This window comes from Eurytemora carolleeae, unplaced genomic scaffold, assembly GCF_000591075.1.
Source record: "Eurytemora carolleeae unplaced genomic scaffold, Eaff_2.0 scaffold19, whole genome shotgun sequence".
In the NCBI taxonomy this organism is placed as follows: Eukaryota; Metazoa; Arthropoda; class Copepoda; order Calanoida; family Temoridae; genus Eurytemora; species Eurytemora carolleeae.
The window spans coordinates 18,519-162,697 of record NW_019396026.1 but is presented as its reverse complement, the minus strand read 5'-3'; the positions used below and the strand labels follow the sequence as shown (position 1 = coordinate 162,697).

Here is a 144,179-nt window from a genome sequence, read left to right as displayed (position 1 = left end):
AGGGCCACACAGTGGGATCCAAGGCTTTCTCAAGATCTTCAGCTGGAACTGAGATTTTAAAGCTAATAACATTTGAGGTTTCATTTGGTTTAGACATCAGCACAATATCGCCAACTGTCATCTTAATATCAGCTTCATCTAAGTCTTCCACAATATCCTGTTAAGTGGTACCTTTAGGAATACCATAACAGAATGTCAGCCGGAGGGGATTTAATTTTTCTTATTTTCTGGTACCAGAGACAACTGGCTTCCCCACATTCCTTCTTTTGTTTTAAGAGTTTATTCCATCATTTCATCCTCTCTTTACACTGTGAGATCTTTCTCTACCTATTCCTGCTCTTAGGGGGACTGTGAGATTCTTTGGTCTTGCCCCTGTACCACTGTAATCATCATTACCTCTAGTTACCGCACTGTACGATTTTGCAGCAAAACTTGGTGCAGGATTGACATTGACCTTATCCCAGATACTAACTTCTTCTTCTCTATTGCTGACATTCTCTCATCCATCATGGCATTTGAGGTGTCCTGAAATGCCTTGACACTAAACTCACTAGTTGTCAAAAACTTGGGTATTTGTAAATTGAAAGGTACTGTCACCACAACATTTCCATGCCCAGCTTTATCAATTTTCGATATCCTTTCCCAGAGATTTAGAAAAATGGTAGATATCTTTCGTTTTATTGGATATTTCCCTCTGTATCCTGCAGTTGAAAAGCTTGATAAAAGCTTGATCTAGAGTTCTTCATCTGTTCCAAGGAGAACTCTCGACTAAGTGTATCCAGAACACAGGTTTTATCAGCAACTCTATCAAAAGCATAAAACATTGATCCTAAAATCCCATCAACTAGAATCATTTTCCCAGATCTTGTATCTTTATAAAGGAAGCCTTGATGACTGGCTTGTTCCTTTACAGTGGTCTCACTATCCATTTCCTCCAGGGAAGTAATAAAAGAATTATCCAAGGAATTTTGGGGTTTTGGCCCCATTTTCGCCACAAGATTGGCGAAAGCCAGATTATATCTAGAATCTTCCAGATTTCTATGAATGTACTTTAAAATTGTGTGTAAGCCTTGAATTGAGAATGCAGTGTGAACTTCTATTCCTTCTTTTATTAGATTAATGAGTCTAATATACCATCGTACAGTAAGAGTAACATGATATGGCCAGGTTTAGAAGAAGCTGTTTGTTCTCATCCTCAATCTTTCAGGGTTTTTTTTTAATTTTAGTTTTGGGACAACTAAAGATTTTCAACTCCAGTTTATTTGGTTTTGATGCTAATAGATTCTCTAAAGCAATTAAGGAAAAGAAAACCTGATGCAAAATATCTATCTTAATAAACTAAAATGTGTGATGAGATAAAAGTCTAGTTTTTTAGTCTTAAGTCATCATTTTTTACCTTTTTCAGATTTTCTAGTCAACATTTTTTCTTCATTTAGGATTTCCTGTTAATGTAAAATTGTTTCTTTCTTGTTTTGAATGTCTCGTTACTAATACTGTATTAAAGACTTAGTTTATTTCGATGAATAAATCTCTCGCTTCATTATACTTGACTTTGAAATAAATTTTACAATAACAAAAAATTTAATATTTTTTATTATTCTCTTTGGTAACGAACTCTTACCAAATTATGGAAGAAGACTTATTAAGATATTTACCAACTAATGTTTTGTCAGAGCTTTCATTAAATTTAATTGATATGAAAACATTATTCTCCGAGAAATTGATGTCAAAACATTTCTTTAAAGATGAATCCAATTACATTAACTTTTCAGATTATGTTAAGAATAAGTCATTTAAAGGACTACTTGAAGAAAATCAGATATCCGGGTTAGATTTTGACGAAAGTGGCAAGCTTGCAACTTTGCAAACAATTTTTTTGAGATTACGGAACATACCGGATTTACTGCCGCTACAACATATTTGCTCTCATCATTGTTGCTACACAGGGTGTCCCAATAAACATGGGAATTAATTATTAAGGTACAACTTTTTTATCGTATTCGATCCATGGGGCATTTTTTCATGATAACAATTATTGGAGTATTTATAATATCGAACAATCCTGATCTGATCTGATTTTCAAAATGTGGTCTACCATTTTTGTATCTTAAAAATTGACGGAGATATTGCAAAATATGTATACATATTTCAATTTATCTAATAAATCAAAACTGACTTAATATCAATTTTTTAGTCACATAAAAGGTCTAGACCACTTTATGATAAGCCTTTGAGACGTACAGCCTCCTTTTAGACTTTCTATGGCATGCATTAAATATGAAAACTCAAAGACGTCTTTTAAGTCGTCTCTCAATTCGATTTTTTCTGGGACATCCTGTATACAAAAACACAAAAAAACTTCATTTTGCTTTTTTTAAATATAAGATTAGGCTTTCTGATTGGTTGTAGGCTACAAGAAAGTTTTTCCAAAGAAAAAATTCACTCCGCATAAAATACCCATGGCAAAAATGTCGAATCGCAAGTGCAATCAAGGTTCATTGCAGACCAAAACTTATTTCTGTGCTCAAACATTTAGGAAACCATCAAAATACTTAATTGAATCCAGAAACAAACAAAAAAAAAGCTTTAAATCGTCATATTTTTAGAATTTTGGTCGTCTTTACAGTCTCATCCTTTCTATAGGTTTCCCTCTACCTGACTCAAATGCTACATCATAAACTGTGCTTTGTGCTAATGGGCCGCGTTTTCAAGTCCGTGTTTTTAAGAATCTGAGATTTAAATCATATTTAATTATCTAGCTATGCAATTTTCATTATATTCTGCAAAGTTTCTACTCTGACCAAAGATATTTCTTTATTAACCAAAACGATTTGTAAAATCGTTTTTCGTTTTGAAAAAATCTTTTGGTTAATATCTTTTACCAGAGTATAAAAATCGCATCAAGTCTACAATTTGGCAAAGTGATCAATAACTCGGATTTTTGTGGAGCACTTGACGTCAAAAACCCTCTAATGTATTAAAACAATCTGAACCTCCTGAATACGTCACCAGATATCCTTGGATATCCGTTAATTGTTTTCTCCAATGAGAATATTTCTGTTCTCTCATTGGTTGCCCGCTTTTCTCTGATTGGCTGCTACAGTTTCTCAGATGATTAAATATTAATTTGAATTTTATCGTTTTTCATACACTTTTAAGATAATCTTGCAAGATTATGTTAATCTTGAGATTATCAAAAAGAGAGGATCAAGCATTAGTCCTGATATTCACCATTCTAAAGTTTTCAGCTCTGGACCGACTTGTAACTTGAAATATGTTGCCATTTTAATATGTTTTGTACTCTTTCTACAAAATGTATTATAATAATGTCAATCTAAAGTGGCCCCCACTGCAAAGATGTCAATGCCCGATTCACACCGCGTACACTTAAAAGCTTTGTATGTTAAAGAATCTAATCGAATACAATATTAGTTTATAATTTAGGAATTAATTGTGGTTTCTCTGCAAAATTAACATAGTGCATTTCTACTGCAGGAAAACATTAAGTATCATTGAGAATAAGGCATGGCCATCTTTGCATGAAGGGCCTCTTGAAATAACGCGTACAGTCCCTTTAAAGAGCCTCCCAACACGTCAATTAGGAGAGATGTGTTCTCCTTCTCATAAATAGAGAACGGATGATATCCTCTCTTTATGCATTTAAAGATAAATCGTTTGAAAGGTAAGTACTTGTACAAAACTTACCGATTTTAAAGGACAGATAGAAAAATATATCTATAACCTTATACAGGGTTACCCACAAATAATGAGGCTTTAAAGATGACCCAAAACCAGGGGCGGATACAGGATTTTAGTGAGGGGGGTGCTAGATTTATTTCGGAACGAAAACATCCAGATTTAGGAACAACATTTTCTAAGGATAGATATTTTTCCTGTTTTTGTACTAGGTTTTCTTTCCATTAAGTGCTTTTAAGGAGCTATTCTGAAATCTCAGGAGGAGGGGGGGGCTACGCACCCCCCACTGAATCCGTCAGGGGGTTGCAAGGTCCTGCCGCCCCCCCCTGTATCCGCCCGTGGCCAAAACTATTTGAATATGACGATCTGACATATTATTTGGGATTTTTATACTTAATTAAATTTTTAAAGGGTTATTTTTAATGATCTGGCAAAGTAACAGGGAACTAGAATAATAAGATAAAAGAGAAATTCCATACAGTCGTCTTTGAAGTCTCATCCTTTCCTGGGTAACCCTGAATACATGATTATGATAATCGTTATAAAAGCTCAAGACGTATAATTTCCAATTTTTAACATTGAGACTTCAAACCCTTTTCCCGATGTAGTTGACCTGCCTATATTGAGGGTAGATTCAAAACTATCACATCAATTATAAATTATATTAAATTATATTTTTTATAAAATATTCCTTACTTTTTATCAATCAAAATATTTTTTAGTCAAGAAAAATCAAAAAATGATTTGCTAAATCTAACCATTTAAACGTTTTCCCCAATAAATACCCAAAAAAACACTAGAACCACAACTTTTCTAGAGAACCACTTTTGAGGTATTTGGTTCCGTACAGAACCACTTGGTAGCCCTGCGGCAATATATTCATCATTTTTATTTGTCTAAAGCAAAATTACATTAAACAATATAAAAGTTTACAATTTAATAATAATACTCTTTTCTCTGGATATCGCATTTTATGATTCAGAGGTGGTTTTCAGAAATGGAGTTTCTTGGTCCCAGTCTAGTACTTTTCGTTTTCTAAAAATGTGGTATGATGACAGTACTGCAAGGCTTGATAGATTTTCGCACATTGCGTTGAAACTAACACTGGGTTTGCAGAACTTATGCAGTTTCTTTAGATTTGCTTTATTTGATGGTGAGATATCCTCTTGAGCCGATTTCAAAAGGGTGAACATTTGTTATATCTGTGATAAAATATTCATACTTGTTCATCTTTTGAGTGTTGGCATTTTTGATATTTGTTTCCAATGGGACTCAAACTCAAAAATATCCATCTTCGGCATACATCAAAAATTGGTCAATATCAATTAATCCAGTGATATATTTAACATGATTGTTGTGCCTCCAAGTATATCTTTTTTGGTGTAGTGCAACCTTGCAGCCATTCAAAATATGGTTTGTAGTTTCTTGTCTTCTACTTTGCAATTTTGCGTCTGCCTGTAAACATAGTTTACAGAGATCTGATTCAGATTTTCCCCATTGCAGAAGGTTGTTTTGAGTTGGCAGGGTGTCCAAACAGGAGTTGAGTAGAAATTTCAGTTTCCCTTTCTTCAGATTGAACTTGTAAGATGTTCAGATCATGTCAGATTTTTCAAGCATTTTTAAAAGATTCTTTTTCACTGACAATTGTTTTCATTTTTTTATAGCATTGATGTTTGGAAGCTTGGTCATCCCACTCAGGCTTTTCTGCTTGACCATAGTTTTCTAATGTGGCTTGTTGAAACATTTTTTTTCTGCATAGTCTGTAATGGAAATTTTGCGGAGCCAATTTTTTTCCCTGTCTTATTCAGATTGTAAGGCAAGAGTTAACTGTTTCATCACCCAGTATTCTTATCCTAGTGTATGCTTGCGTCATAGTTGTTTTGTACAGGGTGCACTGCGATTTAATGGTCTCACGCTCTCAAGCAAAAATCGTTGAGAATTTTGCCAATTACTTCTAAAAAACCATATCTAACAAGAAGTGCTTTACATTGCTAAAATGTACATGTAAAGGGCTACAGAAAAGCATAAGTGAGTTAGAGCGGTAAAATCAAAGCTTAGGGCGTTGCGACACTTCAAAGTCAGCCCTGTCTTAAAAATTGATGAGACTGTTTATAAGGAGGCTGAATCTATGTGGGTGGTTATTGAAGTGATGTCGAGGCCAAATTTCAAGTGTAGAGCAGCATTTGTTGCACAGGGAGGTAATCCAGTCCATTTTTTTTTACAAATTTATCAGTGAATGTGGCTAGTTTCTTCAGATGGCTTTGTGATATTGTATGAACGGTGAGCAGAAATCGAATAGAAGGAATGAAATAAGGTTTGTAGATCCAGACTTTATATTCATCCCGAATGAGAAGTGCATTTATATTAGTGAGTTTTGTTTCAAATTCACTCTTGATGTAATTAAACAGATCACTAAGTTTACCAGTAGGTAATAGAAGTTTTCCAAGGAATTTCTGCTCTTGTTGAAATATATTTCGAATTTCAGTTTCACCAATAGTAAAGTTTATTCTGCTAGGTACACCTGATCTGATGGAAAATGATCTACATTTTGCTGGTTTTAATCTCATTCCCATACTTTCAATCTTGGATTTTATTTCTTTTTGAATTTTTTGATGTTTTCTAAGATCTGTTGTTATCAGGCAAAAATCGTCAGCATAGGATAAGGCAGAGTAATAATTTTCTCTACTCTTTTAAAGTGAAACCCATCAGTAGAGAAGTTGTCCATAAATACACGAGAAAGTTGATTATTATACAGGGTGTTGATATAAAGCTGACTTTCTGTGGGAACTTTAAACCTTTTGAGGGTATGTATGATGAGAGGGTTACATGGACCGTTTTCTTGTTTGTCTTTGCTTGACTTATAATCTCTTCAAGGACGACATTATGCTCAATAGTGCCATTAATGCCCAAAAGAAAGGCCTTCTGTACTTTCTCATCGATATAATTATTCAGTGTTAAAAACTTGGTCAGTCTTTTTGCAAGAAGGGTATGGTAAGTTTTTGCAATGGAAGATGTAAGAGAGATCAAGCGAAAGTTTCCTGGGTCATTAGTCGGTCCTTTCTTGTGTAGGAATTTTACCACACTGTGTGACCAGGAAGGGGGAGGAGATCCCAGAACATTCCCTTTATTATACAGGGTGGCTAAGACAATTGAATTTCAATAATATCTCATACAAGATAACATCAAGGCCTGGAGAGGTTTTTAGATTTGCACTTTTAAATATATATTTTACATCCTTTGGGCGTAGTGGCTCACAATTGAAAGGTTCAAAATTTGGAGATTCATGAACTGTTCAAGTCTATGTTACCGGATCAAAGGTTGGTTTCAATTTCTCCTGTAGTAATGATCCCTTGACGGCTTGTTTAGAAAAATCCCAACGGTTTTTGTGAAACATTTTTTCTCGGTGTGATGGCAGTTTCAGAAGGAGTCTTATTTTTTCAACTTTTCTTAGCTCACTAATTGCTTTCAGACAGGAATGGAACTTTTTTCTGTCTTCATCAGTGCCAGCTCTGGAAAAGACTTTCTTTCTCAAAACTTTTTTTGTTTGTTGGAGTTCTGTGAGGATCTTATTAGGATGGGAGATAAAACCTTTGCTGTTCTTTGTTTTCTTCCAGGAATTCTGTAAGCAGAATGGGGAGCTGGTCTCCTAATGTTGCTAAATCTGCTGGATCTTGATATATGATGGTGAAGAGGTGACAGTTTACGTTTTAGTGATGAATTAAACACTGATAAATCTTCACTATTGATTGATGGAGTTATTTGGTTCCGTACAGAAATACTTTTGCAACCCTGTGTCGGCAATGCTTAAACCAATACAGTGAATGTTGGGTATACACCGGATGGCCAGGTAGTTAAGATTGGAGTAAGATGACATTTGCTTTAATATTTTAACAAGAATATCCTCAAAACATGTCAAAATGGGCATTGAAAGATGTTTCTGGGGCCGGTGCATCTTTTTCTTTTTTTTCTTTTTCTTTCAATATTTTCTTTAATAATTCAGCCAATCTGGTCAAGCCGTTTGGTCAGCTGTAGCTAATATATAAATATACATATATATATATATATATATATATATAACCAAAGAGATTTATTGAATACATTTTTTCTTGTGGATTTTCAAAATTTTACAAAAATCAAACATTTTTGTAGGCAAAGTTTTTTACTTTGACCATCCATACTCCTTCCCTGAGGTCATGTGAGGTTTAGCTGTTTTGGATAAAACGAACAGTATATATATATATTTAAATCAGAGAAAATAAGTACTTATGAAAAAAGTCCCAAATATATTATTGAAAAATAACGAGCTCTGTAATGTCCTAATTAGAGCATATTTTTCAGTACCAGGTGTCCCTGATCAGATCATGAGGTGGGAGATAATACTCTACGGAGTCCTGGTACTGGCAGTGCCTGGTAACCCAAATGACTATACTCTTCTTGTGGATACTGGAGCTACTGCTGTGAGTGTTCTTGCCTGTCACTTGTTCAGAGCTTACCTCACCACTCGACCAACCAACCAGAGGAACATCATTTCTCACAGCTTAGTCATCATGTCTTGGATTTGTGAATTGATTGTGTTCAAGGAATACGCTTTATCTGTAGCCATGAATTTTATTCCTGATCAAGTTAAGATGCTGCTGTCTGAATACCAAATGCCAAAATATCTTTTCGCTGGGTCTCAACCAATTTTTACCCTGGTGTTCGCAAACGTTCTTTGCTTGGTCACATCTAGACTTCTCTTAGTTTTGGATCCAGGTAACAGGATTTTTTTTACTAAAGCTTACATTTATATTGAATTATAAAGATGTTTGAACAATGGTTAATAGTATTTTAATTTTAGTGACCTTTCAAAACCTGAACCATAAAAAGGTTGGAAAGATAATGGCATCTGTATCAATACTAACAGCAATAGTGAACCTGATACTTTCCAGCGTACTGTGCAAAGAGTTCGCAACACAACCCATGTGTCTCTTTAGAGCTGTTTACGTGGCAAAGTTTGGTTTGGATCTTCCTGAGGAGAAATGTGTTAGATGTCTAGTCATCATTGTAGAGCCTATCATTGTCACAATATTTCTCTTCGAAATATTACGGTTCGCTGTAGTACTGGGCAGAGAGCTAAGGAGAAACAACAGAATTGCTGCAGCTTCTCAGCCTTTTCAGACAGTCTCATTGCAGATGGAAAACGGAAATTTTGAAGAATCTGTCGCATCAGAAATAGGAAATCCAGGATCCATACTGTCGAACCCTGATATCAATCTAACCAGCCAACAAACTATCAGCACAGGAGATTGTACTACAGATCTTAGAGAGGTTAATAATCAAGTAAACCCTGATGAGGTAGTTGAGATTTGTGTTCAACCTGGTACAATGTATCCTGATGAAGACTGGGATCAAAGTAGTTCTTCTGATGATGGCGTTTTTGACTCAATACGAACAAAAATCAGTCCGGATTTTAATACTTTGCAGCAAGCGTATGCTCCTGACTTCCTGGAAAATATGGTGGCAAATCCGTTCAACTGGAAGAATTGAACTTTGTGAAGATTTTGTACGATCAGAACTGCTGAAAAGCATTGAAACAGATACTAGTGGTAATAGTCTACAAATTACCCACCAGGAACCAGATACTAGCGGTAATAGTTTACAAATTACCCACCAGGAACCAGATACTAGCGGTAATAGTTTACAAATTACCCAGCAGGAACCAGATACTAGTGGTAATAGTTTACAAATTACCCAACAGGAACCAGATACTAGCGGTAATAGTTTACAAATTACCCACCAGGAACCAGATACTAGTGGTAATAGTTTACAAATTACCCACCAGGAACCAGATACTAGTGGTAATAGTTTACAAATTACCCACCAGGAACCAGATACTAGTGGTAATAGTTTACAAATTACCCAACATGAAAGAGCCCCTGCAGCTATCGAAAACAGCCCGTCTGTAGAAAAATATAGAATCTTGAATATTCTACTAACAACATCTAAAAAGTTTCTATTGAGATCTGCCACCTTTAGTTTGTTCCTCATAATAATGGCGCTCTTGTCAGTTCTATACCTGTATTTACACAAAACCAACCATACTTCAGAAAAACTATTTGTAGAGATTGTAACTATCACCAAGAGGGGGTATATCTTCGTTCTACCTTTATTTTTGGTTACCTCAGAACAGAATATAATAGACTTTGTCAAATCCAAAATTCATAGTTTAGCGAGACGATTGGAAGCCATGTAAGAGATACAAACAAATGAAAAAACCCGAGATATTTTTTACAGAATTGGAAGGATCATGGCTCTGACTTGGGATGAACAGTTTTTACTTTTATCAAAAACAGTTTTTATCATTTCTTTGATGATGAAAAATAGATGAAAATTAACAATAGTTTTTGAGAAAAAATCATCATTATTTAAAATGACAGTTTTTAAAGCGATCGTTTTCAAAAGAAATACAAAGTTACATTTTGAAAACGATAGTTTGAAAAAGTCTCATTCTTTGAGGTTAACCCTGCTCTTCAGAAGACATGAATTAATAGGTAGACCATTATTCACCATGTATATAGTGTATATGTTATATTGTAAAGAACAGTGAGTATAGTTATATAAACTTGCTTATTTATGTTAAATTGTACACATTCTATAATTATATAAAATGCTTCTTAGTGTATTCAGTCATATTCCTCAGTTTGGAAGGATATTTTTACCTGGAGATCGATCTTTGTCTTATCTGGTTAGCAATTTCAACGTGGAAGAAAATCGTCTTCTCTAGATGTTGTTTTGATATCCAAACCTGTAAACGTAATTTAAAGTAGACATCTATGCAAATATGCAATGCCTGAATTACAACGGTACTCTTGAAATCTCAATCTGATCAAAATCTGGAAGAAACTCTAGTTTTTCTGACTCGAAAAGTTTTATTTCTGTGATTTTCTCCATTGTATCATTTACTCTCAGACTGCGCCCTCGGGTTTATCATTGAATCCCTCGGGGGTTTAAATTTCCATTGATTCTAATTTGTCTGAGAGTAAATGACATTCCTTTGTAAAAAATAACAAATTATTTTTATTATTTCTTATTATTTTTAAAAGGGGCGGGATTAAATGAAAATTATTGCATACCAAAAAATCAGCTTTTTATGAAGGAATGCTTATTTTCCGGAAGAAATGCGCTTAAGTCACTTTCGTAGAGAAACCGCAAATGAAAATAATTATTTGAAAGAAACAAAAAGGCTCTAAAATTATCGTTTTTGGGGTTTGTTTTTGCCTTACATTTTCACATAGAATAACACATTTGCATGTTCGAAAAAAGCAAACTTATACAGAATACAACTTTACATCGTTGAAACCTTCTCATATTGTCGTAACAACTGAGGAGTCTGGAGATAGATATTCACTCAATTTAGTAAAACAAGAAAAAATATTCAAACTCAACTCGTTTTTGGAAACTTTGCGTTCAAGGACTAAGGGGCCGGGAAATATTTAAAACGCTAAAAAATCACGTCGTAAAGATGAAATATCAATCTTAACATGCAATGATTAATAAGAATAATTAGATTCACTCTTTTGATTAATACCTTAAATTACGCTTAGTTTAAAAGTTACAACCTGTTTAAGGTAAATCAAGATAAATCTTGGTTAAAATTCAATGAGTCTTAACTTTGAAACCCATTTTTCCAGGTAAAATGAAGATTTTTCGTATTTAATATCCTAAACTTTTTATATGGATTTTTTGATATATTCTTTGACTACCGTGATATTTGTTGCATAAAACGTGCTGGGTCGACACTACGCTTTGTAGTAAGGAATGGACAGTACTAGGGCTGGGCACGTTCCGACTTTTTTGAAATCGTTCCTTTCTAGAACGAGGGCCTTCAGCTAAATCGTTCCGTTCTCGTTTCTCTTTTTTTATCGTTCCGTTCTCGTTCCGTTCCGTCCCGTTCCGTTCCGTTCTGAGTAGAAGAACGGTCTTCCCGTTACGTTCCGTTCTTGGCGTTCTTAGTTGAAGAACGATTGCATCCCTCTTGTTCTGTTCTTAATTAAGAACGTTTCCATCCCCCGTTCCGTTCTTAGTAACGAACAATTACATCAAAGACAAAAGTTTTATAGAAAAGAGTTGGTTAAAAAGTAAAAAAATTACAATTTTTTAATAAAAAGGTCCTACCGTTCTTTTCAAGCAATTCCCGTTCCGTTCCGTTCCGTTCTTTTACTAATCGTTCCAATATTTTTAAGAACGCGTTCTAAGCGTTCGTTTTTTTTCGGAACGATGGGATCGTTCTTGATCGTTCCGTTCGTTCTCGGGAAAGAACGATCGTTCCACCGTTAACGCGCCCAGCCCTAGACAGTACGAGTGATTGCAATATACGCTATACAGTACATGTTGTACCGGCGCGGAGCATGCAACTTGTAGTTGTAGAGTGTAACGTTTCTTTCGAAGTATTATGTATTTATAGAGATCAAACTATACCTGAAGCTGAAAATATGTCAATACAGACCAAGGTTGTATTATAAGGTTAGTTAATCTTGTTGCGTTCAAATGTACGGAAAATGTTGTCTCCTAAGATAGATAAAACCCAATATGACGTCTCTCTCGCTTTTATAATCTATAATCTATCTTAGGAGACGACATTTTTGGTAAATTGGAGCGCATCAATTAGTAACCTACCTTATTATACAACCTTAAGATACATACAGGATGTACTTCCTTGTTCCACACTCATGTGTAGGCCGTTATATCTATACAAATCAAATCAGGTTTAAAATCCTACCAACCGGTGTCCATGGACAGAAGTGACTATACTAAATCAGTATAAGATCAGGGAGTTTTTATTTAAGTTTTGATGTTCACAAGCTTTGTTCGAAATACAAGTTCATAAGTAATTAAAGAGAATCTTTTTTACTCGCGACATCTTCTCTTTGTTTCCAAGTGTATGTGTATCCAGGGTCCCAGGCTGTTTAAAAAGATTTATTAAAATTAAAATTAAAAATCGAAAGTCGTCTTGATTGTATTGCTATTTGCGACGACGACTGTTTGAAAAGTTGCATTGAATTTTAAGATCAGGTTCACTTTGAATAGTCATACTCCCTTGGCATTTCGTGTTACCTCAATAAGGCTTTACAACTATACAGCACTTGTTTTTAGCTCAAGTTTTTAAGGTAATACTACAGTTATACCCTAAATGAGCCATACATCGAAAGAATTTATCAAATGTCGTCTTGACAATTTTTCAATGGGTTTACACTATTTTACGTAAATCTCTGTATTTGCGAAAGTAAATAAATAGCCATGAATATGCGGGAACCGTTTTAAAGAGCTCCATATAATCATTTAATTAAAAAACTAAATATTTTCATCATTCCATTATCAGAAAGTTAAGAATACGACATTTAATGAATTCTTTGTTTGAAAATTATCATAGATTTTTTCACGAGAGCTTGCAACATTTGGATCATTGTGAGTTTTAATGTTAATTGATTGACTGTCATTATGATAAAATAATATAGATTTGCAACATATATTTAAATTACACATAATAAATTTACAAAACTGCCATGACACTAAATAATTCAATGGTGCTTTTCATCTAGTTTATCTACAATATAATACTTTGCAAGGTATAGATATTTTGCAGGATTTAATCCTGATTAAACATTTTTACATTTTTACATTTTAACATACATTCACTTTTCATTTTTTTGTTATTAAACAATTAGGCAATTTAATTAAAACTCAGCAATAGCGTACACACTTACATAAAAGACGACTGGGCTAACGAGAGACAGAAGACGACATTGTGTAAACAATGAATGTTTGAAACAATAAATAATCATTACAAATATGTGTTTACAGATATGGGGGGGGGGGGGTTAGTTTACAGTGGTTTCCAAAATAATATAAAATACAGAGACGACTTTTTTATAATAAGTATTGTTTAAAATAGTTAAAGAGAAATGTTCACTGCTCCAGCAAATTTTGTTTGCAACTATTTTACATAAACATTTACGCCTTAATTGCATTAAATACGCTGAAGGTTCTAAATTCCAAGTCGTCTGCATACTCCATTAATTTAGGGAACCATTGTAGGATCAGCAGATTTAGTATCCGGCTCTAGCAGCAGATTTGAGTTTAGCAGCAGCTTGTTCAGTCAGGGTAGCTCTTTCTTCAGCTTCCTCAGCATCTCCCTGAGATACAGGGTGTTCCATAAATCATGTAAATTAAGTGACGACTTTAATATTGTCTTTAATCAATGTTGCCAGTTAATGTCCATGCTGTTTGGGACACCCTGTACATGGTTAAGTTTAAATTTTAAAACTATTTTTAAGTGGTTTTCCATTCTGCTATCTTTAAAAAAAAAAAAAATTCTAGTACAAATTGTTACAATGTAATGCACGCAGGCGCGTATACAGAGAGGGGGGGGGGGGTCATTGGTCAGTGGGTCGACCCCTCCCTTTGAAAAAGGGGGGTCAAGAGTAATTTTTGACCCCCCCCCCTTTTCTAGAGACTAACTTAAAAGTCTACTATTACTGTTTTCCAGCTGTAAGGTGCTTTGAAAAAACATTTTTATTTCATTGATAAATCATGAAACTTTTACTTTTCATCAATCCAATAGTTTTTAAGTTTTAACCATCTATATTAAGTAATTGAATATGATTCTTTCCTATTTTGAAAATTAAGTTTACTATGATTTCAGAATTACATAAAACACATTATAGATTTTAGTAACATTACAACCACACCAAAACCATAGAAGGGGTGTGAAATTCAGTTCCATTTTTCAAAATCATTTTACAGAAGCAAAATTTGTATTCTACTTGGAATGTTTTAAAAATGAATTTTTACAAAAATCAGAAATGGCACCCTGAAATGGGTTGTAATGATAAAAAATGTAAAAAAAAACACTAATTATACAAATGAAATAGAACATTTAAACAAAATTCAATGCATTGGTATTTTTTGAAACTGCCAGCTCAAAGTAGTCAGACGACATTTTGGAATTACCAGGACTAGGAGAAATTTATGATTATTGTTTCAAGAATAATGCATGTTAAAGTAGGTTGACGACTGAATGCATGTTAAAGTAGGTTGACGACTGAATGCATGTAAAAGTAGGTTGACGACTGAATGCATGTTAAAGTAGGCTGACGACTGAAGGCATGTTAAAGTAGGCTGAAGACTGAATGCATGTTAAAGTAGGTTAACGACTGAATGCATGTTAAAGTAGGTTGACGACTGAATGCATGTTAAAGTAGGTTGACGACTGAATTCATGTTAAAGTAGGTTAACGACTGAATGCGTGTTAAAGTAGGTTGACGACTGAATGCATGTTAAAGTAGGTTGACGACTGAACTTATGTTAAAGTAGGTTGACGACTGAAATCATGCATGTTAAAGTAGGTTGACGACTGAATTCATGTTAAAGTAGGTTAACGACTGAATGCGTGTTAAAGTAGGTTGACGACTGAATGCATGTTAAAGTAGGTTGACGACTGAACTTATGTTAAAGTAGGTTGACGACTGAAATCATGCTAATTAGTAGGTTGACGACTGAATGCATGTTAAAGTAGGTTGACGACTGAATTCATGTTAAAGTAGGTTGACGACTGAATTCATGTTAAAGTAGGTTGACGACCGAATGCATGTTAAAAGAAGGTTGACGACTGAATGCATGTTAAAGTAGGTTGACGACTGAATGCATGTTAAAGTAGGTTGACGACTGAATTCATGTTAAATTAGGTTGACGACTGAATGCATGTTAAAGTAGGTTGACGACTGAATTCATGTTAAAGTAGGTTGACGACTGATTTCATGTTAAAGTAGGTTGACGACTGAATGCATGTTAAAGTAGGTTGACGACTGAATTCATATTAAAGTAGGTTGACGACTGAAAGCATGTTAAAGTAGGTTGACGACTGAATTCATGTTAAAGTAGGTGACGACTGAATTCATGTTAAAGTAGGTTAACGACTGAATGTTAAAATCAAATTCATAGATCAAAGACGACGTCTTTTCAGTTGCTACTGGCATGATTAATGGGACACCCTATATATAAGAGAAAGGGTGGGTCACATTTTGGAAAATTAAGTAAATAATTTCAATTTAATTTCAAATTAAATATATATTTGCCAATGAATTTGCTCTTATTATTAGTTTTATCATTGTAGATGTTGTGTTTGTGTTATTGTTATACTTTATTATTTTTATTTGTTGTTGTTGTTGTGGTTGCTGTTGTTGTTTTTATTGTTCTTGTTTTTGCCGTTGTTGTTCTGATTATTGTTGTTGTTGTTATTGTTGTTATTGTTGTTTACCTGTGTTTTCCTGTATTTAGCGAGGTTTAGCGCGGCAATTTCCTCAGCCTCCTCTATCTGGCGCTTGAATGCCCTAAGCTTGTTTTGAAGCCGGTCAACTAATTCCTGCATCTGACCAGCCTGTTTCCTCTCCTCTTCACTCTAAACATATTTTTGAAGAACATCAAATAAAATATTCCATTAATGTTGCTCCGAAATAAAGCATTGCTTTAAAGGGACTGTAAGCGTAATTTCAAATGACCATGCATTCACAGCACCCAAGAGTACCGCTGTGAATCAAACTTTTCCATCCTTGGATGAAAGGTCACTTGAAAGAACGTTTACAGTCCCTTTAAGTAATTTCAAGTGACCCTTCATTTATAGAATTATACATGCATAATCAATCTTTGTCTGAAAAAAAATATGGACATATTTTTTGAACATCTTAGAATTGTTCCTTCTTTTGATTGAAAAGTGAGTTGTGGAATTATTTAGCGGGGAGGAAACTGACTTGAATGAATCTATTTTTAAGATAAATGGAATGGTCACGTTGTGAATCAGGCATAAAAAGAGGAGTCACCCAAAACTACGTCGACAATCCCTTAAATTAGTTACAATTTTCAGGTATTTTTTCTTAAAAATAGCAAACCTGAAATTCGATTTCTTTGATTCTTCTCTCCCCCTTCTTCAAGTTCTTTGAATTATCTCCAAGTCGTCTTTGTTCTGCGTCTAGTTCTGATTCCAGTTCCTTTATCCGGGATTCTAGTTTACTGCAAACCTTCTTACCTTGTTTCATGGAGCTCACTTCAACATCATCAATCTAAATTCAAACTTTTACAATGTGTGCACATTAAAAAAGTTTATTGTACAAATATTTTAAGCAACGAAATAAATTAGAGTAACAATTTTAACTGTTTTTTTTCAAGTTTTCTTCTTATACACCATAAAACAAATTTTTTTGCGAGAACCAATAAAATTGCAATTTTACTGTAAGATAAGCACTTTATTCTAAAATCATCACTATTATTAATATTTTGGTCGGATACAACGACTAAATTGCCATTTGTGTCGTCAGAATACAGCTGCACTAAGAGTGAACAAATTCTACGTTGTCATCTATTGTACTAGAATCAATTTGAAAAGAACAGACAAGCTAAAGCTATCCATATTATATTACCTTCATTTGAAGTTCTTTAATAAGCGCATCAGCCATCTTTCTTGCTTGTTCAGCATGAGCTGTATGCTCTTGTTCGACTCTCAACTCTTCAGCAAGCTTTGCCGCGTCAATCATTGCATTTCTAGCTCTTTCTTCACAGGATCTTGCCTCACCTAATGCAGAAACATCGGTTGGATTTGTTATTTTGTTTTTCAATCTATTTTAAAAAAGTTAACAGACTATATTTATTGCAAAACGCCAAAATCAATCTTCAGATTATTACATTTTAAAAGTTTCAGGTTGTCATCAAACTCTTATCTTTAGGAAGTATGTGAGTCCAAGCTGGACATGTTATTATTATTACCTTTCATATCATCACAATCCTGACGAAGGTTTTCTGCCTCCTGTTCCAGTTTCCTTCGCGCACCAGCTAGGGACTGGTTCTGCATGCTCAGATCACTCAGCTGCTCATGGCATTCTCCCACCTCCTGTTCTGCTGATCTAAAACAAAATGGAGGGTATTCACAAGGAAAAAAATTATTATGCATAATTACATACCTTCGTGCCCGGTCAGTTTGATCGAGAATGGTTCTTGCCTCTTCCAGGGCATTCTGTAGGGAATGAGCTCTTCGGTCCATGTTGACATGATTTTCACGCGCCAAATCTTTGGCTTGTTGTTCCTCTTCAAGATTGATATTTGCTTTCTGGATAAGATCTTGATATCTCCGAATATTTCGCTGGTTTTCTTCATGAACATGATTTGCTTGCTCTAGAGCACCTTCAAGTTCACTTACATCAGCCTCAAGCTTCTTGCGGCATCGCATTAGCTCAGCTTTAGCTTTGCTTTCATCCTCCAAAGTTTCTTGAATTTGCTCTGTCATCCTGTGATGGTTTTTCTTTGTTATCTCAAATTCTTCTTCCTTCTCCTGGAGCCTCTTCTCAATGTCATTCTTGACCTGGTCAATCTCCAGCTGAAGACGTGCATTCTTGTTCTCTTCTTGCTCAAGAGTAGCTTCAGCTTCTTCAAGAGCTGCCTGAAGCTCTTGTTTTTCAGTCTCAAGTCGCTTCCTCTGCTTTTCAATTTCATGAATTGACCTTCCACCCTCACTTATCTGCTCCATAATATCCCTGATGTCATCACTAAGCATTTTATTCTCCCTCTTGACCTCATCAAGTTGGCCCATGCATTCTTCATATCCATTCTTTACTCGGAACAGCTCAGTGGACACATTCCTGCAATCCCGTTGGGAATATTCAAGCTCTTGGCTCATATTATCCGCCTTGATCTTCCAATCATGAACCACTTTGTCAAACTGTTTCAACTTCTTGTCCATCTGAATATTAATGATGTTTGCCTGATCAACCTTGGCAGTAATATCCTCAATATTCTCCTGAAGCTGGTTTTTACTCTTCTCAAGTTGAACAAGCTTTGTATTAAGATTTTCCACTGTTCCTTCACATTCCGCCAGTCTTGCTTGTAGTTTCATCTTTGTATTCTCCAGCTCTTCTATCTTTGCAATTCCATCCTTTTCATACTTTAATCGCCAGAGATTTGTTTCTTCTTCTGCTTTTTGGCATTGACGATGGAAGTTTTCCTTTGCCGTAACCTCTTCTTCATAGACTGCTGCCAGACCATCAAACTCATGCTTTAGGTTACGGAACCTACCTAAGGTCGACTGCCTTTCCTTGGACTCCTCATCATACATCTTCTTGACCTGCTCCAGTTCATTGTTCAGCTGATGCCTGATCTTATGGAGCATTGAAAGGTTGCTGTCCACGTCATCTAGCTGGCGCATTAGTTCAGAGTTCTCACTGGCGGATTTTCTATTGCCTAACTCCATATCATTGACCTACTCAATTTATAACATCAAATATTACTTTAAAACAGTCATAATATTGAAATCATAAATAAAAAAAAATTTCGCCTGTAGATTAACTTCCGAAATTTTCTTGTTCAGGTCTGAGAGCTGGGTTGAGAGAGTTTTCCCTGCTTTTTCTCCAGCTGCCTGATAAATAAATAAACTATCTTGATATCTGTTCAATTTCTTGAACTCCTTGGATACATTTATACAGGGTCCCTAGGTTTATGTTTACATTCAAGCATTCATGCAAGCTTTAAACAAGAATCACACAGTTTCGAGAAATTTTGTTGGGTTTTGATTAGTCTTGCTGTTCAGACTGTGGGTAAAGACTGAAGAGTGCTTTTTTGTAATATCTCATGCTTTGTAGTTGAATAAAAATATAAAATATGAAATATGAAACATAGCAGACGAAAAGCTTACGGATTAACCTTTCTCAGTAGGTATCACTATACTGTACATAAATCACTATACTATACTGTACATAAATCAAAGAAATATTTAAAAAGACAATATCAAAATTATCACTTAATTCCCATGTTTATTGGAACAACCTGTATAGAGATTTTGTACAATTCAGATCCAATGTTGTTAATCATTAATCATTTAATTAACTCCAAATCTTCGTTCAAAGAATACCGCACGCTGAAAAGTTAAAAGTCGCTGTACAACGTACAGTTTAAGTGAACAGCACAAAAACCAAAAAGTTTTTTTTTAATCCTTAAATATCAGTCAAATATATGAAATGTATGTTTTCAAATAAATACAAAAAAGCATGCAAAATCATTTTTTAAAATAATTCTAATAAGTAAATTTAATCCAAAAATGTTAACGGTTGGATTTTTACCTTATCCTTTGCTAAATTATCGAGGAAAATTGTCAAGTCTGAATATTCTAACTTTATACCACCACAGTCTAGTTCCAGTCTACTCATTCAAAAATACACAATTTAAAAAATAAATGGTGAAAAAATGTCTACCAAAATAATGTACATATATGTTTTATGTACAAGAGAACATTGGTAAAGCAGAGGGAAAAAACATGTCCTGCAACGACGACATTCTCAGCGTCCTTCCAACTTATTTGATTCTGTGAAGGACGGTGAAAATTGCATTTACCTTAGCTCTGATCACTTCATCAGAGATAACTTTAAGGTCGTCTATCTCATGTTTAATATTCGAGTTATCCTTCTCAACTCTAACAACGATAACAAAATTGGTTTACATTTTTTAATGACATTTTTATATTTTCAAAAAATGTGCTAAGGATTTGGAAAAATGGCCACGGACTCGGGGAGGTTAATGCTTTGCCCTCCCCCCTCCCTTTAATATATTTTAAACTCAAAAGTGCAATGGTTTAGAAAGCTGCGGAATAAGAAGACGACATAAAAGTAATCCTGGCTTAATTTTCTTACTATAATTTATTAAAAATCATTTTACATTTGCTATTACGCTTAGAATTTTGTTGTTGTCTTTATTTCAACAATTTCCATTTTCAATTAAGCATCATGTTTTTTTTGTTTAAACATATAACGTTTTTTAAAGAAAATTTCTCTTTTTGTTTTAATCCTTGTTATTTCTTAAGTCTAACAATCTTGTTTTTCTTCATACAGTGGTAGGCGATTATATTAATACAATTAAGACGACTTTCGATTTCAATTTTGATTTATATTTAGCTGTTAAACAGCATGGATACACAAAAACATAGAAGTCAAGAGAAGTAGTCAATTAATAAAGCTTATCTTTGATTACTTGTTAACTTGTAATTCGAAAAAAAAAATTTTAACAATCAAAACCTAAATAAAAAAGCCGTCTTCATAGTTTTGATATAATCGCCTACCACTGCAGTAAATTATCTTTTTTCATTTTTTTGTCCAGATATCTTCTTAATTTGTTTTTATGATTATTATAAAAGATATTACAAATTGTCTTTGAATTCTGTTAAAAAAGTTCTAAAACTCAAAATATTAAATTTACTTACTTTGCTCTGAGTTTGTTCAGCTGTTCGATTTGCTCCGACATTTCACCGATTGCGTCCTGATGTTTTTTCTTCAAGCTGAAATATTTCTGATGTACCATATATAAACACTAGGATTTGAAGGCGCCCATCTTTTATTTCAATTGTGAACATTGTGTACATTGTAAAAAAAACAAAGAAAAATTCGCAGATTTCATAAAAAATTTCAAAAATTCAACAGACAGACAGACAAGCAAAGTACACCTTAAATGTACACCATTTATTATAATGACTAAAATACTATAGCATGCAAAAAACTTTTTAAAGTAGAACAATTTTCAAAAAATTCTTTTGCATTTCCCCCTTCAAGCCTTCAACCCTTCTAGCCTTTAAGCCTTCAAGCCTTCAAGCCTTCAACCCTTCAACCCTTCAAGCCTTCAAGCCTTCAAGCCTTCAAGCCTTCAAGCCTTCAAGCCTTCAACCCTTCAACCCTTCAACCCTTCAACCCTTCAACCCTTCAACCCTTCAAGCCTTCAAGCCTTCAACCCTTCAAGCCTTCAACCCTTCAACCCTTCAACCCTTCAACCCTTCAACCCTTCAACCCTTCAAGCCTTCAAGCCTTCAAGCCTTCAAGCCTTCAAGCCTTCAAGCCTTCAAGCCTTCAAGCCTTCAAGGTTTTCCTGTTACTGATTTACCTGAAAATAGTTGCTTCATGCTGAATATTGATTTCTTCCAAGTCTTTTCTCATTCGGACAACCTTAGATATAACATCATTAATGCTGTTCCATAGGAGACCCTTCAACTTTTTCATAGGAGACCTCCCTCTTTCATAGGAACCTCCCCCAATCATTTGAGACCTTCCCCTTCATAAGATACCTTTACTATACACTTTAATAGTCTGCATAGGCCAGGATCTTCTTAAAAAATTGGTTAGAAAACTTTACTTTGTTCGTTCCCTTAGATAATTTGAATCAACTCTGTAGGTTTAGTTTTTTAAAGAATTTCAAAATTAAGAGTAAAATGCGTATTAGAAAAAATAGAACAATCCTTTTAAAGAATGGTGAATGGAATTAAATAATAATTTAACCTCTGCTTCCCTTTTTTTATTAAGTTCCATCTGAGCTTGAGTAGCACCACCAGCCTCTTCTATCCTTTCAGTTAACTCTTCCATTTCTCTAGGGTTCAGAGGGTACAGATTAAAGTACATATATGAGTTCAGAGGGTACAGATTAAAGTACATATATGAATTCAGGCGGTACAGGTTAAAGTGCATGTATGAGTTAAGGGAGTACAGCTTAAAGTGCATATATGAGTTCAGATGGTACAGGTTAAAGTATATATATGAGTTCAGGTGGTACAGGTTACAGTACACACTATAGGTTAACGTACATATATGAGTTCAGGTGGTAATTCTTTAAAAGGTTTTAAATACCCCTCCTTAAACAAGCCGTTCCCCCCCCCGCCCCCTCCCCCGACTCACGGAAAAGTTCGTTAATTAGATCGACCCCCACCCCAACTCAATATTCACACATCTACACAGTTTGTTTTTAATCTTTGTGAAGAAACAATCTCAAGGAATAATAATTGTCTAAAAACATTTTTTTAGAAAGTGAATATTTGCAAATTATCTTTTTTCCATCTCATAATCTGAGTTCTTTTCCCTTATGTCCATTTGACAGCCCAAATTTTTAATTTGAATAATCTTTTTGTTTGTTCATATTCTTGTGATTTTTACATTTTTTTTATTTTTTTTTATCGATTTTGATGGTTATTATATCGTTAGAACTGACGAGGGTCAACCCAGACCGAAATATATTTTCAATAAATGTGGAACTAACATCTACTTTTTTACTCTACAGAGGTTTGGTCCATCACAATCACTGAATTTTAAATCAAATTAAAGTACTTTGGAGTACATGTGGTACAGTTGGTGTTAAAGTTGAGAAAGGAGAACAGTTGGTACATGTTAATTGTCAATTGACAGATTCTATTTGTTCTTATGTTCTATGTAAATCCCATGCTGTTTGAAAGCTTGGTTGTGATCAAAAATTGAAATCGACGGTCGTCTTCATTGTATTGATATATACGACAAAGAATTTTTAAAATAAGGAGCAGTACTGTATAAGCCACATATATTTAGGAGTATATGTACCAGTGCAAGTATCATTAAGAGTATTTTAGTAAACAGTATAAAGGGACTGTATTCGTAATTTCAAGTGACTTTCCTAGATTTGCATGTTCGATTCACAACCAAAGCCTTATAATATTTGTCTGATCAAGGATGAATATAATGATCTAACTTAACTCTCAAGGTACATTGCTAAAATTGTGTAAGATACAATAGGAGGAAATTATCAGAATTAAACACTTTTTCAAACTACAGGGTGTCCCAAAAAACATGGGAATTCAGTGACGAATTGGATATCGTCTTTGTTATGAATTAGCACTGTAATACCAAATTTCAAAAGCCATAATATTATTATGTCTGCTAGAGTTTATTTATGAAAAGGGTAAAATACTGTAAAGATGTGTCTATAATGTCTCCGCAAGATGAACAGTGAAGACGAACAAGTTTACTCTGTTTGTGTACTGCAATTTTCTTGTTTTACTAAGTACAACCGTATGCAGTCAAAACATAAACAAACAAAATGTGAACATAGCAGACGAAATTCTTACAGATTACAGCTTTCTCAGTAGGTATCACTATACTAAATTAAAGAATTATCTTAAAAGACGATATCGAATTTGTCACTGAATTCCCATGTTTATTGGGACACTCTGTATAAAATGGAAGGACACATGATTTTACAATGACAGTCCCGTTAAGAGATAGATGTTCATAGTACAGGAAGGAATACAAGTAGGTGTATAAAGATATAGAGATAATAAAGACTAAAGTACATGTATGTACTGTGTACACTGTTACTTATACTCTGAAATAGGAAGACGACTTTATAGCAATAAGTGTATTTATATTGCTTCACAGCAAATAGTTTTGCAAGACATTTATAAAATCAATTATTAAGTGAAATGGTTCTGTTTACACTGCATTATTGCTGTGTCGCATGCTAATTGGACTATTTAAAGTCATAACTTGAGTCTAAAAGTCGTCTTAATATTCCAAAGTTTACTGGTTACCACTGTAGCCAATTAGGATTAGAGTCCATGTGTATACTTTATACCTGGCAAGTTCAGATCTTTGCCTTTCAGCTTTCCCTCTTGCTTGACGTTCTGCTTCCAGCTCTTCTTCCATTTCTTCGACTCTTGCCTGAAGAGAAAATGGTTTAACAACAAATCAACTTTTGCAATTTCTGATTTTTCTATTACCTGAGTTTCCTTGATAACTTTAGTAAGCTTACTAACTCCAGATTGTTCTTCACTAAGCTTGCCGGTCAACTCTGCAATATCTCTCTCCTTCCTGGCCAAACACTGGTCTAACTCTTTCTTGCCCTTTTCCAACTCAATGATTGCTTCTTGAGTTAACTTGACATCTCCTTCTATCTTCCTTCTTTGCTTTTCCTCCTCATTCCTCTTGCGTCTCTCCCTTTCTAAGTTATCTTCAAGATCATCTAATGTTTGCTCAAGCTTGTTCTTCACCATGGTGAGGTGAGACACCTTTTCATCAGCATTCTGCAGCTCTTCAACTGCTTTGCCGTTGATCTCCAGGAAATGTTTCTTCTCCTTGTTGAGTTTGCTGATGAGCTCGTCCTTGCTTGCAATATCATCATTAAGGCTTCTAAGTTGATGATCTTTATTTGCCCGTTCCTGTTCAGCTTTTTGAACATGAACTTCAAGATCAGAAAGATCTCCACGGACATTGCTAACATCTGCTTCGATGGCTCTCTTTTCTTTAATCAACTCTTCTTTCCTGTTCTCTTCTGCCTTAATTTTTTCAGACATTTCATCTAGTTGATTTTCTAGGTCTGCCTTCTGGGCAGCAGCCTTGGCTTGGCGTTCCTGTAGGGATATAATGTCCCCTTGCTCTATCTCAATCCTTTTCAGAAGAGCCATTTTTTCCTCCATTAACCTGGTGTTGGCACTCTCTAATCTCTTTTTCTCTGTTGCTTCAAACTGGACTTCATCTACAGCTTTTGTTGCAGCCTCCTCGAGTATGTTGATCTCTTCTTCAATGTTCAGCATACCAATTAAAGGCTTTGTTTTTTGAATAATGGAAAACCAACCCCAATGACGCAGAGTAAGGTATCTCCTGAAAAGCTTTTGAATAACCACCAGCAGATCTCTTTGTTGCTTCCTCTTCAGAAAATCCCTTCTGCGGAGAATGCCATAACAGTAACCTTGCATATATCGAATCATTCTTGTCACCTTCTCATCTCTAACCTCCTCCAGATAACCCAAAACTCCTGCACGGAAGAAAATCTTACACATTCCAATTCGATACTTCTCCTTGTTCAACATCTCTGTGCAAATGGCAGCAGCTTGAACCTTTTCATCTGATGAGTTTGGCTTCCCGTTCTGGAGAATACCATACCTGAAGATAAACTCGGGATATGGCATTCTGTTGGGAAATCCTCTCATACAAATCCTGATCCCTTCAAGGACACCATTGCAAGTAAGCTGGTGAAGAACAAGTGCAGGTTCTATCTGCCCCGGCTGCTTGTGAGTGTTAGGAATAATGCAACGAATAAAATGAGGCTCCGTGGCATGAAGCGTAGTCATCAGAGAGTTCAACTGCTTGGTGTAGAAGGTTGATACAGTTTTGGCACCACCACCCTTCTTCTTTTTCCCCTTCTGATCTCCGTCCTCCTCCCTACCCTGTCCTGGATGATCTCGGAACACATGATTGATAAGTTTATTCTCTCCGGACTTCAGGAGCTCGATCACAGTGTCGTTGAGAGGATCCTTGTTCTTTTCCAGCCAGCTAGTCACATTATAGGACACCGTACCAGCATAGTGAACTATAAAATAAAGATAAAGCCAAATATCTTATTATGGATTAAATTTAGTACCTATAGCAAAATGTGCATTCTTATCATGCTTCGTGATTGCTTTCACAAAGTTTGGTGATTTCCCAAGATGGTTTGCTTTCAGCTTATCCTCGAAGGTCTTATCAGTTGCTTTAGGAAACAGAGATTCTTCTTCAAGAATAGAAAGGATACCTAAAAATAACATGATGGAGGGTTTTCTTTCTTTTCTTACAAAAAAATTTTTTATCATGAAAGAGAAATATTATCTTCATGCCATAATTTGAAATACTTTGGACAAAGACAGAGATATAATTATCACCTGTCAAACAAAAATTCAATTTCTAATTTGAATTAAAGGACTATGTAAAATTATGATATAACAGTCCCTTTGAATAATACATTTAGTAAAAATTGTTTAATCAATACTTGGCACCCGTGGACTAAAGTATGAATATTACCTAGAGGTTTCTCGAACATGGTGATGCAAGACTGAAGATCCATTCCAAAGTCTACCATTTCCCAGTCTATCCCTTCCTAAGCAAATATTGACTTTCAAACTATGATTTCCGTTTCACAGAGATTATTCATTCATTCCAGGAGATACAGGAGATACAGGGGATACAGGGGATACAAGGGATACTGGAGAAACAGTGGATACAGGGGATAAAGAGGATACAGGAGATACTGGAGATACAGGAGATACAAGAGAACCAGGGATACAGGGGATACAGGGGATACAGGGGATACAAGGGATACTGGAGAAACAGTGGATACAGGGGATAAAGAGGATACAGGAGATACAGGAGATACAAGAGAACCAGGGATACAGGAGATACATGGGATATGGGAGTTACAGTGGATACAGGAGATACAGGATATTCATGAGATACAGGATATTCATGAGATACAGGAGATACAGGAGATACAGGGGATACAGGAGATACAGGATATTACAGGAGATACAGGAGATACAGGATATTCATGAGGATACAGGATATTCATGAGATACAGGATATTCATGAGATACAGGATATTCATGATATACAGGATATTCATGAGATACAGGAGATACAGGAGATACAGGGGATACAGGAGATACAGGATATTCATGAGATACAGGATATTCATGAGATACAGGAATTACAGGAGATACAGTGGATACAGGGGATACAAGAATGACTGCATTAGTTACAAGAGATTTAGGAGATGCAGTTGTGAAGAAACCAAGAGAACTTTTCCTACTCCTAGACCTGCCTTGAGATACTTCTCCTACTCCTAGACCTACCTTCATGTACACCTTCTACTCCTAGTCCTACCTTGATGTACGCCTTCTACTCCTAGACCTACCTTGAGATACTTCCCATACTCCTAGTCCTACTATGAGATACTGCTCCTACTCCTAGACCTACCTTGAGAAGCTTCTCCTAATCCTAGACCTACCTTGATTTACTCCTCCTACTCCTAGACCCATCTTGAGATACTCGTCCTATTCCTAGACCTCCCTTGAGATAATTCTACTACTCCTAGACCTACCTCGAGATACTTCCCCTACTCCTAGTCCTACTATGACACACTACTCCTACTCGTAGACCTATCTTGAGATACTTCTCCTACTCCTAGACCTGCTATGAGATACTACTCCTACTCCTTGAGATACTTCTACTACTCCTAGACCTACCTCGAGATACTTCCCCTACTCCTAGTCCTACTATGAGACACTACTCCTACTCGTAGACCTACCTTGAGAAACTTCTCCTACTCCTAGACCTGCTATGAGATATTACTCCTACTCCTAGACCTACCTTGAGATACTTCTCCTACTCCTAGATCTACCTTGAAATACTAATCCTACTTCTAGACCTTCCTTGAGATACTTCCCATACTCCCAGTCCTACTTTGAGATACTACTCCTACTCCTAGACATACCTTGACATGTTTCTCCTAATCCTAGACCTACCTTGATATATTACTTCTATTCCTAGATCTATCTTCAGATACTTCTCCTACTCCTAGACCTACCTTGATATACTTCTCCTATTCCTAGACCTCCCTTGAGATACTTTTCCTACTCCTAGACCTACATTGAGATACTTCTCCTACACCTAGACCTAACTTGATTTAGTCCTTCTACTCCTAGACCTACCTTAATATACCCCTCCTACTTCTAGACCTACCTTGATACACCCCTCCTACTCCTAGACCTAACTTGATATACTTCTCTTACTCCTAGACCTACCTTGATATACTACTCCTACTCCTAAGCCTACCTTAATATACTACTCCTACTCCTAAACTTACCTTGATATACTCTTCTTACTCCTAGACCTACATTGATAAACTTCACCTACTCATAGACCTACCTTGAGATACTCCTCCTACTCCTAGACCTACCTTGAGATACTCCTCCCCCTCCTAGACCTACTATGTGATACTTCTCCTACTCCTAGTCCTACTATGAGATACTACTCCTACTCCTAGACCTACCTTGATATATTACTTCTATTCCTAGATCTACCTGCAGATACTTCTCCTACTCCTAGACCTACCTTGATATACTTCTCCTATTCCTAGACCTACCTTGATATACTTCTCCTACTCCAAGACATATCTAAAGATATACTTCTCCTACTCCTAGTCCTACTATTAGATACTTCTCCTAGTCCAAGATCTAACTTGAGATACTCCTCTTACTCCTGACCTACCTTGATATACTCTTCTTACTCCTAGACCTACCCTGATATACTACTCCTACTCCTATACTTACCCTGATATACTACTCCTACTCCTAGACCTACCTTGATATACTTCTCTTTACCTTCTAGACCATTCCTAGACCTACCTTGAGATACTCCTCCTGTTCCAGGACGAACATATGATGATTGAAGAATTGCTGTAGCTTCTCATTACAGAAGTTTATGCAAAGTTGCTCAAATCCGTTGAACTGGAAATAGAAATAATATTTACTGTGAAATCCTGTAAGGAGTAAAGGCAATTTCAGTGATAGAAAAGTATAAATAATTAATCAAAGTTGGAAGTTTTCTCAATTTTAAGAAAACCTCACAAAAATCAAATAAAAAGATTTAAAGATTTAAAGAAATAGCTAAAAATAGACTTTTTACTTATATATTTTGTAATTGATTTTAGAAACAGAATAAACTGAACAATTTTGGCAAAATATTATTTTATTCCTTCAGATTCAGATTATCACTATTCAAGCCCAAATATCACAAATTGAAACTTTTGCAGTGAATAAACCATATAATAGAAATTAATTAAATAGAAGTAATTTTTAATCATATTATTGTTTTTTACTATTTTGTTGATTTGCGAAAATTTCTTTAGATTTACCTCAAATATTTCAAAGCCAGCAATATCCAGAACTCCGATAAAAACTACTTTCTTCATTGTATCATCCACAAGAGTCTCATTACACTTCTCCACAAGGAAACTGAACAGAACTGGTTTCAGCAGATTTATTTATTCAGTGATTTTATCAGGATTTTATATTTATTTAGTCAGTGGATTTATAATGATAGATTATTCAGGTTTTTTTATTTTATCAGAATAATTGATGTATTTTATCAGATTTAGTGGTTGATTCACAGATTAATTTAAAAAACAGATTGACACTAGATGTCGTCTTCTCAAATCTGGGCACTTTCAAATATGAGGATCAATGCTTGATCTCTAAATCAATGTAATCCATGCTGACAAACATAAAGGTTCTGACTTCTGACAATAAATATAAATAAAAAGATTAATTTATCTCTTCAGATATATTTTATCATTTTAATTGATTGATATACAAGGTGTATTTTGTTTTAAAAAAATAAGTATTTACTATTTACATACTTGAAGACCCTCTCGTAGAGGCCCCTGGCGATACCAGCGACGGAGTGGTAGGACTGGTCGATATTCTGACCCTTCGTCACCCATTCAGTTCCAACCTACATTACAAAATATACAGGTTTACCTAAAAATTATGAGACTGAATGACGACCTGAAACTCTTAAAATATAACAATCTGAAGGTTGAAAGAGTATTCTAATGTCATTCGTTAGTAAACAGTTGTAAGTGTACAGTCCAGCTAAATCTGGCAGGTATAGACAACTACCAACCCCTGAACTTTGCCTTAAACAGTTCTCTGTGCTATATTAAACCAGTTCTCAATGCTATAATAAACCTTAAACAGTTCTCAATGCTATAATAAACCTTAAACAGTTCTCAACGTTATATTAAACCTTAAACAGTTCTCAATGCTATATTAAACCTTAAACAGTTCTCAATGTTATAATAAACCTTAAACAGTTCTCAATGTTATATTAAACCTTAAACAGTTCTCAATGCTATATTAAACCTTAAACAGTTCTCAATGCTATAATAAACCTTAAACAGTTCTCAATGTTATAATAAACCTTAAACAGTTCTCAATGTTATATTAAACCTTAAACAGTTCTCAATGCTATAATAAACCTTAAACAGTTCTCAATGTTATATTAAACATTAAGCAGTCATCAGTGCTATATTTCATATAAGATTATATAGCAAAGAGAAAGAAACGTGTATTGCTGCAGGAAATAATAGGTACATAGAAAAAATGAAGTAAAACTTTTGTATAATTTCATAAAAATATAATTCTAAAGGGGAGACAATGATGATCTATTTATTTATTTATTTAATTCTATAAATTGCAGACCCAAACTTATGACTAAAGAGACTTTATGTGTAATTTCAAGTGACCCTCCAGGCAAGGATGCCTCCAGCCAAGGATGCCTCCAGCCAAGGATGCCTCCAGCCAAGGATGCCTCCAGGCAAGGATGCCTCCAGGGAAGGATGCCTCCAGGGAAGGATGTCTCCAGGCAAGGATGCCTCCAGGCAAGGATGCCTCCAGGCAAGGATGCCTCCGGCAAGGATGCATCCAGGCAACGATGCATCCAGGCAAGGATGCCTCTAGGTAAGGATGCCTCCAATCAAGGATGCGTCCAGTCAAGGATGCCTCCAAGCAAGGATGCCTCCAAGCAAGGATGCCCCCAGGAAAGGATGCCTCCAGGCAAGGATGCCTCCAAGCAAGGATGTCTCCAAGCAAAGATGATAGTGCTTGACTAACAACGATACCCTCAAAAGCTTTGTCTGTTCAAGTACGAATTAGATATTAATGTTTATAATTTAGAAGACTGGTTATTTTCAATTGTGATTCGTACAAAAGTGACTTTAGCGTATTTTTACTGCAATAAAACGTTCAGAAATGATCAGAATTAAACGCTTTAAATCCTAGAAAAACTAGTATATCTTCAACATTATTGGTACCGTTGTAAATCGGACAATGGAATTTTTCCAAGGAAGGTCACTTGAAATTACGCTTTATAAAGAAAACCCTGAATTTTATAAAAAATAAGAAATCTATCTGTAGGTCCCTCAACCATATATAATCTCTAGGGGACCCTAGAACCATCACAGTCTCAAAACTTTCATATTTAATATTCTGGAACTGGAGATTAGATCCTCCTCACTTTCCCCCCCCCCTTCCCATCCCCTCCTCTCTCTCTTCCTCTCCTCCCATCCCCTCCTCACTCTCTCCCCCCCTCCCATCCCCTCCTCACCCCCCCTCTCCTCCCTTCCCTTCCCTTACTTTCAATTCTATTATTGTAATTTGTAAATATTGCTAGAAATAGTGTAAAACTCAAGTTTTCAAATCTCTAAATCTTTCGAATCCAATGTCGAATCGTATGATCTAGATATTTTAAGCTGTGAATTCTATTACATCAAATAAAAGATCCGTTATTAAATAGAAGTTTGAAATATGAAAGGTGTACACCACCAGGTGGCAAAGATTTGAGTATGGGGCAAAGACTAAAGCTCTTTTTCATTTCGCGAAAGGTTTTTAAAATTTGCAAATGTTGCAATAAAAATCCTTGGCAACATCTGACTATTGAATGAAGAAGAAGAAGAAGACGATATTCCTGGGACTAAATTTAATGTATTTTCAGGGTCGCTTAACTGCAAACATTTTTTATTTCAATCTTAGATAATTTGATCTAATGGAATTCAAAGTTAGAAATATCTAAGAGTACGATATTAGGGATGTGAAAAAAAGAATTTGTGGCAAAGATTGAACCGACAGTTGGAAATTCATCGACGTAGCTCAAATTCATTAAATTCAGCCCCTGTTATTTCCGTATTTTTCTAAATGATATAAATACCTTGATCTTAGGTTTGCAGAAAGCTTTCATCATACTCTCAGGCTCTATTCCAAGCAACGCAGCTACCTACAAAATTGACATTGGACAAATTGTTTAAAAAATAGTGCGATTTAAAAAGTTCGTTGATTTGTGATCTCTGAAATTCAATTCTTCTTTTATTTGGTAATAATTCTGTATTGGCGTCTGTTGGTCTTAGCTGTTCCACGGTTAAATAGAGGACGTGGACGGGGACTGGAGGACGTGGTTAAAGTATTAACCTTAGAACCTGTTTCCACTTACACAAATGTTGATTTTAGTATTTTTATGTTATATCTTAAATATTGTGCGCGCTATTTTGTTGGGTTTTCATCTTGAATTACGATACAAAGAAGTTCTACTTTGTTGTAGTTAGTTTTACGTGGTTCAATACCAGTCAGGAGTGTCATAAGATGCAATGAAAAATGTTCAAGGGCATTCTTTTAGAAAAGCTGCATCTTTGCCATATAATCCCGATTTTTAGATACAGTGAAACCTATAAACCTGTGGATGTACGCAATGTGTATTTTAAAACCCGTTGGTTCGAAAGAATTCATCAAATGTCGTATTCTTCACTTTCTGATAGTGGAATGTTGCAGATATTTAGTTTTTCAATTAAATGATTATATGGAGCTCTTTAAAACTGTTCCCACATATTCATGGCTATTTATTTATTTTCGCATATACTGAGATTTACGTAAAATAGTATAAAACCCATTAAAAAAATTATCAAGACGACATTTGATAAATTCCTTCGATGTATGGTTCACTTAGGGTTTAACTGTACGTTGTTATAAAACAGAATGATTGCTTTGAAATCAATTTTTTAAGTGAAGTGGTTGTGTTTGCAAACATTTGCAAACAATAGAAAAACCCAATTTTTCAGATAGGTCATTCTCTGCCTTCTCTTCCGCACTTTTGATCTGGATGCATGGTGTTCAGTCTTGTATTACTATGAGGCTCTTATCTTACAAATAGTTTGGAGTTATGTTTTTACCTTTTTTGTAATAGTTTGTAATTAACTTAAAAATACCTTTTTAGCCTGAGCCGGATTATCCGGTTCGCACTGTTCTTCACGACCTTTCTGCTTGAACTTCTAAATAATTATTTAGATTTAACTTCTTTATTTCTTTAATTTGTATGCTTTTTTATGAAAAATTAGCTGACTTGCTCGATTTTATTAGCCTATGTTACGCCCCATGGGTTCCCTCAAACAATGTCAGCCCATTTGGTCCAGCCGTTTGTCCAGCTATAATAGCTAACATACAAATACACAAATATACCTAAGCGAACAGCTCTATTGCTAGATTAATTGAAATGACGATGAATGAGAAAAAAGAATTGAAAAAATTGTTTTTTAATCAAAAAACATTGCTAAAGGAGATTTGATGTTTTATTCAAAATGAGTTTTTTTTAGATTTTGTTTAAGACAAGACATAACATTTTGATAAAAAGCTTTTTGTGATAAAACCATAAATTTGTTAAAGGGTTAGTTCCTTGTTTACGATAAAAAAATATTGTTAATTTAAACCGATAGTTCTATAACTATCGTTTATTTTTCTTTTGTTTTTTAAAACGAAAACAGTATAAGAAAAGTTTTAAATGTCTGCCCATCCCTACTACTAACCAGTTCTCCCATATGCATAACAGCAGCTGTTGCCCTGTACACGTTGTAAGTATTCTCCTCGCCAAAACATAGAATTCGGAATGCTTCGTGGGTAAACTCCAGATCCTCGTTATCATCGATAGAGGGGACCTAGAGATTTCAAGCAAATATTTCAACATTTAAACTATTTTTTGCATTGAACAAATATTAAATTTCAAGTGACAATTTAAGAGGGTCATACCCTCATATCCGATTCACAGAGGTACTTTATAAACCTTAGTCTGAACAAAACTGATGCAACTAACATAGTTTTCTAACTGGAAAAGTGTCATTTTTGACAATTTCCTCCATTGTTGTTTGTTTGTTAGAATCCACAATTGAATCTGGTAAATTTTAAAAGATAAAAACATTGTTAACTTATTTGTTATTTATAATACAAATCTTTTAAGGCTACCGTTGTAAATCAGACATGCCCTTGTTTAAATAGAGGGTAATTTTATTATACGTTTAAACTCCTACAATTCCTTTAATTTCGTTTTATACATTATAGATAGCATGTTATTATACGTTTAATCTCCTGCAATTCCTTTAATGTCGTTTTATACATTATAGATAGCATGTTATTATACGGTTAAACTCCTACAATTCCTTTAATTTCGTTTTATACATTATAGATATAATTTTATTTCACGTTTAAACTCCTACAATTCCTTTAATGTCGTTTTATACATTATAGATAGCCTTTATTTTATTTCACGTTTAAACTTCTACAATTCCTTTAATTTCGTTTTATATATTGTAAATAGTATTTTATTTTTCGTTTAATTTCGTTTTATAAATTATAGATAGCATTTTATTTCACGTTTAAACTCCTACAACTCCATTAATTTCGTTTTATACATTAAGGATAGCATTTTTTACGTTTAAACTCCTACAATTCCTTTAATTTCGGTTTATACATTATAGATATCATTTTAGATATAATTTTATTTCACGTTTAAACTTCTGCAATTCCTTTAATTTCGTTTTATACATTATACATAGCATTTTATTTTATGTTTAAATCCTACAGTTCCTTTAATTTCGTTTTATACATTATACATAGCATTTTATTTTACGTTAAAACTTCTACAATTCCTTTAATTTCGTTTTATACATTATACAGCATTTTATTTTACGTTTAAACTCCTACAATTCCATTAATTTCGTTTTATACATTAAAGATAGCATTTTTTACGTTTAAACTTCTATAATTCCTTTAATTTCGTTTCATACATTATAGATAGCATTTGTTTACGTTTAAACTTCTACAATTCCTTTAATTTCGTTTCATACATTATAGATAGCATTTTATACATTATGGATAGCATTTTATATTTTATATTAGTAAAGTAACTTAAACATGCAGAGTTATTAATTCATAAATTCATAAATTTCATATTTTAGAAACAATGTTCAGAATTATATTCTAATATATTTTTCATCTTCTCGAAAATTCACTATGTTGCATCTTTAGGTTTAAATTCAAATCAGGGGAAAAGAGTGAAATCTAACAATCATGAGGAGTAAAACAGTTAAAGACGAAACTGAATCGAGACAACGCACTTAAACTAATCCTTTACTTTTCGATCTAAAATTACTGAACTTAACATATTTTAATCTTTCTATTCTCTTTGATTGTAATCCTTCATTTGACAAAACCTGTTTAAAATAACTTGATTTGTTTGATTTGTTTCAATTAACGTTTAAACCACATAAAAAATAGCTGGTTAGTGTCCTCTTAAAATGCTAAGAATGTGTTATTTATTTTTAACAGATTTTTACCTTGGTTTTCCCCATGCTGACAAAGTGATAGTCATAGATATCATTGGAGAGAAAGCATTTCTTCTTCAAGTCTGGAACAGCGGGCTCCATCATTTGGTAGAAGATATGGTAGGACCTCTCTACCTCCTAATATATGTAGTATTATGTATATTTGGTAGAAGATATGGTAGGATCTCTCTACCTCCTAATATATGTAGTATTATATTTTGAGCAAAAATGTTTAGATTTTCTAATTATATATTATATAAAATAAATTTACTATTCTCATACTCGTGCTCACAATCAATACTAGAGGAACTACGAGGTCACAAAGTCGTGCAAATACTGACGTATTGACCTTCTTCTTCAGAATGTTTAAACATCGTTTCGTCAGTTTTTCAAACAACATTATGGTTTTCCACAAAAACGTGAGAGTTCAGAATGTTTTGTTGTGTTGCTGAAATACTGTCCTGCAGTTTTAGAAGAGTTTACACAAAAAAGTTCACTCCGAAGTAACCCTGTTGACCCTTTCCAGAAATTTAGTTCAATCTCCCATCATTTATAATCAAGATCCCAACAAACCTGCTGAAATGTGATCCTAGCTTTCTCCAGAAGATAGGTTTCTATATCACACCCTGCCAGTTTACCGCTAGAGTTGAAATGAATCCGGATAAACTTACCCTATACATATTTTAAAATAAAATCCATAATATCTTCATCTAACATAGAAATCATGTGATTATGTGACTCCTGTCAACAGCCAATGGTGTAATATACAAAGGTTGTCTTGATGCTTTTTGTCGCAAGCTCAAATTTGCTAATCAATGTAACCTGATAGCGAAAATTTCTCTGATTTGATAATAACATAAATAATAGTTTTAAATATCAAAGATCTCCGAAATCGAATATCAAAAATAGAGGAATTAGAAAATCAAAGTTTGCGGGAAAACTTTAATTCCTTTATAATTTCCTTTTAATTTTAACTTATTCCCATGTATATGTAGATAATATGTTATCACTTACAAATCTTGAGGAGTTGTCATTTCTGGCAGTCTTAGCGTTTCCGAAGGATTCAAGAATAGGATTGGTCTGTACGATCTGGTCCTCTAAGGAAACCTAGATACAGGGGATAAAGATTAATATCTTTGTCAAGGTTTATAATGGATCATTCTATCCATGCCTTGTTACTTGTATTAAGGTTCTCTTTAGCTCCCACCACAGCAAAGTTGAACCTTGTTACTCATCTTAGAACCTTCCATATCTACCACCATAGCAACTGCAAAGTACACCTTTTTACTTGTCTTAGAACCTTCTTTACCTCTCACCATAGCAACTTCAAACTATACCTTGTTACTTGTCTCTTAGGACCTTCTCTAGCTCCCACCATATCAAAGTAAACCTTGTTAATCGTCTAAGGACCTTCTCTAGCTCCCACCATAGCAAAGTATACCTTGTTTCTTGTAATAGGACCTTCTCTAGCTCCCACCATAGCAAAGTATACCTTGTTACTGGTCTTAGGACCTTTTCTAGCTCCCACCATAGCAAAGTATACCTTGTTACTTGTCTCAGGACCTTCTCTAGCTCCCATCTTAGCAAAGCTTACCTTGTTACTGGTCTTAGGACCATCTCTATCTCCCACCATAGCAAAGTTTACCTTGTTACTGGTCTTAGGACCATCTCTAGCTCCCACCATAGCAAATTTTACCTTTTTACTGGTCTTAGGACCATCTCTAGCTCCCACCATAGCAAAGTATACCTTGTTACTGGTCTTCGGACCATCTCTAGCTCCCACCATGCCAAAGTGTACCTTGTTACTGGTCTTCGGACCATCTCTAGCTCCCACCTTAGCAAAGTATACCTTGTTACTGGTCTTAGGACCATCTCTAGCTCCCACCATAGCAAAGTATACCTTGTTACTGGTCTTAGGACCATCTCTAGCTCCCACCATAGCAAATTTTACCTTGTTACTGGTCTTAGGACCATCTCTAGCTCCCACCATAGCAAAGTATACCTTGTTACTGGTCTTCGGACCATCTCTAGCTCCCACCATGGCAAAGTAGGAGATAACCTTCTTGGTATTCTCAGTTTTACCAGCTCCAGACTCCCCGCTGTGTATAGAATAAATACAAAATGTTGATTATTACAATTCTATAGATAAAATGTTTTGAATTGAAATATCAAGGTGGGATTAATCAAAGTCCCATAGAAAAGAATACTGCCGGAGCATAATAGATTGGATGAACTGACTAGTTTGAGGTGTACATAAATCCATAGATTCATAACATATTTACATGATTTTCATTTAAAATTTTAAACAATTTTAAGCAGTTTAAAACAAAAGTAAAATGAAATCTTACAAATGTTCAATCATATCTAATCAAGCGTATAAAAGAGCTATTGTAAATATTGAAATTGATCTCCAATATCAGCATTCAACACTTTTTATTGTTTTCAAATTATTTTCTTTTTATATATTATTTTTATGCAAAGATGAATACGTTGAGAATTAGTATTGCAATACCCAATTTAAATAGTTTTAACATGTTACGTCTTCTAGAGTAAATCATTTGTATACAGTAAAAGACGTCGATATGATGTTCTGTAATATTTCTGCCAAATAAACAATGAAGAGAAATAACTTTAACTGTGTCTTGTTTACGTAAATCTATTATTTTCTTGAGTTCACCAGTATGCAATCAAACATAAAACATAAACAAACATACTCTTAACTCTAGCAGACGAAACAAACTCATTCTTAACTCTAGCAGACGAAACAAACACATTCTTAACTCTAGCAGACGAAACAAACACATTCTTAACTCTAGTAGACGAAACAAACTCATTCTTAACTCTAGCAGACGAAACAAACATACTCTTAACTCTAGCAGACGAAACAAACAAAATGAAAACATCTGCACCACACTAAATCAAAAAATCATTTACAAAGACGATATCAAAATCGTCACTCAAATCCCATGTTTATTGGGACACTCTGTAGAACACGAATTTAATGACAAAGAGAATAATGAGATAAGAGGGTTGGTTGGAGCCCTGGGTTTACTTTAGATTGGTTTAAATGGTTCCCTAACCATACAATAGAGAAGGAAGGATTATCAAACCTCACATTAATATTTTATACTCTTACACAACTTATACTTCTGAAGGGAGTCACTGGTAGTGATGGGCGCTTTTTTCATTCATTCATTCATTCATCCTTTCATCATTGCTCGTGAATGACCCATTTCGTTTGCTTTTTATTTCTCTGAACGATCACAAAAAAAATCGCTCGATCACAAAAACTATGCCCATCTCTAGTCTATAGTCACGACAGTAAAGCATAAGATTAATTGTTTATGTATGTTGACCCTTAGTTTGTGCATGGTAAATTATGGATATAATAAGATAAAAGGTTTAAATATTTGGGTTAAAACTTGAGGATTTCAGATAGATTAGATATGTTTTGAATTCCAGAAAATTTTTCATAAATTCCCTGAGATTCACATTTGTAAAGGTTACTCCAGATATATATGCATGCTTTCTCTTATATATTATACATACAAGATTCTATAGCGTACCACGTCAAATTAAAACGTAAATTTTACTTAAGATTAAAATCTTATATGTTTCCATTTCAACTGTTGTAATTTGAGAGCTATTGAAAACAACAAAAAATTTTAATTTCTTATTTTTAACTGAATAAGTATGTATGTAAATACAAACTAGAGGAATTACGAGGTCACGTGATTTCGCATAAATTTATTCTTATCCTTCTAGTAGTTTGCAGCTGTACAACAGCTGATAGATAAATAAAATAATAGATCTATTGGTAAATAGATTAATAGGTTCAGAGATAAACTTACGCTTAGATGAATGGGTGAATAGATAAATACATGAATAATAAATAGAGAAATAGATAAATAGATGAATATATGAATAGATGAATAGGTGAATATGTAAATAGATGAATAGATGAACAGATGAATAGATGAATAGATGAATAGATAAAAAGAGAAACAGATAAATAGATGAATATGTAAATAGGTAAATAGATGAATAGATGAAAAGATGAATAGGTGAATAGATGAATAGGTGAAAGAATAGATGAATAGATGAATAGATGAATAGATGAATAGATAAAAAGATGAATAGATGAACTGATAAATAATATTATAAGAAGGTCTAAACACTCACGTGACCAGGATGGATTGGCAGACTCCCTCTGAAAAATAATTAACCATCTGTTGTTGTGTTCAGGATGTTTTCTTGTTTTGTAAACAAACTCAACATGTACTGCAGACAAAAGTAAACATACAGAATTTTCACAAAAGTATTTATTTAATCTATACAAAAATTTAGTTTTTTATTAAAAATTAAACAACGACCATATATTTTCATTTAAGATTTTAAATTTTTAAATTTTTATCCATTAAAGTAGAAGAAAGATATTGACATACAGAGAAGTTAAACATACGGACTTTTTATTTTGAATTTTATTTAGATATTTTAATTTTTCATTTTAGCCTTTTCCAATATATGACTCGAGAAAAAGGAATATAGAGATAGAGAAAAGAAGACTCTTTATATAGTTGTATATTAAAAAGTGTTTTGATCAAAAATGTACTGCCATTTATTCCTATTTTTAAGAAATATTTTTCAATAAAAAGATTATAAAAAAAGAAATAAAAATTACTTACTGTCCAGCATGTTTCTATAGGCCAGATCAGAGATTGCAAACAGATGAGGAGGAACCTAAAAAGTATAAATTATGTACATTAAGATCCGTTAAATTCGGGGAAAGGAAGACGAATAAAAAATAAACTCTGATAATTAAGTTGTTTCTTCTTTAAGTATTTTCTTATATTGACAATGTTCAATAATTTTAAAATATATTTTCACTTTTAACCAATTTTTGACAATTTGATTCCTTTTTTTACTTAATTAATATTTTACAATAATAATTTTTTATGCCTCTTTGTGTACGCTGTACAGTGTACAACTCTGTACTTGGGAGAGCTATGGAAAGGCAAATCTGTACACTTACATTTACCACCCCCCCCCCGTCAAGTACCCTAACCCTCTTTAACCCCCCGCCCCCCACGGTTCACCCCCTGCCCTACCTCAGTCCTCCTCTTGCCCAAGTAGAGCTTGACGGTGGTGTTGGTGTAGATGGGCAACCTCTTGTAGGGGTTGATGGCGACACAGAACAACCCAGAGTAGGTCTTAGCAAAATAAGGTGTTTATCTTCTAGTGAACAGTAAATTTTTCTGTATCGACAGAAAATAAAGGTTAAAAGGAAAATGTTGACTGTCTTGCACCTTAAAATTACTGTTCTGGGTTTCATTTTTTTTCAAGAAACCAATTTTTAATTTTGCCTGAAGATAGAGAAAATTTCTATCAATCAGTGCGTGAACTGACATTTTGTTTAAATATTGTTGAATTAAAACTTACATATATAAGTTGAGCCTGATATCTTGCTTTCAGGTTATGCAAGACACTTGCCTCGTTCAGGTAGGTCAGGTTAGACATATCCTCACACTTCTCAAACTTTGGAGGATTCACCTACATACAAGGTTGATCATGTAGGTCAGGTAGTTCAGGTATGTCAGGTAGGTCAGGTAGAACAGATAGGTCAGGTGGATCAGGTAAGACAGGTAGGTCAGGTAGGTCAGGTAGGACAGGTAAGTCATGTTGTTCAGGTAGGTCAGGTTGGTCAGGTAGACTAGGTTGTTCAGGTATATCAGGTCGGTCAGGTAGGTCGGGTATATCAGGTAGGTCCGGTAGGTGAGGTAAGTCAGGTGTGTCAGGTAGGTCAGATGTGTCAGGTAGGTCAGGTAGGTCAGGTGAGTCAGGTAGGTCAGGTAGGTCAGGTAGGACATATAGGTCAGGTAGGTAAGGTAAGTCAGGTAAGTCAGGTAGGTCAGGTAGGTCAGGTAGGTCAGATAGGTCAGGTAGGTCAAGTAGTTCAGGTAGGTCAGATAGGTCAGGTAGGTCAGGTAGGTCAGATAGGTCAGGTAGGTCAGGTAGGTCAGATAGGTCAGGTAGGTCAGGTAGGTCAGGTAGGTCAGGTTGGTCAGGTAGGTCAGGTAGGTCAGGTAGGTCAGGTAGGTCAAGTAGGTCAGGTAGGTCAGATAGGTCAGGTAGGTCAGGTATGTCAGGTAGGTCAGGTAGGTCAGGTAGGTCAGGTAGGTCAGGTAGGTCAGGTAGGTCAGGTAGGTCAGGTAGGTCAGATGTATCTACTAATGTATAATTAGAGTAATGTACAATGAATGTGTCTGAATGGATAAAGTTTAAAGTTCAGGATATGTCCTAGAATAATTTAACTTTACACAATTAAAGTTTAAAAACCAGTCTAAACCCTGCACTACTATACATATAAACTAGTCTAAACCCTACACTAGAACATATACAAAACCAGTCTAAACCCTTCACTACCACACATACAAAACCAGTCTAAACCTTACACTACAACTCATATAAAACCAGTCTAAACCATATACTACTACACATACAAAACCAGTCTAAACCCTACACTACAACATATATAAAACAAGTCTAAACCCTACACTACAACAAATACAAAACCAGTCTTAACCCTAAACTATACATGTAAACTATTCTAAACCCTACACTACTATACATATAAACTACATAGTCTCAACACCACTCTGCTACACATATAAAACCAGTCTAGACCCTACACTATACTTTACATGTAAACTAGTATAAAACCTACACTACTATACATATAAACTAGTCTAAACCCTACACTACTATACATATAAACTAGTCTAAACCCTACACTACTATACATATAAACTAGTCTAACTAGTATAAAACCTACACTACTATACATATAAACTAGTCTAAACCCTACACTACTATACATATAAACTAGTCTAAACCCTACACTACTATACATATAAACTAGTCTAAACCCTACACTACTATACATATAAACTAGTCTAAACACCGCACTACTATACATATAAACTAGTCTAAACACCGCACTACTACACATACAAAACCAGTCTTAACCCTAAACTATACATGTAAACTATTCTAAACCCTACACTACTATACATATAAACTAGTCTAAACCCTACACTACTACGAATATAAACTAGTCTAAACACCGCACTGCTACACATACAAAACCAGTCTAAACCCTAAAATACTACACATACTAAACTGGCCTAAACCCTACACCACTACACTGTATTTATTGGGATAAAAAAGTATCTATTCTCTTTAGATACCCCCAACCCCCTGGTTTTGTTTCATGTCCATAAATACATAACTAAAGCTAATTTACATAATTTCAAAATGTGAATAAAGAAATTTAAAATTATTAACAACCAGAATTTGAAACAGGCAATTCATATTCAAACCTCTCATTCATTTTATACAGCAAATACAACAAATACACCGTCACACAAAGTTTTCCAAGTCACATTTTTGGCCCTGTGTAATCATTGTAGAACAGTCCAAAAAAAGTAAATTTGTCGGGAATAATAAAACAAATTTTGATTAATAAAGGAAACTGTAAACTATTGTTTTTAGACGATTTCTTGGAAATATTTTTATTATAACACTTTTAAAAGGCTATAGTTTTATATTTTTTTTCTGGGCAGCTCCTATAAATATGTTTCTGGTGCAGCTCCTATAAATATGTTTCTGGTGCAGCTCCTATAAATACGTTTCTGGTGCAGATCATATAAATCTGTTTCTGGTGCAGATCCTATGAATCTGTTTCTGGTGTAGCTCCTATAAATCTGTTTCTGGTGCAGCTCCTATATATCTGTTTCAGGTCAGCTCCTATAAATATGTTTCTGGTGCAGCTCCTATAAATACGTTTCTGGTGCAGATCATATAAATCTGTTTCTGGTGCAGATCCTATGAATCTGTTTCTGGTGTAGCTCCTATAAATCTGTTTCTGGTGCAGCTCCTATAAATCTGTTTCTGGTGCAGCTCCTTTATCTGTTTCTGGTGCAGCTCCTATTAATCTGTTTCTGGTACAGATCCTATAAATTTGTTTCTAGTGTAGCTCCTATAAATCTGTTTCTGGTGCAGCTCCTATATATCGGTTTCAGGTACAGCTCCTATAAATCTGTTTCTAGTACAGCTCCTATATATCTGTTTCTGGTGCAGCTTCTATAAATCTGTTTCTGATGCAGCTCCTATAAATCTGTTTCTGGTGCAGCTTCTATAAATCTGTTTCTGTTGCACCTCCTATAAATCTGTTTCTGATGCAGCTACTAAATATTTTTTTCTAGTTGAGCTTCTATAAATCTGTTTCTGGTGCACCTCCTATAAATCTGTTTCTGATGCAGCTCCTATATATTTGTTTCTGGTGCAGCTTCTGTATATCTGTTTCTGGTACAGTCTTTTTAAATTTGTTTCTACAGTATGGTCCTATAAATGTTTCTCTGTTAATGTTACAGTCCCTTTAAATGTGTTACTGATAGAGTCCTTTCAAATGTGTTACTGATACAGTCCCTTTAAATTTATTACTGATACAGTCTCTTTATAGGTGTTAGTGATACAGTCTCTTTATATGTGTTAGTGATACAGTCCCTTCAAATGTCTTACTGATACAATCCCTTCAAATTTGTTACATGATACAGCCTCTTTAAATGTGTTACTGATACAGTTTCTTTAAATATGTTAGTGATACAGTCCCTTTTTATGTGTTAGTGATACAGTCCCTTTTTATGTGTTAGTGATACAGTCCCTTTAAATGTGTTAGTGATACAGTCCCTTTAAATATGCTTCTGATACAGTTCCTTTAAATGCGTTACTGATACAGTCCCTTAAAATGTCTTACTGATACAGCTTCTTTAAATGTGTTACTGATACAGTACCTTTAGACGTGTCTCAGCAACAGTCCCTTTAAATGTGTTTCTGATAGTGCCTTTTAATTTGTTTCTGATAAGGTCCTATTAAATGTGTTTCTGGTACTGTCTCAAACGCGTTTCTGATTCTGCCTCTTTAAAAGTGTTTCCGATTGTACCTTTTTTTATGTTTCTGATAAAATCCCTTTAAATGTGTATCTGGTACAGTCCCTTTAAGTATGTTTCTTAAAGTCCCTTTAATACCTTACCTGCTGAATCTGCTCCTTCTTCAAGGTTCTCTTCTCATGTTGGATCATAACGACAACCTTCCCTCCGTTCTCGCTCTCCAAGAGACCCTCCAGGAACCCTCCCTCACCATCAGGAACCCAGTAGGACCTAAGCAAAGGTTGTCACACAATATTCTATATATATACATATACTTTGCTTGTTTGATTATCTCCAATAAACGGTAAATTTACGGCTGGACCGATTAGGCCAAAATTTTGCGGCATCTCACTTGGCCCCAAGGAAGACTTATGGAAATGAAAAAATATTTTGCCAAGGAAAATTTCCGACATTTATATTTCTTTGACAATAATAAATAATATTGAAAAAAATTTGGATAAATTTTACAATTACGATGAAAAAAGCAATAGCCCACTAGTTTTGCACTGATGACTGATGGAAATTCAAGAGAGTTTGCAAAAATTATTTTAAAATTCAATCAAATGTAGATCAGTTTACACATCAAAGTAACAATCAAATCAAACCCAAACCCACATAGGATATGGCTTTAATGACGCCCAGAAACTCTGTCTTGAGCTAAAGTGATAACCAGAAAACCCTGTCTTGAGCTAAAGTGATAACCAGAAAACTCTAGAATAGAAAGTAGACTTTTATAGACTCAAGTTATGGCTTTAAATAGTCCGATGAACATGAGGCGCAGCAATTGTGCAGTGCAAACAGACCAATTTCACTTAATAAGTGAGTTAGCAAATTATTAGAAAAGCTATTTGCTTTGTAACAAATGCATTCAGTATTCCTTTAATGTCGTCTTTAAATTTTACAGTTTTCTGGTTATTACTGTAGTTCTTGAAACATTGAGCTAAGTATTGCAGATGCGTATATCGTTTGGAGAGAACTGGGTCCAATAAAGAATGAAAAAAGGATTTGTGTCTTTGACGATTAAAAAACGAAAAGAAAAAATTATGATTTGTGATTGTGAACTAAGGTTGAGAAACTATTAAGGTTGATAAAGAAAAAGAAAGTAATACCCGAAAAAAGATACAGTGTCGAAAGAGTCAGAATGAAAAATAAATGTAAAAAATAAATATGTAGAAGAAGGAAAAGCAAAGAAATAAAATGGAAATGGCATAAAAAGAAAGGATGGGGAAAAGAGTAGGTGAGAAATGAATCAAAGTGTAGAAAACTAATTATAATCTTGAAATGTTTGAACAAAGGTCTAATAAACCTCTGCCAAATAATTCAAACAACTTGAACAGAAAGATGAATTAAGTTGAAATAGGAAAAATTTAAACCAGGTTTAAATTTGAATCACCGATTCAAAACCTTTCTTAATCTTTAATTTTGAATCAGAAGTTCAAATTTTAACCGACGGTAAGTGTTCAGCTACGCCGCTCAAATTCATTGATTACTGTCCCTGTGCAGTCCGTTCTCTCCGTTTTTAGCGGAAGAAAAAAACAAACCGTTAACAAACAGCCGATCGTTATCTTTTCTTCTGTTAACATCTTCTGCCAGAGTCAAAATATTGCATAATTTGAAAAAAGAAAACTTTTACAATTTTTAGATATTTCTTAACATCTGATTCTTAAATGATAAATTAACTTACTTCTTAGGATCGTAGGGTTTGCTCATGTCATTCCTCTTCATGTCGAAGGTAACGTAGAGGTAGGGAGCAGGGTCAGGATCCACTCCAGTCCCACTTCCAATCTTCTCATTTCCAGGCATATCTAGGATCAAAGACTATATAATATGGACGGCTGATAGAAGGAATATCTAGGATCAAAGACTATATAATATAGACGGCTGGTAGAAGGTATATCTAGGATCAAAGACTATATAATAAAGACGGCTGGTAGAAGGTATATCTAGGATCAAAGACTATATGATATAGACGGCTGATAGAAGGATTATCTAAGATCTAATACTATAAATTATAGACGGATTGTAGAAGGAATTCAAAGACTACAAAATATAGAGCGAGGAATTTCTCTAACGTATATTTTTTTATTGCCATCTTGCTATTACTTCACATTGATCTAGAGTTAATGATTTTTCCCCCAGTTTTCACTCAAACTTTGAAATATAACAACATTTAAAAAAAAATATTAAGACACCCGACCTTTGCCTTGGCTGGCGTAAACTCCTATGTACTGTAGGTACAATTTAAAAATATTTTAAAAAAAGCATTAGCAGCATTTAAGTCACAAATTTAAAGACTTTTTAAATTTAAATGTGATTGGAAATATTTAAAAACCTAAACATTTTTACTTTTCGTATATTCCGATATGAAATAATGATTCATCGAAATTAAAATTACATTTGAACAAAATTTGAATGATTCTTTGCACAATAATTCTTTGCAAAATTATGTATATTAAGTTTAATAACGATACAACAATTAAAGAAATTATTAAACAAACTAAAGTTTAATTTATTTAAACATTTCTAAATTTTTAAAATAATATTTTAACATCTGACGAAGTTTTCTGTAATTATATCGTTTTTCAATCATTAAATTTGATGCATTTAATTTTTGTTAACAGAATAATGAAATATATTAAAGGTATAGATAGTATTAATAATGCAGGGAATTCTGTAAGGGACTTTAAGCATAGTTTAAAGTGACCCTTCATACATTAATGACAATGCCCGATTCTCAACGGTACCCTGTCTATATGTTTTCCTGCAGAATAGAAATGCGTAAGTTACTTTTTTAGAGAAACCAAAATTAAAAATACTCAGTTTTTTTAAATTGAAAACATTGATATCCAATTCATTTTTGATCAGATTAAGCTAAGGTTAAACTGAAGTCATGATTTTTAAAAGTCCATGAATAATAAAAACAGCATTTGTAAAGTGTTCACAGACCCATTTCCGTTGATAGGTTGATTTCCTATATGTAAAAGTATGCTTAAATGTCATTTTACTATGCACAGTTCTATAAATCCCAATGAATAAAAGTATTTATCATTTTTATTTTACATATAGATAGTTGAAGAAAGCTGAATCCTTGATTATAAAATATGTTAAATTTGAATTTCCCCGCATATCCCTGTAAAGTGTAAAAAAATCCTGAACTAAAACTAAAATCGTTTCTTGAACCATGTCCTAAACAGTAAACGGTCCCTTTAGAAACTTCCCATAAAGAGGAGAGCGGACAATATTTCTCTAATTCCCTTTAAAAATGACAAAATTTATGCCAAAATATTATAGAATATATTATAATAATTAAAATATTAAAAATATAAATATTAAAAAAATATTAAAATATTATATTAAGATATAAATATTGTGAACGTGTTTTTAGTGGCGTTCTTTTTATTGTTTATATGCCCGGCCGGACTGTCGAATTGTTCCTTATTTAAAAGTATTGCATGATCAATACACAACAGTTTTCTTAAAATACATTTTTAGAAATACAATTAAATCTCAACAGGTTTTGCCCTGACAAAGGTTCAAAGGGTACCACTGTGAATCGGGCAATTCCCTATTCAATAAAAGAGTCAATCGAGTTGATACTAATAGTATTTTTTTTTTCAGGCATGATTTTTCTAGTCCTTTTCAGCCTGAAGAGGAGTTCAAAGTAAACATTTCATGTAAATGGTCACAAATTGTATGTACAGTGTACATGTATACAGTACAGAATATTAAAAGTTTGTAAAATGGCGGGTGGGTTTACACCATAAAGAATAAAATATATATTAGAGAGGAATTAAAAGAAGCTCTCGGTATGAATTTTTTCAGTCCCTTTCAGCCTGAAAGGGAGTTCAAAGTGTACAAATCATGTAAATGTTCACAAATTATGTGAAGTAGAGTATATTAATACAGTATGGTCCCTAGACTATTCATTTCAATTTCGAATTTTAAAGCTGTTAAATAAACTTTATAATGAATTAGGTGAATAAAAAGCATTATTTGACTTATAGTTATAACGGAAAATCATCGTTTGTAAAGTGGAAGGCATAGAGTCTATGTGAAATGATCATTGGTCAATTATGAAACCAGCCTATTTCATAATTTGGTTTTCTTTTAACAATAATTTTAGATTTTCTATAAAATGATATTCCAGGGCCCAAAAGGTTATATAGCATAAATATGTGAAGTACACCTGCAGTATGGAAACAGTACAACAAAATGGCCGTTTTACACTTTTTTCTATTAAATTCCACTCTAATATATATTCTATTCTCTATGGTTTACACTTTTTCTAGTAAACTATATAAACATTCTAAACTCTAAAATTCCCTTTAATTAAGTGTTCACCTTAAATTAGGCTGAAAGGATCCCTTCAACGCAATGCTTAGTGTAGATTGAATTTAATTTAACAAATTTTGAAAGAAAAATATTTATTTTCTTTAAAACTTATGTTTACATACTTTAAGCATTGTAAACAAATATAACAACATTCCACAACAACCAAACCAAACCAACCAAACAATCATAACAAAGAAAACTAGATTTAAAACAACCACCAAACCAAACCAACCAAACAATTATTAAAAAGAAAACTTAACAAGATTCAAAACAATTATCAAACCAAACCAACCAAACAATAATAACAAAGAAAACTAGATTATAACAACCACCAAAACAAGCAAACCATACAATCATAACAAAGAATTATAACAAACAAAAGTAGATTTATAACAACAACCAAAACAAACAATCATAACAAACTAGATTTAAAACGCCACCAAACCAACCAAACAATTATTAAAAAGAAAACTAAAAAAGATTCATAACAATCACCAAACTAAACCAGCCAAACGATCATAACAAAGAAAACTAGATTTATAACAACCACCAAACCAAACCAACCAAACAATCATAACAAAAAAAAACTAGATTTATAACTGTAACACAAATAAAACAATTGATAACAACCATTATAACAACCGAAACTAAACATAAAATGGATAAAAGGCAGGAACTGGAGTTGAAAAAATAACAATAACATCCAAGGTTCAAAAAAATTATTTTCAAAAATTGACAAAACCAAAAAATCAAGAAGAGACTCTACAGCTATGCGAACAATGACAATAACAAGAAGAGACTAGAGGTATGCGAACTTATATAACAATAACAAGAAGAGACTACAGCTATGCGAACAATGAGATCATCATGAAAATGATAAAATTTATGATTTGAACTGAACTCAAAAAACTCATCCTAGATTACCTGAACTCCTGAAGGTGGCAGGATATGGGGCAGACTGATATAAAACACATATACTTCTTGAGAGGAGATTCTAATAAGCAACAACACATATACTTCTTGAGAGGAGATTCTAATAAGCAACAACAAATTTGCTTCCTCATTATTATTTCCTTTAAGGTGAACTACTACTTTTACTATACATTAAAAAATCGTTTAAAATCACAAAAATAAATGAATATTTCAAATATTTTTACAGATTCTGTAAACATCTTCTCACCTGTGACCCTTAAGCATATTTTCGGTACAAATAAAAAAATAGCAATAAAAAACATTTAAACTTACAGGCCCAGTTTTTTAAAAGGCTGGTCTTACAAAAAGTTACCAAAAAAGTTTTCATTTTATATTACTTTAGCTGCCCTTTTTTGCTTTACAGAGTTACCCACAAGGACGAGACTGTAAAGACGACCTAAAACTCTTTGCAAATGACAAATTTAAGGTTAAATTAAGTCTTCTGCCATTGATATATTGTTTTATTTGAAAAGAAAGAAACAAGTTTACAGTCGCAGAGAAACATGAATTTGTACCCAGGAAACATTTTTACCGACTCTATATGCCGATGGCGAAGTTAGCAGGTAAATAATTCTTGACCCTAGATAAATTAGAAAAGATAGCTCATCTAGGTTCTGAACTTTATATTTTCGCCCTCGGTTTGTCGGAGACTACATGTTTGCAGGGTATATAGAAACAGACAGTATTGATTCCGTACAGTCGTTTCTCCAGTCTGCACAAGTTAAAGGGGGTTAATTATTGTCAATTACTAATTTTGAATAAATAGAACTTAAACCTAATCAATAATTCCTTTAAAAGTTACGAAGTACCAAAGTACATAAATAAATTCCTTTAAAAGTTACGAAGTACCAAAGTACATAAATCAAATCCTTTAAAAGTTACGAAGTGCCAAAGTACATAAATAAATTCCTTTGAAAGTTACGAAGTACCAAAGTACATAAATCAAATCCTTTAAAAGTTACGAAGTACCAAAGTACATAAAACTAATTATATTTGTGTCTCCTTGTTTGTTTACTGCAGGAGTATAATCAAACTTAGTCAAACCTTTTAGATCCATCTTAAACTTTAATCGTCTACAGGGTGTCATTGTAAAAATACCAGTTAAATTACATCTTGTATTTTACATTTTATTGTCAAGGATTTCCACAGTTTCTCAAAAATTGGCAAAATTGAGGATCATTCTTTTTCAATAAGTTTAATTCAATACGAAAATTTGAAATATTTCAAAATTTTTAAAGATACTGAATATGGTTGATATTTGCTGATAAAGTGTTTTTTTTTTAATAATTTACAAAAACTGCAAGAAAAACAAAGTTTAATAATTCAAAAATAATTTTCAAAGATAATTTTACATCGTTACTAAATACCCCGGTTTATTGGGACACTTGGACCTGGTACAATATCGGAATAGGGGAATAATATTTCTGTCAGACATCAGTGTCATTATGTACAATGTACATCAAACATTGTCTTTTGTTCAATCGTCTCGACTCTACAAACAATCATTTATTGCTTGAATTATATGTAATTTTAAGTGAAATTTTTCGTACATTTTTAAAATTTTTTCGTCGTCCAAGTTTTGTTCATTTAAAAAGTTTAAAACAATTCTTTCTTAAATATTCAGGATTTCCAAAAATAATTTATTTTAATCTGTTCTTTCCATGTTTACACCAAAATCCATTCATGAAGAAACAGGAGTGTTTAGAGTAAATTATTTTTAAAAAGGGGGGGGGTTGATTTTTTTTATACGCCCCTGTGTAGAAACCAGATTTTATATAATTTTGTCGCAGTGTCGAATGATGGGTATTTTGAAATGTTTATGTGAGGTTTTCAATGTAGAAATGAATTATTGTTTAATATTTGATCAGAGTTCAGAACTTTAATATAACGTTCATCTAAATCTACAGAACTTGAAACTTTTAATTTGAAGTAATTTAGTGTTTTAGTGACTCCTCATTGGCTGCAAGAGGCTATTTGTTTACTTTTGATTCATTTGGAACCGAATTTAATTAATTTAACCTTTCTTCGCTAAACTACTTACTGCCAGTTGAAAGGTTTAAATTGGTGATTCAAATTTTAACCGGCATGGAGTAGGCAGTTCAAAGCAAGGATTTAATGCAAGGAAAGTTATTTCAGAAGTGTATGCATCTTTTGTACTGCAGTGTACTGTCTCTTGGCGGTAATGTAAACAAAAGACGGATGTTACAGCCTGACATGGGATCCATCTTTCACATGAAAAAATCAATGAAATATTCTGTTCATAGGAAACTATTATGTGAATTATCAAAATTTAATGCTTTTAACCTCCTCGGATACTAAACGAACACTGATGCATCTATTCTTGTTTACAAATTCCGCCCAAAGAGAACTGGTTTCAATATGTACGCAGAGTATACACGACCATAATTAACTTTCCTTGCATTACATCCTTGGTTCACAGTCCCGGACCTAAATGTATGCGTAAACCGTATTAACTTAATCCGTAGAACTAGTAAAGATTAGTACCTTATGAAGGGATTAACTTAATCCGTAGAACTAGTAAAGATTAGTACCTTATGAAGGGATTAACATTTACATAGTTCCAAATTCTCAGTCAACCTTTCTCATCTATGTACACGATCTATTTATTTATCTATTTATATATAGATTTATCTATTTTATATATAAAGGGGATGGTGGAGTTGGCATATCTATTTATATATAGATTTATCTATTTATATATAGATTTATCTATTTATATATAGATTTATCTATTTATATATAGATTTATCTATTTATAAATAGATTTATCTATTTATAAATAGATTTATCTATTTATATATAGATTTATCTATTTATATAAAGATTTATCTATTCATATACAGTGAGAATAAGATAACAAAAACCAGAAAAATAGGAAGTTTACTTTTAGACTCAAGTTTTGGCTTTAAGTATTACACTGAAAATGAGACACAGCAACTGTATCGTGTAAACAGACCCATTTCACTTAATCAGGGATTTAATATAACTTACTAGTAAATGCCGTCTTCCTCTTATAGAGTATTCCACTTATCACTTTTTTCAAATATATGTTTACTTTGTTTGTATTCCATCTTAGTGCTTGGTGACAGTGTATAAAAGATATATAAATATATATATATTTATATATATAAGAGAATAGAACAATAGATGTTATGTTCAGTTGGTCGGATACAGAACACAGTGTTCAGTTCCTAAGCTCATGCAGATTAAACATACAGGCGACCTGGAGAACTAATTAATCTTTGGTGCAGTGAGAACCAGAAAACTGCGGAATACGGAGACGACATTATAGTGTATTTGATGTTTTACAACGCAAAAAAAAGTTTCAGAAGTAAACTATTAAATAACTTATAAAATTTTCACTGCACAGTGACAATTGTTGTTTCTCATGTTCGTTGGACTATTATAGTCATAATTCGTGTATAAATGTCGTATTACTATTCCAGAATTTTCTGGTTCTTACTGTATTCCAATATTTGTAAAGCAAAGCGTCAAAATATAGATATATATTTGTGTTTATGTTACATTTTGCCGGCGTCCAAACCAAAACTCTAGGGATATAACAAAAAAGTTGCATATTCTCAGAAGAAAAAGGTCAAATGAATGCGACATTACTGGCCCGGCATTGTGACCTCGTAGCTAAAAGCAACTTAATCTGATTGTTGCATATTAGAAATTCAAAATATTTTTGTTCTTCTCAATAGCTCTTCAATAAGAGGAGTTATGATTTAAAACATATGAGATTTTTTGCTTATGTGCAATTTGCTTTAGTTTGAAGTGGGGCATGTAACAACATTGTTTTTAACGATAATTTTGCCCCCCATCTCGGTTTCCCTCAGATTGACACCAACTTTTTAAGACGGTTACTTTAGCTGTATAGTGTATAGTTGATAACAACAATTATTATTATTTTTTGTCTCAAATATAGAAATATAGACATTTACAGATCATGCGGGCCAATTTAGATATAACAAAAATTGTGTACAGCGAGTACAGTAAGATAAATCCATTAATTCAGGATAACAGAAGATAAACAGAGAATATAAAAAAGTGGAACAAGAAAGAAAATGGTGGAACAACAATAGGTTAAGGATAAAGAAAAAAATTGAAAATAAGAATAAATAAAGGGAATTAACTTGGCAAAAAGGGAATAAAGGAATCAACAAAATTAAACTTAGAAAGAGAAAAGAAAATTATACAAGAAGAAGATTTCGCAAAGAGAAATAAAGATCAAAAGAAGAAACGATAGGAAAAAATATAGAATAAAAGATAGGAAGAAATAAAGAATATAGGAAGGGGATAGCAGATTAGTAGGCTAAAATGTGATCGAACGATTGGAAGGATAGCGGATTAGAAGGATAGATGGATAAGAAGGTTATAAGGATTGATGGATAGAAGGATTAGAAGGATCGAACGATTAGAAGGATAGAAGGATAGAAGGTTAGAAGGATTAGAAGGATAGACAGACAGGATTGGATTTCAATATTAGAATAAAAACCATGGTTCGGACTTATGCCAAAAGTTAAACATAGAAAAAGAGGATAAATAGAAAGAGAAAGAAGGCTAAGGAGAAAATCAAAATAAGTTAAAAATTTTTTTTTTTAGATAAACGGCGCTGGTGGAAAGAAAATTGGTTCTTCATGTCATGTAGATTCTAGATATTGCTTCTTTTTCATTATTATTGTTCTTGCTCTTTTTCATTAATTATTTTCCGCATTTTCTCATCTTTATCTAGTTTGCCCAGTGCATAATAATGTGGGAATCTGATTATATTCCCCTCAACAAGGGGGGGGATATTAACAGTCCTTGGTTGCATTGTTCATTTATTTTTCTTTAAAAGGAAAAGTTTGAAAATACTATTTGAGAACTAATGATAAACCTAGAAAGTCTACCTCAATGTAAGAAACTGTTTCCAGTTTTATCTTCATGTTTTGCTGCTCAGTTGATTGATCATCATGGAAGCGTCAGTATTAAAGTTGGAGAAAAACAAAGAAAGATATTTGGAGTTGATAATATAGATATTAGAGAAAACCTTTCTTTTATGTTCTTTTGAAAACGGATAAAAATAAGAATATAGGTGTCAGTTTAAGTCCTGATCATTCATAGTGTAATCAGTGATTACTAATTGTTATAGCTGTTTGCCATTTTATTTCTTGGCCATTATAACAAAATGGCAAACATGTATTGGCCATTATTTATACAAATATACATATATATATGTTTGCAAAAAACAATATATATAAATATATATATATATATATATATATATATATATATAATAATAATAATAATAAATATATATATACATAACAAAACAATTAGAAATATAACACGGTTTATAAATTCCAACAAATATTTTATTTTTAAAATTCACTTTACGTTTTAGACTTGATAAAGGCGTTTGATTAATAGGTAGATATCTTCAAATTTGAGAAGTATGAATTTGTAGATACTTAGTTATGTACGTAAGTCACTGTGTCATTTATTAACATTTATTGCTAACATTAAATAAAAAATAGTAAACAAAAAAACGGAATTATTTAAAGAAACTTCTTTTAGATTACACTAAAGTTAATTTAATCTCAGATTTAAGTTTTCAGACACAACTTCTGTTTGTGTGCTTTAATTGTTAATTTAATGTAAGAAAGTATTCACTGAAGTTTCTTTTTTCTCTTTTTTATTAGGAGCAACCTTACTCATTTGTCCATGCCCAATCCCTTCACTGCCCCCCCCCTTCCTCCTCCTTTACCCTCTTCTCTCCCTCTGACTCCTTTCATATTTCTACAAAGTGCTTTTACTCCATATATATTCTTTTTCATAATAGATACATTAAACGACCCATTATTTTTGAATTGAAGCGATATATTCGGTTTATTACCTTTACCAGAAAAAAGACGACTGAATGAAAGTGGGTGAAATACTGCAGAATGTTTTGCGGCATTTCCCGTGCGATCCGGTCATTAGGATTCATTATGGCGGGGAAGAATGGATAATACTTGGTGTGTGGTTCTCAGTATTTCTGATTACATCTTCAATGTTCTCATAAAATGGCTCATTTGTTGTGAAGCCCACATATCTCGAGAATACAATAGAAATTTACACAAAACATCCAAGATAGATTCCTGTACATAAATTCCTCAAAACAAGAATTAATTCGCTGTCTCGTTGTAGATGAGTGTCACTAATTATTCAAATGCAAACTTTTATCATTTTATGAATGTAATGAAAAAAGTAATAGTTTAGATTTTTAAATTTTTAATATTAAATTTAGTCTGGTTGAATGTATGAATGTTTGGAACTAGTAAGTTATAAATGTACGCAGTATGTTACATTTTGTGTACCTCAAGGAGATATTGAATAGAAGGAGGGGGCGATAGGGTTTCCGTACAGTTTGCTGTGACGTTTTTGGACTTTTTCAATCTTTTTTAACAAGATCATACTACAGGGTGTCCCAATAAACATGGGAATTCAGTGACGAATTCGATATCGTCTTTTTAAATAATTCTTTGATTTAGTATAGTGATACCTACTGAGAAAGCTGTAATCTGTAAGATTTTCGTCTGCTATGTTCACAATTTGTTTGTTTATGTTTTGACTGCATACGGTTGTACTTAGGAAGAAAAGCAAATTACAGTATACAAACAGATAAAACTTGTCCGTCTTCACTGTTCATCTTGCGGAGACATTATAGACACATTTTTGCAGTCTTTTACTCTTTTTATAAAATAAACTCTAGCAGACATAATAATATTATGGCTTTTGAAATTAGGTATAACTATGCTAGTTCATAAAAAAGACGATATCGAATTCGTCACTGAATTCCCATGTTTTTTGGGACACCCTGTACTTTCACAGTTTACAAACTCATGTTTGTTTACATTAGATCGGTTGCCTTTGTTATTTTTGTTACGCAAAAACTAGTTCTTCAGCATCAGAAGTCCAAAAACGTCACAACAAAGTGTGCGGAAACCCTATCGCCCCCTCCTTCTATTCAATTTCTCCTTGGTGTACCTCATCATTAAGCTATTTTATACGCAAATAATAAAATAATGAATGGATCTTTAAATCAAATGTGAATGTGAAAATTTTCTTCGGTCGAATCAATTTTGATATTTATGGGTGTTCTTATTTCATGACAGTGAGAATTAAAAACTTATGGAATAGTGAGCAGTCTTTTAGACTTAACTTTTGATTGAAAATAGTCCAATGAACATGAGACATACAATCGTACCATGTGTACTGAAAATTTTTACTTTGAAAAGTAAAGGTTTTTACTTTGTAAAAACATCAAATACAATTACGCATTTCTTTTCGATCATAATGTTTCAAAGGATCTCTTGTAAATCAGGCATTGTCATTTTAAACGGAGGGCCGCTTGAAATTACGCTTACAGTCCCTTTAAGAATAATGTTAGGAGAGTAGTTTTTGGGAAAATGTTTGCCCCTGTTGGATGGGAAACCAATGTTCAATTTTTCTGTAATTGTCTCAAATGAAGAGAATCAATCTCTTCAGTCCATATCCTTGGGTGTCCAATCCATCCTTATCTAACCTCTTATTTCAACCATCCTTCTCTCCATTCTTCTACTCATCCATCCTCCTCCATCCATCTCTTTATCCTTTCACCCATCCTTCCTCATCCATCCATCCTTATCTAACCTCTCATTTCACCATCTTTCTCTCCATTCTTCTACTCCTCCATCCTTATCTAACATCGCATTTCATTGAAAACAGTATATTGTATTTATGGAATATCAACATGAAAACAGATGGTTAGATTTATGTAGGTACAAGGAGAAAACGGTATTTTGGATTTATAGAATATCTTCATGTAAACAGGAGGTTAGATTTATGGAATATCAATATGTAAACAGGAGGTTAGATTTATGGTATATCTTCATGTAAACAGGAGGTTAGATTTATGGAATATCAATATGTTAACAGGAGGTTAGATTTATGGAATATCAATATGTTATCAGGAGGGTAGATTCATGGAATATCTTCATGTAAACAGGAGGTCAGATTTATGGAATATCAATATGTAAACAGGAGGTTAGATTTATGGAGGACCAAGGAGAAAACAGTATTTTGCATTTATGGAATATCAATATGTAAACAGGAGGTTAGATTTATGGAATATCTTCTTGTAAACAGGAGGTTAGATTTATGAAATATCAATATGTTAACAAAAGGTTAGATTTATGGAATATCAATATGTTATCAGGAAATTAGATTAAAGGAATATCAATTTGTAAACAGGAGGTTAGATTTATGGAATATCAATATGTTAACAGGAGGTTAGATTTAAAATACCAAGGTTAAAACAGGAATTTAGAATTATGTAATACCAAGGTTAAAACAGGAATTTAGAATTATGTAATACCAAGGTTAAAACAGGAGTTTAGATTTATGGAATACTAAGGTGAAAACAGGAGGTTACAGTTATGGAATACCAAGGTGAAAACAGGAGGTTAGATTTATGAAACACCAAGGTTAAAACAGGAGTTTAGAATTATGAAATACCAAGGCGAAAACAGAAGTTTAGAATTATGGAATATCAAGGTGAAAAAGACAAAGATAGACACTCAGCCAACTTATCTCACTAAACATTGATACCAAGAAGAAGTGGGGTTCATATTGTATACGTATACATACTGGAGAGTCTAAAGGGGTTTGTGAAAAATTTTGTCATTTATTTAAATCAGAGATAAGAGAGTTAGAGAGATTAATTATCAACTAAAATATACAATATTTTCCGCACAATGTTCTATTGTGTAAAAGTACTGTACACGACCAAGCAGCAAACATCTGTATTCAGGGATATTTAAGTTAACCCCTGAATGGGTTTCAACAAGTGGCCGTGAGATGGCACTCTAAAAAATCTATCGTAAAAAAGTAGCATGTCGTGCCAGGTCAACTTAGGCCTACGTAGCCCACCGTGTGAAAGGAGATAATATGCAGTCTGTGCAGTCTGTGGTTTGTACTTATTAGTTTTTAATTTCTTTTGATTAACAGTTTTTAAAGCACTTTAACAAAAAAACCCTACTAATTTTTGAAATTTCAGCTGTTAAGTTTATTTTTAGTAACTTCATCATTTTTGTTGTTGTGGTAACAAAATCAAAATCAAATGATATGCAGTATAATGTTTTAGGGAAAAGGTAACAAAATTGATATCAAGACAGCTGCTATTTGAAAGCCAGTGAACATTATGACCTTAAGGGTAATTTTATTAATTGTTAAGAAACGAATTATATTTTTATATGAGTTTGATTCTGGATGGTTTCATGCATACAAATGTATATATATGGTCTGAATCCACTTTATATTCCTCTCCTTCCCTCCATCCTAGGCTCAAATATCATTTAATTTCTCATTCACAAATTATGGAGATTTTATTCTAGATAATTCAATCCTCAACCTGATGATGAATTTGTTTCATCAAACTTTAAAAAATAGATTTATGGAAGATTTTTTATTTTCTCTAAAAAAACATAATTTACATGGAAAAAAAACGGGGGTGGGGGTTATCTGCATCCTATTCCTTTCCCTGCCCTTTATATAAACACAGCAGCGCAGCGCACTGAAAACACAATATAACAGGGACATGTTTTAATTCTTTCTAACAGTCACACTCACACAGATATCCAGGCCCGTAGCTAGGATTTTAGAAGGGGGGCACACAGATATCCAGGCCCGTCGCTAGGATTATAGAGGGGGGGGCAAACAGATATCCATACCCGTAACAGGAGTTTAGAGTAGGGGGGACACAGATATCAAAGCCAGTGTCTTGGATTTTTAAAGGGGGGGGGGCACAAATTAAAAAAGGACGTTGGTGGTGTAGGGGCGCAATTCGCATGCAAATATTTTTGATAACAGAACCTCATAAAATGTTAAGATTTATAAATCAAGACACAAAACGGATTTGAACTTATTAAACACTAAATTTGTTTTTAATTAATATTTATTTAATATTTTCATATTTTGTTTCTTTTAAAACATGCCTTTCGAGTCTTCGTTCACAAGCTATTGAGCATATATTTTGTATTTGCATAGGTTGATGACCTCAAAATATCAATGAACTCCGGAGGTCAAAAATATAAAATCAATGAAAATAAGTCATGTGAGGTATTTAAACATATGTGTTCTGATTCCATTCTGATACCCCTGTTTGACCACAAATAAGATCCTGAGGGTCTTATGACCTCAAGATTGATATGACCTCAGGAGGTCAAAATAAAAATCAATGAAAATGAGTCTTATTATATATCAAATCATTGCTTTTTTGGTATTCCGAATCCAGTAATGCGCTGGGTCCATTTTTATGTGAGTGATACAAAAGTACTTGCAACCTCCGGCCAAAAATTTTAACCTTGACTGGAGGCTAATATTCATTATCTCCCTATGATCAACACACGCTCGTAAGGAGAGTAAGGATATAAGGTTTTGGGACCTTTTGTCATCTTGGGCCCAGGATACATTTTTACCGACTATATATGTGCCGATAGTGATTGGCGAAGTTGGCGGGTAAATAATTCTGGACTTTATATTTTTGCCGATCGGTTCGTCGATGACTAAATGTTTGCAGGGGGGGCGGGGAGTACAGAAGTCCTCAATCATGGTAATCACCGCCACCCAAACGTGTTTTGCTGCATGCGCGCTCCTCAATTGGTAATCTGAAAAAAGTTAACATTTAACAGTTTATTTCTTAGTAGAAATAAGACTATATTGACCTCTGTAGACTGTTAATATGACCCTATGGTTGTAAAGAATTTCTTTTATGCTCCTCAGTTTCGAAATACTATAAATACGCCGCATGAAGCTCAAATAAAAAATTACGAACCCTAGATTCAATCCGCCAATTTAATTATTACTGCATTCTTCGATTGGAGTTAAGATACTAACAGGTCGGACTTCTGCACTCCCCCCTCGTAGGAGTTAGGACAAGAGAAATTCCTGGCTAATAAGACAAAGTTGCTAATAAATTATCACCCCTATACGCAGTTTCTTACTTTAAGCCTTATGTGTCTACGCAGCTGAAACCGGTTGTTAACAGGCTACCCTGTGAACCGACTAAATTTACTTACTGTAAATTTCTATAGTTGGTTTACAAATGCGGGTTTGATCAGCTGTGTTTAATTACGTAAAATCTTTGGAGTTAAACAGTGCAGAGCTCTCTGTGTGAATGTGAATAAACAATAAACAGTGTTGTGAGAATTGTATAAAGGTGCAAGGTGTAATCAATGAATAGATATTTACTTTATAATCTACATCCCCTCCCCCCCCCCTCCGCCTGTCAAATACATCATTTATAAACAATACTGCACTGTGGGGCGTGTAGTATATCAATGCTAAAGCTTTTTTTTGCAATTATTCTTTATATATATTGTTTAACATATACCTTTAATAAAGACAAATCATTGACCAACACATTTATAAATAAGGTGATTTGTTACATTTCATTTTTTCTTATATTTATTTAGCATATCAACGATAGCACTTAAAAGATTAAAAACTAAGGGACTGTGTGACCTATCAGAGGAGGGGTTTGCCCGATTCATAACGGTTCCTGTAAAACCGATAATCATACTGCAATCAATAATGTCATAGATATTGTCGTTTTTCTATCTTAAAAAGTGTCAGTTTTTCCTATTTCCTAGGTGGTAAGAAACATCACAAGGACAGATGAGACCATTAATAATATTAGATATTTAATAACTAATTAAGAATTAACATAAAAATAAATATTGGGGGGGGGGGAAACTAAGATTTGTAAGAATGGAACCAAGATATGTAAGAATGGAACTAAGATTTGTAAGAATGGAACTAAGATTTGTAAGAATGGAACCAAGATATGTAAGGATGCAACTAAGATTTGTAAGAATGGAACTAAGATATGTAAGAACGGAACTAAGATTTGTAAGAATGGAACGAAGATATGTAAGGATGCAACTAAGATTTGGAATGTTTACAGAAAATTTATTTATTTTGTTCCTTGAAAGTGCAGTTTGACTCTTTTTTTTATGAAAAAAAATTGGAGGAAATAAATTATTTTTTAGGGTAAATAAACGAATAAAAAAATTGTCAAAATCTCACCTATATTGGACTTATAAGATATACCAGACCATCAACCCCTCCCCCTCCCGGGCCGCCCCCTAAACATTATAAAAGAGCCCTAATTCGGGGTTAAAGTCTCATTCTTTATGGGCAACCCTGTAAATCTACCGAAACGACCAATCCTCATTCTACGATTAATCTTGGTATTTTCCCTTCATCTAACCCTCTCCTCTCTCCGACCCTTCCCCCTCCCCCGGAACCCCGTTAAAGTTGGTGAAATAAATCCCTTTCCTAGTCTTAAAGATTATATAAAGAACTCTGCAGTCTTATCTGTCTANAAAGGAATTGAGTCTTAATCACAAACTTAAATTTTCTAATTCATAATTATATCCCACATAATTTATAGTTTGAAATACCAGAGTTTGTGGCAAATGCTCAATTCCTTTAATCCAGTGCTTAGGATTCATTTAATTTTGATGCGGATCCGGATCTTGGATACGCACTGGAAAAAAATGGATCCGGATCCAGGTAATTTTTTTACGATTAACTGAATTTTTTTGACAAAAAAATAATTTGTAAATTTTTTTGTTTTTATTTTTTAGCTTATTTTTATCCTGATACTTGATGAACTGTTCAGAAATGAGGACATTTTAACAATCTTTCTTTTTTTCAAAAGTTCAGATTTGGGTTTTAGGAGTAAAAAAGTTTTTTTTGCAGCATTTGGTTGATATTTTACCCCTTGGATCCGGATCATCCGCTGCTTTAATCTTAATCTCCAGACAAAGTTGAGTACCCGAACTAGAATTGTATTAAGTAAAAAGACTGCAGCTTACATGTTTTCTTTAGACTGTATTTAAATGCGAAGGACTTGATGAATTTGAAAAGTTTGACTGTAAATGTAAACTAAAACATTTTTACAAACTTTTTACATTTTTAAACTAGAAGTATATATAGGCACCTACTAAGCAATCCTTTCCTTTTCTACTACTAATCTATCATACGACTTTTAAAAATTTATTTTGATTACTTTCCTACCTTACCTCAACGATACATAACCATTCTCTAACCTTCTTTACCGTTCCCAGCATTCCTAACCAATTCTTGGTTTTTCTTAACCAATTCCTAACCTTCCCAACCAATTCCATTATCTAATTTTAACCATCTCTATCATTTTCAACCAATCCATCACATTTTTTACCATTCCCAGCTTTCCAAACCAATCCCTAATCTTCCTAACCAATCTTATCTTCCTGACCAATCTTATCTTCCTAACCAATCTTATCTTCCTAACCAATCTTATCTTCCTAACCAATCTTATCTTCCTAACCAATCTTATCTTCAACCAATCTTATCTTCCTAACCAATCTTTTTATTTATTTCAATTATTTTTTAATCTTTCATTTATTCAATCTTTTTTTAAAAATTAAATGCAAACCTATAATTTTTCCCTTTTACCTTTATTTAGATCCAAACCCAAAAATCTTTCACTACTTTATTTGCTTATTATTTTTCTCAATACTGTTTTATTTTATGCTGTTTATCCTATTCTGCAATTCTCTTATTCTACCTTTTTTTTTACTTTTTCTTGTTTCCTTTCCTTATCACAATTCATAAATACCTTTTCTTATCGTATATCTTTAATACCTTTCCTTATCACATATAATCGGAGAAAGCATGTCATTAATACCTTTTCTTTATCGCATGTCATTAATACCTTTCCTTATCACATATCACTGATACCTTTCCTCATCACATATCAGTAAAAAATACCTTTCCGTATCACATATCACTAATACTTTACTTTATCACATGTTATTAAAACCTTTCCTTATCACATATCATTATTACCTTTTCTTATCGCATTTCATTATCACCTTCCCTTATCTAATATCATTAACACCTTTACTTATAACATATCATTATTACCTTTCCTTATCGAATATTAATACCTTTCTCGGTATTTTTTAAAATATCATTCATCAGTCTGTTAAAAAAATACATATTTATCTTTATACCTTCTCATAAAATATCCGACCAATGCATAATGAAATAAAAAGCCTAAAAAAGACTAGGAGTCTAAATAGGATTGAAATGTTGTTGGTGGGGTTCCTTAAGCCGTTGACTGGGTGATTGATTCAACCTTGCATTACATATGTCAATCTTGAAAAAGAATTGAAAAGGGAAACTATTTTAAATCCAGAATAAATGTTTTCTTTGTCCTGGGAAACCCGGAGTTTTAGTTACAAACCTGTCAAGTAGTTTTAGTTTCAAACCCGTCCCGTAGTTTTAGTTACAAACCTTGTCCCGCAGTGTTAGTTACAAACCTGTCCCGTAGTTTTAGTTACAAACCTGTCCCGTAGTTTTAGTTACAAACCTGTCCCGTAGTTTTAGTTACAAACCTGTCTCGTCGGTTTAGTTTCAAACCTGTCCCGTAGCTTTAGTTACAAAGCTGTCCCGTAGTTTTACTTACAAAGCTGTCCCATAGTTTTAGTTATAAACCCGTCCCGTAGTTTTAGTTACAAACCTGTCCCGTAGTTTTAATAACAAACCTGTCCCATAGCTTTAGTTACAAACCTGTCCCGTAGCTTTAGTTATAAACCCGTCCCGTAGTCTTAGTTATAAACCCGTCCCGTAGTTTTAGTTATAAACCTGTCCTGTAGTTTCAGTTACAAGCGTGTCCCGTCGTTTTCGTTACAAACCCGTCCCGCAGTTTTAATTACAAACCCATCCCGTAGTTTTAAGTATAAATCTGTCCAGTAGTTTTAGTTACAAACCCCTCCCGTAGTTTTATTTACAAACCCGTCCCGTAGTTTTATTTACAAACCCGTCCCGTAGTTTTAGTTACAAATCTGTCCAGTAGTTTTAGTTACAAACCCGTCCCGTAGTTTTAGTTACAAACCCGTCCCGTAGTTTTAGTTACAAACCCGTCCCGTAGTTTTAGTTATAAATCTGAAGGTTTTAGTTACAAACGTCCAGTAGGTTTTAGTTACAAACCGTCCAGTAGGTTTTAGTTACAAACCGTCCAGTAGGTTTTAGTTACAAACCCGTACCGTAGGTTTTAGTTACTAACCGTCCAGTAGGTTTTAGTTACAACCCTGTATAGTAGTTTTAGTTACAAACCTGTCCAGTAGTTTTAGTTACAAACCTGTCTAGTAGTTTTAGTTACAAACTCGAGTCTATAGTATTAGTTACAAACCTGTCCAGTAGGTTTTAGTTACAAACGTCCAGTAGGTTTTAGTTACAAACCGTCCAGTAGGTTTTAGTTACAAACCGTCCAGTAGGTTTTAGTTACAAACCCGTCCCGTAGGTTTTAGTTACAAACCGTCCAGTAGGTTTTAGTTACAAACCGTCCAGTAGGTTTTAGTTACAAACCCGTCCCGTAGGTTTTAGTTACAAACCGTTCAGTAGGTTTTAGTCACAAACACGTCCCGTAGTTTTAGTTACAAACCGCCCAGTAGGTTTTAGTTACAAACCGTCCAGTAGGTTTTAGTTACATACCTTCCAGTAGGTTTTAGTTACAAACCGTCCAGTAGGTTTAAGTTACAAACTCGAGTCTGTAGTTAAAAGGACTGTACACTATGAACTAAACAGAAGGAGAAGGTCCAATGTATGTAGAATCCCTGGTGGAACTTTGTGACCTCGTAACTCGTAGTTTTGAAATTTATGGACAAGTATGAGAAAAGCTCATTTATTCTGTTACAAATTAGAAAGACATTTATGTTCTTCCCAATAGCTTTGCAATAAGAGGAGTCATGATTGAACTCATAAAAGATGTCGATCTCACGTGCAATTAACGTGTCAGCATAAACTTAAGTTACCCTTCATTAAAAGTCCTTCATTACAATACCCTTAATCTTTGTCTAAGCAAAAAGGACGAAAATCTGTCTGAAAATAGATTTTTAAAAATTATGGTTTCTCTGTAAAAAGTGAAATACTGATATATGCAGAAAATAACAAGATCAAAAAAGAGAAATCGTATAAAGGTTTTTAGGGCACTGTTGTACATCGGACTTTCAACTCTCTTATTTTGGTGACACTTGAAATTACGATTACAGTCCCTTTATAAGATACAAACTCGTCCCGAATATTGTTAGAAAATTGTCTGGATAAAATTCTGGCTGAGAGTGCGAATAAACTTGTATTCGCAGGCAGAATTTATAAAACAGCTGCAGGGTAAATATATTTTCTTTAAACATTTATTTCTTCCCTGCACAGGAATTTGTTCTATCCTGGGATGTAAATATCATTTACATAACGAATATTTTTATCCAAATCAGCTGTTAAAAATAAAATTATTTATTTAAGCGGAACATTTTTTTCAAAATAAAATAGATCAAAACTCCATATTCTAATTCTTCTGTTTTAAAAATCTTCCAAAAACTTTTATGGGGGGGGGGGTGAAGAGGGTGGATTACACCCCTGAAAAACAGTGTACTGGGAAATCTTGAGTTTTCATATTCCTGTATCTTCGTTGTAATTTTTTATTCATGAACTAGACATTATTGTTCAAAATTAGTTATTTCTATTTTTTATCATTGTTTGAAGATAAAGATGAAATATGCTTTACATTATTAGTTTAAGATTAAAAGCTAAAAAATACATTAATTATTTTTCGCGGTAAAAGTTATTATTGTTTTATTTTACAATATTTTTTTCAATGATTTCCATGATTTAAAAATGTTTGAATTATAGACAATAAAATAGAAAGCGAACATGCAATTAGCCCTGGGAAGTAATTTCAAAATGTTTTTGTATAAAATCAAAATATTTTAAAACTTTCTGGTAAAATCAAGGAAATCTTCATAGTTTAGTTTAATTTGAAGTATTTAAAGTTTGTATACATATAATTACGGGAAAAATACCTCCCCCCCTCCACATTGCTAGGGGGAGGGGGGGGGGGGGGAATTTATAAACTGTTTTTTCCACATTTATTTTCTAATTGAAAACTTTAAAAGTTTAAATGATTAAAAGTAATTTGAAAAACTTAAAAATTGAACATAAAATCCGCAATTTTTCTGGCATATTCCGCAACCTGGTAAAACCATTTTATTGTCTTGGTAATATTGCATGCAGGCTTTTAAACATTGGAAAACATTTTCTATCGCTTGATTTCCAGGGTTGGAAAACAAGTTGAATTCAGAAAATATTTAATGGAAGAAACATTCATAAAATAAATTAGAATTTCCTCAGTATATATTCTTCAGACAAATATAATCTCAGACAATTGTAAAGCTTATTTTAAGTTTGCTGTTTTGTATTCACTGAACTTGTTTTTATTCTTTTTTTATTTTTAATTTCCTTATGGTTTTGTTGTACTGCACTGCATTGCACAGTACTGTACTGCACTGCACAGTACTATACTGTACTGTACTGTACTGTACTGTACTGTACTGTACTGTACTGTACTGTACTGTACTGTACTGTACTGTACTGTACTGTACTATACTATACTGAAATGTACTGTACTGTACTGTACTGTACTGTACTGTACTGTACTGTACTGTACTGTACTGTACTGTACTGTACTGTACTGTACAGTACTTTACTGTACTGTACTGTACTGTACTGTACTACGGACAGTTACAACGCCTGAAATCGATATTCAGAGAATGGGAACTTTTTTTTTGAAGCGATTTTATTATTTGCAATACTTCATCGTACCTTTAGTAATTAAACTATTTAGTCGGATCATAAAATAAAAATAGAAAGAAATTGAGTCCTTGCCACAAACATAGACTTTTCAAATCTCTAAATCTGTATAGTCAGATAGTGTATTTGATATTTCATACTGAGATTATTTGATCGAATGCGAATTTATTGTTTGTAATATTTAAGGTCTACGACGTCGGGTTGCAAAGATATAGGGAACAGAAAATATCAGAGTTTTGTGGCAAAAATGACTTACTATACCAACCTCTGCCCTATTCAATGTATTCTTTTTTATAATTTCTTTCTTTTTTTGTATTTGTGTATCGCTGAAGAATGATGTATTCCCCCAGTGTATTCACATATGATTCCCCCCCCCCTGAACGAGGGGAGGAAGGCCAATCACAACAATATCTCCTCTTAGCTACATTCTCATCATTTTCTCGTCCGAGCCACCTCGAAATCCTTGTCCTTCCAATACTATTGTTTTAAATGTCCAACCCTTCCAAATACGAATATTTTTGAAAATATTTTTATTTGCAAGGGTTGAACGATTTTTTTGAGGTGGCTCGGACAAGAAATTGAGGAGAATGTGGCTCGGACGAGAAATAATTGTGGTTTACCTTCCTCCCCTAGCTCCCTGAACTACCATATCAAGGAAGAACATTAAGACCATGAGGTTATCAAATTGACCAAACCAACACATATCTATTTAGACATAAATCATACAAATACATTTCTTAATACAAAATAACAATTCTATTACAAGAGATGGCAACGTAGAATTTGTACACTCTTAGTACAGTTGAATTCTGACGTCATAAGTGTCAACTTAGTTTTTGTGTCCGACATAATTATTAAAAATAGTGATAATTTTAGAATAAATGCTTATCTACAGTAAAATAAGTGCAATTTTAAGTGTTCTTTATTTTCTGTTTTTACACTTTTTTATTTAATCTTGGGAAACAGATCAACAAATGTGAGAAAAATTCGTTTTCCTTGTTATATTTGACACTTGTGACGTCGTGTATAATTGGTCCGTTTATTTGTTGCCACCTATTGTACTGCTTGATAATCTATTTGGTAAAACTTTATTTTAAGAAATATAATTTTATAGTCCTTTTTAATTATTAGGTTTATGAGGTGTTATTTATTTAAGATTATTAGCAAAAATGTAATTTATTTTATTTATTGAAGAGGGAAAGTAAGAGTTTCAATAATGTTTTTGAAATAATTGTCATGATATTTAATTAATAATATAAATAAGATATAATTAAAATTAAAATCTCCAACTTTTTCTTTTTGACTATATTTAAAATATTTGAAAACATGTATGTATGGTAACATTTTAAATTGTGTTTAAAAACGTGAATAAAATGCAGGATCGAATAACATTGATGTTTTATAATGTATATTCTATAGATACGGTTAATACACACGGGTTGGGATATGCATAACATGCATTGTATTCACTATATAGGCTTACACAGGGATGGGAAAACCTCAAAAGAAACGGAAGTTTTTGAAAATTAGCGAAAAATTTTAATGAAGAACGGAAAAAACCGTTAAATAATTGGTAAAAAAACGAACGCTTATACACCAAACTGTAAACGAACTCATCAAAAAAGTATTTCGTTTTCATCCCTAGTGTTGCAAACAACTGGAAAACTAGAAAAAATATTTTTTTAAATGTCAGAAATCAGATTTAGGTTTTTAATGAATATATTTGAGTCAAAAGTCGAAACTAATATTCACTCATCTGCTCAAATCAAATCAAATCAAATCAAATCAAATCAAATCAAATCAAATCAAATCAAATCAAATCAAATCAAATCAAATCAAATCAAATCAAATCAAATCAAATCAAATCAAATCAAATCAAATCAAATCAAATCAAATTCAAATCAAATCAAATCAAATCAAATCAAATCAAATCAAATCAAATCAAATCAAATCAAATCAAACCAGAGTTTAAGTGATATTCTACCAACAGTGTCGAAAACTGAAGTGACTAATTTAGACAAAGTACTTACGGCTCGTGGCTTTGGTGTCAAATTGTAAGTAAGTAAGTAATGGTTTTCTCTGTTTATGTTTTTTCTTGCGGTTAAAAAATATAATCTGAGGCAAAGATAAGATTTCACGAACAGGAATATTTGAACCAGTTCTTAAAGAAGTGGTTGAACTATCCTGTACCTAATTTAACAACGATATCTATGAGTTCACAGCAAGCTCTTACGCAAAAATCAATAATTTGCCAATAACTCACTTTAAGCAGAAACTAGAAACAAGCGCCTTGCAGCTTAAGCCTGTCTATGCCTAGGGCTCAAAATAATAAAATTGGCTTGGTCACGCACCCCTGACCCTTTAGTAAAACTAAATTCAACCTAAAGTCTGACCGCGTCAACCTTGTTGCACCGGCTAGTCCGATTGAGTGTCTGCTTTATTTACCCAATGTCGGGGTGACACAGTACAAACTGGGACCGGAAAGGTTGACCCGGCTCGGAAATTCAAATGTACTACGGCTGCCCGTGTGGTGAGGTAAAACCATCCATGAGTTCCAAAATAGAAAAAACAAAATTGTCACAAGGGCAAAGGGCAAATTAAATTTTTGTTTAAAACTGCTGGATTTTTAAATTTCACCCCCACTTCCAAATAAAACATTTTAGTTTATATTTTTCATACAAGTGAAAGATTCTGTAAAAGGATGAAACATGTCATCATATAAAAACCTGACTTTGGATCAAAATGCTGATAGATATATTTTGTATTATCTTTTTGACAAAAATGCACAATTTTTCAATTCTTATTTAATTCAGGGTTGAGGTAGGGAGTAGTGTCAGCAATAACTTCAAAAGATATTATAATTTGGACAAAAAAAGTTGGATTTTTTATAAGGATAAGTCGGGGGCTAAAGTTTTCTTCAGCAGATAACATTTTCCAAAAAACGTCCCTTGGTACTTTTAATATGTCCACATTATATAGAGGAACTGCATTTTATTGCTGAAAATTAATAGCTTTAAAATGTTTATCATCTTTCAATTTTCAAAAGATATCTTTTTCTTATGTTTAAAATAACATTTTTAAGCTTTGTAATTTTAAACAACTTTTAGGAAAGATTTGAGTAAGAAAGCAGTTCCCGGGATTGTTCGTTTGTCTTGAAGTTTTTTTTTATGAAATATCAAATTTAAATTATAATTACTTGATGTATGCCAAACTATGGTAAATTTACGTAAGGTTTAAATTCACTTCAATCATACCTCCTTATTCCTTATATTGAATAACTGTTGAGAAGAATTAAAGTGTTTTAATTCATAATATGTTATAAACTCTATAATTATTTTTTCATCTTCTCATATTTGTTTGTTAAAGCAAACAAGAGAAGCTACAAGATCACAAAGTTGTCCCAGTAATGTCCTACAGATTATTCTTTTTTTATTGTCTAATTTGCACTTTCAAAATAATTTATAAAAAAACTTTTCGTATGAAGCCATCCTAAAAAGAATGAAAATCAAACGTATATTTTTAACCTAATATTTCCAAGAAGTCTGTATTTGTGAAAATAAATAGTTTCCCTGATGTCAGGTCCGTAGGGAGTCTTTCTGGTCTAACCGTAGTTTGACAAGCAGAGGCCGGGTTGGAGGTCGGGATCCTGGAGGTTGAATTTACACACTTTAGATCATCAGTACAGTTTAATCCTTGTCACGTACAGGGCGGATGCGCGGATTGGTTCTAAAATAAAACATTTCTGCGCATTTTTCTTTATTGAGCTGTTTCGACAAAAAACATTTAATTTTGTTGGACTTCAAAAACATTAGATATAATAAATGTACCACGAGTCCCACATGAGTTCTTATATGGAGTAATTAAATAAGAGTTTCTCCGCTTTGTCGCTTTTTATTTGTTTTCTCATGTTTTTATTTTATTTTTTTGCTTAAAACTAGTGGAGAAACCCAGCTTTTTCTGAAGTTTTTTCTACACAAGTCTACCTTTTCAATTTAAAACTTCTATTCTTTACTAGGAAAATTTCCGTTGGTCTCCCTATTTCCCTAATAAAAATATGAGGTAAATCGGTCAAGGGGTTCCTGAGTTATGATCGAACAAACATCAGAGATATACATAGACAATATGTCCTACTTGAGTTTTTATATGGAGTACATAAAATAAGAGTGTCTCCGCTTTGTCACTTTTTATTTTTTGTCTCATGTTTTTTGAATGTTTTTTTTTTAGCTAGATACAGCGCATGAAAAATGTTTGCATTGGTTTGCTTTCTTTCAATGTATTTCAAAACAAATGTTGGCTAGATGGAAAATTTAGTAAAAGAAGAACGGGGAATTTTTAATTTTAATCATAAAAATGGTGAAATGTTGCATTCCACTGTAGATGTTTAAGTTTTTTCTTTAAAAATCGTCATTACTTTCTACGTGTCTGGGGTCTTTTCAGATTTCTCCTCTTATTGTTATTCTTATCTTCATTGTAGAATTTTCACTGTAACATACAATGAACATTTTGTACAATGTACTTGCCCTGAATATATGTTTCTGTTTACATGCCGAACTTTTAACTGTTATTTACTGGTGACATTATGGTGGAAAGGGGAGGGGGGTGGAGAGTTAAAGGCGGAAGGGTTCTCGATGGATAGGGGGGGGGGGATGGTGAAGATAAATGAGTTTTGTGATCGAACAAAGGATGTATGATTGAAAATAAAAATAAACCCAGATTTAAAAAAAACAAAAAAAAAATCCTTTTGAACGATAATTTCTTTTTTTTGGATTTCTTCTTTACCCTTCAACTGTTAATCTCTTGTTTTTCGTTTCCATTATGTTCCTTTTTTACAAGTTTTTCTTCTGTCCTGCTTCTTAATGCTGTTTTTTTTACTTGTGTTTGCTATAGCTGGCAAAACGGCTGGACCAAATTGGCTGATTTTTGTTATTAAGGTACACTGGGGATACATAGCTAAAAATGTTAAAATTTAATATCAAGCGCGGGTAATCGGCGTGGCGGGAGTAACTATGAGTAATAATATAAACCTTGGCAACGCTTGGTTCCCCAGCTAGTAAAATACAAATAGACTTTTTTTTTGTTGTAAATAAATATGGTGTCACATCAAAATATAATTACTTCCAAGCTCACAAAAATATTTTTTTTAAAATGAGAATAAGGAAAAATTTTGGGTTTTAACTAAATTAATTAGAAATAGGAGCTCCAATCTTCTATTTAAATTGTGGCTCTATCTGTTTCTGCGAGCATGTTCTCTTCGTAACAATAACAAAAAAGTTCGCGGATTTCCTCATATTTTTACGTGGATTTTTCAAAATTGTTTTGGAGACAAATTTTTGAAATTCTGAGCATCCATAAACCTTCTCAGTGTTGAAATTCCACAAAAAAGGTGGGTCCGATCGGTTCAGCCGTTTTGACGTTTATTTGATACAAACAAACACCAAACGACACGCAAAAAGTATAAATAGATTTCCGCGACGTGAAAAAAATTCCTCCCAAAACCTGTCCTAAAACTAAAATGTTTACCCCCTGCGGCCGGAGTTATTTGGCATTTTGTGTATATTGGTAATGGATTCCAGTAACTACTATATTTTGGTTTACTAAGTTTAGAAATTTGGCATTTTATAAATTTAATTTTAAAGGGACTGAAAACGTAATTTCAAGTGACCTTCCATGCAAAGATAGCAATGTATTAACACAGGTGCACCCTTGAAACCTTAATCTGATCAATAATAGATAGCGTCGTTTTACTGACTCAAGTGTTTCATCCCGATCATTTCTCAAGTTTTTCTGCATAGAAAGAGAAATCACAAATCAAAATAAACTGGTTTCAAAAGCTAAAACATGCTTGCCTCAACAAATATTTTAAGGGTACCGTTGTAAAACTGGTATTGTCATTTTTGCATGGAGGGTCACTTGAAATTACGCTTACAGTCCCTTTAAATTCAAATGTTTGTTTCCACTGTGCACTCTGTATCCCAGTGCAGAATAAAATTTAGGTTAAAATCTAATTAGCTGGGCCGGGTATACGAGGTATACACTCTACACTTTATACTTCCTGTTAATTTACCAGCTTTCTACAATTAAATTAATTGTAAAATCATTTCATTTTATTATAGGGTTATTCTTAGTCTTTATTATCATTGAACACGATTACAATTTCTAGAAGAAATGGTTTAATTTTTATTTTTCATTGTTTCATGCTTTTGGTTTTACTGTAACAACTGAATTGCAATTCTTTGTAGCCCTGAATATGAAGATTGAATTTTCCGCAATGATATTTGGCGTGATTAAGTGAAATGTTTAGAATTGGACAACAATATTTTTATCATTACTTTTAATTTGAATTTATCAAATTATCCAAATATGGAATCAAACCAACTAAACATTCAGTTGGAAATTCATGGAGCATTGCGCCACCTTCCTGGCCCATAAGGTTTTCTACATTTGAGGCTTAACATTTTTCTAATAAACAAAGAAAAGATAAATTATGAAAGCTTATTAATGTTCTAACTAGCTTGGGAACCCAGCTTTGCCCAGATTATTCATAGTTACTCCCACCGTTTACCAGCGCTTGGTCTTAAATTACGATTTTAGGTAGTTACTCATCTTAGAATCTCAAAACCATGCTAAGAACATTCCCGGTTTCCCCAATAAAAATATTGAGGCAAATCGGTTTAGGGGTTCCTGAGTTGGGATCAGACATCCAAAAAAACAAACTGAGAATATTTCTTTATATATAGATTCGGTGTTCTAAGGTAGAAATATAGTTTTCTAGACAAGACTGCCTTGAGAACCATTGGATTTAAAGATTTTAACTTAATCTTAAAACTCTCTCTATGCTACTTTATCTGATGAGCTGGGGGTATTAAGACCTGTCTCCCCCCCCCTACCCCCCATTCTTCTTCTCCCTTTCTCCTGGCGAAAGACATATCTAACTACGTCTGGATTAGCTGAAGGAATTAAGTATAATCTAGAAGGGATTCCACTACATATATACATATATATAAATATATATATAAAATATATTGTACGGAAAACCAAGAAATCTAGAATAGCATGAAGTAAAATAATCATCAATAAATGAGTTTATTTTTAAAGGAAAAAGCTGAATATTTTGAAAGTAGCTGAAAGTAGCTGAAAGTAGCTGCCCTTGATTTCATTATTTTAATGATTTGAGAGAAAATAGCCTCAAGACATTTTCCACCAACTTTAAAACAAAACTTTAACATTTTGGACACAGATTTTCATTTTAGAAAACTAGCGCATTTTTTACATTAAAATCTGCAAGTGCTTAATGTTCTTGTAATGTATTGTGTAATTTGAACCCAGAAACCCTGTTATCTTATTTTAAACAATAGTAGTTGAGTGTATATTCATAATGCATTTCTACAGATGTAATATTCTACTTGTAGTCTTTGTTTTCAACTCATGGCGCTTGGTGGAACAAAAAATAACGGAAATGGGTTTTTTAAAATCGCATCGTTTTATTTAAGTGTAGTTCGTTACTATGTACTAGTGTTCTGTAATTAGGGATGTTAACGTTTTCATTTTTCAGAAAAACGATCGTTTCGTTATGATAACGACGACGAAAAATCGAAAACGAAACGATCGTTTTTAAAAAAACGAGTGGGTCGTTTTTAAAAACGATCGTTTTTTTCTGAAAACGAAACGATCGTTTTTGAAAACGAAACAAAAAACGATCGTTTAACGATCGTCTACAAAAACGATTAACAACCCTATCTGTAATCTTATAAGTTTTTGTGTGTTATGACACATTCTTAGTCCTCTCAATTTTGATTTAACTGTTATCTCAAACAATAAAAAACTGGTTTTAAATTCCGTCATATTGTTTAATAAAACAGCATGAAGTAATCAAATAACTGTTAATAAAAGGACTGTAAGATGTATATTAAAAATGTGTAATGTGTATGCTCTATTTTACTAACGTACCCTTTGCAACTTTATAGCAATGTTAGCTTTTTTGTTTGGAATACTTTAAAGGCAATTTGCTTCTTTTGCTCTCCTACGTACATCTGAAAGTAACATTTACTGAGGAACCAAAAATACAAAGGAGTTGAGTCCTTGCCACAAATTCTGATTTTCTAATCTCTATATCTTTTGAACCCTTTGTCGTAAACCTTTGATATTTCAAACTTGTATTATTTGATCTAACAGAAGTCATAGTTTGAAATGTCAAATGTCTACACATTGGACTGCAAAGATATAGGAATTAGAAAATCAGAGTTTGTGACAAAGACTCGGTAGCGATCTTCAAAAAGAAAATGTTTTGGTCATTCAAAGGCTTCAGGGTAATGTGAATCGTGCATGATCCTCTTTAAATGTAGAGTCAATTTGAAATACGTTAATAGTCCCTTTTGTTAAGTTTGAAAAAGTTTGATATTTACCTTAAAACCTCAAAATACTTTTTTCAATTAACTAAATTAATCAGTTTAACAACTACAAATTAGCAAATAATTCACCTTATTGTAAACAATCCCCCTTCCCCCATTTGGTCAATTTGTTACATTTTTACGGAAAGGGGGAAAATAGTTTATCGAGGTGGAAGGAAAAGATATATCCATGAAATATTTATTATAGAATCTGAAAAAATCTAATTTTTACTCCACATATTTGTTGGTTGTGAACATTTTACTTCTTTTTGCTTAAATATGCAGAGAATGGATTTACCAATAAAATATTCAGAATGAGAAAATTTGCAAAAAAAGTCTACATTTAAGCAAATTTGACAGTCTTGCAAAATATTCCTGGGATTGAATTTTATGATTTTTTGGATGTTTTTATGTTTTCAATTCTCTTAATTCTCTTAACCTAGCTCCCATAGAAAATAAATGATTCAGTATTTATGGTGAAAACTTGACATATTGTGAAACCAGGAACTTCTAAAGGTTAAAGATTAAACTTGATTTTATTTTTCAGATCTAAGCATGAATGCATAAGTCTGTGTCCGGCAGTGCAAGAATTAGCCCGGGGAAGGATTATATCAAAACTTAGATTTGAAAAATCTGCATAACGATCCAACTTCAGTCTCAGATTAGACATTTTAACGATAGATTATTCTCATACTGCACCACCTGAACCTTTTACCTTTCTCTAGCCAGAAAGAAATTGAATAGTATTATCTTTTGTAGTGGGGTTGATATATGATTTATATATGAATTTGTGTGTTTGATGGAACCCCCAACTGAATGCCAGTAGACGCTCTTGTGCCTGACATCTACACTAGCACACACAATACTCACATACAAATACATAAAATACCTCAAATTCTTAAAATGGAAATTTATAAATCCAAGATGGCGACCAAGTGAGCTCTAAGTGAACATGGTGTGAGTATAAGTGAAAATATCTGTGTATAAGATTGATATAAAGATGTAGATAATGATAATGTTGAGGTGTTGCCAGAGATCTATACACCAGTAATGATCCTATCCATGATTGATTGATTGAATCTGCCAAGGGAACACCTTCTTTAGAATGTTTCACCAGGTAGTTTTATGTTCCGCACTCTTCCTTCTCCTACAAGTCGTCTTCCTTCCAACAGCTGCCGGATTTAATGAGGGTATGGCGTCCTGGCATGAAGGGGGGTCCAACTGGGATTGGACGCTGCGTCCCCCTGATCCTACAGAAGCGTCCCAGCTCACTGGACTCAATATTTGCACGAAGCAGGAAGCGTAAGTTGTTAAACAATTTTTTAATAATTAAAAAACAAAAAAGGTGGTACTAGTTATTATAGGCAAAGTTGTAAACCTTTTCCCCATTTTGTCTTCAGTATTTTCTTGGCCGTATTGTTCATTTTAAAAGAAAAAATGGCAAATTTCCAACATTATCGCTACAAGCTCTTTTTTGGGACACACTGCAGAGGAAGTCTGAGCTGTATTTTTAAATTCCAGATTTAGCTATATTCTGTTGCTGAGAATCTTCTGCTTTTCAGAACATTAATCATTTCCTTCTGAATTTTTAATATGTTTACTTAACTTGAATCTTTGCAATATTAACTTTTTCAATCTCAGATTTATTTCTTGGATAAATTAGAATTATTTTCCTCATTTCTACGAAGGGTTGCTATACAGGGTTACCTTCAAAAAAAAATTTGTTGTTTTTTTTCTTTCAAGAATAGTTCTCTAAATAGCTTTAAACCTTCTACTTTTGTAGACTTAGCTTAACCTTCAGAACGTCCAAAATCCAAATTGATGAGTTTCATGTCGTCATAAAAGTCGGTCATACTTTATTGGTAACCCTGAGTTCATTTATTTATTTAAAACAATTTCTCATCTTAATTGCTATTAACCAGAAATCCTCTAGATATTGAAAAGCAAATTCCTCAAGCCCCGAACCTATTATTATCTCTAGTATTCTCTAGGTATCAGCAATCAGTGAGAGTTCAGTCCCAGCAACCCTACCAGCTACGAACCTACACCTGGTGTTGGTCAATACCTCCTAAATGTTCAAGATACAAGATACAGATGAAAACAGTTTTCAAAACTGAGGTAATTTTGACATTTTGTAAACGTAAATTCAAGTGACCCTCCGTCGAATGAGATTTACGGTACGACGGTACGACGGTACCAATCAAACCTTTGTTTGAGTTTTTTAATCTGAAAATTGATGATTTCCATTTAAAGTTTCTTCATAGAAGTGACTAGCGCGGGCGGGTATGTACATTGTACAATACACGTACTATGCGGCATTGGCACAGAAAGAAATGTTCAAATTAAAATTTAAAAAAAAAGTATTGTGAATCTGGCATGCCATAAAATATATGTTGACAAATCTGTTGAGATGGATTTCAGAGCAAACACATGTGCTACGTTGTTTTTTACTTTCAGATTTTTGAAAAAATTATCTAATTACAACCTTCTTCAACGTAACAAACTTATTTTTATAAACTTGAAATTCTTATGATTTTCCCATCATTTTGTATCATGCGAATTGCATGAGACATGAAACCACTTCGGCCTGATAACGATGAAATTCGCAAAATTTTAAATTATTTTGTGAAATCTGTTTGACAAACATTTTCTTGAAAGGTTAGAAGGAATACTCTATCAGGACCCGAACCTATCAATTCAGGTTCAATACAAGCCTTGCATATCATCAGTTAACATCAGTATTAGTTCTATGGTGTAATATGTTTTCCAATTGTATTAACTACAGGGTCCAATTGTATTAACTTCAGGACTCCCACGAAACATGACTGAAGTAAGACAAATTGGAGGTCGTCTTTGATCTTTGAAAGAATTTGCGGCATTTATTCGTAAACCTAATGTTAGAAGTAAAGTTCTATATTTTATAATCACAAAATACCCCTAGTTTTGGTCTGCCTTTTCTGTGCTTTCAATATTACCAGAGATGTAAAGAATTTCTTCCAAATACGACAATTTTGGTTTTGTTTAATAGGATTGAAATCTGAACGAAATTCTTAATATCGTAATTTTGACAGGACAGAAAAGGCAGACCACATTTAAAAATTCCAGGAATAGAAGAATTTTGTTGTTTCAGGAATCATTATTGTGAAAGTAGGTTGATGACTGACTTAAATATGACAAGTAAAATCAAAGTTCAGACTTAACCTTTGTCGTCTTGCTTTTGTCATGTTTCGTGGGACACCCTGTATCTTTTTTGAGGAAAATACTGTTTCCAATATATTAAAAAAGTGCTGGGTAAATTTATTTTTCTAAAAATAATCACTCCACTAGACAGTTTAAGAACTGATGAAACTTTTTGACCTTGCAGCGCCTTTAGTTTAAATTAAGAGAAAGATTTGATTTTTTCTCAATAGCTTTTCCATAGGAAGAGTTATGAAAATACAATTATGTACGGAACATTTACTTTGAATTGAATTAAAAACTGCCAACGAATTGAAAGATCGACAAATTTACAATTATTAACGAAAAAATATCTATTATGCTGTGCACTAAATTTATTATTGTACATTGTAAATTACTTTGCTCAGGAATTATCAATAAAGTAAAAGTAGGAGAACATCATTTTTTGGATCAACTTTTTTTTCATTCAGTGGATGAAAGGTCTGCGTCTGATGTTTAAAAAAAGTGGGAAAAATCTTATTTTTCGAGACTTAGAAAGCCTTTACACATATGCACAAAAAATAAATACAGATATTATCTTGTATCTTGTCTTTGGACATTTGGATTGGTCAAGCCCTTTCCTAGATGAAAGATAATGTAGAAACATACATTTTTACAAGTCTAAAAAATAAGAAACAAATCTGTGATTTGTTTTTACATTTACCTTAATTATTGATACTTCCTGTATTTAGTATAAACTTTACTGGAAGCCAANGGGGGTGATTGATTATGTAATGAATTGTAAAGGAGGCTCAAACACTCATTCTAGGGTTGATCATTGAGTATATATTGAGTATATTAAGAGAATATTGAGTACTAACAGTGTATCCACGTGTTTAACATTGTAATTGACTTTTATCTTTTCGTAACCTTTACTTGTACTTCCAGCTGTACTCAAACTTTTATATAGATATGAACCTGAACCTATACTCAAACTTTTTTATATATTTGAACCTGCAGCTGTACTCAAACTTTTATATATATATGAACCTGAACCTGTACTCAATCTTTTATATAGATATTAACCTTAACCTGTACTCAAACTTATATATAAATATTTGAACCTGAACCTGTATTCAAACTTTTATATATATAATTGAACCTGAACCTGTACTCAAACTTTTATATAGATATGAACCTAAACCTGCACTCAACCTTTTATATCTATATTTGAACCTGAACCTCTACTCAAACTTTTATATGTGTATATATGTTCTAGCATGAACCTCTACTCAACCTTTTATATATATATATATATATATATATATATATATATATATATATATGAACCTAAACCTGCACTCAAACTTATATAGATATGAACCTAACCCGTTATTCAAACTTTTATATACATTTGAACCTGAACCCGTGTCAGTGTGTACAGTAAAGATTGTACAGTGTACAGTGTAAAGTGTACAGTCAAGTCAGTAGAAGAATGTTCCAGATATTGCTTTCAAGAAGCGTTATTTTAACATTGTTGATGAGAAACTAGAATTAACTTTTACAGTTAAGGACTTGAATGTTTATTTTCATGCTTTTTTAATGTCTCAAATTAATTAAGCTATTTTGTGTTTAAGTTTATTATAGGATTATATATAATCTCCAAGCACTGCACTGCTCTCCCCTTCGGGCTAAATAATACCAAATACAAACTGTAATTTTTACTAGGGTTTACAATCGGAATTCCGTTGCACGAAATTGTGCGAAATTGCGTGGGATTGCGAAGAACTAAAGTAAAAATCCATTTGCGCTGGAAAGCCTAATATTTGACCAAATCTAAACATATCAAAGACTGTAAAAAGCACACCAAAGGTTGAATTTCTTTAAAGTTGCAACAGCAAGAAATGTAAAAAGCACACCAAAGGTTGAATTTCTTTAAAGTTGCAACAGCAAGAAATATAAAAAGCACACCAAAGGATGACTTTTTTAAAAGTTCCAATTTGTCAGTAAAGTTGAGGCAGAAATAAGAAAAGCTTTACATTTCAATGTAATACAGTCTGTCACTTTTAAGTCTTAAATCTGTGATTACAATTGAAAACCATTTAGTTCTGACTGGTTGTAGAGTTCATAACGTAGAAAATCTGTCTTTAAAGGGGACTGAACACACATTTCAAGTGACACAATTATAAGATGGCCATGTCAGATTAACAACGGTATCTTTAAAACCATTATCTGATCTTTTCTGTGAATTATATCTCCGGTGTTCTCATTCATTCTTGAAATCTTTTATGTGATACCTTTGTGAATCGGACATGCTATTCTTTGCTTGTAGGGTTGCTTTAAAGACGTCTACAAACCATCATGTCTTTCTGATTCTTAAATTTAATAAATCAAGATTTTACTCAACCCCGTCGCGTCCATAGTCACTGAAGCTAATCTATTTCAAAAACAAAAGTTTTAACCTCAATTTTGTGCTATTTATGATTTTACTACTTTTAATTTTTTTTTGTTTAGATGATCTCTAAGGTCCGGACTGTGAACGTGTGCTGTCAAGGGTTTACTAGAAGTGCCAACGGTACAACGTGCGTACCTGAATGTACACAACCGTGTGTACACGGTACATGTGAAGAGCCGGACGTGTGTCAGTGTGATCAAGGGTTCGGTGGTATCGACTGCTCAAAATGTAAGAAATGTTTTTACTAAATATTTGATAAATATCAGATTCTGTTCTGAGACTTGTTTTTATTGATAATCTCGACCTAATTTCCAAAATTATTAATATTTTCAGCTTGTCCCCCGGGAAACTGGGGCCCCCGATGTGAAAATAAATGCCCCTGTTTGAACAGTGCTACATGTGACCCAGTATCAGGGGCGTGTAGCTGTTCCCCTGGTTGGCAGGGGGATTCTTGTCAATTTAAATGTGACCCATACAGGTATATTTCATTTATGTATTGTTAATACTACATAACATGTTTTAATAATGGTTTCCTTCCGCTATGCTCAGAATTACAGAAACTTGTATACAAAAGCTTTTGATTTTTGTGAAAATTTAAAAATTCGCGAAAAAAATATTTGAAAATCCGCAAACTTTTTGTTGTTGTTTTATACTGTACTCACAGATAGAGCCACACTTAAAAATATAAATAGAGGATGGGCGCGCGAAGCGCCTTAAAAACCTAGTAATAATAAAAAACTGGGTCAAAGTTATACAAAAACTCGTATATACATAACATAATAAGGCCGACGAAACAACGGGATCAGATACTGGACGGCCAAAGGTTTAAAAATGAATAAGTATTGTATTCAAATCCTAAAAGGAGCGTACCTATAACCTTTGGGTTATCCTGTTTAAAAGTTTGATTCCTATACCATATGACATATATAGGAGTTTTGGTATATTTTTGATACAGTTTTATGTCAATTTCTCGAGACAGGGAAATCAGATAGAATTAACCCTATCCCTGCTGGGGTACTTGAAAACCAGGATATGCTGGGGGGGGGTCAATTTGACCCCCCCCCTCTAAATCCCATGTTTTATGTCCAAATATGACAAATGATACATCATTAGAAAGCTCTTGGGCTCTACTTTTAGAATCTGCAAAAAAATTTGCAAATTTGCAAAAATTGAATTTTTTATTGCAAAATCCAGTTATATAGTAAAAATGTTTGCCAAAAAAAATTGTCCAAAAAATGAAAAATTATACATTTTTGAAAAGCCCTTGACCATGCCATTTCAAATATGCAAAAAATTTTGCAAAATTTTAAATAACCTGATTTTTAATCAAGAAAAACTAAAAATGTGCAAATTTCCTTTGACAGGTCGTTTGCAAAAAATTTGCAATTTTTTTTCGCAAAACTTGTGCAATCCGTTTCCTTATGTCATAGGCTTTCCAAAAAGCTAAATTTTATCAAAATCTGACAAGTGAAAGTGGGTCAAAACAAAGATTTAGTTTGATACAGGCAAAAGCAGTCATTCAGGCAGTGTGCCTGAGGACTCAGGCAGTTAGTATTAAAGCCCGGTTTTAGGCCTAAAGGGAGGGCTTTGGGTATGTAAGAAAAGTCAGAAAATTTCAACAGCCTCAGACCAATACTTTTTGAGTTATGTAAAAAAAACTACAGGGGGTGGGGTCAAATTGACCCCCCCCCCCCCAGCAGGAATATAGGGTTAATATTGGTTGCGATCAACTTCTAAAGTTTTTAGGCATTTAGCCTCCTTTCATTTTACCTTAACAGTCTCTTCAAGTAGTCATTTTATTTAAGTCAGTAGAAGGAAAGTATGTCGTGAGTAAAATTAAGTAACAAGGAAATCCCATTTAAATCATGTCCCAACCCGTCGCAGATTAAGATTGAACTTCAATAGGGACCAAGAACAATTATCAAAGGGAATATCCATAGATAAAAATAGATTGCGCATAAGACGACATTTTTCATCTTGAAAGATATAAATGTACAGAGAGGTTTTAAAGATATTCCTATTTTATAGATTAACTAGGTCGGTTGTGAACATTGGCTGTTCTTATGTCATTGAGTACTTGTGGTGTACATGAGTTCTGTAGATAGAAATTAAGTTAGTTTAGTCCTTCTCATGTCCTTCTTCAGTCCTCGTCAATATGATGTATTGCTCAGTGAAATATTGTTGTTCAAATAGTTAAATTAAATCACCAAACCACCCCGCTTATCATTGAAGTATGAGTTCGCGGACTGTACAATTCTTGGTGATTTTGCGTACATAAGCTATCTATGTTTATTTATTTATCTATGGGAATATCAAATTATTTCCTGAAGTAAAGGGGAAAAACTATTATTTTATTAATTTAAACTTGTAGCAAAAAATGTTATCAATTTGTCTAAAAATCATTGATTTAAAAAAAGATTTGTGATGTAAACCCCTATAAAATCTTGACCAACATTCCTTACACACATGGGAAAGAAACGATTCTAAGGGGTAGTTTTTATTTAAAAAATTACGGATGTTTTTCAGGTTTCAATATTTCTTTTTTTTGATACGTATTCAAACCTTTAAAGACTTGTCTTAGTAATTTTATTTTTATATAATCCAATATGGCTGAATTTCTTATTCTGTTGTAAAGTTAATATTTGAAGGTGTATTAATAATTTAAACCAGAAGTTGTTTCCGACAAAGATGAATTAGGGTTTCTTACAGGGTTATATGTAATACATACAGAAATATAAACATTATTTTCATTTCTAACGTTTTAAATTACAGTCCAGTAAAATAACCAACCATGTATTGCTGGTCCATGCATTAATGGTTTTAGAAAACATTTTATTTATTAGATATGTAAGTTTTAAGTAAATTATTTTTAAAATGTGAAATCATTTTTAATGTGAGAAGCTTTTATTCAAGCTCTTAAAATAGGGTAAACAGAAGGTGGGGAAGAATTAAGAAATGATTTACCCCTGAAAAGTTCTTTTAAGTTTTTGTGTTGCTTGAAGATTGAATATGTTTGAAATGTTTTTATATATTTCAGGTTTGGACAGAACTGCCAGGAAGTTTGCAAGTGCCAAAACGGTATGTTGTTTATTCACTTTTTTTCTTGCGAATTTTCGTTCGAGAAAGTTTACAATATTTTAAATTTAAGAGGGACAGAGGGGGGGGGGATTTTTAAACCTGTCTAGAGCGTTGAACAGTTTGATTTTGATGTTTTCACCAAGTTCTAGAAAACTTTTGAATTTTATACCTCCGCATTTAAATTTATTTATAATCGTGTTGGAAACTTATTTTTGCAATTTTGCAGGAAAGAGGGGGGGGGGGGAGGCCGTTTAATAAATATAGTTTCTTAAAAAAATCTTTTAATCTAAGAAAATAAACCAAATTTTGACTGAAGAAAAAACCTATTTTTCAAATTACTATATCTTTGTAATTTAATGGTGTAAACCTTTGATGATTAAATTTTGAATGTTATGATATATAGAAGAGTTTTGAGTTTTAAAATATTAAAATAAAAAATTTAGAATTTAGAAATTTAAGTACGAGAAGATTAATCTGTTCAATCATTAATGTCTAAAATCTAATCAAATAAAAACTTGAAAATTTGCATCCGGAAAAGTCATTCCGAATGAAAGTTAATGAACAAGTGTAATTTAGATTATAAAATTGATTTAGAAAGTTTTAATTGAATCAATCGATCATGGTCATTGAAATTAAGTCTATTTCACAACAAAAACTCTTTAATTTTAGAGAAACATTTTATTAAAGAATTACCACGCCTTTGAGTTTTTTGATGTTACTAGAATCAAATAAAAATCTATTTGACTATTTCTATTCTTCTCGGTCCGACTTTATTTAAAACCTGATATATCAATATACAGTATATTATTAATCGATTCAATTACCATGAAGGCTTTTTTATCAAGATTCCTCTGAAAACTGGGTTTTATTGGAAAAGATTAAGGTTTCTCAGTCGTAGAAACTTCCATTGATTTTTCATATTTTTTCTTAAATTTTTTAGAAATAAAAGTCAAAAGTTACTTATAGTCCAGAGGGCGTTACCGTTTAATGTTGAAAAACCAATTAAATTGAATGCTATACACTTAAAACTAAAGTAAATTACACGCAAGATTTAAATCTGATATTTTCATACCTCCTCTTATTGACGAGCTATATAAACGTAGAAAAATATTTTGAATTCCTAATATGTAGCAGGATAAGTTTGCGTCTCTCAAACTTGTGATATATAGAAAAAGAGAGGAGCTACGAGGTCACCAAGTCGTATCAATAATGTCGCGTTAATTTGACCTTTCTGTCTAGTTTGCAGTGGATAGGTCCTGAACACTCCTGTTTCTTTAAATTGAAAAGTAGAAGCCAAGATCTATTTAATTTATGGCATTACCTCCGTCCAATCTAAATTTACACAAGAACAACACTGAATTAATGCAAGTGTAGCTTTAACAATTTTAGATTTTAGATTTTCAAACCTTCAAGGAACTGTTCAAATATTTTAACTCGACCTTTTAGTTATAGAGTTATTTATCTGATTCACAACGGTACCACACTTCTGTCTGAGAAATTTGATATGTAAGAAATATCCAAGTTTTTCTGTTGCAGTTGCTCCGGAATTTTTTTTTTCTCAGATAAATGTTTCATGTATAATGAGTCGCGGGCTTGTCACTTTTTCATTGAAATAACGAATAACGTTGACAGTCTCTTTACATGAAAATTTTGTTGAGTCGCTTGATGCAAATTAGGTCTACTACATTTTGCATGTTAAACACTTTTATATTCTAGTTTTAGTTCTATATTTTGTACGTCAAGCGTAAATATTTTCAAGAAGAACAGAACGCGCGGTCCAACTTTTTACTTGACCTGAGATGGAATTTAAAGAATAAGAGCCGCGGTTTAAATCTGCCAAAACCCGGTTTAAATTAAGCGCCGGCTTAAATCTTGAAACATTTGATACAATTTTAAGTGGAACCAACCATATTTAAGCCGCGGCTTAAATTTAAACCGCCGCTCAAATTCTTTAAATTCGGCCACTGGCCCAGTTTCAAGTAAGAATCTCATTCCTAATATAATGGGAACATAATTAATTATTACTAAATATTACAAAATTACTTTAAAAAAATTGTATTTTGTTTTCGTTGACCCCCTTTTGTGCCCCTGACGCCCCTCCCCCCTAAAAAAAATAAATGATTTCTGATTCCCTGGGAACCTGTTCTTTGATAGAATATGCATACGATAAGGACTTGAATATAAATATCCTGAATATTCCAATCTATAATATTCTCTATATTCACACATATCAATTGTTATATTTTAAGCATGAGGATCATTTAACACCGACGTCTACGGCCTACGCATTAATCGTCCACAATTGGTCCGGAAATTTAATTTATTATTTATTCCGTAAGAATTAGATAATATACTTACCCTATCAATCTACCTACCTACCTATCTACCTACTTACCTACCTACCTACCTACCTACCTACCTACCTACCTATCTACCTACCTACCTTCCTACATACCTACCTACCTACCTACCTACCTACCTACCTACCTACCTACCTACCTACCTACCTACCTACCTACCTACCTATATTTCAGGTGGTGTGTGTGATCATATATCTGGGGAGTGTAGCTGTGCTTCAGGTTGGAGAGGAGCATTGTAAGTAGCTTTTATCTATATATAAATACTTTGCTTGTCTGTTTGTTTGTTTGTAACCAATAAACGTCAAAACGGCTGAACTGATCGGGCTCAATTTTTTTGTGGGACCTTACATGACCCCAGGAAAGGTTTATGGATTCTCATAATTACAAAAAAATTATCCAAAATTTTTTTGAATTTTTTGCAAAATTTAGAAAGTCCACGATTTTTTGTTATTGTTAAATTTGTACAAAGAGAAGATGCTTACGGATAGAACAACAATTAATAGTTTCAAAAGCCTAGTTATTAATAATTAAGCTTCCACGGTAAACTAAAGTAATCATAACTCATTTGAAGAGCTATTGAGAAGAACTAAACCGCTTTAAATTTCTAATATTTGATCTTTTCATACTACAAGGTCGAAAACAAATTCCTATCAAAACATTAAATTATTTCACCTGAAGTTTGAAGTTCTTCTGAGATGGATTATGTCCTTTTTTGCCAGTCGTTAGTATATGGTGAATTTCTTATTTATTTATTTTTAGTTTTACTCGAAAATCTCAAGTTTTTAAGAAAAATAAATTTAATAATGTCAACTCAGGAATTCTTTTGTGTGAACAAATTCTAAAGAGTAAAATAGTAAATTTTGATCGAAATACATTGTAAGGAATTAATATTTTAAATAGTTACGATTTTTTAGATTCCCTGTGCAATTGTTTTTCTTCTCATATTGGATAGTACCTTAGTCCCAATTTTGAGCCATGTTAAATGTATCAACCTCAACCAAATTGAAACAATATGGTTTACTGTAAAACTGTAACTTTTTATAATTATATTTATGAAACTATTGTGTACTTTATCATTCTTACTCACTTCATCGTGAATTTCATAATAAACGTGCTATAAAGTAATCATCGTGCTATAAAGTTAAATCTAAAAAGACTTGAATCTTCTCGATTAAGAGAATTTTGTTGTCCAAACACTTTATAACACTGCGAACCAAAATAACAGTGTTATGAATAGTTATTATATTTTCACTAGTTTTAATTCAGCACCAGCTATCGAATCTTCAATGATCGTGTTTTCTTTATTAAACGGGTTGAATCTGACTGATTTTAGAATATAAAAATTCAGAATTTAGACATAATACAATACAAAACAATTTTTGAAGAGAAGTAGGTTGTGCTGGGGGTTACAGTTTTCAGGAAAATAATTTCTTCATTTGTAGAGTAGCGTTTCCGATTCGCAAGATTTGATTGATCAAGATTGTCAGACTATTTTGTATTTAAGAAATATTCATGTTTAAGATAAATATTTACATTCGAATTTTTTAAACCCGCGTTGGACATAATAAAGTCATTATTTTCGAGAAATTCATGTAGCGTATAAGGCTGTTTTGTGTTTACATTGTACGCTAGCGTACACTCCGGTTTTACGGCAATTCGAACACCATTTGAGAAATTAACCCACAGAGTTCTATGGCCTCGGTAATCAGTCAAATGTTTAAAGGGTACCAATGGAAATCGGGCATTGCCATATTTGCACGTAAGAGGGTCAGTTGAAATTCCATTATATCCCGTTCAACAATACTCTGTGCAATGTGCATAGTGAAAAATATTTTTTTCAATTAGAACTAATTGCTTAATTTTTAGAAATTAAAATATTTTTATTTAAACTTCGTTATAAGTTCTTATGCAAATCTGGTTTTAAAGGTTTGAAGAGAAGGAAGGAAAAAATTATAAATTATCGTTTTTTGTTTTAATTTAACTTTTTATGATTAGAAAACATAAAAAAATTAACATTTAAATAATTATTTTTGCGAAATAGAATAAAAAAATGAAAAATATGTAAAACTAGTGTTTCAAGTTATTATGCAAATGACTTAACATATTTTTTTTAAAAATAAAAACAACAAATATATCAAATCTTCCTTGATAATTTTGTTTTTACCTCTTGACTCCAATTCACCCTAGATATCAAAGTTTCCACTTGCATAATAATTTGATTCACAGTAAAAGTCAAATTTAACACTTTGTCACTTCGGTTTCAGTAGAAGTAAATATTTTCATTTACTGCTTCACGCTGATTTTAGAATTCATCTCTGATTGGATGATAAGATAGAAAGATAGATGTTACCGTCATGCAATTTCTATTGGTTCAGAATTGGATCAGGCGCTAATGGAATCGGCATACAAGTGTGGTGTACAACGTGTACAACTCAAGTACACCCAAATTTGTATACATATTTAAAAACTTGAAAGCAAACTTTTTTAGTAAAATAAATATTTTGAAAATATCTTTTTTTTACTCGGAATTTTAAAGACGTACTTGCAAAATAACTTGAAACGCAGTGTATTTGCCCTAAACTATTGTGATATTGTGGCTGTGTTTAGCTTGTTTTCCTACATCCGGGCTTAGGGTTTATTGGTTGAAGGGAATTGGAGGAAATTGTCTCCGAATATCCCCCCCTAATCCGCCAACTAAAATATACAGTTGGATAGCTGGAAACAAACTTACTTTGGACTTTTCCATGTTTGCTAAATCACCGGATTATATCTGAACATCCTTCTGAACATACTTGGAATTCACTTCTAATGATTGGTAAATTACTTCTTTTTATATTATACTAGCCTTATAGGGCGCTTCGTGCCCATCTTCTAAATTAATTGTGAACATGTTCTCTTTGTGTACATCGTAAAACAAAACAAAAATAATTCGCGGATTTTCACAAAAAGTTTCGTGGATTTTCAAAATTTTCAAAAATTTAATGAAGATCGAATTTTGATAGAGACAAATATTTGAAATTTTGATCATTCATAAACCTTCCCTGGGGCTCCGTGAGGTCCCACAAAAAATTTGGGCCCGATCGGTTCAGCCGTTTTGACGTTTATTGGATACAAACAAACAAACAAACAAACAGACAGACAAGCCAAATATATATAAGACCAATATGAGCCGAAAGCCTTGATATTTTAAACTAAACAAAATTCATAGATTTTAATATCAAAAGTATAAGGATTAGAAAATTGAGGTTTGAAAAGATTTATTGATCTCTTTGTGCTGATAACATGCACATGAAATGTAAACGCAATGTGAAAGGGAATTGTTCATTTAGTGTACCGTACTGTTTTGCCTGATATAATCTGTATGTGTACTGTGCATCTAACTGGTTAAAAGTCTGTCCGGTGCTTGAAATAAACCGAATATTACAGTTGTCCGATGTAATTGCAGAAAAAGAAATGCTTACAAACCTTTATTTCATTAAGTCAAAAATTACACACTATAAACACTCACTTAAGACGCAATTTAGTATCAGGTTGCAATGATATAGGGTATAGAAAATGTTAGTTTGTGGCAAAAAATCAATTGCTTTATAGGAGCTGAACTGCACTCTTTAACTCCAATGTTCTCTTAGTTTTCAATTAACCATTATAGACCTTAATACTTTTTATATAAATGCGAGTATAAAAATTGTTAAGTTTGCTTGAACTACAGTTTTTTTTATTGCAGTTTTGATTTCTTTAAAAACAGCGCATTTAAGTTATGCTTTGTGCAGACTTGTAAAATGTTTAAGTAGAGAAGTTTTTACACTGCAATCCTACTGCAATCAGGGTCCCCTTGAAAGTCCTGTCTAGAAATGTCAATCGATGGAATTTCTTTCTTTAAAATTTCTTTAAAATGACCAACGTCAATTATTCTGCAACGCTATAAAATAATTTTATTGTCAAACTCAGTATTTGTATTGTATACTGTGCAGTGTGCAGTTGATTTAAAAGGATTTTGACAGTTAAACTTCAAACTTAAATATATAAATTCTTCAAAATATATTCAGTCTGTATTTGACAGTTTTGGGGAACCAAGATTGGCAGTTGGACTTTAAATCTAAATTCTATTGGTCTATGATTGATTAAAATTAAGTAATGAGAGTGATTAATTATTAAGGAATCGCTTCAGTTTTAAGTTTTGATTTAAATGGACTATGGAGTGTAACAGGAAAAAATTCTAGAAAAAAATAGTTTTTCATTTTTTTAAACCATCACATATCCTACTGTTCTTAATACTTTTTCTTTTCATGCAAATAAAAGATTAAATGAAAAAGATCATTGAAAATTTCTTTGGTTGCCACAAAATCCCTTTTTAAAATATGCTACACACCTTCTTTTAAAGATTAGGATTAATTGTACTCTTCTAATTTCAATATTTATTATACTCTTCTAATTTCAATATTTATTATTGTATATTTCACATACAAGTTAAAAAATGATTTTTTGAGAACATTTATTAATTGACAGAAATAAATTTATTCAGTATATCTCCAATTTTCAAACATTAACACTCACCAGGGGTGTACACAGTATACACTATACAGAGAGGGGGCGTTGGTGAAGGGGGGGATAGGTTGTAATGCTATTTCCATTTTAACTTTATTAAGACTCTAACTTGCCCCCCCCCCTGCCCCCTGTTCAAGCCTGTGTATGTCCCTGAACGGCACATATTTGATATAAATGGCTGCCCGCTCTCTAAAGAGAATATTTAATGTACTAGACCTTATTTTATAACACACTAGGTCACCCAGGGACGGGAAGGAAGTTTAAGCAATCAGGAACAGAATTTGATGAATTTGAGTTACGTCGCTGAACTACCTAGTGCCGGTTCAAATTTGAACCACCGATTTAAAGTTAAAGATTAAGGAAGGATTTGAATCGGTGATGCAAATTTAAGCCGTTGGTGGTAGGCAATTCAAATTCATTTAATTCGGTCCCAGAGGTCTTTTTCACCAAAGTCTTAAATATTTCCTTCAAAACTTTCAGAGTTCTCAATTTTATCTCTCTAGTTTTTGTGTTTTTATTGTTTTGTAAAATTTGTTGAAAATATTCACCTTTATGTTCTTTTGGGAAAGGAATTGAATCTTTGCCATGAACTCTGATTTTCTAATTAGAAAATTTGAGTTTGTGGCAAAAACTCAAAGCCTTATATTCAATTACAAGAAACTTATTTTTAGAATGTGTTCAAGGCTAATTTTATGTTGACTCAATTATTTTTACATGAGTACATGAGGAGTACTTCAGGTTGACTGTAAAAGGGGAGTTAATTGTGGAATTAAATTTATTGCAGCCCCCCCCCCCTGCATTATCTCTAATCCAATGAATACCCCCCTGTAAGTATTTTGTGTGATATTGCAGTGGTGTTCTGGTCTAGGCTAAATGAGTGGACTTGTCAGTGATAATTGTTTACAGTTAGTTTCTTTATACTGTACAATATATATTATACATTCACTGTTTGAGAACCCAGCCTTGCCCAGGGTAGTAATATTTACTTCCGCTTGTTAGCTATTTTTCCATATTAAAATGTACCCACTCAACTTAGAATCTCAACCAGGCTAAGCACATTATCATGGTTCTCCCGAGTTCCCCAGTCAAAATTTGAGGCAAATCGGTCAACGGGTTCATGAGTTATGATCGGACATACAAACAGACAAACAGAGATTACAACTTTATACATAAAGATGATAATAATCCATGTTGAAAAGAAGAAAATAAGAAAATCCCTAAAAAGTAAAAAAGCACATTTAAAAAAAATAATGTAATTAAGATGTTCAAAAAAAAACATCAAGAAAATACCAAGCCTTTTTTTTACAATCTTTGTATTTTTTTTTGAAGATACTACTGTAGACTTTTTTCAAGTGACCCTCCATTTTTAGAGTGACATGTATGATTCGTAAATGTTTAAACCTTCATCTGGGGGAAACAGAGGAAGATATATTTCCGTTTATTTCTTGGAAAGTGTTCATTGTCTCTGCTGCATCAATCTTCAATTTAATTTTCTAGAGAAATTTAAATTTAAAACAATGATATCTCTATTATTATTGCTTAGACTGAAGTTTCTGAGGTACCCTTGTAAATCGTAGGGTCACTTGAAACCAGGGGCATATCCAGGAATTTGTCAAAAGGGGGTTGGGGGCTAAACAATTTAGCTGTCAAGGGGGGGGGGGGAAGTACCTGTTGGGGCCCTAAAACCTTTAAAATCATGGATTTCACTGATTCAGGGGGGAGTTTGAGCCTGCACATACCCCTTGAATTTGCCTCTGACTGAAACCACAAAAAAAATTTTTTTTAGATTTTAAAGCGAGGATATTTTCTGTTATGTTTGCGCAGACTATTCCCATTGTGAATCTGACATTTCACTCTTTAAATGGAGGGTTACTTAAAATTACGTCTACAGTTCCTTTAAAACTAGGCTAGTCTTCGGACAGGGTCTGAGGTTTTCAGGGTTTCTTGGATATCATTCCTTGCAATTGTTCTTAAATTATAGTTTTAGTTTCTTGTTAGGGTTAGAGAGGGCTGGAGGGGAGTCATGGGAATTAATTATACTTTAACTCCAGTATTAACATTTCTTTCAACATATACTTAATTGTGTTATGATACTCAAACCAACAATAGAAACAAAGAGTAGAAAATTAAAAACGGATTAAATTTGTGTCAAGGTTTCAAGGTTAAGTATAGGGTGTCCCGTAAAACTTGATAGTTTGGTGAATATTTTAAAATGTCTTCTTCCATAATTTGTTAAGTGGTTTAATACCACAGAGAATAAAAAAATATGGCCGTCATATTACAGTAAAATTGATTTCAAGGTTAAATGTATTTGAGTAAAAGATTTTCTTAGCAACATAATCTGCAAAAAGTCATTACTATCTAATACAGCATATGGAAGAAGACATTCAAAACTATTCAATAACTCTCATGGTTCGTGGGGTACATTTCAATTTCGTGGGACACCCTTTACATTTCAATTATTGTCAGCAGAACCAATATTTTAATACTAACGCATGCTATTTTTTGCAAAAAAAAATCCAAGAAAGCAAAGACGATTTTAGAAATAAAGACAGAAAAGATTAAAAAGAGTAAAAGATATAATCAAACATAAAGGAAGCCTAAAATCGGCGCAAATTTAAAAAGATGCTTAAAAATGCCCGTTTTGTGTAAAACCAATATCTTTTTTTTCACAACCCTTAATGGGCCCACGGAACGCCCAACGGCTTCATCTTTTGTTTAAACCCAGCTTGCTGGACTACAAATTCAATTTATTTGGTCAGACCCTTCCTTTGCCAGTTTTAGTTTTGGTTTCATGTCACGGTATAAAACTATAGAGAAGCTACGAGTTTACAAATTCGGACCAATTATGTCGTATAAAAGTGGCTTTCTCCTGTCTAGGTCTCAGTGAAAAGAAAACCTTAAAAGTAGTTAAAGCTGTCATCTATCTAGTCCTATAGTTCTCCTAAGGCAACACTTTTAGTTGAAATATATATCTTCTTCATTGGCTAAACTCTACATCTTCAGCGTAAACTTTTGTAATGAATAATTTAAGTTTAATAAGTTTTGACCTGAAATATATTTAGATGTGAAGAACCGTGTCCCCCAGGGAAACATGGAGCCAACTGTACAAACCTTTGTGCTTGTCAGAACCTAGGACAATGTAACCCTGCTACTGGAAAGTGCTACTGCCCGATGGGCTGGACGGTAAATCAACATTTTAAACTTTTAGCTGAAAGGGACTGTATACGTAATTTCAAGTGACCTTCCATGGAAAGATGGCACTGCTCGATTCACTATGGTACTCTTAAAAGCTTTTCTGATCCAAGAATGAAATATATATCAATGTTTTTGTTTCTTTAAAACTGTTCATTTCCATTTCTATGTTTATAATTTTGAAAACTGATTATTTTCAATTGTAATTTCTCTACAAAAGGGAGAACATATGGGAAATTTCATAATAAAATGTCTTCCACATTATTGATCAGATAAAGGTTTTAATGGTACCGTTGTAAATCGGCCAATGCCATCATTGTATGGAGGGTCACTTGAAATTACACTTACAGTGCCTTTAAATAAGAAAAGACAACATTAAACTTTAATATGAACGATCAAGCAGACAACTTGCCGTAAACTCTATTTTTCAGTTCTTATATCTTTGCAACCTGATGTTTTAGACCTTTAAATTTAGAACTTTGGGATGGTGGATATCGGGATTAATGCTTGATCCACTCTTTTTCTTAATCTCGAGATTAAATAACGCTTCTTCTCCTCTTGTTGTTAATCTCTAGATTAATTAACCGATCGGGATAAAGGATATCCTATTCAAAAGTTTTCAGCTCTGGTGTTTTAGACCTTTAATATTTTTAAACTTTGAACTCATCCAGATTAAACAGTTTTAAATAACGGGTTTGCACCACAAGGTTTCAAAAATAAAGGAATGAAAGTTTCATAATTTCATATTTCTCATCTCAAGAAATAAGTAAAGTTTTTTTTAATCTCTTTAAAAAGGGTCTCGTGATCTACTGCAGGAAAACCCCTGATTTTCCATTGTTTTCTATTAAAATCCTAGTTTTAAGAGACAGTTAGAGAAAGTTAATTAAACTTTATATTTTTATTCACTGCAGGTGTTTTCTAATTATTTAATAGTTTAGGAATAACTAGAGAAAATCTTAATAACTAGTTGGGGGATTATTACTTTTTATTTTTGCGCCAATTCTTAGAAAAATTAATTAATTTAGTTTCCTTCCTAAAAAATAATATTGAAAGTATAATATTTCATTTTTAGTATTTTTCATTTTTCTTTCAAACATTATTCCTGATTTGAGAACAAATGTAAGCAACGGAGTATTTTTTTCAAGAGTTTAGTCTGCACAGCTTTACATATTTACTTATACGGTTTGGACTTAAATATTTGACTCAATTTTTTTGCTTAATAGGGTTTATTAATTTTATTTATTTCTTCTGTAGTGTTTGGTCTTTGATAATTCTTTTATTTCTGTTGTAGGGTTTAGTCTCTCTTAGGGATTTGTCTACAAAACCCTTATTTTTTTAAGGGTTCTTCTGTACTGGCATTTTATACGTCTTTCTTTTATCTGCTCAAATCTTTAAAATGTTTATTTTTAATCTTTCATGGGTAATCGTTGATCGTGAGCTATTATGCATAGCTAGCTATGTATGATCAAAAAAAGTAGAACCTTTTTTCCATTAATACACTTCAGATGCGAGGAGCGACGACCCTATTCCGTTTAATGATGGGTTGTCAGCTAGCTAATAATAATAATAATGATAGATTTTGGTCTGTACTAATCTAAAATTTGTTGTTTCTAGGGTTTAGTGTGTGCTAACCCCTGTCCCCCTGGGAGCTATGATATAGACTGTAGAAAGCGATGTGACTGTTACAACGGTGCTGTCTGTGATCATGTAAACGGAAAGTGTCATTGCCTTCCAGGATTCCAGGGATCAAAGGTAGATACAGTGGGAGCCAGAAAACTGTGCAATAGGAAAACGATTGTCTAGATAGTCTAATATATACCAAACACAGAAATTGTGCAGTGCACACATGTCCATTGATCATTTTATAGAAGCTACTGGTAAATATATTTGCTTTTTAACAGCACAAGATGTCGTCTTCCTATTCCACAGTTGTATGGCGCTCACTGTAAACTTATAAAGAACATAACATTCACCTAAAACCATTTTATAATTTTCATATCTTAGCAACCTAATAGCGATTATAAAAACTAATGATCAAAGTTTGAAATATCCAAGATTGGTTGCAAACTGTTTGGTTTCTTAGCATATTGGTTATAAAATGTTGTTTTACACTGACGATCCAAAAACCTTTTATGGAACTTTGATTAGCAAAAATATATTCAATTCTCATTTTTAAGTTTTAAAGTTTTTGTAGTGCTTTAGCTTTGAGCTCTGTAAATAAATTAGCACTTTAAATGAAATTCTATAGTAGAATGTAATTTAATAGTAAAATTTGTTGTTTTGTGTAATATAGGACTTGAACTATAAGAACTTACAAGCCATGCATATTAAACCTTGTTGTATACTGTATAGTCTCTAGAATGTCTGCATTAATAACTTAGTTCGAAACAAGGGACTCTAAACAAAGGGACATATTTTTAACCTAACTTGAAATTTTTTAACAAATAAAACTGGAGTAAATTTTAGTTTTTAATATTTGTAAAAAATTATCCAATTTTGTAAAATAAACCAGTTTTTCTGCAAAACTTTCATCTTTTTAATGATTTGCCCGTATCAAGTGATATGCCAATTCATGCATCATAATTTATATGTTAGTTCTCACAAAATTTTAGAAGTAGAAATATTGTTAAAAAATAAATTTAAAGATGGATTTTTTATTAAGGCAAAATTGTAAGAGTAAAAAAAGGTTATAGAAGAAAAGTGAATAAAGCCAAGGTGGAAAGGCATGGATGGGGGGGGGGGCGGTGTTCTTTGTCTTGGTATAATGAGTGAAAGGAATTTTGATCCCTGCAACAATATGGAAGAGAAGGCGTGGCTGGAGACAAAATATTATAAAATACATCACTATTAAAACAATGGAAAGCTGATGGTAGGACACGGATAAAAATAGAGTCACAGACATGAAATATATGATCTTAAATTACATGGTTACCCACAAAGGAAGAGACTGTAAAGACGACCCAAAACTCTAAAAATTTGACGATTTATAGCTTGATTTCTGGTTTCTGAACTCAATTGAGTTTATAGTTTTAAGAATGATGAAGCACAGAAATAATCCAGTTTTGGTCTACAGAGAACCCTGAATGCAAGGAAATGGACTAAACAAGTTCCGTACAATATACCCTGTATAAACCATTTTTCACGCGGGAGGGAGGAAGGGGGGGGGTTGTAGAGCACACTTTAGTTTTAGGTTGGTTTAAAGGGACTGTAGTCATAATTTTAAACTGAGCCTCCACTGTAGAGTTGGTTATCCTTTAAAATTTGTCATGATCAAGGACTAATGATAAAGATAAATAATTCTGTTCAATAGTTTTGTCTCTTTGTGGCATTAAGGAAATTTCCAGCATTAAATACTTTAAAAGCCAGAAAAACAACAATATCTTCCATATTGATCATGTATAATTACAACAATCTTCCCTTTAAAGGGACTGTACGTTATTTCAAGTGACCCTTTATGCAAAGATTCACAATGGTACCCTTTAAACATATTGGAATTATTAGAAATAAACACAATATCATCCACATTATAGATCAGATATAGGTTTCAAGAGTACCATGGTGAACCTGGCATTGCTATCTAAGCATGGATGTAACTTGAAATTGCAACAACATTCCCTTTCAAATATAAACCATTTTTCACGAGTGGGCTATTGAGCACACTTTAGCTGCAGGTTGGTTTAAGTGTGTTTCTCTGCTAGGTCATTAATTCATTTCTTACTAAACCCTCGGATATAATCTGTTTCATACCCCTCACATCAATTATGTTTTGGATCGCTCAAAACCCATTTGTATAAACCATTAAGAAACTAAACACTGGACTCAAACTCTAATTTTTCTAATCTTTAGATCTTCCGAACTTTTTCCTGATTTTTTTCTTCCCCCTCCCCTAAAATATGTAGAGAACGCTTTACTGATTAGGCCCCATCTAACATGGTCCCAGAATTGGTCTATGGCGTTCCATTCTAGAATTTATATATGTTGCCACAAAAAATTTGTTTAAAAAAAAAATTTAGTTAATAACTATAAATTGTAAAGAAAAACAATATGTGTTTTAAACCCTAAAATCCCCAAGAAGAAAAACAAAGCCATGAATTTGAAATATTAAAATTATATTATTAATATTAAATTCAAAATGTTTTTTTAAAACAGCGTCACAGATAAGAGTTTGCCAAGTAAATAAACCTTTTTGTAAAAGCTTTTCAAAGTTTTCTAAAAATCTATTCGCGGATTTACCATTCAGACATTTACCTAAGTAGAGCAATATTTTATTTCTATTTGAAAATAATCCTTATTTTAGATTTTATTCATATTTTAAAAGAAAATAAATCTCAAATTCTTTGTCTTTCCATATTCTATCTTTTTAAAAATTAATTTTTGTATTTCTTATATGTCATTATTTTTTAAACTTTAATAATTTATTTTGGATAAGGGGTGTGGGCACAAGTTCACGCATACAAATAAAACGATATATCAATAAATCTATTTCCAGTTTGTTATAAAGTTTTTTCTATTATTTTGTTTTGCTCAAGATAAGTTAAAAGTCATGTACACCAACGTTTTGTGTTGCGGCGTTGTCTTAAAAACTTGACCATGGCCAATGGGTAACCCTATAAACCGTAGTGAACACTTATTTTACGCGGGCTGATCTTGCTTCCTGTTTTTTCTTTGGCTTAACTATTAGGTTTGGTTAAATGATAATGATTTTTGTTAAATATTTCATTATTTTAGATTTGATTAATGATTTGCATATTTAGTGTGAGGACCAGTGCCCGTATGGGAAGTATGGCCAGGGGTGTGGAGAGAGATGTCGGTGTGTGAGGGGGGTGTGCGACCCTGTGGACGGAATGTGTACATGTCCCCCCGGATGGACAGGGCCCCTTTGTGACCAACGAGCTTGCAGCAGGTACGATATTTACTCCTCCCCAAATTATGATATTATTTTTGTCCCTACTCAGGGGGATAAAGGGCCTGAATCAGTGCAATCCAAGGTTTCCAGGGGGGTATTTGGGGCCCTAGCGGGTGTTGAACCCTCTGGAAAGAAAAAATGTCAGCTCCCTTGGACAAATGCCAGTAGGGTTTGTTGGCATTTTACCAGCTTAGTTGAGTTACTAGTTTCATTGTAAATAATAATAAAGATTGAAATAAATTGAGGTCAGGAATCGGATTTATTGAATTTGAGCTAGGTCTACAGACGGTTCAACCACGTATCTTGAATCGTTAATTTAAGATTTTTCCCTGTCCAGCACAACAGACAAGTAGTTGAACCGGTGGTAGGGGTAATTAGCGACCTAGCTCAAATTCATAAAATTTGGTCCCTGGTTTGTTTATAAGAAAAACTAGTTCCTGAGCTGTCCTCTATATAAACTGTCCTTCTCCGTGTCTGTATATAAACAAAGAGTCTCCAAGTTGCGAGTAAGATATTTATATAAACGTAAAGGAAAAGTTTCCTTGTATAAAACATGGTTTCTTGAGAATATTAAGAGAAAAACTGACCAAACAATCACAAGACTAGAGCAACACAAAAATCCTCGGGGTTTCCATTAAAGGAAGTAAAACATAACCTCAAACTTTAATTTTCTAGTCTCTATATTTTTTTATATTTAAATTTTTCAAATTACGAATTCTTCCAGCGACCGAATTTGATGAAGTTGAGCTACGTCGCTGAACTAGCTACTGCCGGTTCAAAGTTGAACCGCCGATTCAAAGTTAAAGATTTGGAAGGATTTGAACCAGCAGTAAGCAATTCAAATTAATCAATTAATCAAATTCGGTCTCCAATCAAAAAGGTTTTTAAGAAACTAATTATTGTGTAGTGATTTTTTATCAGAATTCATTTTGAACCAGGTTAAAAATATTTTTTAAATTAACCATTTTTATTTGTTTTATTTTAGAGCAGAACTGTATGGTCCACAGTGTTCCCTTATCTGCAGATGTCACCCTGACAACTCAGAATTGTAAGTACATCTTATATATATTCAATGTATAAATAATACTAGTTTAAAAATATCACAAATCTCTTAAAGGGACTATAAGCGTATATTTTAAGTGACCCTGCATGCAAAGTTGGCAATACCTGATTCACAACGGTACCCTTGAAACCTTTATTTCATTAGTAAAGTGCAACATAATGTGCAAGTGAAACGTAAAGAAAACAGTTTAAAAATTAGAACTGGTGCGTGATCAAGCATGAATTAAATATAAAGATAATATTATCCTTTACTTTTTTTAAGGATCACTATTATAAAACTGTGGAATAGGAAGACGACTGTTTATAGACTGTTTTTATGTTTTTAATCATTATGATGTGATCATGAAATACACCAGTTGTTACAATTTTAAACTATTGGTGAAACTATTCGCTTGATAGCAACATCAAATACAGTTTAAATTGCTCAAGTGTCATTCAAGACGCCTGCCTAAAGTGCGTATAGAAATAAACGTTTATCAATCAATCAATCAAATTGCTTAAGTGTCGTCTTCCTATTTCACAGTGTTTTGGGGTCCTATTATACAGTTGTAATCTCTGTTTGTCTGTTTTTATGTCCGATCATAACTCATAAACCCCTTGACCGATTTGCATAAATTTTTTTTATTGGGGAACTCGGGAGAACCACGGGATTATTTTAGCTTGGTTTTGAGATTCTAAGTTAAGTGAGGGAAAAATGACTAAAATTGTAATTTACAACCAAGCGCGGGTAAACGGCGGGAGTATTTATGAGTTCCCTGGGCAATGCCGGGTTCTCATGAGCTAGTAGTATTATAAATCTTTAAAGTTACACAATAAAATATTATTATCATATCTCTAAATAGTAAATATATTGTTATGTCTAAAATTTAAATCTATTTATGTTTACTTTGCTTGTCTGTCCTTTCGTTTGTATCCAATAACCGTAAACACGGCTGAACCGATCAGGCCAAAATTTTGAGGCAACTCACCTAACCTGAGGGAAGGGTTATGGCTGGTCAATGTTGAACGATGTTCCCCAAAAAAATGGTCGTAAATTATTGCTTTTGGAATTGCACCAATTCAAAATGGCGACTTTCAGAGTTAAAGCTAAACGCCTAGTGTTAGTAAATTTTAAAACAGAATATGTTTATTGAATCTCCAGACTGTTTAATGGAGCCTAAAGCTTTCCCTAAAACTCATTATTTGATTTGATATATTAGATTTTTATACCGTCCGATACAGAATTTATCTCGAAGTAATTTTTAAAATTTTCTAAATCTAACCAAAAATGACAAATATTTATGATTTCCGTATCGAAAAAAAAAAAACATTAAGGAAGAAAATAATTTTATTTCTTGTTTTTCCCCTGGTTTATGTTCTCCTGATACATAGAGGGAATAAGGAATTTATCATTGCAGTATCAGGGAGGTCCACTGGGAGATATCGTATACCACAAACCATTACACGCATATTCAAAAGAGGAGTAAACAACTTAGAAATACCATTATATTTTCTTTATGATATTTACCTTTATAACCTCACGAAATTAACAAAATCAGAAGGTAATAATGATGTAAAGTCATTACATCCATTAGAAAACAAATATAAAAATAAAAAAGTTTAATTTTCAACGGATAAAAAAAGACTTTTCAAAATTCAATCCAAATTCCGTTTTCAATTTATGATTTAAAATATAAAAGATTAAATATTTTTTATCTAAGGCCGTAATTGGGGGGGGGGGGGGGGGTACAATATCACGATGTAGTTTATATGTTTGATTATATCATAAGACAGGAGTAAAATTACTGTTTGTTTCGTAATATAAACCCTAAGGTTTGAGGTATACTTTTCCATTTTCTATTACGAAGCTATTATCCAGTACAAACATTCCTCTTTTTTTATTCTTCAAAGTTTTTACAAGGAAGGGGGGTGGAGGGGGGGGGTGAACTTTTTATTCTACCTTTTTATCATCTTAGGTAACTTAAAAAAAGATTTCTCTTTACTTTATGAATCACAAATAAACATTTACAATTTTACATTTTGATCCGCCTAACCAGGTTTGGTTGGTTTAATTTTTATCTGGTATTGTTTTAGTCTTTTTGGTTTTCTTAAAATTGCATTTCTCAGAAGTTAGATAAATTTTACATATCGAAATGTAAAAGTATTGTATCTGCTACTTTACATCTAATTTATATAAATATATTGTGAATCATAATATATTACAAATGAACGATTAAAATTGACAAGGAATTGGGTTGTTTTGTTAGTTTCTTTACTATTGTTTTCCGTCCTCGATTTGGTTTGGGCTTGACCATTTATTTTTGTTTTTCGATGCAAACTTTACACGTTTAAAATTGTTAGTAACATTCATCCAATCAAAGATAGTTCCTAATTTTATAATTTCTTTGGTTTAAACCCAAGTAATCTTCTTGTGCTGTAAATCTAATATATAAATATATTCATGTAGAGCTGAGCACTTAAATACTTTTCTTCCTTATCATTAACGGTAGAGGAGAGGTAGAGGATCCAATACTTAATGATCTTTCTACAGGGACACAGGGATATATATTTCTCTCCCAATCTTGAATATTTTACCGCCTTTCACTAACTATACCGACTGATTCTCCCAACAACTGAAGTGTTTAAGTGGCACGTTTTTTTAAGGTTCCTTGGGACATTTAGGAATAAAAGACCCGGTTTTCAAAGTTTTCGTGAAATTCGAACATATGTATCTCAGAAGACAATAAAACTGTGAACAACTTCTACTTAACCTTCGACCAATTTTGCTTACAAAACATCCAATATACAAACATACAAAACAATATTCTCTTAACTTTTCTTTAAAGTAGTTGTAAATAATTATTTAGATATTTAGATATTTAGATATTTAGATATTTAGATATTTAGATATTTAGATATTTAGATATTTAGATATTTAGATACCTTTCTTTGTGACTTCTTGGCTTTGGAAAATTTCGTTCATATTTAAACCAAAACAATTTAGGTTTTCACATATTCTTGCTTTTTCATTGTTGGATCGTTTTTTAACTTTTTTTCTGCGGCATCCATCTTATTTTTGGCGTCAAAAAAGGTTTCACGAAAAGAAATTGCAGACATTCGGTTTAGCCGTATTTGTAGCCCTGGACACGTACATTTTAGAACTACGACAAGCTTGTTTTCTAGCTTTAGTTTAAAAGGAGTAATTGGCAAAATCCTGGTTAATTTTTGTTTGGTTGACTAGTGTATACAGCTGTACTGGTATTGAATTATTAAGGCGTGTAAAGTGTTGGTATAGACTGGGAAAGTTTCAACTTGATTGCATCAATATCGAGTTCAGATACTTTCATAGAATTGCACATTTTGTCCCTTTATTGTTTTCTTGAAATTATCTGATAATTCTGATGTAATTGAGTTTTCAACAAACATATTCATGCAATTGTAGGAGTAATTCTATCATTTGAAAAAAAAAATCATTCTGATTTTTTAGAAGGGGTGCATTTTTTCTTGAAAGTACATTTCCCCCCCTTCCCCTTTTGAAAATGATTTTTTTCTCTCTAGATAGCAGGGTTGTTTTTAGGGGTAAGCAATAGATAAATACAGAATTAAAGTTATGAAAGTTTTTAAAATTAGCCCCTATCACTGAAAACTTCATTCTAAGTTCTTTCAGACAGTTAGAACAAGTTGTACTGTATTCCTAAAGACTATAGCCGACAAAAAGTGACAGTACATTAAAATGAATCATCCCCTTCCACGTCAAACTAGAGTGACTTTAACGAAAGATTGAAATATTTCATGTTTTAATAAAAACTCCTTTTATTGAAGAGCTATTGAGAAGAGTCAACATGTTTTGGATTTCTAATATGCAACCGAATAAACCTGTTTTTCATGTACTTGTGCGTAAAATCAAAATCAGAGGAGTTATAAGGTCATAAACTCGGACCAGTAATGTCACATAAAATTTACCTTCTCCTTCTGTTCACAGTGCTTCTAGTGAGATTAATATGAAAAACGAATATTTATTTCTCAAAAAACTAGGTAAAAACTATAAGGTAAATAAGTTGGGGGGGAGGGGGGTGGGGGTTGAATGGCGCATATTGAAAACACATTCTTGAACCTTGAACTCTATGTTGAGCTAAAAGTCTAAACTATCAAATATTTTTCCTGATATTTGAAATTTTCTTATACATGGGTGGAGTAATGTTATGAAAAGATTGATTAATATTATATAATATATAGTATATATGTATATATCTATATATATTCTGCAGAAATTAATCTAATTTTGCTCAACCATCCAACACACTACTATTAATCAAAAGAATATATTTTTTCGATATTACTTGCCACCCCATGAGGTTTTACTTTTAGTTTTCATTCCAGATTTTTGTACTGTACAAGTATTTTTCTCTAAAAAATTAGCCCTTCGCATAAATTTCACTAGAAGGGGATTGTTCATCGTTTGTACTTGCCTGGTTTGCTTTATATTGTCTGTATGCGTACCGTACAGCTCTAGCAAGTTTAAAGTCTGCCCGGTACTTGAAATGAACCAGAGTTTCCAGTGCCCCTAAAGGAATTCATTAATATTTCCATGTAAAAAAATCCTAACTTCTTTTAGCTTTTTGGTATTATCACATAGAATTGAATTTGAACAATTTTATAAGCAGATATGTCATTTTTATTGAGTTAATACACTTTATATGGGCCATAAAAAATCTTAATTGGACTGCTGCAAATTTGAAAAAAGCCTTCTATTAAATTGAAATTCTTTTATTAATACAAATTTTCATAAAGATTAAAGCTAAAAACATTTTTTCTTACGAAAAGAAAGACGAAGCTAATTTGTACAGTTCTTTATATGGATACATTTTATTAATAAAAAGGAACTGATTTATAGTTTTCTAATACTCGTATCTTTACAATCTGATGTGTCAGACCTTTGATAGTTTAAGCTATAAATTCTGCCAGATCTGAAATATCAGAGATGTACACCATCAGGTTCCAAAGACATGAGATTAGAAAGTTTGAGGCGAGTGTTTAATCTCTATCCACTGAGTCGAAAAGATAAGATTCAAAAGAGTTTACGTGCACATTTCTTTTTTTTCCAGGTAGTCTAAATCAAGGCTCTTTTATCACATAATTTACGATAGGAAAATGGGAGAAAGAGACCTGAGCTTCTGTCACCATCTATCAAGTGTTGTTACAAAATGATTTATAATCTTTATCAATTGCATTTGTCTAATTCACAACTTATACAAATTCAAATAAAAACATTCATTTTTCTGCAGTAACAATTTAAAATTATAGCAGATATTACAAAACACAAGTACATAAATGTATGTAAAATTACTCCAGTAGGAGAACCTAAATCCCAAAATCCGTAAATCATTGGCTTGAAAAAATTTTAAATGATAAATTATTAAAACCAAGTAATTTGAAAATTTATAATTACAACAGTATATTTTACATATATGTTTAATAGAAAAACTGAAAGATTATTTACAAAATACGATTTTTTTGGTATGCTTTAATAAATACAATTTGCTTTTGTTTAGATGTGATCCGTGGAGTGGGGAGTGTATTTGTAAACCTGGCTATGCTGGAGTACATTGTCACAGGTAATATCCTACATGGGAGCGTATTTGTAAACCTGGTTATGCTGGAGTACATTGTCACAGGTAATATCTTACATGGAAGTGTATTTGTAAACCTGGTTATGCTGGAGTACATTGTCATAGGTAATATCTTACATGGGAGTGTATTTGTTAACCTGGTTATGCTGGAGTACATTGTCACAGGTAATATCTTACATGGAAGTGAATTTGTAAACCTGGTTATGCTGGAGTACATTGTCACATGTAATATCTTACAAGGGAGTGTATTTGTAAACCTGGTTATGCTGGAGTACATTGTCACAGGTAATATCCTACATGGGAGTGAATTTGTAAACCCGGTTATGCTTGAGTACATTGTCCAGGTAATATCTTACATGGGAGTGTATTTGTAAGCCTGGTTATGCTGGAGTACATTGTCACAGGTAATATCTTACATGGGAGTGTTTTTGTAAACCTGGTTATGCTTGAGTACATTGTCCAGGTAATATCTTACATGGGAGTGTATTTGTAAACCTGGCTATGCTGGAGTACAGTGTCATAGGTAATATCTTACATGGGAGTGTATTTGTAAACCTGGTTATGCTGGAGTACATTGTCATAGGTAATATCTTACATGGGAGTGTATTTGTAAACCTGGTTATGGTTGGAACTAAATGTTAAGGGGTTAATGTGCAGCTATGTTCTTTTTCCTCGGCATTTTTTTCGAAAATGCTTAAAATTTCATTTTTTATAGACACCCTGTATTTAACCTGGATTATTGAACTACATATATTATAGTCTGAACTCGAGTTAGTCTTGGCAGCTCTGTTCATTGCGAAAGAATTAGGTTTGGCACAGAACAGAAGACTCTAAAGAAAGTTCACACATCTTTAATACATTTCAACTTTGATTTAATCTCTGTTAATTTCAGTTGATGTTGATATTATATATTTATTTTTATTATTTTGATGTATACATTACGCTCTTAGATTTACAATTCAATCATAGCACAATTAGTTTTTTTCTAGGTGCGAAACTGCTGAACAGTTTTTAATAATTTTTGCAAAATCTGTAACACTGTATATCCTTATACGGTGTCCAATATATACTTTATATCCCTAGACCGTGTCCTATAAACACTTTATATCCCTAGACCGTGTCCTATATACACTTTATATCCCTAGACCGTGTCCTATATACACTTTATATCCCTAGACCGTGTCCTATATACACTTTGTATCCCTAGACCTTTCCTATATACACTTTATATCCCTAGACCTTTCCTATATACACTTTATATCCCTAGACCGTGTCCTATATACACTTTATATCCCTAGACCGTGTCCTATATACACTTTGTATCCCTAGACCGTGTCCTATATACACTTTATATCCCTAGACCGTGTCCTATATACACTTTATATCCCTAAACCGTGTCCTATATACACTTTATATCCCTAGACCGTGTCCTATATACACTTTATATCCCTAGACCGTGTCCTATATACACTTTATATCCCTAGACCGTGTCCTATATACACCTATGGATCCCGGTGTGAAAGTCTCTGCTCCTGTAAGAACGGAGCCTACTGTAATGGAGTGGATGGTTCCTGTGCATGCAGTCCAGGCTGGTTGGGACAGGCAGGATATATGTTCTTTAATCAATCAATTAATCAATTAGTTAAATAATAATATAATAAAAATAACCTAATGAGGAGTAGAGAGAATGAAAAGGTTATTGTTTACAATTTTCTGAGAACTTGTAAACAATATAAAGTGAGCAGGGCAGACCGTTTCTTATTAATCTATTCAAGAGCAATACTTACACATCAGAAAAGAATGTAAACAAATCTAATTCCCCTCTTCTTAGTTCTACATCTCCTGAGTCTAAAACTAAAGAACGAAAAGTTTTGAGTTAAATTTTAAGTATATGGTTAAATGCAACTTCTGACTTAATTTAAACCTGAACTTTAACCGTGAGGTTAAATATTTAACCCTGTGGTTAAATATTTAACTCGCCGAAATCGACGAGTTTAAATTTAAACACAGGTTTAAAATCTTGAAATCCTGCATTCCCCTATTTGTCTATTATTCAATCATCATTCAGCTGCAGTTTTCGGTTACGTAAGAACAGCTGATTAGCGATGGTTATGTAATATTCTCCATAAATCCTTTTCTCTGATTGGTTCAGATTTTTCCCGGGAAATTCAAATTTAAAATTGAGAAAGTTTAATATTTAAGTAGCTACTCATTATTTTACAGAACTTTTAACCTCGAACTTAAAATTCGCGTATTCTTTAGTTTTAGACTCTGGAGTTGAATATTATCTAATTTTATAATTTACAAAAGTTTCTTTAACTTAAATATTTTGTGTACATAAGCTACAGCTAAAAATGGGAAACTACAGAGCCCAAAACTTAAGACAGGGTATCGTTATAAAACCCAGTATCGGAATCCCGGTTTCAGGCAATTTTGTAGATATCAAGATTTTTGTGTAAGAAATATTAAATATGATATCCATGGTTGGTTTTATATTCTCTTTTTTTTAATGTAATTCTACATAAAAAGGATCTACTCGGGGGTTTCGGTACGATACTACTTTAAGTTTCTGCCTCAGAATGTTGCATTGTACACTTACAGTACAAACAACAGGGTACAGTGAAAACTGAAACACTTTCTTTCAATTCCTTGTAGAATTTTTTGTCATTTTCTAAAATGAGTTTAATTTGATAACTGATTGCATTTGGCTCTTTTTGAAAAGCTTTTCACTTTCTTTTAAAATTTGGTGATTTATATTACATACAGTCAGAGAAAGATGCAATTTGAAAGTTATAAAGTTTTGGTTTATTTTGTGACCTGTTTTGTTAAACAAAAAACTTGTTTTTATTGCGGGTTTTAAAACTTTTGTGATAACAACTTGTAGTTTTTTAATATTCTTGTTTTCTTCATAATTGCATACATTTTGCATTGGCTTTATTCTTCTTTCTTGCTTTAAAGGGACTGTTAGCTTAATTTTAAAGTTATTTTTCATGCAAATTTGCACTGCAAGATTCACAACGGTACCCTAAAAAGCTGTGATCAAGTATCTTTTAGTATTATTGTTAAAAAGAAAGCTGTATGATCAAGTATCTATTAGATATCTATGTTAATAAGAAAGCTGTATGATCAAGTATATATTAGATATCAATGTTAATAAGAAAGCTAAATATTTTCAATTGTGAATTCTCTACCAAGTGATTGTTCATTTCTACTGTAGGACATTTTTGATGATCACAATTAAACACTTGGAAACCTAGAAAAACGACGATATCTTTTACATTATTGTTCAAATAAAGGTTTCAATGGTATCGTTGTGAATCGGGCATTGTCAGCTTTGCATGGAGAGTCACCTAAAATTTTGCGTACAGTTCCTTTAGGCTTTAACTGCACCCAATATGGGTCCTTTTATTTCTAAAACTTATTACTTATTATTTTTTCGCACGCAAAAAACATTTTATTAAAAATAAAATACTTGGTTTGTCTTCATGAAATGTCTCAATTTTAGATTTTCTAAAAAACGTTGACTTCAAAAATTAAACAACATTCTCACTTAATCCTATCATAATGATCGTTTTGTGGCTCAAATGTTGATTTTTGGCATTGCAAAAAAGTCAATGTTAATATCTACACCCTTTTATTTGCCCGATTTTAGGCTAGATTATTTCTTTGGCGGCAAGTATTTTGTGTTTACTAAAGTTTTAAGTTAAAATATATGGCAGCTGATATAATTTTGTTTGTGTTACATGTCTGATTCACAACGGTACTCTTAGCAGCTTTTTCCAGTTAAGCATGTTAAGGTATCCACTATTTTTATAATAATGTAGGAAATTGTTGAAATTAATATTTTCCTTATTATCGTTTAGATAAAAGTTTTGAATTACCGTTGTGAATCGAGCATCTCCCTTTTCTTATTTTATTTTTTTATTTAAATGAAAGTTTAAATTCCCCTATAAAGTATTCCTATTCCACAAGGTTGGATTGAATTGAATTATTGAATTTGATATTTACCAAAAGTTGGATTGTTGATTCCAGACTTCCAATACTGGAGTTTATCAGGAGACTAGTGCTGGGAACACCAGTACTTTTTTAATCTATTCCTTGGCGTTAGTTTAATTAACTACCCTGAAGACTAGTGCTGGGAACACCAGCACTTTTTAATCTGTTCCTTAACGGTTAGTTTAATTAACTACCCTGAAGACTAGTGCTGGGAACACCAGTACTTTTCAATCTATTCCTTGGCGGTTAGTTTAATTAACTACCCTGAAGACTAGTGCTGGGCACACCAGTACTTTTCAATCCGTTTCTTGACGGCTGGTACCTTAACTAATCTAACATGCTAATCTATGTAGTAACCGCTACCTTTTTTCATTGTTAATAAAATTTTCTATTGTTTTTAAAACATTTCCGTTCGTTAATAGAATATTTCTTTGATTTTTTAAAACCCTTCGTATCAAATTTTATGTTAATTTTCGAAAATTTCTGATCGTTAGTAAAATTTTCCGTTAAGTTTTTAAAAACTTTCGTTCGTTAACAGAATTTTCCGTTAATTTTGAAAAACTTCCGTTAATTAATAGAATTTTCATTAACTTTTAAAAATTCCGATAGTTTTCAAAAATTTCCTTCGTTAACGGAACTTCGGCCAGCACTAGATTTATCAGTCTCCTGACTCCAAAACATAGAAATAAATAGAATCCACGGAAAGCTCTACTTGTTAAAAAAGTATATAGCAATGTCTAATTTCTTAGTTCTAATTTGAATTCTATCCAACTTTACAACATTTTGCTCAACTTATTCTAATTTATTCTCTTTTCGCTTTTTTCTGTTCTTATATTTCTTAGCTTTTGTATTATCATAATGATACTTAATTTAACCCTTTATCTGATCTTAAATGTAGAAGATATTGTTGAAAAGTGTCTCTTTTTAAAATTTCCTTCATTGTTTCTAAGGCCTAATTCCGCAAGTTAATTTCCATAAAGAATCCACAATTGAAAAATAATCATTTTAAAGTAAACAATCATAGATATCTCATTTGTTCTTGATCATTCAAAGTTTTTATAGGTAGTGTTGTGAATCAGATATGCCTTTTCTGTAAACGTTATTGATTTTAACTGTATTAAGGATTCTGTTAGATATTTTTTTAGAACTTTATAGTTTGACATTTGTTTTATCTTGCTTAGACGTTAATAATTTAAATAACAATTCCTTTAAGAGTTTAGGAATTGGAATCTTTATTTTTAAATTTTGAGAGCTCATAAAGCTGAAGAACATACTTCCCTGCTAGGACTGTAACCAAACCTGTATTGCTGGCAAATATGGAAGAGATTGCAAGTAAGTTTAGAAAAAAAATAACTTATTAAATAGTATTGATAATTTGCTTCAAACCCAAATTTTTTAACGATTTTGGAGCCTGATACCGTTGGTATTTTGAATTATAAATTCTCCCAGATCAAGTAGTCAAAGTTAAAGTAATAAGGGTTTACACCATCAGGTTGCTAAGATATAAAATTTAAATTCTGCTACAAAACTTTAGAATATCAATGGTTTATAAAATATAGATTATATTAAATCAGATCCTGTTTTTAGATATGATTGTGAGTGTAAGAATGGGGCAAAGTGCCACCCTACAAGTGGAAAATGTGACTGTTCACCTGGTTGGCGAGGTATATTCTGTGATACCCCCTGCTCTGCTGGTAGGTTTGGGAAGGAGTGTAAACAGGAGTGTCGATGTAGGAACGGGGGCTCCTGCCATCATATCACAGGTAAATAGGGTGTGTACACCCCCCCCCCCCCATATAATTAATCACATTAGGAGGTACTGCATTTGGTCCATCGTTCCGTTTTGTCTTCTATAGTCTTTTTGCATAACTGTACAATTACTTAAAGGTCTGTGCGGTACTTTAAATGAACCACATTTACAGACCCCCCCCCCCCCCTTTAAAATAATTGGGGCCATTTTGACTTATCTAAAAATCTGTTTGCCCCCACCACCTGAGCCTAGTAAATTAACTAAATTAAACGTAGATATTCTAGATTTTACATCCTATAAAAAGAAATATAGGAAGGTTACTAACTTCGCATTTTCAAGAAAATGTCGAATTATTTTTAGCATTATTTTAAAAATAATGCTTGGCTACTATAGCTAACATATAGATATATGAGCAAAGAGCTATTATCTATATAATGAAACAAGACATTCATATATATGTTGCTATAGCCGGCCAAACGGCTAGACCGACTGGGCTGACATTTTTTGTGGATACTCATGTGTAGCTATAGGCAAAAGGTAAAGGCTAAAAATCGATTTTTTTTCAAATTTTTTTCCACAGGCAACGCCGGGCCCTCCAGCTAGTTATATATATATTACTGTACTGTACAGGAAATTATAAAATAATTCTCAATTTATTACTTGGAATTACCAATTAAGTAATTGTAATGGTGAATCATTCAGTAATTATTGCACAATCGCTAAGAAGTTGCAGTTAGTTTTAATGCAGAATTGCAAAAAGCACTGCAGTAAGTTTCTATTAAAGAAATGGCTAATTATGTTATAAATGTTTGAATAAAAGCCCTTCACAGACCCTTCCTATGTAATTTGGTGCATCATCAGGTTGGATTTTCTTGCAAACTTTCTTGTCAGTCCTATTCGAAATTATTTCTCCATTAAGTTTTTGTTTTTCCATTAATGTGTTCCCTAAAGTATAGTTAGGATAGGAGAGCCTATTACTGGAATCATTCCATATAAATGGGAAAGTGGTAATAGTGGAGGATTTCTTACATCAGACAAACCCAGGATTACAGATAGGTCTGAGCTGGATTCTAACAAACAAAACATAAAGATTTGTCCAAACATTAATTTTTCCACTTCCCGACTTTTTGTTGGAACTCAAAGGTCGACGGGAGGCAACGGTCTAAGTATTCAGTTTCTTCTATTTGAATTCAATCACGGTTTGGACTATAATTCAACAATCTTTAAGCTTACGGAGTTGTCTTTTTTTACTTTTCATTGAAAACGCATATGTCGACAAAAATGTAAAATAAAGAAAAAGCGACAAAGGGACTGTAAGCGTAATTTCAAGTAACCCTTCCTGCATTTACAACGTTACCCTTAAAAGCTTTGTATAATTAAGTATGAATTAGAATTAGATATGCCTAAGGTTGTAATGCAAGGAAAGTTATTTCAGAGGTGTACGCATTTTTTGTACTTTGGTGGTGTAGTATCTTTGGCTGGAAAAGTAAACACAAGACGGATGTTACAGCCTGACTGGAATCCATTTTCACAAAAATAATCTATAAAATATTCTGGTCATAGAAAACTATTATGTGAATTTTCAAAATGAACAAAATTAAATGCTTTTATCTTCCTCGGATACTAAACGAACACTGATGCATCTATTCTTGTTTACAAATTCCGCCCTGAGAGAATTAGTTTCAATATGTACGCAGAGTATACGGGACCACAATTAACTTTACTTGCATTAGTACCTTGAATATGCCACTCATTTCATTCAATCTTGCAGTTTACGTGAACCGTTAAATCCGCGTGGGTTGATAACTCAGTGGTCGACGGGAGGGAAGAATTAGATACTCATTCCAAGAAACCATCTGCTGGGTTGAAACTTTTCCATGGAAAACTTTGAATATTCGTGTTTATCCGATGAAAGATGAAATAGAAACTTTGACTGTTTGACAAGAGAACAAAGTTTCTGTTGTGCTGAGTTGCTTTTCAAGAGTTTAGTGAAAATGTAAAAAGTGCCGGGAGGGGGGGGGGGGGGGGCTGACAAGTTAACTTCTAATCTCACATTGCAGAGCCTGCTTCAAGATCAGACTCTTGAGAGGGAAAATAAACAAAAACATTTATTGTTAAAAATAAATAAATATTCTGCCACCATTCTCTCCTTAACTTCTATATATTTATAGATTCAGCAAGCCAGCGCTAAACATGAAATAAATATTATCAAATATATTCTATTCTTGTTGAAATATTAACATTTGAACAAAATAATGAAAATGAAATTTATTTAACTAATTAATTAAAGTACGAATATACATTGGTTTAATTTATCAAAGAAACTGAGTTCATGCCACAAACTCTAATTTTCTAGTCAATGTATCTTTTCAAACTCACAATGAAAACCTTTGATATTTAAAACTATTTGATAAAACAGAATTCCTAAACGATATCTTCATCATTATTACATTGAAAAAATATAGGTTTAATTAAGGGTTCAGTTGTGCATAGGGCGTGCCTCTCTTTAACTAAAAACAATTTTATTTATTTAATTATTTAATTTCTGATTACAGGTGAATGCACGTGTCCAGCTGGTTACAAGGGTAGAGAATGTGAGATGGGATGTGAACGCGGCAGATTCGGGATTAACTGCGCTTACTCCTGTGACTGCAACGAAGGAAACTATTTATAAAATATTTTTTTGTAAAAAGAAACTGATAACTCGCATCGAACTCTTTCTTCTAATCCCTATATCTTTGCAACCTGAGGGTGACTATTTAATCTAGCAAAATTCATAGTTAGAGTTTAGACATTCTAGGTCAACGACATCATATTTCAAAAGAATTGAGTCTTAACCACTACTCTGCTGTTAATATTTCAAACTATGCATTCTGTTAGATCACACAATAAAAAATTAAAATATCAAAGGTTAACAACATAAAGTGCAAAGATATAAGGATAAGAAAATCTGAGTTTGTGACAAAGAATCAATTCCTTCCTAACAGGGGACATAACAACTTGTCTTATGGGGTCTTATGGTAAAATTAATAATGTATAAAATAATAATTTCTCCGAAAACCTATTTATTTATGGTTGCAAAAGAACACCTGGCCATCTTAACTCATTAATCCTGAAAACAGAATGTTGGGATAAAAGAAAGGTTCTAATTATGGTTACCTGGGAGTTATTAATGAAAAGAATTTGTTTGTTTTACTGGTTTCCTTGTATATTGTTTACCTAGCTGCAGCATGAAATGTGTACCTAGCTAGAACTAAGGATGGGCATCGGTCTGCATTTTTTTCTCTCAACCCGATCGTTTTCCGTTTTCAGTGTTCATACGTTTTGCTTTCTAAACGAAACGGTTTATTTTCAAAACAATCTTTTTGTAATTTTCAAATGGTTTTTATGTTTTGATTTTTAGCCAATAGGTTCGACAATTTGAAAACGAGTTTTAAAACAACGAAAGTGCCCATCCCTAACTAAAACCCACTGTGTGCTGTGTAACCATATTACTGAGCAATTACTATTCTTTAAACTGATTATACAGCTTCTTATTACTTGTCAGTGATGTGCAGTGAGAACCAGAAAATTGTAAAATAGGAAGACGACATTAGAGCAAAATTTATTTGTATTTGATCTTGTTAAATAGCATTATTTTAACTAGAAGTTTGAAATATCTTTTCAACGTGAACTGTATAGTTGCTGTGTCTCAAATTCAATTTTAAATCATAGCTTATGGCCAAAAGTCGTCCTCCTATTCCACAGTTTTCTGGTTCTCTCTGTATTTATTCATGGTTTTAAATATATAAATAAATAAATATTGCTTTTATGCAAATATTTTCTCTTTCTTGTTTTTAGCCACATATACAGATAGAGTTAAGTCATGCAATAAAGTAAACTAATAATTACCTTTTTAAGGACTGGCATGTAGACGTAATTTCAAATAGATTTATAGAGTGACATTTTCGATTTACAATGGTACCCTTTGTCTGATCAAGAACTAAATTATCACTATACTTCTGGAGTTTTACTGAGGAGACAAATAAGAAAATTATCAGAGGGACAATTTAAAATTACGCCACCAGTCCCTTTAAGGGGTAGGAATTACTAAAATTACCGATAAAAAAAACATGTGTTTCTCTGGATTTAGTTCTAAGAATTTATAAATGGTTGTGTAGTGAATTCTAACGGTTGTGATCCTGTAACGGGAACATGTGTTTGCAAACCGGGATGGAGAGGTAACAATTCACGTTAAACTAAATATAACTATTCAACGCACGGTAAACTAAAGGTCCTGGTTTAAAGTGTAATGAGCCTTAACTTGAGAAGCCATTTTCACCCATAAATGTTAATTTTTCGTATTTGCTATTTTATATCTTTTTGTTTGACTGAGTTTTCTAAGTAAACTAGCCTTAGAGGGCGCTTCGCGCCTATCTTCTAAATTAATTGTGAACATGTTCTCTTTGTGTACATCGTAAAACAAAACAAAAATAATTCGCGGATTTTCACAAAAAAAATTTGGTGGATTTTCAAAATTTTCAAAAATTTAATGAAGATCGAATTTTGATGGAGACAAATATTTGAAATTTTGATCATTCATAAACCTTCCCTGGGGTCCCTAGATGTCCCACACAAAATTTGGGCCCGATCGGTTCAGCCGTTTTGACGTTTATTGGATACAAACAGACAGACACCCAGACAAGTCAAATTTATATATAGATAATAAGTAATTAAGACTATTTGTGCGATTTAACTCTTGATCCGCTTTTGATCAGAGGTCACTAAAGTAAAATGGACTATATCGCTTCAAAACAAATGTTTCTGTTGTGGAAATCTAGTTCATTTAGCGCATTCTTATAAAGTTGTGACCTCACTATCATGTTTTTATTTGTTTCAAATATCTTTAAAACCACATTTTAGAAATTAAACAAAGGAAAGAATAAAGAAAAGCAAATTAAAATGATATCTTAAGTTAGACCTTTTTGCACACAGAGCTTCCGTTAAAAATTTGAAATTTAATTTTAAAATGAAATAGTTTAAAACTATGAAATCATAAGCAAAGCAAAAGTAAACCCCTCAGATTCCTGAACATAAATGAAGGTATTTTCAGCAAAGCATAATTTAGTTGTTTTGTGCATTTTAACACGAAAATTACATTTAAGTAAAAATATTTTGCAAACTGTAAGCTTTTTCAACAAAAGTAAATTATAAATTAAATTGACAAAAAGTTATTTTAATGGGAGTGTTCACTGTTTAGGTCAAAAATGTGATTCTATCTGTGAGGTTGGAAGATGGGGTTCAGACTGTACATCTAGATGTAATTGTATGCCAGGTAACCAATCATAATCTCCGTCATAAAAATGTCTTTAAAATCCCATACATTTTTTGTAAAATGTGAAAAAAATGTCATAAAAATGACATAAAAATGGCTTTGAAATGTCATAAAAATGAAACAGGTAAAAAGGGAACTTTTGTGTGGATATTGTTAATCTTGAATGCTTAATATCGATATCCAATGTGGACACCTTTGAATTTAAGGATTAACATGCATTCCCTCAAATAAAGTTAGCCTTGCATAGTATCATATCGAAGAGAAATTAATATTCTGTAGATCTGTATTAAGCGCCAGCTTGTATCTTGAAACATTGAATACGATTTTAAGAGGAACCAACCATATTTGAATTTGAGCCGCGGCTTAAATTTAAGCCGACTGAAAGATGATCTGAAACTCTCCAAATCCGACGATTATTAAGATCAGGCATAGAAAGAAACAAGTTTACATTGCAGAGAATAAAAAATATAAGGAAACAGACAGTACAGTCGTCTCTCAAGCCTAATCCTATGTGGGTAACATTGTAGCAAAATATCTGTATTTTCTTAAAAAGCTTTTTTTGTTAAAAAGTGTCAAAAAAAGGGATAATGAATATTCATGGTTTCTATAAATAAAACTAATTTTTGCAAATTCCTGAAATGTTGTAGTAATGGTCACGGTTGAATTTATCATAACAAATATTTTCAACAGAAAATAGAAAATTGTTTCAATATAATAAATACTATATATTTAGATTCAAGATAAATCTAGATTTTAAAGGGAGATTTTTTTACGAGATTTTTAAGAAATATATTTCATAGATGGGAAATTACATGGATAAGATAAGATAAGATACAGTTTATTGCTAACACATACAAGTTATATTGTTACAGGCAAAAAATCTGCAACTATTTTTATATTGTTCACTATATGTATGTAATTATAGCAATTAGGTGGAGATTAGCTATTTTCTATATCCCTACCTATAAGACACACTAGTTACAAAGATAAGTTAGAATAAAAATAAAGAACAAAGTAGATTGTCTTTCTCTATTACTTTCTTAGGGTGGAAATTTTTAGGTATACTTTTTTCTGTCCCTAATCTATAAGAATTTCTTTCTGTTCATTAAAATAAAGGGACCGTAAGAGTAATTTCAATCAAGGGACCCTCCATATACAGATGTCAATGCCCGATTCACAACGGTACTCCTATACGCTTAATCTGACCAAGTTTGAATTACTTATCAATGTTTAAAACTTTGAAAACTGATTATTTTTAATTTTATAATTACGTTTTTAATTTGGAAAAATAAGGACAAAATGTTTGAAATGTACTGTTAGAAATTGAACATTGTCATATTTGCATGGAAGGTCACTTGAAATTACGCTTACAGTCTCTTTTAACATCCTAGCTTTAAAATGCAATTATTTTTAAATATTCGCAAACTCCTTTATTTGATATATAGGAAGCTCGTGTGATCCTGAGACTGGTCAGTGTAGCTGTGTCCCTGGATTGTCTGGATCTAAATAAACTCCTAAATTTAGGAAGCTCGTGTGATCCTGAGACTGGTCAGTGTAGCTGCAGCCCCGGGTTCTCTAGACCTAAATAAACTCCTGTATTTAGGAAGCTCCTGTGATCCTGAGACTGGTCAGTGTAGCTGCAGCCCCGGGTTCTCTAGACCTAAATAAACTCCTGTATTTAGGAAGCTCCTGTGATCATGACCTAAATAAACTCCTATATTTAGGAAGCTCCTGTGATCCTGAGACTGGTCAGTGTAGCTGCAGCCTATGGTTCTCTAGACCTAAATAAACTCCTATATTTAGGAAGCTCCTGTGATCCTGAGACTGGTCAGTGTAGCTGCAGCCTATGGTTCTCTAGACCTAAATAAACTCCTATATTTAGGAAGCTCCTGTGATCCTGAGACTGGTCAGTGTAGCTGCAGCCTATGGTTCTCTAGATCTAAATAAACTCTTATATATAGGAAGCTCCTGTGATCCTGAGACTGGTCAGTGTAGCTGTGCCCCTGGATTCTCTGGGCCTAAATGTGATATACATTGTCCTAAAGGATTCTATGGAATAAACTGTAGACAAGCTTGTCCTCCCTGTATAGCAAGTAAGTTACTTGAATACGGCACAAACATAGATCTAGCCTCGCTTCAAACTAAAGTAATTGTACGTAAGATTAAATCTATGGTTTTAATCATAACTCCTCTTATTGAAGAGTTATTGAGATGAACAAAAATGTAACCTTTCACATGTCAAACTAAGAGTCCTGTTGGATCAACACTTGAAATATTAAAGGTTCAAATATCAGCTGTTTAAAATTTAAGATATATTTGTTTCGAAAATTAGAATTTGTTGTGAAGTTCCGTTGCATGGAAACATTGAACAATTCAGATCAATTATTTATCATTGTCAGGTCTAGTGCTCAAGATTGTTCACATAAGTTCAGCCCGCCTAATTTTGTTAAAACGCGTTTGGTAAACCACATAGCGGGTACACTAGACGAGCTGGTACGAGTAAACACTAGAAACGTCTATCCTTGTACCGGTTTGGATCCAGTGCTTTATTTGTGTGTAGAAAATGTAGAAAATGTAGAAAATGTAGAAAATGTGACTCTAATCCTTTCTAAAATTGGTTGATTAGATTGCTTCTTACACTGAGGAAATAGTAAATAGTTTTAGACAACTTCTCACACTGTTTTCTCTTAGAACTCCTTGTTAACTTAATTTCACAATACTCTCGAGTCATCCTTGTCATGCCAATTAAAGTTCAATAAAAGGGATTGTAGACGTTATTCCAGTTACCCTCTATATGCATGCACATCTTACAATGCTACCATACGAAACTTTGACTGAACAATAATGATAGAAATATTTGTTCTGTTAGAAATATTTGTTCGATAGAAATATTTGATCTGATAGAAATATTTGTTCTGATAGAAATATTTGTTCTGATAGAAATATCTGTTCTGATAGAAATATTTAATCTGATATAAATATTTTTTCTGATAGAAATATTTGTTCTGTTAGAAATATTTATTCTAATAGAAATATTTTTTCTGATAGAAATATTTGTTCTGATAGAAATATTTGTTCTGAGATAAATATTTGTTCTAATAGAAATATTTGTTCTGTTAGAAATATTTGTTCTGAGAGAAATATTTGTTCTGATAGAAATATTTGATCTGATAGAAATATTTGATCTGATAGAAATATTTGGTCTGATAGAAATATTTGATCTTATAGAAATATTTGTTCTGATAGAAATATTTGATCTGATAGAAATATTTGTTCTGATAGAAATATTTGTTCTGAGAGAAATATTTGTTCTAATAGAAATATTTGTTCTGAGAGAAATATTTGTTTTTCTCAATTATTAATTACGGGAATTTTTAAATAAGTGACTTGCGGATTGTATGCAGTAGAGACAAGTTCAAAGAACGAGCTTGTCTGTTAATGATTTAAAAAAAAACAATCGTATTTTCCTCAATTGTTACTCAGATATTGTTTAAAGGCTACTCTTGTGAGTTGAAATATATTTACAAACATAAAATTGCTATAGAAATTAGAAACTATGAACTATTTGATTTTTTCTTGAAAAGAAGTTGAATCTTGTCATAAGCTCTAAATTTCTAATCCTTATATCTTTTCCAATCCAATATTGTAGACCTTAGATACTTTAAACCATGATTTTTTTGATCAAATAATTAAAGTTTGAAATATCTACGATATCGTGTTTTAGAAAATATGAGTTTGTGGCAAAGACTCTATTCAATTGTTCCCAACAAAACTTTTTTATTTCTTAAATAAAATGCAAAAGAATTTCCCGTAGGCAAAAAATATATATACTCTGAGAGGGAGATACAAAATATTTATTCTCCGACCTGTTCTAAATATTTAGCATGGCTTCTTTAAAATATTTTCTTGAGTTTTGTTGAGTGTGTTAGAAATGTCATTATTCCAGGATCTTTTTAAAGATAATCTAATCTTCTACCCTCTTAAGCATTTTCTTATATTTCCACGGCAATAAAAGTAAAGTAATGCTTTCTTTATTTTGAACAATGATAATTTCCATGTTGTGTGTAGAAGCCAGCTTATTACCCTGAATCTAATTTTCATCTAGGTTATGGTGTTTGTGAACATAAAACAGGACAGTGTGAGTGTACTCCAGGATACATGGGATACTTCTGTATGGAACCCTGTCCTAGTGGAACCTATGGCAGGAGATGTATGGGAAGGTGGGCAGGGATATTTATTTTCTTAAAATTATTCCTTCCTAGGGTTTCCAGCAAACGAAAAATTTCGCGAAAAAATGCGAAAATTTGGTTCGTATTTCGCAAACTTTATAGCGAAATTTCGCATTTTTTCGCGAGAATGAAAAAAGCGAAAAATGCTAAAACAAAGCGAAATTTCACGGAAATTTTGCATTTCGCGGAATATGCGTTTTGTAATCTCAGAAAAATTATTGTTTTCATGAATTTTCGCCAAAATTTTGCATTTTTTTAATAATTCCGGATTTTTTAGCGAAATTTTCGCAGTATTTTTTTTCGCAAAACGTTCGCCTTTTTTCGCGAAATTTTCGCATTTCCTATTTCGCTAAAATTCGCATTTTTGAAGCAAAATTTCGCGAAAAAAACTAAATTTTTTGCATTTCTTGTGAATGAACGAAATGCGAAAAAATGCGAAAATTTTCGCGACACGATTTCCCTTTTTTGCTGGAAACCCTAAATTCCCTCCTTTTGACAAGTATTCTTTCTATTTTTATCAATTTATTATTCAATCAAAAAAACAGCTGAATATCCTCATATTTCTAATATTAAATACAAACCAGTCAACAACCAGTCCTTTCTATTTTATGGTTTTTTTTTGTGTTGGGTATTAGGGTTTTAATAACTGAATTGGGAAAATTAATAAAATTTTAAATATAAATATACCAAAAAGCTGTCATATTTCACCCCCCCGGCCCCACAGATCGTAACCCTGAAGCTACGGCTTAGGTTAGGCCTGAGATTAGCGTAAAGACCTTTCAAGTAACTGTTCGTTATTATCATATTATTTCATTTAGATGTGACTGTAAAAACAACGGCGACTGTTACCACGTGTCCGGAAGTTGTCGGTGTCCAGGTGGATGGATGGGAACGGACTGCTCCCAACCTTGTGCGCCGGGACGGTTTGGCCCAGGCTGCACTCATGACTGCTACTGCCATAATGGTAAGTGGTCGAAAAAAATGTTCGTAAGAAATATTTTAAAAGAAGAGGGATTGGTACTTATGCAATATGCATTCTGGTTTAAGGGACTTAATTTCTTACTTATAAGAAACAATAGAAAAATTCAAAGAAATTAAACTTTTCTAGTCAGAATGGCTACGATATCTTCCCCATTCTTGATAAGATTAAGGTTTCAAATATAGGCTGTTGTAAATCAGGCATAGCTATCTTTGCATGGAAGGTTACTTAAAATTACGCTTAAGAACTTTAAGGAGATTTTACATTCTACTTAGGCGTGTAAGGAGAAGGGACTGAGAACTGCTGTTATAGTAAACAGTGATTGATCAGGCCTAGGGGTTTCAGCGAAGACAATGAAGACAACTTTCTCTTTCAATTTTGATTTTTAACAAGCTTTCAAAACATATGAATACACATAAACATGGGCTCAAAGAGAAACTGTCTTCTCTTTGTTTACATTTAAACTTGAAAATTAAAAAAAAAAATCTCGCTGGAAATTAAAACTTGAAAATAAAAGTGTCTTCATTGTATTGATATAAAGGCAGACCACTGAAGTAATTTTTATTTGTATTTAATCTTTTTTTTTACTTTTTTTCTCATAATGCTTAAGACTGATTTGGTTGTGAAATCATTCTAAGTTAATTATCTTGTTTGTATAAAATTTGAAAGGAATAATATGAAGTTTTGTATTCCAGGTCAACAGTTTTATTTGTTGTTTACTATACTTTTATTTTTGTCAACCTCAACAAAATAATATTGTTAAACTTGAGATATTCGGAATAGAAAATATCCTTTTTTTCTCCCAAAAGAAGAAAAATATATTATTAATGCGGGGAAAGGAAGGAGAAGGGATGTTGAAAAATGAATTCTCAAGTTTGTAGTAAGAGATTACGAAGAGAAAAATGAGATTATATGGCTTGTTTACAACCAGTAGATAGAAGCTTGGTATTTTGGTCTTTTTCTACTACGAACTATTGGATGATTAATTTTAAAATACATGAGGAGACGCCGAGGTTTAAACCAAAAACCCCAATATCTTTGTTTCCATTTAAGCAGGGGTGGATATTTTCTTGTAAAATAATTCCCCCCTTTTTTAAAGTAAAATATGTTTACGCAGACATTTTTATGGTTTTATTCTCTGAACTTGGGAAAATAAATGTTTATTTGGTAAAAAGTTTAAAGGAAAGGATGACAAAAACTTGCCTTTTGATGTCCAATCGTATCTTCTTTTTAGCGATCATACATCCATATTCTGTTCCTCTCTTGTAGATCTATGCATTCTAATCCCTTGTAGACAAGGAAAAAACGTATTTTGACACATATTCTGCTTTTGTTTCTCTCTATTATTACGCATATTGCCCAGAGCTGCAGCTCTCTGTTTTTGCAATTTTCTTTTTCATACTAGTTTTCCAATTTGATATCTTGGGATATAAATTTCAAATTAAGTAGAATAGAAAGTTTTTATTTGTGTTCCATGCAGAGGTGTCAAATTTCTCTGACAGGTTATGTTGTGGATTGATAATACAGCTTTTTGATCCAGCTATTGTTCATATTTATTATGTATATTCTTACAGGTTGGAAAAATAAAAGTCACTGCTAAGCAGGGTTTGGAAATTCTAAGGATCCATTGTCAGAATTCCTCTATTATAATGACAAATGGTATAAGAAAGGTTAGGCAAGGAGTGTACATTAAGCTTTCAGTGAAGCAACAACTAGGTTTTCTTAGGCGCTTTTAAAAGTATTCAGAGATACAGGGTGAGAGAGAGAGAGAAAATGGCAATCTAGAGAAACTTTAGCCAGGGAAAATGGAAAAGAAAAAAATGGAACTACAAGTAACATGAAAGGCCTGCATTCATAATTAAGGCTGTATGAACCAGAAGAATGGAGGTTTTTTACCTAGCTGGATTCAGATTTTACTACTGGCAGCTTTAAATATACTCTTTAATAACAAGCCTGGTTAGCTGTTATTAAGTGTCCGAACCCATCGAAAGACGATAATTCTTTCAATTGTATCTGGTTCTATGTGTAAGCATCAAGATGTCAGTTCCATGTAATTGTACAAGTATCTGTCCGAAATCAGAGATGAACTTACAAGAATCAAGAATTCTTTTGTCGAAAATATTTAAAAAATCTGTAACTATAAGAAAGTAAGAAATAACGAGTGGTGTTAAGGAAAAACTGTCACTTTAAAAAGTTTAGGAACAGTTTACCGATGAATTATTAGTAATATTAGTTTTATCTGAATAAAGCTTTAATTCTTGAGTGAAGTTTAGCTTACAACTATTACGGGAATTTTTAAAAGGTTTTATTTTAGGACTAATAAAAATTGAGGATTTGTAAAAACTTGACAATAATCCTGTGCATTGCTAGCGGGATAATATAAATGCATTTTGATTGCAATAATTAAATCTAAGCTCTGAAAGGCTCAGCCCAGAGTTTATCTTAATCGTTTGTACATTTCCGAGCGGATTCTCTCAACTCTCTGCTAAAAACAATATTTGCTCCAATGCAAGAGACCGGATTTAAAGAATCTTTGTGTTGAAAAGGTCTCAAATTGTAAATATTGTGGCAAATTCTTTGCAATTTTTTCAAATATCTTCACCTTTACACAACCAGCCAGAAAGTAAGCCAGTTTGAAAGAATAAATAAACCTCAATGTTTTAATTTTTGTCGGCCTTATTTTGAGGAAATTATTAAAATATTTCTACTTATATGCTTTTAATTCTTTAAAAAAACTTATAACTGTGCCATTCAAGTCTTAATTAAATATTATTTGTTTAGGAGCCAGTTGTAACCCTGTGGATGGACGTTGTAAATGCCAGCCTGGGTATACTGGGACACGGTGCTCTCAACTCTGCCCTGAAGGATATTTCGGACAGGTAGGTCGTTATCTTAAAGCCGCCATTTTGAGTCCGACGTCATGAATCTCTGATCTTGAATGCGCCATTTTAAATCCGCCATCTTAAAATCTCCGATCTCAAATCCGTTATGTTTACATTGAAATCTTTATTCCGTCATTTTTTAACTTTTAAGTTTTTAACAATCCAATCTGCATTTAGGAATCAAACCATTTTAATATATGTTTGTGATATTTTTATTGAGATCATAATCTTCAGATAAAGCATAACCCCCGAAATAAATGTGATTAAGATAAACCCTCATTGTTTGTTAAAATGATAGAACATACTAATATATTTTATAAATGTACATTATTATACGTGTATAGTATACACAATGGATCAGAAAATGCCAAACAACAATTTTTTTATATAATAGACAATTCCTTTAAGTGATTGTTTCTCGTTTTATAGGACTGTGAGCATGCTTGTCAATGCCTTGGCTCAAACTACCTGTGTCATCCAACCCTAGGATGTGTCTGCCAACCCAGCTATCACGGTATTTATAAATATTGATTTTTCAGTTTTTAAAATCCGCGAATTATAATTTTAAATATTAAGATGGAAATGATGACTATGCAGTTTAAATTAATTCATCGTCTGGTGAGGCAAAGGGTTTCTGTTAGAATGTAAAAGGATTTATTAATTAATTGAATGGATGTTTAATTTATTACTCTGCGGGTTAATTAAAAACCTAGTTCTCTCCTGTCTACTGTCTAAATTGTAAAATTTAGAATTAATCTCAGGATTTCAGCTGCCGCCATTCTTTTTCAGTTCTAACAGAAACACATTAAACCTTCTTCAGGTTTTTTTACGTCTTTCATACTGAGTTTTACAAGCGTAATAAAAGAATTTAAGTTATTTTCTTTTTAAAAAGATGTTTTTTTTTGCGGGAGACAATTTAAATCTTCACTGTTCAGTTACATATTACATTAATTAATTCTTAAATCCCTTTTTCAGAAAATTTTAAAACATATGTTGCTATCCCTTTTCGTTCTAGATGTTGTTTCTTTATCTCAAATTTTGAATTTCACAACATTTTATTTAACTCTTTTTTTCCTAAAAACTTAATTTTAAGCTCTGGACTGAACACTTGACACAAACTCTAATTCAAGAATACCTTTATCTTTGCGAGTTAAACCTTTGCTATTTCAAATTTTAACTGTTTGATCTGGCAGAACTCAAAGTTGTATCAAAGGTTTTCAACATCAGTTTGCACAGATTTAAGTATTAAAGAAAATTGGGGAATTTTTTTTTTTTTGAAAAACTTTTCTTATAGTTTGTTTGTTAAGGTCCGAACTGTACTGTTCCTGTATCTGAGCCCGGAGGAACCTGGGATTTGAACCCTCAGCTAGGTCCTAGTGATAGTATTGGGCAGGCGGCAACCATCTTTATATTTATCATTACAGCTGCCGCCACGGTCATCGTTATCGTTCTTGTCGTCTGCTATCGACGAAGGAAGGACACAGATTGTTAATCAAGATGAATATATTTCGCAAATTACAATTTAAAACTAAAACTAAAGGGATTTTTCTGATATTTAGCTAACATAAGTTTAACCACGAACTGTTGAGCCCACGAAAGAAAAAATAAAAAGTCGTTTTCCTACCTTATGTAGTTAAAACTAAAAACATGTAAAGATTATACTTACATAATTTCATTAAACTAAAAAGAAAAAAAACATTAAACCAAGCATACACTCAAGAAATAAGAAATAGTAAACTGGGATGGAATTTTTGTTTATTCTGTTGCCATTTTTTAACTGAAAACCTTTATTAATTAATGTTGAGTGTCATTAATCTTGTGATGGTCTATATTTTGACCTGTGTACCTTAATCATAGGTTTCACAGACTAAAAACTGAGTTTGCACATGTTCACTACAGAGCTAACCCTAGTACCCAACAAGGTAAGTTAAAGTAACATATTTGCCTGCACGTTATTTATTTATTTTTATTTATTTTGTTATTAATTTTATATTAATTTTATATTATTTTTATATTAATTTTTTGTTTGTTCGCCCTTGTAGCTGAAGAGTATGATGAAAACCTGTATTCTTTGCCAGGGGAACCACTCCCTGGTCCTACCTCTCTAGGACCCCCTCCATATACCCCAAGTGGTCCCCCTCCCTATTCTAACTCGGAGAACCTGAACTCGAAAAGGGAGTTAAAGGAAGAGCATGTATATGAGAATGAAGGTATAAAAGATTCGAAGGGGGAAAGGAGGGCAAATGCAAATTTTTATTAGTTACAAATAAAGCTTTTACAATAATTTTAAAACTGTTGATCCCTGGCCCTGCATGGTTAACTTTTCGCATTATTAATTTTAATATTTTATTTTTCTTTTAATTCAATTTATAATTTTTCATTTGTTTTCACTTTTTGTTAAACTTTATTTGTTCATCATAGTTACTAGTTAGTCATAAGAAATAAAAATGTGAATATTTTTATTTTAGATGGACATCATTTTGATAATCCTGTATACACAACATACCGTCCCTCATCACCTCTAACAAATATAGAACCTTTAAATAATATCAGGTTGGTTTCATGTTATTTTTTTTTTGAAAATGTATCAATGTAATTGTAAATGTATTTATTGACTAAAAAATATTTTTTTAAATTGATAAAACTTCATGTAGTAAATAATCAAATAATCTAAAGTGTTTAAATATTTAGGCTGAACAACCGGTTAAATAATAAGAATCGTTTGAATGAACGAGAACGTGCCGCGGCGTGCGCGCATTATCTTGAGGAAGACGACCTGTCTGATTGTACCAGTGAAAAAGGTAAAAATGCTTTTAGTTGTTGTTGTACAACTGATATTTGCTCTGTTTTAATTTTTGCAATTTGATAAAATTATGATATTTGCATTAATGCATATATATTTGCAGAGGGAACTTCAAATATATATTAATTTTCTCTGTGTATCTTCCTATTTATCTGGTATCTTGTTGCCTATATTCTAATCTGATAGTGATAAGGGGAAACTCAGAGATTTCTTCTCATTGTATATTGTACAACCAGATGGATGAGTCAGGGGTGTAAGTATAAATAAGTATTCGGAATAGANGTGGGGGGAATAATCAAATATAAGATTTCAAATAAAAAGTACTACAATGAACACAATACTCAGTACACAGTACACACCCCTGAGATGATTACAAGAGTATATTATCAATACAAGGACTCCTCATTATACCAGGACGTTAGGTCATTAATCTTCAACATTCTTTATATATGCATCACTGCACAATACAACTAGGCAGTGATGCAACTTTCAGGTATGCATCATAGTCACTATTAACAGAATTAAATATACATGTGATTTTGCATGCATCATACCATAAAAGATCTGTGAACACTGCACAGTGATGCTGATTAACATGTTAAGAGAATGCAGGATAAACTACGTATGTTATAAGTTATTTATCACTTATCACTTTTTAATAAAATTGAACATACAGTGGTACAAGTCCGTACAACTTCTTTTGTATTTGTATATGAAGTTTTTATTCACATATTATCAATAATGGATGCATTAATATAGTAAAATACAGTTTACATCCAATCATCATTACAGAATATAATTTTACCATTAATACATCATGACAGATGGTAATAAAACTCAATGTGCACCAATTATGATTGCATCCAAAAGAATAGAATGCAAAGTAGATTTTTACTACTTTTGGAACACAAGTTCACAACAAGATGAATTGTATTGTATTTTTCTTAAAGAAAAGTTTACATAAACATCCCTTTTCCATAAATACAATTTACTGAAATACTGACGGTTCTTATAGTACTAACTGTCCCTCTATAATTTCCATTACATACAACCCCTTAAAAAAAGTCAGACCCTTCCTATCCTCCTTTCTTAAATCCTATAAACTTTATTTTTTAGCAACATGTCCTATATATAGAGTATGGTTCTATTAACCTTTACCCTGACATCCATTGGCAATCTTGAATCAATTCCCTCTCTATGATCAACCCCCTCTCCCCTCTTTGCTCACTCCCTTCCAGTGATCAAGAATGATTAACTTAAGTTGGCACCTTAACACTATATAGGATACTTGGAAAATAAACCTATCTATCCATCTATTCATCTATTCATTCATTTATCTATTTATCTATCTACTCCATCTATTTATTAATTTATCTATCTATTCATTTAGTTAGTATACTATTTATCTACCAGTTTATTTATCAATGTATTCATTTACTTGGTATCCTTCATATAATAAATTTAATTATCAATCTATTCATCTATTCATTCATTTATCTATCAATCTATTTAGTTATTATACTATAAATCTATGAATTCATTTATTAACGTTTTCATTCATTTAATTATCTGTTAATTACCTCGGTATCATATTTATTTGTGAATTCATTTATCTTTCTATTCATTTATGTATTAAATTATCTTACTTTTCATTCAGTAAGTATTCTATCCATCTATTTATTCATTTTTCATTTATCTTTTTACTAATTTTACCGTGCTGTAGGAGTAGGATGCAGTGGTTCCGGGTTCTCCTACTCTAGTTTGCACAGGAAGAAATGTGAAGATGCTGACTATACAAATCCAAACATTAACTTATACAACGCTATAGACAATATCAAGGTAATTAAAGCATAAACAATATCTGAATCTACAAAATTAACTATCAATGACTCGATCAGGAAAATTTAATTGAATTGCTAAAAATAGGTAGTTTTGAATCTAATAACATTCTTTCTCATAAACCTTTATTATTTTATTTAATGCATTCAAATACTTAAAATTATGTTGTAAATCTATCTATCATTTATTATTTATGATTTTAAAACCCCCTTTTTTACATGGATTTCTCCCCCTCCTCCCACATTCTTCCTCATAAACCTTTATTAATTTATTTAAATGCATTCAAATACTTAAAATTATATTGTAAATCTATCTATCTATCTTACTTTTTATGAACTGTCTTTCTGCCTTTATATCTATCTATCTACCTATCTATCTATCTAGGATAACCGTGAGCTAGAAAATGTATATGATGAGATTAGTAAGGGTCTGGTCAATAAACAAACTGCAGGTAAGCATTTGCACTTTTATCTTCAAACTTATGTGAACCCCCCNGTTTCAGGCGCTTTATTTACAAAAGTGTTCTGAGTTCTGACGTTTTTTCAATTTTTTTTCTAAAATCATTTTGCTGCTCTAATATTATAAACATTGTTTTTTTACTTTCCATGTATGTTTCAATTGTCACTTCATTTAAAAGAGAAACAACATGCTCGAAATTATCGTTGTTAGAGCAAAAATTACGAAGATTTCTTTGGGTTTCAGGCTGAATTGGTTCTTTTTAGAATGACAAGGATTTATGCAGCAGAGTCAAGGCATGAAAGTGACAGAATTTATCTCTGTTCAAGATAGAAATTTTTTTTTGAAATTAGTTCGACAGTCACTTTAAAAAGTTTACAAATTCATTGTTTTTTGGTTTCCTAAAAAATCCAACCGTCTGTTGACTTATTTTTCAGCCTTTTCTTGGCAGCTTCTGACATAACTATTACTCTACTGTAGATATAGAGGAGAGACTGGGAGAAGGTTTAGGATACGATAGATTGGATTTTAGTAGACCTCAAACTGATCTTAGACCTCAGTATCAATCTACAAACACGCTCAAGTCCCTGGGGTGAGTTGAAACTATTTAACTATTTACTCTGAGATATAATTTCATGCTAAACCCATAATATATTTATGCTGAAAGTCGAGTCAAAGGAACTGAGTTTTTGCCACAAACTTAACTTTTCTAATCCCAATATCTTTTCAACCTGATAGTGTAACTTGGACTATTTGATCCAAGAGAATGCATAGTTTTAAATATCGTACGACAGACATTGGGTTGCAAAGGATTATAATATCCGAGTTTGTGGAGTGAACTCGTTTCCCATTGTTAAGGTATGTGATACAAATAAATAAAATGAAAGCATCAAAAATTAAACGAAATGATGATTTATCATCTTTTTAAAAAGGAAGTGATCATCTTCAGCTTTTATTTTCTAATTACTTTATCTCCGCAACATGACGATGTATACCTTTGATATTTCAAAAGTTTATTGTTGCATATAGAAGAAATCGGAGTTTGAAATATCAAAGATCCGGTTGCAGAGATATAAGGATTAGAAAATATTTGGGAAATAAATGTTGGCGGTATTGTATTAAGATTATATCTAGGTCTCGAGATAATCTGGCGGATAGTGGTGTTTCCTCAACCCAGAGCACTGGAACTGTTCCTTGGTCATCTCAGAGTAATACAGGGAGTAAGCTTACATCTGCACGGAGTACCAGCACAGTTCCTTGGTCCTCAGGGAGCAGTACAGGGAGCAGATTATCTTCTGCTCGAAGTACGGGAGCAGTCCCGTGGGACGAGGAAGGAGCAGGAGTGGATCAGGTTCAGGGAGCAGCTTTTCAATCCTTTCGAGGAGATCCAGGCAGTTCAAACCAGAGAAGGAGTTTACACGAGGGAACCCAGACTCTGGAGCGACGGAGCAACCGGAGAGATGGTTCTGAGAGATTAAAACGACGGAGTAAACCTGTTCAGATGTCAGAATTAGTGCGATTTAACCCTGGAGAAGGTTGTCTAACTCCAGCACTACCCGGAGCTGAACTTGAACCCGAAGGATGGGAAGGATCAGATATCTTGTGATAAACCTGTGATAAACAGTGAACTCTCTAAATTGTAGTATTGAACTTGTTCTCAAGTTTAAAGAGACAAACCAGCAATAAGAGTTGTGAACCAATACTTCTGCTTCATATATATATACAGTACATATTCGATAGACATATTTTATCAGTTTACTTCTTTATCCAACAAATATTAGCAGTATTGCAGATATCAGTTTAATAATAATATAGAACTATAATAGAGATAATTTAATGAAGTGAAATGGATTGAATTGCTTATCTGCTCCAATATACCATTTGAACCTGTCCTGTGCAGTTGTGAATACCTAGAGTTAAATTATCTAGGTTTCTAACAAGATAATTGAAATCAACCTCAACTTATATATACTCTGTGAGGAATACACCCAACTGCAGGGTGAGCTCAAAGAATACAAAAATTAAGAAATTAAAATTGTTTTCATCCATGTATTGTATATCATAATTAACCAATTTTAAATTGTACAAAAAGGTCTATAAATTGTAAATAATGCCAAGCATAAACTTAATATTTCTCAAACTTCAGATTATTTTATATCAAATATAAACAATCCAGCACAGCCTGTTACTTGTTATGGTTGGTGCAGGGGAGTTCTTCCCCCCGTTGTAACATTTTATCTTATAGTGATTTATCATGTCTAAAACAAATTCCGGAGGGGGTTTTTAAATATACTTTTAATCGGTTTCTCGAGAAATATGTAACTTTGGCTGAACAATTTTGTTCAAGGCGCTTTATCGACAGTTGTTAGAGTTGACCAAGATTTAGTTTATTATGTTCAAATAACCCTTTTTCTCTTAAATTTTTTTCTCTAAAATGTCAAAATTTAAAGAGCTTCTCATTTCTGTCTAGAACCCCCTCTCCCCTAGATATTTTTAAAATTTTGCTCCTGATAAACTTAAAGCTTGCACTTTTATCGATCGTGATCTTTGAAAGAGTTTTCTAGATTAATAATTTTAACTTTTTTAAATTTTATTTGATTTTGTTTAAGTATTAGTTAAATTAACAACCAACATAAGACTTTATAATGAACTGTGAACATTTATAATCATTTTTATTGTTTGAAATTCGTGGTTTCTCTTATATTTTGTAAACAATCCTGTTAACACTCAGATATTGTAAGCTGTAAATTTACAAAATGTCGTGTATGTACTTTCTAAATAACTCCTTCATGAGCTTTTCAACATACAATACAACCCGATCTAGTTGATTCATTTTTCTTGTGAAAATCTATATATTTTCCAAGTAATTATTATAAATGAGTTTTTATGGTTTTGGTTTTGGCAAATGTATTAAGATTAAACTGTAAAACGTATGGCCTGAAAAAAAATTCTTCCGATATTTTAACAATTATTTATTAAACATTAAATAAATCTGCAGATACAGTAGATATAAATATAATATATATAAATAGTTTAATTATCAAAATTTAAATTGTACGATACAAATCCTTTTATTGTTATTATTAGTAAATAAAATACTGTATACTGGAAGTATCTGAAAAATAAAAGAAAGGTAAAAAACTAATTTGAACTCGTTTACTTTTTTCGTACATTATGGATTCAGAAACCCCTAGGATTATACATAGATTGGAGAAATTACTCCTTGTAAGATGTTAAGAGAAGCTAATTAGGAGTATGTATAAAGATAACTATATCCCTGTAGGTGAGAATCAGGGCTAATTAGGAGTATGTATAAAGATAACTATATCCCTGTAGGTAAGAATCAGGGCTAATTTCTAGATGAATTACATATGTTTTCAAAATCTAATCAGAAGTTTCTGTGTTGCAGCCAAACTGAAGGGAAACTAATTCAATTTATTTTTTATTCTATGTTTTCTCATCAAGTTATCCAATAAATGTCAAACTTGGTCTTTTTTAATAAAATATTTACAACTATAAGCATCAAACTTTTTTAATACACAAACGAACATTTTTTCTAGATTATTATGGCATCAAATCTAGCATTTTTCTAGATTATTATGGCATCAAATCTAGCATTTTTTCTAGATTATTATGGCATCAAATCTAGCATGGTCAACATTTATTCACTCGAAGGGAATTTGACGGACATCAAAAGATCTAACTGGATGAATTAGTTAAAGCACAGAAATCCAGGCAGCTATGAAAAGGTGAAACAATTGGTTTAAGATTTTTTCCCACAAACTCATCCATACTTTTTTGTAGCCCTAGACTTGGTATTTTTAGCAAGGTTTTAATTTTTTTCTGGATCAATTTGTACCCGTAAAGGCCATGCGGAACCTTTTCTGAAGCTGTTAAGAATTATAAACCTGTCAAAAAACTTTTGGAAATTAACGTGGAACATTCCTTACTCTAATTACAGATAATTTTATCTCCCCTAGATGGTTTACAGAGCTGTGTGCAACCTGCTGAAAAATAAATAAATAAAAACGTGGATTAATCGTTCTAAGGGGTAGATTTATTTGGACATAAGGTAAAAAAGGTTCAGCCTTTGATTTCCAAAAGTTTTTAATTGTCCAGGATTCTTATCAGCTTCAAAAGCAAAATTCTTATATAGTTTCGCTCGAGAGCTGGCAACATTTGGCTGAATCACAAGGAAGTTTTAATAATTGGCCCGGTGCGCCTTTTCTTTTTAAGTTTTGATTTCTAACAAATCAAAAATTACAAGTTAACAAATGAAAAAAGAGAATCTGTTAATTGACACCTTTTCTTTTTAATGTTTATGTGCATCAATGATGTTTAAAAGCTTGGTACAAATCCATAATTAAAATCGAACGTCGTCTTCATTATATTGATATATACGACGACGACAACGTACCGATAATAAAAATAAATCCCAAATATATCCAACTGACTTTCTAAATCTGCGCATAGTCCCTTTTTGTGGATTATATAGATTATACGAAGGAGAGAGAATATGATGAAGTTTGGAGGAGATAAAACCTTAACTTTGTTATCTACAATGTATGGAATAATGGAACAAGGTTGGGAGTAAAGGAGATAATTAATAAACTTGGAAACACATGGTTTGATGTTCAGATAATATGCATAACCATATCACTGCTTATATTCACAAGAGTTACTATTTGAATCCTTTCTGTATCGAGATCGAGATCAAATTTAAATCAGAATATTGTTAATTGTTTCTTTTAAAAGCTTTCCTGTTTTCTATGGTTCTTAGGTTTTCTTGGTTTTCCTATTCCCTGCCCCGGAATTACTCTGTTTCCTACTCCAGAATTAGCCTGTTTCCTAATCCTAAATTATCCTGTTTCCTACTCCTGAATTCTCTTGTATCCCACACCTAAATTATGCTATTTCCTACTCCCGAATTATCTTGCCTCCAACGCCTGAATTAACTTGTCTCCTACTCCCGAATTATCTTGTCTCCTACGCTTGAATTATCATGTCTCCTACTCCTGAATTATTCTGTGACATACGCGTGAATTATCTTGTTTCCTTCTCTTGAATTATCTTTCTCCTACTCCCGAATTATCTTGCCTCCTACTCCCGAATTATCTTGTCTCCTACGCCTGAATTATCTGGTTTCCTACTCCTGAACTATTCTGTTACATACTGCTGAATTATCTTGGCTCCTACTAATAAATTATCCTATTTCCTACTCCTGAATTATCTTGTCTCCTGCTGCTGAATTAACTTCTTTCCTACTTCAGAAAATTATTCTGTTACCTACTCCTAAATTATCTTGTTTCCACCTCCTGAATTATCTTGTCTCCTACGCCTGAATTATTTTGTTTCCTACTCCTGAATTATCTTGACTCCTACGCCTGAATTAACTTGTTTCCTACTCCTGAATTATTTTGTTTCCTACTCCTGAATTATCTTATCTCCTACTTCCGAATTATCTTGTCTCCTACGCCTGAATTATCTTGTCTCCTGCTCCTTAATTATTCTGTTTCCTACTCCCGAATTATCTTGTCTCCTACGCCTGAATTATCTTGTTTCCTACTACTGAATTTTTCTGTTTCCTAATAAGAATTATTCTGTTTCCTTCTACTGAAATATTTTCTTTTCTACTCATGAGTCCTGTTTTATACTTCTTGATTATTCTACGAGATTGTCCTGTTTTCTATAACATTCGTATTATTCTACGAGATTGTCCTATTTTCTACATCTTGATTACTCTACGAGATTGTCCTGTTTTATACTTCTTGATTATTTTACGAGATTGTCCTGTTTTCTTCTTCCCGGCTATTCTACGAGATTATCCTGTTTTCTAGTTCTTGATTATTCTGCGAGATTGTCCTGTTTTCTACATCTTGATTATTCGACGAGAGTGTCCTGCTTTCTACATCTTGATTATTCTACGAGATTGTCCTGTTTTATACTTCTTGATTATTCTAAGAGATTGTCCTGTTTTCTACATCTTGATTATTCTACGAGATTGTCCTATTTTCTACATCTTGATTATTCTACGAGATTGTCCTGTTTTCTACTTCTTAATTATCCTACAAGATTGTCCTGTTTTCTACATCTTGATTATTCTAAGAGATTGTCCTGTTTTCTACATCTTGATTATTCTGCGAGATTGTCCTGTTTTCTACATCTTGATTATTCGACGAGAGTGTCCTGCTTTCTACATCTTGATTATTCTACGAGATTATCCTGTTTTCTACTTCTTGATTATTCTACGAGATTGTTCTATTTTCTATAACATTCGTATTATTCTACGAGATTGTCCTGTTTTCTACATTTTGATTATTCTACGAGATTGTCCTGTTTCATACTTCTTGATTATTCTACGAGATTGTTCTGTTTTCTACATCTTGATTATTCTGCGAGATTCTCCTGTTTTCTACTTCTTGATTATTCTACGAGATTGTCCTGTTTTCTACATCTTGATTATTCTGTTTTCTACATCTTGATTACTCTACGAGATTGTCCTGTTTTCTACTTCTTGATTATTCTACGAGATTGTCCTGTTTTCTACATCTTGATTATTCTACGAGATTGTCCTGTTTTCTACATCTTAATTATCTGATATAGTTGTCCACTGTTAAAGTTAATTAAAGTAAGAAATGTTAGTTCAGAGAATCAATCTTAGAGGTCTCCCTCTCTAGTTAAGGAGGATTGAACACGAGGTCTCCCTCTCTAGTCAAGGAGGATTGAACACGAGGTCTCCCTCTCTAGTCAAGGAGGATTGAACACAAGGGGTGATATCTTTTTTAGAGTAAAGAGCAATTTTAACAAAAGAAAAGAAGTATTTTGCGAATACAATTTTAAAAAGTCTCAAGCCTTTGGCGTATATGCATTTAGTGTAGTTCATAAGTAGAAATGATGCAAAATAATATGTTAAAATAAGAGACCTTTTAAAAATACAATTTTTTGTAATGGCTTACCGAATAATATCACTACAAGAAGTCACTCTTTTCAGTATTCATTTCATGATTTTCGATCTTACTGCAAACATTTTCTGTTCGTCACGTAAAGTGTTAAAAATGAGAAAATGAAGATTTTCCCACGAAAATGTGTATTTTGAGAGATAAACATTTATCCTTTGTTACCCAGGCAAAATATAATAAATATTTCGACAATCATATAGATATCATCATATCATTATCATCATCATCATATATAGATAGCATATTTAGATATCCAATTTTAAACTCGAATTATCCTTTCAGTTTAAGTCCAACATTAGTTACAATTTGTAGTCAACATGCTCGACTTATTTAAATCGATCAATCATCAATCGTCGAAAAAATTCGCTTCTTCAGAAAAATCGTTTGTTAAAATAGTTTGTTCAGAAAAATGTTCGTTTAAGTTAGGGTACACACACTACGGTATTTTCCCCGCCTTGAACATTGAACACTCTGTTCTGCTACCTCCTCCATGAACACTGAACACTCTGTTCTGCTACCTCCTCCATGAGTGGTGTAGAATTGGTTTACTGTCCGATACTAATGATATTCTGATAGTCTTAACTAATTGTCAACATTCATCTTACATTGTCCTGAATGTAGACAAGGGTTTAGGGGAAGGTGGATAAATGCATGTATATTTTTGATTTTTTTTGTAAGGGAAATGGCAAAACAAAGTTTATTTTATCAACTTAAAATTGCGGAAAAAAATATTCTTGCTTTTATATTTGTTGTCTACGTACTTTTACATTTTTTAAAGAAAAACGTTAAAGTCGAATTTTCTTTAAATTTAATTCTTTTGAAATATAATTTGAGTGTTTGAAACAAAGCAATGAAAAGTGTTTTCTATGAAATAGAAATGAAACAGAGGATTAAACACTTTCAGAACAATGAAAGAAACCATACTTGGACAAGTAGAAGTGAAGAAAATACGAAATAAACTCTTTTCTGGAGGAGGGAAGGGGGGGACGGGGGAAAGGGAGGGGAATGAGGGATTTCAAATAGACAAAGAAAAGATGATATAGGACAAGGGTGTAATGCAAGGAAAGTCAATTGCGGTTGTGTATACTCTGTGTACATATTGAAACCAGTTCTCTCTGGGCGGAATTTGTAAACAATAATAGATGCATCGGAGTTCGTTCAGTATTCGAGGAGGGGGGTACAATGGAGAAATTACGTCTCCTTAGTACTGTCTGTGAAAACTTTGATCCAACTTGTATGTTTATTGGGTCTCATTGTTAAATAATTAAAAAACGCATTTATGTTATAAATTCCTATGACCAGAATATTTCATTGATTTTTTATTTGAAAAAGATGGATACCATGTCAGACTGTGGGCAACCCTACTCTTGTGTTTACATTAGAGGCCAAAGACAGTACACTGCAGTACAAAGAATTCGTACACCACTGTCAGGGGCGGATACAGGGGGGGGGCGGGGGGACATTCGCCCCCCCTGAAGTTAAAATTTTTTGTTCCTATTTTCAGAATAGCTTCTCAATAGCATGCTGAAGGGAAAGAAACCCTAGTGCAAAACAAGAAAAATATCTGTCTATAATGTGTGAAAAGTTAAAAATCTAGTTTTTTAGTCTTTAGTCATTAATTTTGACACTTTTAAGTCCAAAAAATTTTCGCCTGCAGACCGGTTTTTTGTTCCTAGTTATGATTTTTTTGTTCGTAAAAATTTTTTGCCCCCCCCCCCCCTCACTTAAATCCTGTATCCGCCCCTTGCCACTGAAATAACTTTCCTTGCATTACACCCTTGGCTTAGGATAGAGAAGATGGCGTAGGATAGAAAAGAAAAATATCCTAGGGGAGCTGATGTATCCCTTATCTGGAACAGTTATCAACAATTTCTTTTAAAAAAGAGGACGAACTTATGAGAATGCACTGATTCATAGGACGCACATTGAGGACGAAACACATTGAACACAAATTTAAGGACAGAGTTTTGAGAGAGCACAACATTGTGAAATACATAATTACATAAATCCATGATATTTCAATATAACCCCCTTCGTTAGACAAGGGTTTCCAGCGGAATGGAAAAATAGTTGCGCGATAATTCTGCATTTTGCGTGCTCAACTGCTCACTTTGTATTCCATCGCAAATTCTGCATTCACGCAAAAAATACTTCCGCGAAAATACTGCTCAAGAAATTGCTCAAATTGAGGGGGAAAATTGACTCAATTTCTGAGCAAAAAGCCTAATGTTAGGATCAAGAAGTATTATCAAGATGTAATATAATTTAATTTCTAATGCTGGATTGTAAATATAAGAGATTTCCCCATAGTAATAATTTTTTTTTGTGAAATTTGGTTTCATCTGAAATTTTAGTTCAGCGCGGATTTTTTTTTGCGCAGAATTGAGCATTGCTTGCGCTTGCTTCCGAAAAATCTATTTACGCGCTAAAATGCGGAATTCCACGCAAAAATTTGCGCAAAGGTTTTCTTTCGCTGTAAACCCTACCGTAGACTATGAGTCTAGTTAAGATGAGAAGAAAAGACCGGAGTAAGATTATTGTGTAAACTAAAAGAATTTGTATTGGCGGCAGGTTGCTGACAATACAACCTTGGAATCCTAAGAGGGAGAGAAGACAAAAAACAAAAGGGGAGATAAGTCCTCTCAGAACATTCTTTACACAGCAAAAAAAGTTATTTTAGAAAATTAGTTTTTTGCAAAATGTTTAGAATTTTAAGAAAAGATAAAAACCTGTTAAAAATACAATAAGTTAAAGGCAAAAACTAACTTTAGTGGAAATTTTCCTTTAGTTTTTTGGCACCAGATCAAACAATTTTCAAAATTTCAAAAAACCAACAAATGGGCAATATTCAAGCGCAACTTTAGATAACAATATGGCATATCGACATGTATCAAAAAAAAATTAAAAATTAAAAAAATTCTGAATATTTTTTCTAAGTTTAAAAATGAAAATGTTTGCTGTGTGCTGATAATACAAAAAATTTAATATTGTCCTAGGGTTGATTTAATGTACCCAACTATGTAAAGTACGAGTAATTTTTACTTAAATATGATAACATAATGTCAACTATACATATATATAGAATACATAAACTTAATATGTTTTATGTACGGTAGTTTCTTTTCATCAATAAACCATATATCAGTTGCCTTCAGTCTACAATACATTTAGTATTGAATACATTGTATAGGATATCATGATACATGTTTACATAATCAATTCATTGAAAAGAAATATGGACGGGACAAGGTATATCTGATTCACTGCACTGCAAACTAGACAGTAGGAAAAGGTTTCTGGTATAGCTTTGTGACCTCGTAGCTCCTCTTGTCTTGATTTAACGCACAAGTTTGAAAACAACCAGACTAATCCGGTTTGCATATCAGAAATTCAAAACACACTTTGTTCTTCTCAAGTATTAGCTGTTTAGTAAAAAGGAATAATATATTATTAGGAAAAGAGAATCTCTTTCTATTTTCCATTCATCCCTCCTGAAATATACTTTGCTTGTCCGTCTGGGTGTCTGTTTGTTTGTGTCTAATAAAGTTAAAACGGCGGAACCTTGTCTTCTTCAAATTTAGATTTTTGTAAAGTTATGAAAATCCACAAAAAATTACGCTTATTTTGTTATTGTTTTACATTCCAAGACGAGAAAGTGCTCATAGAAAGAAGTTAAAATAGAAGATGCAAAGCGCCCTAAAAAGCCTATAGTGTCATAAAATACTTCCAGAGTTAAGATCAAAACTTGTATTCCCTTCAAAAACATTCGTCGTCCAACGGACAAATTAAATCACTTTTGATTATTTCTAGACCAATTATATGTTGAAAAGTCCTAAACGATATTCTTGATATTCCATGCATCCTAACATTTGTCAGTAGATGGATGAAATAGATTTTGTTTGTGAACCATTATCCTGTATTATTTGGGTGCAATGGTGTGAACAACATAGTGAAAAAGATATATCCTGTCTGAAATGTCGGACTCCGTGATATATCCTGTCTGAAATGTCGGACTCCGTGATATATCCTGTCTGAAATGTCAGACTCCGTGATGATATATCCTGACTGAAATGTACGTAGGACTTCTTCATGCTAAGTTCTTTCTAAAAGGTTGAACTTCTCGGCAGTCCTGAACTCATGGAACATCCATACTAAAATGTCAGACTCCGTTGTAAATCCTAGCTGAAATGTCGGACTTCAAGGAATATCCAGACTGAAATTCCAGACTCCCAGAAATGTCGTACTCCATGGAACATCCATGCCTGACTTCGTTGTAAACCCTGCCTAAAATGTCGGACTCCATGGAACATCCAGACTGAAATGTCAGACTCCGTTAAAATCCTGCCTGAAATGTCGGACTTCAAGGAATATCCAGACTGAAATGTCAGACTCCGTTGTAAATCCTGCCTGAAATGTCGGGCTCCAGGAGAAATTATGATAGGATTAAAAGAGAAGTCCCCTTGGTGTCTTCCATAATTGTTTACAAGGGGGAAAGTTAGAAGGAGGAGGAGGGCTCAGATTAAAGCTGAATACGTTCTCTATAAAATTTTGGTTGCTTAAGAGCCAGGACCGTTTTACTGCAACAATTTTGCACGTTACACGTTCCTTAACTTACAATTGTTCCCAAAGACTAGCAAAGTCTTTGATTGTTTCAACCTCTTGATAACTAACATTTTTTAGTATTTTTAGTCTTAAGTATTTTTTCAACAGACCCAACTTAACATTATTTATGTTTTAGTACATTTATTTACTGTAAAAGATATGTATCATCCTGATGCATCCTTTTTAAAGGGAAAACTCAAAACGTTTTAGCCTGGATTTTAAAATCTAAATGGACCCTACTATTCACCTCATTTAGTCTTACATATCCTTAAAGTTTATTTACTTGAGTTGCTTTTGTAAGCATATAAATTCTTCATTCTTGTATGTTACTAGCTTAAGTGCCCGGCGTTGCCCGTGGAATTTTTTAAAATTGAAATTCGAAAAAAAATTTGATTTTTGTTAAAAAAAAAATTTATCTTATGTATGTTACCAACTTACCGCCGGGTAACATAGGATTTAAAATAGGTATAGGTTCTCTTAAAAAATTCAGCCCATTCGGTCCAGCCGTTTGACGAGCTATAGCTAACATACATACATATATACGGGTGAAGAGCTTTATTTTATAGAAGACTAACTAAAGGGCACCCCCAGACCACTCATGAGAGTTCACACAAAATTTCAGCCCAATCAGTCCAGCCGTTTGGCCGGCTATACGCAACATATATATGAATGTCTTGATTTTTTATAGAAGATTTACATACAGGGTGTCCCACGAAACATGACAGTTGGTGAATAGTTTAAAATGTCTTCTTCAGAATCAGAATTTTTACAGAGACCAACCTATAAGACCTACCATACTATCTTAGCTTAGTGTTTAGGGTGCAAGCACAGACTAACACAGACTGCTCAGAAGCGTTACCTGGATAGGCTAAGCAGGCCTATAGTGTCCCGGCATGCCATGCTACAATGCCATAAAAGGTTTTTTGTCTCGTATAATACCATTCAGGGGTTATATTTTACAACTTTTAACATAAAACATAAAATTTGTTAATTTAGTCAATTTTTTAAGGTTTTTTATTTCATATCCAAAGGATCCTAAAATATCCCAGATTTTAGACTTCTGTTTATTGGTCGTGTACTCCAGTTGTACCACAATGGAACCTGGAGTGGAAAATATTCTATATTCTAGTCTGTAATAGATCTCTATTCTCTTATCTTTGGGTGCAAGTAAGTTAACCTTATTCATTACCCTCAATCCAAATGAATCTAATTATCAACAATAATATCCTCTCTTTGTACCCCCCCCCCTCTCCTCCCATGTCCTCCAGATGGTCCCCCCCCCTCGACCCTGTTGGATTTACATTATCATATACTCCTCGCCAAATCAGATAGAGCTGGGAGTTCTTGATCATTCTTATCTGTACCAGAAGAAGGAAACAGTTTAAAGGGACTGTTTATGGAATTTCATGTGACCCTCGATTAAAAAGGGAGAGGCATGTCCAATTTGTTTTGTTTGTAAACTTGTGGACATTTTTTATATTCCTTGAAAAAAATAATACATTTAATGTGATTTTCATTTTTTGGTGTTAAATAGTGCAAATGAAGCTTAATAAATCATCTGGTAAGTGGGTTTTCAACTAGACATGGTACCAGAAAATAGTCACGTTTTTAATATCTCCATCTCTATTATAGATACAAGTCTTAATTGTCTTTTTAAGATGGGTTAAGATGTTTATGTCCTTATTTTTTCAGTTAATTAGTCTTACAGGATCCGTTCTTATGATTTTTTTTAGGTTTTTGACAATCTTCTATATTTTGGCTAATTTTTAGTTTTACCGTCTTGTGTTTTTTATTACCCTTTATGAGCTGGATTTAATAGATCATATAGTTAGAAATATGAAAGATCCAGAACATCATGCTGAAAAAGTAAAAGAATGATAAAATAAGTGATAAGGCGATTAATTAGGTTCTTTTAAATACAATTGTGCACTGTAAGAATAGACCTTAATTTTACTTTACATGTAACTGTAGAATTAGAATTAGAGCAATAAATATTCAAAACATGAGGCTGTTTAATTATAAAACTTATATAATTACCACAGAAACTAAAGGAAAGACAAAAGTAGGAGTCATTTAAAATCATGATTTCTTAATAGGAGGCTGGCC

At 32.8% G+C, this 144,179-nt stretch overlaps 2 protein-coding genes across 5 annotated transcripts; one reads left to right on the top strand and one right to left on the bottom strand.

The window, feature by feature from the left end:
- Positions 1 to 13,385: 13,385 nt before the first annotated feature.
- Positions 13,386 to 49,781, bottom strand: LOC111711508 (myosin heavy chain, muscle). 2 transcript variants are annotated; one of them, XM_023485919.1, is made up of 32 exons: positions 49,743 to 49,781; positions 46,171 to 46,291; positions 44,591 to 44,717; positions 40,939 to 41,049; positions 40,608 to 40,709; positions 40,185 to 40,239; positions 39,682 to 39,709; positions 37,502 to 37,598; positions 36,514 to 36,606; positions 36,073 to 36,171; positions 35,512 to 35,637; positions 33,709 to 33,837; positions 33,115 to 33,177; positions 32,067 to 32,132; positions 29,719 to 29,813; positions 29,215 to 29,314; positions 28,706 to 28,807; positions 26,325 to 26,400; positions 25,909 to 26,058; positions 24,269 to 25,857; positions 24,124 to 24,209; positions 22,029 to 22,116; positions 21,637 to 21,698; positions 20,966 to 21,040; positions 20,104 to 20,182; positions 19,052 to 19,132; positions 17,685 to 18,976; positions 17,491 to 17,627; positions 17,148 to 17,299; positions 16,620 to 16,790; positions 15,992 to 16,132; positions 13,386 to 13,868 (listed from the first exon to the last, which is right to left on the bottom strand). In XM_023485919.1, exons 2-32 carry the CDS (start codon positions 46,287 to 46,289, stop codon positions 13,782 to 13,784), a joined length of 5,778 nt encoding a protein of 1,925 aa, XP_023341687.1. In that variant the 5' UTR covers positions 46,290 to 46,291; positions 49,743 to 49,781; the 3' UTR covers positions 13,386 to 13,781. The 2 variants fall into 2 exon arrangements, with proteins under 2 accessions (XP_023341687.1, XP_023341758.1); XM_023485990.1 differs by lacking the exon at positions 20,104 to 20,182 and adding an exon at positions 19,833 to 19,911.
- Positions 49,782 to 76,431: 26,650 nt separating this feature from the next.
- On the top strand, positions 76,432 to 132,599 carry LOC111712268 (protein draper). Of its 3 annotated transcripts, none has more exons than XM_023486948.1 (31): positions 76,433 to 77,200; positions 77,890 to 78,016; positions 81,569 to 81,737; positions 81,843 to 81,987; positions 84,547 to 84,587; positions 87,122 to 87,182; positions 94,558 to 94,678; positions 96,302 to 96,439; positions 99,442 to 99,590; positions 100,579 to 100,641; positions 106,187 to 106,249; positions 107,749 to 107,866; positions 111,546 to 111,592; positions 111,848 to 112,023; positions 114,566 to 114,666; positions 116,167 to 116,230; positions 117,250 to 117,324; positions 119,286 to 119,417; positions 121,430 to 121,544; positions 122,372 to 122,517; positions 125,314 to 125,411; positions 125,844 to 125,928; positions 126,722 to 126,887; positions 127,272 to 127,336; positions 127,457 to 127,624; positions 127,883 to 127,967; positions 128,106 to 128,215; positions 129,941 to 130,056; positions 130,441 to 130,507; positions 130,993 to 131,104; positions 131,647 to 132,599. In XM_023486948.1, exons 1-31 carry the CDS (start codon positions 77,004 to 77,006, stop codon positions 132,116 to 132,118), a joined length of 3,792 nt encoding a protein of 1,263 aa, XP_023342716.1. In that variant the 5' UTR covers positions 76,433 to 77,003; the 3' UTR covers positions 132,119 to 132,599. The 3 variants fall into 3 exon arrangements, with proteins under 3 accessions (XP_023342789.1, XP_023342716.1, XP_023342641.1); XM_023486873.1 differs by having other exon boundaries at positions 114,566 to 114,670; positions 116,171 to 116,230; XM_023487021.1 differs by lacking the exon at positions 127,457 to 127,624 and having other exon boundaries at positions 76,432 to 77,200; positions 114,566 to 114,670; positions 116,171 to 116,230.
- Positions 132,600 to 144,179: the final 11,580 nt, after the last annotated feature.

Coding starts and splice junctions, on each gene's coding strand:
- LOC111711508 (XM_023485919.1), bottom strand. CDS start 46,289: ATGCCTGGAAATGAGAAGATTGGAAGTGGGACTGGAGTGGATCCTGAC. Junction 41,050..44,590: donor AGAAGGAGCAGATTCAGCAG/GTAAGGTATTAA, acceptor CCTTGTATGTAG/GTGAATCCTCCAAAGTTTGA. Junction 20,183..20,965: donor CTGAACAAACTCAGAGCAAA/GTAAGTAAATTT, acceptor TATCGTTGTTAG/AGTTGAGAAGGATAACTCGA.
- LOC111712268 (XM_023486948.1), top strand. CDS start 77,004: ATGTTTCACCAGGTAGTTTTATGTTCCGCACTCTTCCTTCTCCTACAA. Junction 77,201..77,889: donor ATTTGCACGAAGCAGGAAGC/GTAAGTTGTTAA, acceptor AGTATTCTCTAG/GTATCAGCAATCAGTGAGAG. Junction 84,588..87,121: donor AGTTTGCAAGTGCCAAAACG/GTATGTTGTTTA, acceptor CCTATATTTCAG/GTGGTGTGTGTGATCATATA.